A 142,405-nucleotide genomic window follows, 5' to 3' on the forward strand; every position below is an offset into this window, starting at 1 on the left:
TATGTGTGTATGTGTGTACGTGTGTGTGCGTGTGTGTGTGTGTGTGTGGGAAAGGGTTAGCAGGGTAAGACTGTACCTTGCAGCTCACTCATGCACTCTCATCTCCTGGGCAGTCCGCAGGGGAATAGATCATTAGCCCTCCTGTGTGGCTGGTGGCTGTGTGGTTTGGGGGAACAGAGGGAGGGAGGAGACAACCGAGGAGAGAGGAGTGCTTATTAGCTAATCCAGTACAGGGTGGCTCCGTCACCACCACCCCCATCCCCTCCAAGTCCCCCGCCCCCCTCCTCAACAGTAGCACAGAGAGCCAAGAGAAACAGAACATGTTTGCCCAGAGGTGAGGGTGGAGGGGGGGTTGGGGCTGGGGGGGGGGGCATGTTTGCCCAAAGAGGGAGGAGGGGTGTGTATATCCCTCCATATTGCAGGAACCTCTGAGCATTAGTCTAAATGGAGATCTGAAGGGATTAGCTAGCCAAACACCACCACACGCTCCCACTCAGGGAAGGGTTGTCGTGAGGCCGTGTGTGTGCATGTGGCAGCAGTAGCCTGTCCATATGGTCCCAGTGCCTCTTAGGGGCCCACACAGCTACTGGCATCCTTCATCTTTGCATCTAAATACAATGGGTCTACGTTTCACCTGTTAGATGATCTAAAGTCTGTTCGAGTTGTGTGTGTGTGTGTGTGTGTGTGAACATACAATAGCTTACCATGCTTGTTTAAATATCCACAGTGGACAAGGGCTGACAATAAGGGGATGAATGTTAACTTAAACCAAGTGGCCTATTTTTGTGCTTCCATTCGCGTGACCCCATCCCCTCTACCTGCGGTGCTCAGCAGTGTGGGGTCTGTTTCCTCCAGAACACCAGTTAAAGCAAACCACCACCCATCCACAGCACGGCTGCCCCGCAGAGAGACACATTCCCATGAGAATAGGACCCGGCACAGCGGGGTGATGGACCGATGCCATGACAGGCCCATCGGTGGCCATTTCACATGGACGTGAGCTATGAGAGAGAGAGAGACAGAGAGAGAGAGAGAGAGAGAGAGAGAGAGAGAGAGAGAGAGAGAGAGAGAGAGAGAGAGAGAGAGAGAGAGAGAGAGAGAGAGACAGAGAGAGAGAGAGAGAGAGAGAGAGACAGTGAGAGAGACAAAGAGAGACAGAGACAGAGAGAGAGAGAGAGAGAGAGAGAGAGAGAGAGAGAGAGAGAGAGAGAGAGAGAGAGAGAGAGAGAGAGAGACAGTGACAGTGACAGAGAGACAGAGAGTAGTGTCTGTGTTTATGTGCTTGTCTTTCTTTATGTGTGTGTGTGTGTGCGTGCACATGCAGAGAGCAGGGATCCCCTCTACAGAGCCCCTCACCACACGTCATGACACAGCAGGTCACTGTGTTGCTAACGCACATCTCTACTCCCAGTCACACCTCAGTGCTCCCAGTCCTCCCATTCACAGACACAGCACAACCCTGTGCCCCGGCCCTGTCGCTGCTTGGTACCCTGCTGCTGGCTTTAGCACACACTGGAATAACAGTAGAGGTCTCACAATTGCTCTGCGCATAGAGACAGGCAAACAGCACGCCAGGGGCCATTGTAAGGGATACCACTCAGCAAGAGGGGACTTCTAACACTTTCTAACATTGCGAATCACAATGAGGAGGTCGAGCAGCATGCAGATTCATCTCTCTCTCTCTCTCTGACGCTGCATTTTAATGAGGCCCTGTTCAGTGCTTTCTATTTGATTCATAGGACATTTTGGCCGTCCTCAAACAACAATGAGACAATTTGAAATGTAGGTAAGACTGAAAGAGGATTATGAATTAAATATCATAACTAAAAAATCACTATCATCTTAATTGTCGTTTGATCATTGATCCAATGTCGAATAAAAAGAGACATGGTTATATTCATCATGATGAAATTAAACTCCATGTCCTGGAAATTCCTTTAGAAAGGATCTTGGATTCTCATCGTGTCAAATTGTTCCATGTCAGAGACAAACTCTGTCTGTCTTTTACCTGAGGTGTGGTGAGGTGGTCTGGGGATGGGTGGGGGTCTGGAGAGGAGCAGCCCCTTGGGACAGGGTCACAGTGGAACCCCACACCAGCCCCAATGGAGCAGGATAAGACCATCTGCCCTCATGTATCCTGCAAGAACACACACTTACACACACACCATGTACGCACTCTCACACACACGCACACACACACACTACTCGCACACACACACACATCCACACAGTCATCTAGGTTGTCCTGGAGGGGGGATTTGCGATGTTTGATCTGCCATTCATCCAGTCAGCTGCATTCAGCCACTGAGCCACTGTGTCTCCAGGATTACTGCAGCCTCTACTGTCCACTGTCCCAGTGGAAATCACCAGCAGATAACAGCACCAACCTGGCAACCGGCTCCCCACAGTCTGTCCCCAAGCTGTTCCTCCTGTACCCCCCGCACTGCTGTTAGTGTGAGGGTAGAAATGTAACAGAATGTCGGTGAGTGTGTGTTTCTTTAAAACACGGGAGAGGGCGACTTTCTTTTTCGGACATATTTTGTAAGTGTAGATTTTAAGGTGTCAACAGTAAGTGTCAAATCAATACACTATTTCAACAACATGTATTGGGGATAGAATGATTATTAAAACAACATGGTCTGATGAAATGAGCTGTTTTGATTCCAATTTCCCTTCAACTGAATAGCCTCCTGTGAGCCTGTGTTCATGGCTGAGCAGTTGAGGGGAGGCAGTTTGTGAGTGACAGGACCACCGGACCAATCGGACTCTCAGCTCCAGGGTTAGGGTCAGTAGTTGTGGTAGTTGTACCCTGAATACAAGATGTATTAGTTACTCAGTCATGATGATGGTGAATGAGCTCAGTCATCTGTTGGATTAATCTGTTATGGGCTGGTAATGCAGTAATGGGCCAGCCTACCTCCAGGAGTCTCCTAGTGATGATTCTACTTGCTTTTCTCTCTCTCTTTCTCAGTGGTAGAACAGTTGCGCTGTGGAAAGGAAAGACAGATATATGAAAAGACAAAGAAATGGAGGGAAGGTTGTGTTTATGAACCCACTCAACCAAAAGCTAGCGATTAGTCTGCAGTCTGACACACACACACACACACACACTGTACACTGGCCTCTCTTAACAAATCAATGGGAGACAATGGATCAGACCAGCTGGCCCAGAAGAGAGGAGAGATGAGTCACCCTTTTGGCTCCTGAATTCATTTACAACTGGCAATAACTTTCTGATGCATTAATTATGAAACACAATAAAGGTTCATTCAGATTTGATTCAAGGGATACTGTGGTATGATATTCTAAAGCTATCCTCTCTTATTGTACAGTGAGTTATGATTCCGTCTCCAAGGGAATTAACCTGCGGTAACCTGAGCAGTAAAACGTTAATCGCTCTCTGATGGGAAAGATATTATTAATTTCACATTAATAAAGAGCTTAATCTGACAGAGGGCCCTCTGGAGATCCGACAAGGCCTGTTAACTGCCTGGTAGGTTAAGTGTGAAATCAATTGATATAAACAACAAGATTAAAATGTTGCCATGCCAGAGCCTCCAGCCTTTAAATTAGCCAGATCAGAATTAGACGATCAGAAAAGGCACTTGTAAAAAGAACCTTTTTGAACCGCTTACTAATGCTCTCCAAGAGTCCATGTCCTTCTTTCTCCCTTTCTTTCCATCCTCCCATCCTTTTCTCTCATCCAGGGACAAAACAAGGGGAGAGTGCTCCTCTTTCTCCGCGCCTCTATGGAGGCTGTATACGAGGGAGGGGCTGGGATGTTCCAGGGAAGGTTGATTTAGGCCTGCAGTTGTTAAAGATCCCATATTTCTCCCATCTGAGGAGAGAGGGGGCTGTTAAACAGTCGACTGAGGTCTGACCTCTGACCTCTGGCCTGCGGTCCATCCGTTCCAGAGCCTAAGTACCCAGCCAGCATGTGCCACTACCTTCCCTCCTCTCAGAGGGACACAGCTACTCACGAGCCCCAGCCCCCTGGACCGAGCATTGGAAGACCAGGTAGAGATTCATCTCTGACACAGGGTCACGTTGTGAGATCCTGCTCCTAAAATACATGAAGTAACTCGGTCTGCGCTCACATTGTGTGATGCTGTCTCTCTATCTCTCTCTCTTTCTAGAAGGCTTTCAAAAAGACTGTAGTGCTTTGTACCAACACAGTATAATATTGGTTAAATGCTGTTCAATACGAATGATGGTATGAATGGTGTGTTTATCTCCTGTCTGGATGCCCACAGTGTGAGCTATTTATTGAGGGGTTAAAGGTCACATAGCTCAGCACACAAACAGAGACCTTAACTGTGTCATTTGTCAGACCCCACGCTGTCACTACTACTGAGACCAGCAGTCTCTCTGCCCATCTCTCGGCTTCCCCAGCCATAGTCTCTCTCTCACTCTCTCTGCTCTCTTTTCTCTCCTCTCTCTGCCACCTCTCTCTTTTCCTAACGCTACCTCTCCCCCCCTCTCTCCCCCTCTCTCTTCCCAGTGCCTCAGGAGAACACATTTGGGACAGTTGGTGACTGTGAAGGACAATGAGAGGGCAGCAGATGTCATCAGGACAGCCTTTGTCATTGGCTCGGGCCACCCTGGGCCCACCTCATTGCTGCACTCCATTGTCATTCATTTGGTGCTGTGGTTTGTTCATTTACACTGGCAGGAGTGAGTGAGTGAACGTTTGAGAATTGTGTTACATGTAATCCAAATTAATTCTGAACGTTTCTGCACGAATGAGGTATCACAAGGTATAGGCCTTTTGTAGGCATAACATTTAATCGAGGACAACTTAAAAAGTTATGTTATGTAGACACAAGCTATTAGTCATGCTCTGAGTTTTTATTTTTTAATTAGAAAGCATAGGCTTTTATACAAACAAATACACACACATATTGACTACTTTTGCAACAAACGGGAAACGTACAAAATAACATTTATTATAGCGGACACATGGACTAGAGGTAGTATACACATTTTATGTAGGAGTAACGATTACTATGAAATCACACGTTTTCTTATTATAAATTAAAATAATAAAAAAACGAATAGCACGAATGGCATAAATATGGGCCCAAAAGTAGTTAACCGTGCTGATTCTGAAGTGTAATTTCGATAACGGAAACAACGAAGACAGCAAATACGATATCATGAACAACTGTAGCTCTTAGCCACAAACCAATATTGGCAATCAATTGAATTTTCCTTAAATAAATAAACATATTAAACAAAACGAAAGACACAAAAAAACAGCGGTTGTTGTATTAAATAAATGCAATTGTTAGGCTATTGATATCATAAAACGAATTTCTTGTTTGTAAGTTTGCTCATAGCGGCGTTTTCCTCAAAGGAAGTATTTTCAGGGCGTGTTATTTCCAAGGCCGATATTCTGGATTGAGAACAGTCAGTCCGCTGAAGGGAAAGTTTTCACCCTGGAGTCTCTGAGTCCTGCTGGGCTTGCCAACCGAAAACATCCCTGCACCATCGATAGATTCGTTTGTGGATAGAGATGGAGGAGCCGCGGTTTCCAAAAACGGTCTTTCTGTCAGAACGAAAACAAACAAATCAATTAACAGAAAACTCTCAAATACAGGATTTAGGCCACTCTGCAAATAGGCCCTACTCATCGAAGTCTTAACTATTCGTAAAATAGTATACATTTCCAACATAGCAAAGCTACTTGGCGGCTTATTGTTTCATTACATCTATACTCCAAAATATGATCAGGCTTACTTGTATGATTCTTCATGTGGTGCTTGAGTTCTTCTACATCTGGAAAGGTGCTCCCACAAACGTCACATGGAGACGGCTTGTCCTTGGTGTGGGTACGCCTGACGTGGCTGTCGTGCGCGGCGTGCGATGCGAAGGCCTTTCCGCAGTGCTTGCACTTGAAAGGCCGCTCTCCTGAGTGCTGGCGAATATGCGTGCGCAGAATACTGGAAGCTGTGAACGCCTGGCGAGAAGGGGAACAGGATGGAGTGAGTGACAGTGACGACAACAAATAAAATGTTCACTGGTGTATCTTAATACGAACAGGGAGGTGCAATTGATGAGACTATATCCCATGAGTCCAGAGGTAATAACCGGACTTTAAAAAGCGGGATGGCTTCGTCTGGGCGCTCTTCTAAGTCGACCACTTTCAGACGAGTATAGGCCCACCAATGTTCGGTTAATTTTAACACAAATAAAGATTGTAAGTGCCCCGAAGACACAACATTCACTGTCTGTAGTCTGTACTAGCCTATGTTATTCAAGGCCGACTGTCAAGACAGCAAATCCGAAAAGCTACAATTGCAGCCTATTTTACTAAGCCTAGCATTCTCTTCAGAGTTCAGACAAAATAAAGGGGCAAGTCAATCCCTTATTTTGATGGAAAAGCAAGATATTTGTTTAAACAAAACGTGTTTGAGTACATAAAACTAGGAGGATGATATAGAGAGCACAAAACAAGGAAAATGTCTGCCCCTTGGAGGGCCGTAAATTCAAAGAGTAATCTCAGCTAACAAAGAGATGGGTGTACATCTGGCGATAATTAGCATGTAAGTGTCTCAGCGGAGCGTGCCTGCGTCAGGAGACAATAAGGGTCTCATGCCAAAAGCACCATGAAATGACGGAGCTCCTAAATGGCAAGCTCGAACTCCTTTGAGTCAAGGCGGAAACTCCCACCGAGGGCACTGGCACCGGGACGGACGGTTATGCCTACCTTATTACAGTAGACACACTTGTACGGTCGCTCTCCGGAGTGCACGCGCATGTGTTTATTTAGACTGGACGACTGAGAGAAACTCTTTCCGCACACCGAACACTACAACAGTGAGAATATAGAGTATAAATTATTATGATCATTCACAGAGGTTGTCTTCACACACAGTAATAAAAAGCACAAAAATGTTTTTATATTGGCATCGGCACACAAAACAGGAGCTGTTCTTTCAGCACCAACCGTCATTTAAATGTGTGAAAGAAAGAGGCGGAAAGTAAAAATTAAATTAATAGGATTGACCCACCTTGTGTGGCCTGTGTTTCTCGTGAACGTGTAAGATGTGAATGCGTAATCGGTCTCTCTTCTCAAAAGACCTGTTGCAAAGATGACAAGGAAACTTCCGGTCGCCCTGATCCACGCATCGTGTATACTTCAGATGCTTGTCTCTGTAATATTTGTACGCGAAGACTTTCCCACATCGATCACACTTGAAACCTTCTCCAAGATCTGAAATAGGGAGAGCATAGCAGTATACTGAGCCTGCCTATCACAATACAGAAAACTATATTTTTCAATATAATATAACACACTATAAAATAGATTAAAAATCAGAATCAGAAGGGATTTTATTTGCCATGAATGTTTGCACAAACAAGGAATTTACTTTGGCAGGGAGGTGCATACATTAAACATATAGGAATATTGAAACTTAAATATGTGGATTAACTATACAAAAGGAGCAAAGTCTAGCTGATTATACAATCCAATAGGTCTAGGGTACATCAAACTAGACAAATGCTAACCTTCAGCTGGGAGCATCGAGTTGTTCTCCTCAAGCGAGTTCTTCAGGGTGAGGGGGATCCCCAGGAACTGGACATAACAGTCCCCGTACCAGACCAGCAGCTCCTGCCTCGGCTGGACGTCCTTACAGGTCTCATAGAAGATCTGACGCTGGCTCTGGATGGCAATCAGATTCTGTTCTTCTGGGAAACGTGCACACTTCACCAGGGACATCCAGTTCCCAGAGCTGCCCCGGCCGTCCACAAAGTGACTCAAACGGCCATTCTCAAACACCTGAATAATACAATACAGAGGTTGACTTAAAATATGAAATGCTATAAAGCGACACATAACAACTGAGCCAATAGCCCTGAAATTGTAACACATGTGGCCTCATATGTTTACACTACACAATTATGCATGTCATTTCTATTCAACTATTCACCTGTGTAACTTTGGCTTTGTCATATTACCACTATAAACCTCCTTACCACTGTAGAAGTTATAACCTCTAGGCTTAAAGCTATTTTCACACGGTGAAGAGTATAAGTAACTTGCCTCCCACATCAGCGTGTTGTCATCATGTGTTTTGATCTCACTCGTATTGACCAGTTTGCCTTGGAAGGGCCCATAGCGAGTCCCTTTAGGAATGGAGCCTTTGTTTGAGAACACCCCATAATGGGATGCATTTCCACAAGTGGTCTGGAGGATGGTCAACCCTGGAAAGTAAATAAGACTTGTGATTACATTTAGCAGGCTATTTAATAAAAATGTTTATGGTTGCAAAACAGTAGGTCATAGGTCAAGTACATATAGGCTACCTTCAGGAAGTTCCAGCACATCAGTATCCAATGAGAGAAACTGGCTCTCAGAAACTGACAAACAAACAAAAGACAGTTTATTACTATGTTGATGAAATTACAAGAATATTCAAGGAATCATCTGTCACAATAAGTAATTATTATATTAATATATTATATTATTATTATGTTGTATATATATTATTTTATATATTTTTTTATAAATTCTAAACGCGATACGGGCATTTTTTTTTGTCAAAAAGTGGTAGCCTACTTCATTTTGTTATTAATTAATTCAATTTTCTGAAAGGTGAAGTGACATAATCGGGACATTATTTAATTTAATGAACTCACCTGACTTTCCTGGCGGTGTGACACCTGAAATCGCGTGGTGCTCCGGGCTTCTGGAGTAACCATAGAGAACTGTGAATAGATCGTCCTCGCTAAAACAGTAAGTGCGTATTTTCTCCGGTGATAAGTTAATATCCCGAAGGCGGAATAAACTTTCCTTGGGCGGCGTGGCCGAGGGGGCGGAAGACCTCTCACTCGAGGGACTGCTAAAGTCCGATAGTGGCCCGGTAGCATGTTCAGTCGCCACGGAAGCCTGCTCATCGTGCTTGGAGTAAATGGTATGTCCGGGCAGCACCCTGTATGGAATACTGGACACATTGAAGATTTGTTCGTGGAGCACAGTGGCTTGATGTCCACCATGGCCAATGAAAGGAGATGTTCCGCCTGCGAAGTTGAAAGGCATGACCGCTTGGGTGTCTGTGACCAGACGGCCGAGAGACTTCAGCGGATGAAGGAGGTTGTGGGTCCCCGCGAAGAAATCCATGTAATGAGTGCCAGTCATATGGGCATGGTAATAAGCCGTCCCGTGACTAGGGCTAGATTTAAGCGGGCTGGGATGGATACTCTTGTCCTTCACCACTGGAAGACTGGACACGGACACTGACATTGCAGCAGGCACAATTTTGGGTTTGCTCAAATAGTTAATTGGTCTGTGTTTTTGCCTGAAAAAGAAAAAAATAATTAATTGGATCCGCATCCTTTCAACATTTGTTTGTATTTAGCCTATATGTAGACCATGGTTAGGCTACTTAACGAGGACATTTAATGATATTTTAAGAAACATGAACAATTTTGTGACAAACTTTTAATTTAATTTTGAATTAAATAATTTAATTTTGAATGAACTAGACTACACTGGGATATCACACAATACATAACCTATCAAGTATTTTATTTAAAACGAAATAGGACAAAATTCTATTGCAATTTTTCGTGAAAAGTTTGACGTAGCCTATAGGCAACCCATTTAATAAACGAAACTCTGAAACCAAAACATGACTTTCGAAGTCTATATCGAAAAAGCTAACATGCCAAATATAAATTGTGTCAAATTTTTTCACAAATCATTCTTTCACTTGGGGACTTAATAGCTCAGCCCGGTGGTGCATGTTTACATTTACCTAGCCTACATTTGAATAATTTAGCAGGCCCTTTTATCCAAAGCGAAATAGCGTAGTGCACATATTATAAAAAACTGAGTTTTGGGACTTTTTCCAGTTGGCAGAACCCACACCAAGCACATCAATATATCTAAATTGGTGTCCTCAAAAACAGTTTCCCCATGACTACGCAGGTATATCTGGTAGCCAATTCGGAGACAAATCAGGGTCATGACACTCAAATTAAACAACAATGGGTCGGTGGCAGAGGTCAACACCAATGAAGTATGGAAGATCTAGGCAATTTTAAGTAGGCTACAGCCGAGTTGTCAAGTCCCGTGCAAATAAAGCATGTCTTCCAATCTCAATATGATGAAAGATTAAGACTAGAGAAAACGAAACATAATATAGCCTAAGCTAGTATTTACACCATCCTTACCATAAATAAGAAATAGCTTCTTCTTTTTTTACTCACCTTTTCGCGAGTCAACAAGCATATTAAGTCGATGTTGTCACATTCCGGTTTTCTACGACTTCATGAAAAAAACAAACGGTTAGGTAGAAATACGATCGTGAAGGAAGAGCAGTCGCCTGTTTGCGTGTTGGTTGTGTTGTGTTGTTGAAGGCATATTGAATGGCAAACTATGCACTCAAAGTGTGGGGCTGTCTCTTTCCTGTCTGTTCTGCTATTGGTCAGATATCTGCTAACGGTGGCATGCGTTGTAAACCAACTGGGAAATCACCTTTCCAGTGCAATTACAACTTCCCCACTCTCCACAAACACAAATGTAGAATTCCTGACATGGACTACAATAGTCAAACGTGACTCTGTATAGGTTAATAACTTAAGCGAACGTTAATTACACTGTTTTTGCATAAGTATAGCCCAGGCTTTATATGATATAAAAGCAGTAGGTAATTCGTTCGTTTCTAAAATAAGATTTTACCTTTTAGACATACCTTTCAATGTTCTGTGTGGATTCTATAAGAAATGGAACATATAAAAGTGCGATTTTATTCACTTTTACTCACTGCACACACCGACCCAAAACGACTCGCACAAATCAAGGCACTCGAATAAATGTTGCAATAACAGAATTCTTTATTTACAAGGGTATTATTCGACATCAAATTGCAAATAGCATCAGCGAAGCCATATTAGTTGACAACTTGCATAACTGTTTGAACTTCTCTCGGTATATCTAATTTTGCATAAAATACTCACACTAAAGGATTACAAACGTCGATGCGGGGTGAACAGTGTGATTTTCTTGTGAACAACAAGGCTGGAAAAAAATACATTTCGGAACGCGCAACACTGTTGTAAGCTTTCTCCAGAAAGTCCATAGAATATATTACATATTGCTTCAAAATCCCTATGCATCATATTTTCCAAACACGGCTCAAAGAACAATTCTGTGAGAGAAAAGAAATTATACAAACAATACAGAGTTCAATCGATCACAAACAGAAGAAAACTGAGCAGTGAGAGAGTGCTGCATCTAAGTCTCCAGCAAATGAGTTGAGCAATGATGCGCCCATTCAATATTGTACACGATTCACTATACAAATATTATACATACAACTTCAGAATGTACAAGAACGAGAACAGACGATTCTAAGGCAATATGCTAGGTTTGTAGCATTTCAAGGTCCTTGCATTTAGCTCTAAGAAATTGGCAGACAATACAAAAAAGGATATTTCAAATGTCCAAAATCAAAAGTAAAATGGTGTTTTTTGAATTCAAAGCCTGTGTGATACGGTATATCTTGTGGGGCAATTCGTTTGCTCCTAGTCCTGATATAAATGTTACAAAACACATGGCTACTTTATCGTCATTTCAAAATCTTGACAATCTTTGGAAATTTGCAAAGGGGGTTGATAATGATTTAATTTAAACGACTAAAATACGTGTTCATCACAAATGTCAATTTTTAAAATCTTACAGAATTTATCAAAAGGGTGCTAGATAAATTGTAAAACAAAAACATTTGAATCCGTAACTTCAGAAAAAGCCCAATTTGTGCCCAAAGTGAGGACAATCTCTAGAGAAATGAAAGACAATTTCTGTACCCAGCAAACACCACCCGAATCCTGACCAATACACACCAGGAGTCTACAAAGCTAAAATCACTACATAGCTGGTACCGAATTGCCTCTGGGAAGGTTAAACTGGACAAAAACATTGGAACTGATATTGTCAGCCAATACCAGTCAACATAAGATCCGCACACAATTCCAGCAATCAATATACATTCAAATACTAATCCCACCGTTTCATATTGTAAACTCTGTCATCCACACCAATTCACACACACTTCAGAGGTGACATCTTGGTTTTCTTTGAACATGGCTCACTCTAAGTACAGGTCTTCAAACGTGCTAGGTCCTTCCTTCATCATGTGATACCCAAATGATAGGCTGGTAGAATTCAGAAACCCAATTCAAAAGGCATGGGATATTTGGCTTGCTCCGAGAATAGTGCCAAGCTTACACAGCATTATCAAAATCTTTAGGATTAGAGGAAAATGTACTTTTGAGGTCAGACTGTGGCCTTGCCTTTCATCTAACAAAGGAGGTCAAAAAACCTGTTGGGGAAGGAGACTAAGTCGGTGAAAACGTCAGTTAAACATCAGTTAAACATCAGTTAAACTGCCTGAGGTCAAACAATATGGCTACGATTGTGTCAGAGCAGGTCATTCATGACCAGCAGACTTGCTCTCTGACATCTACTATAGAACAGAGGCTGGAGTCAGAGGGCCAGTGAGTACCCAGAGGCAGGTGTTACCCAGCTCCACACCCCCTCCTCTACCACCAAGCCTGACCTGCACATGTCCACAGGCAGCTAGCGCTGAGCCACATACCCCCTGGACTGCATAATCTAAGGTGGAACAAATGGATTTAGACGGCTTTGATACAAACTGCATAAAAAAGTATGTGTTTTAATACTGCGTCCAAACCGCGGAGCAAAAAAGCGTCTCCAGGAAACTGTACAAAAAATTACAAAACAATTTTTTCTTCCAAATGAAACCAAAGAAAGTAAAAAAAACAAAAAAGAAATCATAAAAGAAAAAGAAGATCCTCAAGTAATGGTTATTGCTTGTTTACATCACACCAGACCAGTTTGCACCTAGCAGCTCAGCATCTCACTCCAAACAACATAGAAAGCACACTTCCATTTTTGTAGTTACTGTATGGCTGTGTTGAATTTGTCCCGTCTTTGTTGAGTTCTACACGCTATAGGCAGAGAAGCAAGCGATAATCTGTACACTGTATACACTGCACACCCCCTTTAGAGTCTGACCTCAGTGTCTGATAACCACGCCCCCCCCCCCCACCCACCCCACCCCCCCCACCCCACCAGTACCATACCAGAGTCTGAGATTTCAGAACTACTTCCCCAAAACAAACATTAATACACTGCTTCTGTTCAAGAGGCAGCCAAAGATCGGCCAGGGAGACCGCAAACCCGAAAATAATAGAATAAATAGGAGAGAACTCTTGCTATTATGTACAATCTCTCTGCAATCTTGTTTTCTTAAACCATACGATATTTCAATATCTTTTTTTTCTGAAACTACTGGACCAAAAGAAAACCCAATTTTTACAAGGTAATTTTTGAAGTATTTTCAGAAAGAATATCACCATTTAGGATTAAAAAGTGCCTCTTTCACACTTTAAACCACTTCAGACACGATCTAGCTACTGTGATAAAGAATAATCTACAATAATTAAAAAAATAAAACTTAATTTAATACACTATAAACCTCTTGACTAAATAAGTCTAATCATACAAACCATTTTTTCACTCAAACCATTCTTCTGCAGTGTATTTCATTAAAAGTTGTCAAACCATGAATATCTTCATTCTACTTGTAAAAGAAAAAAAAAGAAAAAATTCAAAGGCGGTAAAAACCAGCAAAAAGGTGAAAACAGCAGAACATTTACAGATCACTCCTCAGAATCCCCCAAAAACTTAGTTTGGAGTCACTTTGCTGCCATTGTGCAACGGAGGGATTTGAAGGGGATCGGGAAGAAGGGGCCAAGAAGAAGAAGGGGGGGGGGGGAGAGAAAAAGAACTGTGTATATATATTTGAGATGAGATTGCAAATGGCCGCAGTCCACTGAGAGGAATACATTCATCTGACCAGGGATCCCCCCCTGCTGCCTGTCCCAGCATGAAGAACCACCCAGGGATGTCTGGAGTAAGTCACACCACGGTGAATGCAGCTGGACAGACAAACAGGCTCACAGGCCTCTACAAGAGCAGGGTTAGGCGTTTTGAGAAGTCCCATGATTCCCCCCCCGCCCCCCCCCCTCCAACCGCCTGTCCTCAGTCCTGGCCCATGCCCTCAGAGGGGCTACGTAGAGGCCAAACCAGGCCAGGCTGGGTGAAGGTGGGCTGGGGGCGCTGGGTCAGGGCAGGCCCAGGCTGGTCCAGAGGCCTGTTGGTTGGCTGGATGTTGGGTAACAACCAACAGACTCTGGCTTGTAGCATTGAAGTGCTGGCTGCATGCTCCACGTGGGTCAACAGTATTTCTGAAATAAACAGAGAGAAATTGATGCAACTGAACACAAAAACATCTTACCTGGCCCGTGACTGTGACACATACCAGGAGTGTTAAAAACTGCTCGACTGATCTCACACATCCATCAGAGCATCTTAACTGAGCACATTATCAAACATTAACTCCGCCGCACACATAATCACCTCTTCTTGCACTAATGGCCAAGGGTTGAATAATTCAAATAATCTAAGTGCCAATAATTTCGATAACATGACAAGAAGGTAAATCAAAGGACAGACATACTAGTACCCCAAAGTTTATAACAAGAGCCCGAAGTGCATACAATTAAACTGCATCACCTTGGTTAAATATTCATTTAGTTTTATTAGGGCTAAAAGCATTAGCAGCAACAGCAGTGGGCCACATTCCACAGTCCACTTGACCAATAAGAGCCCCCCTCTGATGCAATCACATGGACGTTATGTTGCTTACGAGTAATGGAGTACTAATAGTGCATTGAATTTGCTCAAAAACTGTATCGGCCACGTTATGCTAGCTTGGGAGACTGCTGAACAGTGTGTATCTGCATTTCTGAGAGCGTGTGAATGTAAACAAATGTGCATGTGTGTTTATATCTGAGAGAGAGAGACAGAGAGAAGGAGAGAGACAGAGAGAAGGAGAGAGACAGACAGAAGGAGAGAGACAGAGAGAAGGAGAGAGACAGAGAGAAGGAGAGAGACAGAGAGAAGGAGAGAGACAGAGAGAAGGAGAGAGACAGAGAGAAGGAGAGAGACAGATATGGAAAAACACCCTCAAATAAGGGTGTTGTTAGACGTGCTGCTCTCAGAAGCAGCAGCCTGTGTACTGAAGTGATCCGTCAGGCTGTCAGTGGACACGACCAGCTCCATCCACGTCTTGCCTGAAGCCCCATAACTCTGGCTAGCAGAATTACGTAAGCTAATGAGACTAAATTATTCACGAGTTGGGTTCTAGAATGGACTGATGCTCAATAAGTGTACCCAGACACTTAGAGCCTTGCAACATTCGCTACGCAAAATGGTTAAAGTAAAGAAAGTCATTACATGTTGGCCATACATATACCTGTTTATTGCCTAAAATCCTATGGGCTCCATTTAGTTCAACTTCAAAGTGGTTCATGGGGAGATTGGATCCTCTGAGAGAAGGCTGACTTAAAGGCAAACACTGCACTAGGCTGTCTGACAATGGACACTCAACAGTGGAGAATTCCACCCACAGGTAAAAAAAACAACAACAACAACAACAAAAAAACAACAAAACTGGAAAGTTATCCTGCCTCTGAATCAAGCGTTGCAGCTCAGCTGCTGGTCTTGAGACCGATGAAACATAAGCACAGGAATGTTCCAGGCATCCGGAACACAACTGCCGCATCCACTTGATTTAGTCTGCCTGATGTTTTACACTGTGTTTATGGTCATTCAATGTGTTTCTGCGCGAGCGTCGCAGTATGTCCCCTACCTGGTCCTGACCCATGGCTGACATGCTGGGCGAGGGCCCAGGCACCAGGGAGGTGACCCCCATCTGGCCCGCCATCGGACCCATGCTGTTGGCGTTGGTCGCCATGGATACGTTGAGGTTCATGCCGTTGCCGTTGTACATGGCGCCGTTGGGCTGCTGGGCGAACTGGGGCGACGGGGACTGCTGCTGCTGGGCGAACATGCTGCGTAGAACAAGGACAGGCGCGCGGGGGTGGGGTGGGGGGGGGTGCAGTGTGAGGAAACGCTCGACTGGACAACCCTGTTCAAACGATGTGAAAAGGATGTTTTTACATCCACGATGAAGCCTTTCTTTACAACAAAAAACAAAGAGTTGGGCAGGGGAGAGGAGTGCTGAGCCCCCTAATGTGACAGGGCATTCTGTATGGGCGTTGGCTCTGGGTCCTTAGGAGCCCCTTCTCACCTGTTTGCTCCCATGCTGCCCTGCGGCCAGCCGTTCATGTCTGGGGAGGCCTGGAACGAGGCTCCGCCCTGGCCCTGCTGCATCATGGGGGACTGGGCGTGGGCCATGCGCGGGGACAGCAGGGGGCTCTGGGGCGTGGCGGGCCCCCCGAAACCTCCGTCAGGCGGCTGGCTCATACCTGAGAGGGCGGAGGAGAGGGGTCAGGGGTCACACAGTAGCCACTACCTAGTGCTGCTCGATTGATTGCATCACATACTGGGCTGCATAGCAGGTACACTATAAGGCTGCATGTTCCTGGTCTATGATGATGATGATGATGATATTCTAGAACATTCAGACGTCTGGACGACCAACAGGCAGAAGGCAAAGCAAAGCAAAAATGATTGAAAATGTGACTTTTTGTTTGACAGACATCAGATCAGTTTACTGATCCTTTTTGTGAGTTTCCTACAACAGGTAAATATTGACAGTCTCACAAGTAAGACCGTTACAAAGTAGCGAGGGAGAGTTTGACGTCCGTTAGGGTTTTCAGGAGGCGTTCATGCACGTGAGGGTGAGCAACCCAGGTGGGAGGGGGGGAGGAGGGGGGGAGGGGGACAGGGGAAGGGAGAGAGACTGGTCTCTGACAGAATCAAGACACTGAACCAAAACTGGTCATTTTCAGAGCAGGTGTGAGGGACTGACAGACATATTTCAGGGCCCGGTTTGCAGGATATCGGATCATACTGGATTAGCAGATAAACCTGGGATTACACAGCCATCCACCAGACTGAGGGATTATGTCGTGGTTTGAGCTTCATCACCTAACAGGGAGCTGGTGAGAGCTCTGTTCCATTTCCAATCACACTGACCATCAGCGATCTGATCTGGAAGTACCAGCGTGCACTGGTTGATGTGCAAACGGAGCCATGCCGATGCAGCACGCCGTGGAGCTGTGGTCTGCTGCCCTCTAGTGGCAGCTACGCACACGGACGAGTGCCATTTTTGGATTGGTTGTTGTGACTGTACTGGGGGCACGTTTAAGAATCGCAGATGTTCTGTGTTGGCTGCCGATTGGTTCTCCGTTTGGGTCATGATGAGGTGACTGTGAGCGTTTGAGCCCTTGAAGCGTAATGATGCTGTGCGCCTGGCGACATCTGCACGCTCGCGCGCACACGCGCGCACACGCGCACACACACGCACACACACACACACAGAGAAGAGATGCTGAGTGGCGGTGTGCGTGTGTGCGTGTGTGTGTGTCAAATGTGTGTGCATGTGTGTGGGGTGGGTGGCAGTACCTGAGTTGGGGAACTGAAAGGCACTGTGCTGCATTTGGGGGCTGACTACGGCCCCAAACTGGCCGCCCATCATGTTTGTGTTCCCCACCATGCCCTGGCTGGCCAGAGCCATCTGGGAGGAACCATGCAGGGAGGCGTGGAGCTGAGGGTTGGGGGGAAGAGAGGGCAGGCCGGGGGAGATGGGGGAGGAGAAGGGGCTGGTGGGAGGAGGGGGGGACGCCAGGCTTGTACTGGTACCGTAGCTGGCCGGGTAGGGGAACTGCTGGGGGTTGGCCTGGGGGACCCGCGGGGTGCTCATGCTCCCTGGGAGGCCCGAGGCGGCCGTGGCGGCCATGTTGGGAGGCAGGTTGAGGCCCTGGGCGCGCATCACCAGGCTCCTCTGCTGCTGGACCTGCTGCTGCTGCTGCTGCTGCCTCTGCTGGTCCAGCTGCCTCTGCTGGTCCAGCTGCCTCTGCTGGTCCAGCTGCCTCTGCTGGTCCAGCTGCCTCTGCCTCAGGTTGTTACTGAGCAGCTCCCTCTGCCGCTGGGCCAGCATCTGGGCGTTGATGGTTCCCTGGACGGAGGGAGACACACACAGAGAGACAGAGACAGACAGAGACAGAGAGACAGAAAGAGACAGAGAGACAGACAGAGAGAGAGACAGACACGGAGAGACAGAAAGAGACAGAGAGAGAGAGGAAAAGTGAGCAGAAAAGGTGAAAAGGTGAGAAAATCCACTTTGTGTAGCTTCTGTCTGGTGAAGTTGTTCTGCGAGCTGTGTATGTATAGATGTCTGGGAAGCTTTCACTCTGCTGGTTCCAACATACCTGGTTTGGGGCGTTGGATCTAAGAGGTAGGTTCATGTTTGTCATTTGATTCATGATGGGCTGACGGTTCTGGAGAGAATGGGGTTGAATTCATATCAATTATTCCTTTATCCACTTGACACGCCAATAAACCTACCCTTTATTTCCATCCAAGGCTATAAATGATTGTAACCTGAACTGTTTCAGTGACACAGACTCTGTACTATCTCCTGGTCATATCCCTACTTGACCATCCGATAGCAGCTTGAGGCTTTACTCACACGCACACACACACACAAACACAGCAAAATGCCACCCCCAAGGCCAATTACACATCCACCCTGTGTGTGCACAGCGCAACAGCCATCGATTAGCTGTAGACAAGAGTGGTTGCATCAGAGGTGGACAACATGGACAGGATTAAGGGACAGCATGGCTGCCTGCTGAAGTCTCCACACACCTCCCAGCTCTCGTGTCAATAAACCCCTGACTGGCTCACTATAAGGTATTACACTCTAGAGCAGGGGTTTCCAACCCTGGTCCTCGGGCCTCCCTGCCCTGCATGTTTTAGATGTTTCCTTGTTCCAACACACCTGATTCAAATGAATGGGTCGTTAGCAGGTTTCTGCAAAACTAGATAACGACCCATTCATTGGAATCAGGTGTGTTGGAGCAGAGAAACATCTAAAACATGCAGGGCAGGGGGTCCCGAGGACCAGGGTTGGGAACCCCTGCTCTAGAGGACACTGTGCACCATTGTACAGTTTGTCTATGTGGAAGCCTAGTACACCAACAACAACAAAAAAAGGCTCATTAGCAGTTAAAGGCTTACAACTCCACTTTGTCAGAGTACATATGCTGGTTCCATCATCCACTGTTGTTTTTTGGCCCAGCCAGTAGTTTAGTCCTGTGCGTGTACCTGCTGTGCCTGCAGCCTGTGTTGGAGCTGCAGCCGTAGTGTGTTGGGCTGGTTGGGCACCCCTCCGGTGGGCCGCAGGCCCGGCCTGACCTGCATCCTGAGCATGGGGTAGCCGGGCCGCGGGCCCATCTGGCCTGCCAGGGGGTGGAACCCTGGCTCCTGCAGGGCCCCGGGGTAGCCCCGCTGGGCCATGTGAGAGGGCGGGGGGCCGAACTGCTGGCCGTACATGGGGGGCTTTTGGTCCATCAGCATGGAGGGGTCCTGGGGAAAGTGCTCCTGCTCCACAGACTGGCCCTGGGAGAGGGGAGGGGGAGCGCACGCGTGAACACACACACACAACACTCACTTTACACACCTGGCCGTGGAAATAAACCGGGGTAATATGGCACAGCACAACATGTTACAGGGAGGATGGGAATAGGAGAATGGGAGTGAGGGAGGGAGAGAGTGTGCGGGAGAGGGACAGAGAGCGGGAGTACGAGAGAGAGAGAGGGGAACAGGAGGGGGACGTCTCACCTGGCCTACCAGAGCAGGGATTCCCAAGGCTCGGTCGATCTCCTCCAGGCCGTCAAAGTCCTTGAGCACGGTGTAGAGCTGGGACAGCAGGGCCCCCTCGTCCGACGGCCCCCCGTCCCCAGGCCCCTGGCCGGCCCCCGGCCCACACATCACCTCATCCTGGGGGGTCGCGTACACAGACCTGGGGGGGGGAGACACAGAGGACGGGAGAGGAGGGAGGAAGAGGGTTCAACTGGGGAAGGTCGTAGCTATTCTCAGCTATGGTTGCTGTGAGGAAACTATTGAAGTTCACAAACAAAACCAAACAACAACAAAAAAAAAAACAAATAATTCCCACACAGCAAGGAGCAGATATTGATTCTTGATGGAACAGCTGCTTTGATGTGGCTGCGGAAGTGGGCGAGTGAGCATCGACTGTGGTTACCTGTTTTGGTTTCCGAAGGGTGACTGTTCGATGGGCATCATGCTGTCTGGCCAAGGAGCCGTCTGGTTGGGCGGCGCCTGCTGCTGGTTGAACTGGTGGGACAACATCCCCATGTCCATCCCTGACTGGGCAGCTGGAGACAGGTCGACACTGGTCAGACTTTGGTGTTAAGTGTGTCAGCTGTAGTTGCACGTACTCGCCACCAGATGGCAGCTCCTAACAGTTTTGAGGGTTTCTCAACACAGAGAGAGAACCGTTTCTGTGGGTGTTTCAATATTTGTCAGTAAGCCACAGTGGAAAGGTTGAAAGCTGGACTGTGGGTGGGTTAGAAAAAGCTATTACCCCCGGGGAGAGAAAAAAAAAAAAAAGCCTTTATTAAGTGTCTCTACATTCTCACTCGTTCAATCCATCGACTACATCAAAATGAGCTAAGCTTCTAATGCCATGAGCTTGACTTCAGGTGGACTGGAGACTTAAGACAGACTCACTGTTGGCCATCATCTGGGACTGCAGCATCTGCCTGGGTACTGGCTGGCTGTTGGGCCGCATGGGGCCCACGGGGCCAGCGTTGGGGCCCATACGAGCCTGCAGTTGCCCCTGCTGCCCTGGGGCTCCCTGAGGGGGCGCAGAGGCTGAGCCACCCATCGGGGGGCCCTGGGGGCTCCAGCCCTCCTGCAGCTGCATGCCTGGCCTGGGGCCGTTAGGACCCATCACACCTGGAGACAGAGTGAGGGGGGAGATGGAGAGAGAGTGAGGGGGGAGATGGAGAGAGAAAGAGGGGGGAGATGGAGAGAGAGCAAGATGGAGAGAGAGCAAGTGAGCAAACCAGAGGACATTCTCCCACAGCCACCTCTCCAGTAAGAGCAGAGTGGGCATCTCCCACAGCCACCTCTCCAGTAAGAGCAGAGTGGGCATCTCCCACAGCCACCTCTCCAGTAAGAGCAGAGTGGGCAGAAGCTCCGATGGAGGCTGTGCTCAGTCACACTAGCTCGTCACGAACGTCAGCTCTGAATACGACTGGGCTGTTTGGTGCGAGGCCCAGAGATGCTCTTCAGACTCAGCCAGCAACAGGAAGTGACTCACTCTTCCTGTGTGACGCGTCTACTTTGTGATAACCCCAATGAGCAATCATAATGTGTCGACTGTGAGGTTGTGTGTGTGTGTGTGTGTGTGTGTCAGTCTAGCACTGGATGACACAGTCAAAGCCGTGACCCAAAACGTGATGTCAAGTGTGACATCACAGGTCTCTCACCTGCGTTGACCAGGGTGGCCTGGTTGGCCATCATGCCCTGGTTTCCCACCATGCCCTGCTGCTGCTGCTGCATGAGTGTGTAGGGGCTGCTGGTTCTCATGGGGTACTGGCCCGCGGGCTGCTGAGAGGCCATGTTCATGTCCAGGGACACGCTCCTCATCGGAAGCCCCCTGCCCGGCTGGCCCGGTCTCTGACCGCCGAAACCTGGAGACGCAGAGAGAGACAGGACTGAGGGCTGAACGCTAAGGGCTAGGGGCTGAGGGCTAAGGGCTGGGGGATGGGGGCTGAGGGCTATAGGCTGGGGGCTGGAGGCTAAGGGCTGGGGGATAGGGGCTGAGGGCTATAGGCTGGGGGCTGGAGGCTTGGGGCTGGAGGCTAAGGGCTATAGGCTGGGGGCTGGAGGCTAAGGGCTGGGGGCTGGAGGCTAAGGGCTGGAGGCTAAGGGCTGGAGGCTAAGGGCTGGAGGCTAAGGGCTGGGGGCTGGAGGCTAAGGGCTGGAGGCTAAGGGCTGGGGGATGGGGGCTGAGGGCAGCAGAGGAGCAGGGACAGGTATACCGAGGAGGCTGTCATGTTAGCTTGACCTACATACACACCGTCTTCGTGTGCTTAACCCAATGTGAGTATCTATCTGAGCGCGTGTGTATGTGTACTGATGTGCGTGTGTGAGAGAGAGAGACTCACTGCCTGGCCCCATGCCGGGCATGCCTCTCTGCGGCTGTGTTGCCATGGCAGGGCTGCCCTCACTGGCGCTGATCTGCAGGATGTCGTTCATGATGTTCTGCTTGTCCAGGGCACTGGGCAGGGACACTGGCCGCGGCTCACAGAACAGCTGCGGCTGGGCGCTCTGCAGGTCGTTCAGGATGTCGTCCAGCTCTGACGACTGCAGGGGGAGACAGGAAGGAACCAGGACAGGGACAAACGAGATGAAAACACTTGGAAAATTACTGGACTATTTAAGAAAGAAAAAATAATAATGGACTACTTGAGCACCTGCGCACTTAACTGCGCACAACTAAATGACGTCTTGCTACATTGCCAATAGCAAAAATATTTTCCAGTAAACAAACCCATCGAGTCGAAGCGACATGGCCAGGCTTTCATACTGGGGGGTGAACAGCAGACAGCTCTGTTGATAACACACACTCACAACCCCGCTCTGAAATGAACCAGTTTCTCCAAATCTAGGCCACACTTTACATCTGAAAAACACTGTCTATCGCCCGGCTGGGTTTGGACACATACACACACACACGTTTTCCTCCTCTGGGATATGGAAACGAGCACGTTAAAGATGTTTTGATGACAAATACTACATGTGCCTCAGCTCGGACAAGGTAGCGATCGCATCGCATGAGAACAAGTTAGTGTCATCCAACATGGCTACATTCGTGCTTTCTTGTATCGCTGTGCTGGACTTGATTTTGGGGTGAATGACGTGATAGGATGGCCGGGGTCTGGTTAGTGCGAGTGTTTACCCTGACTGTCCAGCATCAACCACATCAGCTGCAAGCGGCAGGCTTTAACCTGTCCTACCCAGACTCATCCTTTAGAAAAGGTCACACAAAAGCGAGACCCTTTTCAAAATTCTACAGACATGCCAAACATTGACTCGAGTTCCTACTGCTCCACGGTGACATAGACCTAAGGGCCTCCAGAGTAAATAAGTTGTACTGTCGCCAAAGGACCACTAGGGCGCAGCAGGCAGGACATCTCTCTCCCGGTGGAGCGCACACGCCGGTAAACAAGCTGAGCTCTCTGACAAGACAGGCGTCTGCGGAGCTGGGCCGGAAGGTTCTATAGAACAGACCACAGCAAGAGGCCTCCGGCTGCTCAAAAACAAGCAGGGAGAGCGGGCTTCTGCAGGACTTGGAGCTTTTTTTAGTCTGGGCCTCAGGAATACACACATGCCATGAAAACACACACACACACACACACTGCATATACAAACACACACACACGTCATGCTGGTGTACAGTGACATGCAATGGAGGCAGCAGACAGGATATGGACAAAGGAGAGGGGACCTAATGAGGCCAGGGATGATGTCATCCTACCGAACACTCCCCTCCTCCTCCCCCCCCCTCCCCTGCTCGCCCGCCCTCCGCTCATCTTCATCCCTGCATCCCTTCTGAACCAGGTCTTTGCATTGCCTCTCCCCCACCCCCCCCTCTCTCTAGCTAGCTCGTAGATAAACACACCATGAAAACAACTCCTAGCGGTGCATCCTAGCGGTGCATGGAAGAACAGGCTGCATCACTGGAGGATTCCTGTTGTGCACGCAACCCCTTGGAGACAGTTGGAGACTCGTCCAGCTAGCGTGGACAAGGCTGGCAGCGGCTCCACACTGCCATCGCAGGAGGGAGGAGAAGCGAGAGGGGAAGCAGGCTCCACACTGCCATCGCAGGAGGGAGGAGAAGCGAGAGGGGAAGCAGGGGAAGCAGGCTTCACCTTCAAGGAGAAGTGACAGCCTGCACACACGCGCATGTGCATCCTGTAGTGTTGTACACGTCATCCACCTCTGTCGTGGAACGGAACATGCTCGAAGCCTGCCTGGGTTCCACGGCCCAGCCAGGAAGCAGGTCCTCTCAGGGGTGGGCGGGTCGAAAGGAGCGCGTACAGGAAGAGGCCTGAAGGAGCCTAATGAAGTCTTCTGTCCCTCGTGAACAGCTGCTTCTGGGTTAGGGTTGACCTGCTCGGGATTCCAGGAGGGGTGAGAATGTGGGGGTAACTTTCCCACCGCCCCCCCCCGCCCCCCCACCCCCCTGTGGAGAGGGGGGACCTCTGTCAGGGTTGGACGGTTGTGGGCCCGGGGAGGGCTGCACGAAGGGGAGCAGAGGAGATATACACTGTGCTGGGTTTGGTACGGTGTTGTTGAACACAGTACACAGCATGCGCGTCAGAAGTGGGCAGACACTCTGATCCTCAGTTTCTTTGCTTTTTCCTCAACCTCGTTTTGACCTCGTTTTTCGAGAACAAAGTAAGACACTCCACAGGCCACTCCTACGGCACCAAGACCTTCAGGACAGATTAACAAGCCTGTTCTCTTGATCCTGCTTACCCCTCCATTCAGCTGGGATTTCTCATTTAGCTCTGCTCCAGTCATCAATAATTCAGCATTAAACTATCAATGGGAGGTGGAGAGACGGAGAGACAGACAGACAGAAGAGAGCAGAGAGAGAGAGAGAGAGTGTTCATACAATACAGTAAGCCTTTGCTCATGGCCAAGCAGCGATTCTCCTACTAAGAGGAGAACCCCGCTCCCTGTCACCCAAGCAGAGCCACTCTAATGAAGTCACGGCTTACTTAATGCCCAACAAATGCCCTTTTTGCACTGACAAAGAAATGTGTATTAGTTTAATGGAGGGTTTTTTGACTGTTAAATGTGCATTAGCTGACGCCACCTCTGTTGAAAGCTATTGAGCTTTAATAATTATCCAGCTGTGAAAACTGGAATTTCCACCATGCTTTATAACACTTGTTCATCCATGGGATACATTTAATAGAGCACTTAGTCTGTTTTTAGTGGCGGATACAAGAAATGACTTTGCGGACTAACTTCCAGTTTCCTCTGGTCTAGGCTAGATAACTAGGCAGGATCCCAGCATTAGGCTCTGAAGAAACCATGTTCCTTTCTCTTCACCCAATCACATGCATGGATGTTCAAATGAACAGCTTACCCATGTGACAAACGCCCTCGCCCTGAATGACCCCTGTTAAGAGTGTCACACATGCACATGCAAACCCGATCCCTCCACTCTGCACGTCCTCACGCGGCACAGACTGAAACCAATCGAAGATGGCCGAGACGACCTCGCTCTGGGTGCGAGGGGTCCCCCCCCCCCCGGCTCCTGGATCCTACCAGGAAGTCAGTCTGTGTCTGATATATGCTCATGCATCGCAACCATCTCCGGTCTGGACTCTACTGCCAGCCCCCTCCATCGTCCCCCCTTCCTGCCTGCTCTCAGCCCCTCCCCCTCTCTCAGCCCCTCCCCCTCTCTCTCCTCCTCTACTCCATTGCCATGGCAGCAGAGGGGGACATGCAGGAACATATGGCTCATCATTTTCACTGCGTGTGGAGGCTGGACTCTACTGGGGAGGACATCTACACCTCTCTAATCTCTATCTCTCTCATCAGCACCTCTCTCTCTCTCTCTCATCAGCATCTCTCTCATCAGCACCTCCCTCTCTCTCTCTCTCTCTCTCTCATCAGCCTCTCTCTCTCTCTCTCTCTCTCTCATCAGCCTCTCTCTCTCTCTCTCTCTCTCTCTCATCAGCCTCTCTCTCTCTCTCTCTCTCATCAGCCTCTCTCTCTCTCTCTCTCTCTCTCTCTCTCATCAGCCTCTCTCTCTCTCTCTCTCTCTCTCTCTCTCTCTCTCTCTCTCTCTCTCTCTCTCTCTCTCTCTCTCTCTCTCTCTCTCTCTCTCTCTCTCTCTCTCTCTCTCTCTCTCTCTCTCTCTCTCTCTCTCTCTCTCTCTCTCTCTCTCTCTCTCTCTCTCTCTCTCTCTCTCTCTCTCTCTCTCTCTCTCTCTCTCTCTCTCTCTCTCTCTCTCTCTCTCTCTCTCTCTCTCTCTCTCTCTCTCTCTCTCTCTCTCTCTCTCTCTCTCACTCTCTCTCACTCTCTCTCACTCTCTCTCACTCTCTCTCACTCTCTCTCACTCTCTCTCACTCTCTCTCACTCTCTCTCACTCTCTCTCACTCTCTCTCTCTGTCTTTCTGCCTCCCTCATGCACCTCTTTCCTACATATGGACCCAGGCAGGCGTGGGTACACAAACACACAGAACACAAACACTGTTCCCCCTCCACTACTTGTAAACACACACATATACACACCTATTTTTGTTTCCCTCCTTCTCGTCCCCTTCACTCACTCACACACACTTTCTCCTTCTTCCATCACCCTCACACACACACTCTCCTCCCTCTGCCTCTCACATGCACTACCAACCCCCATAGTCTGCAGGAGAAAGCAGTGCTGTTTCCAGGGAAATACGCCACAGAGAGGGAGGGGAGGGAGGGAGGGAGGGAGGGAGGGAGGGAGGGAGGGAGGGAGGGAGGGAGGGAGGGAGGGAGGGAGGGAGGGAGGGAGGGAGGGAGGGAGGGAGGGAGGGAGGGAGGGAGGGAGGGAGGGAGGGAGGGAGGGAGGGAGGGAGGGAGGGAGGGAGGGAGGGAGGGAGGGAGGGAGGGAGAAGCACAGTTGTTCCCATTAGAAACAGGACATACATAGGCTTCTCTCCTCACTGCTGTGGTGTGAGGAGGAGGAGGCGAAGGGCAGGCTCCACCTTAGCACCCCCCCCTCTCTGCTACATGGCTACCACAGCTCAGGTTACAGCAGATCCTCTAGCTCGCTTTCTCATCTCCTCTCCTCCTCCCTTCCTCCTCTCCTCCCCCCTCCGTCTCCTCCTCCTCCTCCTCCTCCCCCCTCCTCCTCCTCCTCCTCCTCTCCCTCCCTCCATCACTCTCCCTCCCTCGCTCTGCCTGCACTCTGCCTCCGTCTCTCCATCTATCCCTCGTTCTCCGAGGGAGCCCTAATTTGAGCTGAGTGCCAAACCTGGCAGTGGCGGTCAACACAACCAGGATCAGCTACCCGGAGTGTGCCGCAGGGGCTCCTTCCAAATGTCACAGTAGTTTGAATCTTGCTGATGGTTTCTCAGAGCCTGTGTCTAAGCTGACTAGACCGAGTTACTTAGAAGACCTGAAACGGCATGTGATAGGGGTGTGTGTGTGTGTGTAGAATACTGCCTGGATGTGTGTGTGAGAAGCAAACATCTGCTCGGTAACCCAGATTAGCCCGCTAACCGACCTGTAGAAGTGGACACAGGAGAACAACTGGCCTCGTCAGGGCTAAGCCAATAGGAGAGCAGGCTGCACAGGAGCAAGCACGCGGCCGATCACCATGTATCATTCTAGAATACTCTGAGGATCTAGAACACAAATAACATGAAGGATGACCTCCCTAGAACTGCCAAGTAACAGCCCGACACACCAGACTAGTTCAATACCGAGGACGGCACCAGTGAGGGCACGTTTCCCTTTTGTCTTGATCGCTATCATTCGCGAATTCAACGTAATTCATCAATCCACAATTTATTCGCAACCAAGTTGAAAGGAATCGGACACCCGTGAACATGACTTCCTGCGAGCTACCTCAACCAAGTCACCAGCTGCAGGGCTTCCCGCAGCCCTTTCCAGTTAAGGCGGGCGCCTAAGCAACACACGCCTGCCGCCTTAACTACGTCGTCCAAAATGATTAATACATTCAAAACGTTTTTTAATAGCGATTCCTGCCGTTGTCTTGTTTTCTCCCATCCATTCCAAAACGGCGACCAACGCCAGTCTTGCTTCTACCAAACTACCCCCCCCCCCACACACACACACACACACACACAATTTACCGCGGGGAACCCTGTGCTGGGAGTGTCTAACCTGTCAGACATCATCATCACCATCATCATCACCATCACCATCATCATCATCACCCACCTGCTCCGCCCGGTCATAGCCTGTATCCTGCTTCTCCGTCTTCACCAGGGGGTGTTTGCCCCCCTCCACCTTCACCTCGCCGGGCTCCAACTTGGCACACTTGTCCTTCAGCATGGAGTCGTCCTTATCCAGCAGGTAGCGCAGCAGAGCGTTGTCCTTCTTCTTGGGGCTGAGGGGCTCCTGTTTGGGGGTGAGCTCGGCCGGGGCCCCCGTGGGGCCCGCCTGCTCCGAGCCCAGCTCTTTGCCCGTGGCCTCGGCCGTCAGCCGGGCCAGGTCCACGGGAGAGGTGCTGTTCTGGAGCAGTCTGTGCAGGATCTTGTGTTTCTCCTTCAGGGAGGTGGTGTGGGCCCCGCCGGGCCCCCCTGGGTGGCATCCCGCCAGCCCTGGGGCCCTGGCCCCCGAGGGGTCCTTGCCGTCCCCTGCGCCGGGTGACAGGGGCGACTCCAGGGGCTCCGACTTGGTGGTGAGCAGCTGCAGGAGCTTGGTGTGGCCTTTGCTGTCTTGGAGACGACCGGGCGCGTCCGGGCCCTCGGGGCCACCCTCCCTCTCCTCCTTGGGCTCAGCGAGGGCACCGTCCGTCTGTCTCTGGTCTCCCTGACCCTGGCCTGGCTCTCCGTGAGGGCCAAAAGGCTCCCCTCCGCCCCCCCCTCCTCCCCCCATCTTAGACATCATGTGAGGGTTGACCCCCGCGCCGGTCGTGACCCCGGCGGGTGAGCCCATCTTCCTGTCAGGTGACCCCATGGCGTGGGGGTGGGGATGCCCGTGGCCCACCCCGTGGCACTCGCTTAGGGCCTGCAGAGCCGTCAGGGAGCTGCTGGTGTAGCTGTGGCTGTTGGCGTGGCTGTTAGCCGCGCCGGCGCTACCTCCGGCTCCGCCGCCCGCCCCGCTCCCGCACATCCCCACGGGGGAGGGCGAGTGCAGGCCTCCGGCCACGCGCGGACTCCCCGCGCCCACGGGACTGACGCGGTGCCTCGGGGACAGCATGGAGTTCTGCGGGGCCTGGTGGGGGCCCCCCGCCGGGCTGGGACTGCCCCGCGACGGACTGCTCATCCTCCAGTTGGGGCCCTGTGAGGGCGGCTGCATGCCCCCGTGGTGGCCGTGAGGCTGGGGGCAGCCGTAGCGGTAGCCCTGCATGGGAGGCTCTCTGTGGCCCCCGGGAGGGGAGAAGGGCAGGCTGTTGCTGCTGACTGTGGTGTCCTGGCCTTGGGTGCTGCAGGGCAGGCTGCCTGGGGTCGGGGGAGTCATGGAGGGGGTGGAGGTCATGGGCTTGGGGCCTATCCCTGTGTTCTGGCTCCCAGGGCCCATGTCCTGGCCCACACCACACACAGACTGCTCCCTGGAAAACACACACACACAAGCAATGATTTGGGTGTTTGGAATACTGTAACAGTCACAAGTTAGAGTCTAAAATCGGTATTTGTCTTGGATAACTATGATCGATAGGCAAAGAGATAAGGACTGTCAACAGAAGAGCCCCCACACACACACACACATAACCACAGACACACACACACAACCACAGACACACACACACACACACACAACCACAGACAAGCAAAGCGGTTAACTACCACCCGAGGAAAACATCATAAAAGAGCCTCTCTCTTTCTCTCTCTTTCCTCTGCCATGAAGAAAACATTTTGTCTTCCAGCAGAGATACTTATCTGAACAAAGCTGCACTCAAGGAAGAATATCGTTTTACGATGGTAATAAGTGCTGTAGGGCTTTAAGGCAGGTGAACACATGCTAAAGTTACCACACACACACACACACACACACACACACACACACACACACACACACACACACACACACACACGCAAAGGCACACATACCTCTGTAGAATATGCAGGGACATGTAGTGTTGGGGTTCGTTGGTGGCGGGTGAGCGCACCAGTTTGCTCTTGGTGTGTGCCGACACGATGGTGCCGTCAGACAGGGAGAACCTGTAGATGGGACTGAAGGCCTGGCCGTGTCTCAGCACTGGGGGAGGACACACACACACACACACGCACAGAAAACAAGAGTTATAACATGACTCACACAAACAGTATCCTTCTTCGAAGTCTCTTACAACCAACCTCTTCAACAGCAGTTGACATGTAAACAGGCTGAGGTGCGCGTGAGGCAGTGTGATTGAGGCAGTGTGTCTGAGGCAGTGTGTCTGAAGCAGTGTGTCTGAGGCAGCGCGCGTGAGGCAGCGTGCGTGAGGCAGTGTGCGTGAGGCAGGATGTGTGAGGCAATGCGTGTGAGGCAGCCAGCGTGAGGCAGCGCGCGTGAGGCAGCGCGCGTGAAGCAGTGCGTGTGAGGCAGCGCGCGTGAGGCAGCGCGCATGAGGCAGCGCGCGTGAGGCAGCGCGTGAGGCAGCGCGCGTGAAGCAGTGCGTGAGGCAGTGCGCGTGAAGTAGTGCGTGAGGCAGTGCGTGTGAGGCAGCGCGCGTGAGGCAGTGCGTGTGAGGCAGCGCGTGTGAGGCAGCGCGTGTGAGGCAGCGCGTATGAGGCAGTGCGTGTGAGGAGTGCTAGGGGCCGTCTCACCTTCCTGTTGGTGGCGCTTGGCGAAGGACATCTCCCCGTCGTTCTGCAGGTGGAACCTCTGGATGCAGCGCCTGACCAGGTCCTCCCAGCCCGGCTTCATGGAGGCCCGCAGCTGGCTGGTGTCCAGGGACGTGATCTTCCCTGCTCATACAGCCAGGCACACACACACACACACGAGCTAAGTCAGTCACACAAACTCAGAAGTATTTCTCACGCACCAGGCAACCCACAATCCCCACAGGATGTGAATATCTGAAACAGGACTGCTTAGGAGCGTCGTCACAGGGAGTGTGATGGAAATGATAAATGGGTTCAGCTTTCTGACCAACCTGTCCCTGTTTCTGCCCCCCCCCCCCCCTCTCTCTCACACACACACACACACACACACACACAGGCGTGGCGTGTAGTGCAGAGTAGTACAGTCCTCATTGTCACCGTCAGGCGCTACAAATGGAGTCGCTGATGCGTTTCAAAGGCTTGACGCGCCACACGGCGGCAGTGTGACAGACAGCCACGCTGCCTGACTAAAGACCTGTCACCAGCGCACGCAGCTACCTGGGAGCAAGGACGTGACAACGCCGGGAACACACACCGCAGCTGTGTGTGAGTGTGAGTGTGTGTGTGTGCGTGTGCGCCACACACAGACTGGCAGCAGTACATCAAAAGGTTGCAGGTAGGAGAGATAGCCGTCCTGACAGGTACTTTACCTCCCAGGGCTGGACCCAGAGGTGGGGTGTTCAGTACAGACAGAGAGAGGGGAACCCTTAGGGCCTTTAGCTAGCCTGCAATCAGCGCTAACACTTCGGTTTGTAGCGTGGGTTGATTTATGAGCGCTGCAGTGCTGTACTGTACTGTACTGGACTGGACTGTACTGTACTGGACTGGCTCACCCTGCCCTCTGACATATCCTAAGCCATGAGGATCAATTCCACATCAATAAACGTCCATTTCCAGAGCCAAATTTAGAAAGTAATTTTGAAAAGAAATGTAAAAAAACTAATGTAAGCGCATCTGATATCCTTTAGTTAGCTTAGTTTTTCCCTAATTTTTAGGATGCTGAGTTTCACTCGCTTTGCCCCCAGCACTGGAGTCACATGACACACTGAGGAGAGAAAGCCAGGAACGGCAGCTAGGGGATGTGCTTACTGAGACCATCTCAGCTGTGACTGGCTGACGCCTGCCTGGAGGGAACAGGGCCCTGCGACCGGATGAATGCTGTTCCTGGTCATGCAGCAGGCTCTGTGAATGGTGGGGAGTGCGGGGGTGTGTGCTTGTGAGTGGTTACCTTGCAGGTCCTGGCGGGTGGTGAAGCTCTCGTGCGTGGGCAGCATGGGCCTCTCCTTCATGGGGACTCTGCGAGCCACACAGATCAGACACGACTGGAAGTCTGAGCAGAGGGAGGGGGAGCGGAGGAGGGAGGAGAGAGGGGGAGGGGGAGAGAGGGGGGCGGAGAGAGGGGGGAGGAAATGAAAGGAGAGCAGATGTGAGAGGAAGGGAGGGGTTAAGTGTGATAATGAAGGGGAAGGTGAGTTGGGAAAGCAGGTTGAGAGAGAAAGAGAGAGAGAAATGAAAATGTTATTCCCAGCCAGCGTTATTAATCCAGTTCTTAATGAGGGAAGGGGAGAGCGCTGCTTTGCCAGGCGGAGGAACACACCAGAGCAACAGCAGACGGGGGAACATGATGGAGGGTGACCTTTGAGGTGTGTGTGTGTGTGTCGCGGGAGTCTGGGGTCCCCTGCAGGGCCACCTCACACTCAGGATCCCTCCCCCAGACCCACATTAAAGGGTAACATCCCTCACCCATGACAATGACACACACACAGTCCATGACTGGGGATGACCCCGAAAGTCTAACTTTACCTTGCCAAACTGTGTCACCCAAACCTCAACCAAACGTGCAAAAACCACAACACTGGTACTGCACAGAAACAGACACACACAGACACACACATTCCACTGTATTCCTTGGGTAATAAACAGGCCCTCTTGGGTGGTCCTCCTTCTTCTAGTTCCTCCCTCTCTGGCTGGACACTCCTCTCACATTCCTACTGATGCAACGAGGGATGCTACCATTTCAAACACGCACACACACACTCTGGCTAGGTTCCTAGGGGGCTCCTCTGCCAAGGTTTGGCTGGCAGAACAGCTGCCATTGGTAGGGAGAGAAAGGGGGAGGGAGGGAGAACCATGACCGCAAGGACTGGTGCTTCAGCCAAGCTCCTCTCCTGGAGGAATCCAGGAGCTGAAGCTGTCTTCTGGGGCCCCAGTCTTACCCGCGGCGACCCGGAGGGAGGGAGCTGCTCTAAAACCCGGCTGATCCCGCTGAGCAGGTGGATTCATCATAAGATCCCCCATATTGCTTGCTGCCTATCCTCTGCTTTCAGACGGGTGATCTGTGGAGGGATCTGCCTGCGTTCCAGCACCTAAAGGCAGGCACAGCCACCAGGACAGCAGGCTCTGAGGGAAGCCTGTTGAACTCTGGCTGACACCAGCAACACTGGGGGAGGAAAAACAAGAGTGGGCCTGACTGGGCCGTTTCACGGGGAGGACTACCAGATGTGCGCAGCAACTTTCCCTCCTCTAACGGCGTGGCAGGCGCCCGAGCTGCCCTCCGCAGACGGAGCAGGGGATGCTGGGCCGCTAAGTACCCCCAGAGTGCCACAGGACGCGGAGGAGCAGGATCGGTGTGTGCGTGAAAGCGTTCCCTGAGAGTCAGGAGGATGCCATCGGAGAGGAATGTGCATGAATTATGGATGGACTTTAATGAGAGCTGCCGGGCCAGGGCGGCAACCCTCTCCAACGACCGGAGAGAGAGAGAGACAGAGAGAGAGACGGAGAGAGAGACGGAGAGAGAGACAGAGAGACAGAGAGACGGAGAGAGAGACGGAGAGACAGAGAGAGAGACGGAGAGACAGAGAGAGAGACGGAGAGACAGAGAGAGAGACGGAGAGACAGAGAGAAACAGAAAGAGAGAGAGACAGAGAGAGAGACGGAGAGACAGAGAGAAACAGAAAGAGAGAGAGACAGAAAGAGAGACAGAGAGAGAGACAGAGAGAGACAGAAAGAGAGAGAGAGACAGAGAGAGAGACAGAGAGAGACAGAGAGAGAGTGGGAGACAGAGAGAGAGAAGGAGAGACAGAGAGAGAGACAGAGAGAGAGACGGAGAGACAGAGAGAGACAGAAAGAGAGAGAGACAGAAAGAGAGACAGAGAGAGAGAGAGACAGAGAGAGAGACAGAGAGAGACAGAGAGAGAGTGGGAGACAGAGAGAGAGAAGGAGACAGACAGAGACAGAGAGAGGGAGAGAGAGACAGAGAGAGAGGGAGAGAGAGGGTCTCTACCTTGTACTCTTCACACAACCGAGCAAGTTGTGGTTCCATTTCCTCTCTAAATGCTTTTGTCCTTAACCTGCCTTTGCCAGTACCTTAACCCCTTCCACTCCTTTCTCTATCTCCCCCTCTCCCTTATCCTTCACTCCTCTTTCAACCTCCCTTTCCTTCGATACGCACCTCCATTCCATTCCCTCTGATGAGATAAGCCCCTCCCTCCCCAGGCAGGATCCCTACCTTCCCCCTCCTCCTTGATGGACTTGGGCTGGGACACAGCGAAGCACTGCATGGTCTCGTATTTCTGCTGCTGCGGCTCGTGCTCCTGGGCATCGTCCTGGCTGGCCGTGCTGTGGGGGTTCACCAGCATGCGGCAGTTGAACGTGTGGCTGTTCCTTCTCGGACCGTCGCTGGACCAGGGCACGCCGTTCACTGGGGGGGGGAGGGGGGAAGAGAGGAGAGGGGAGGGGAGTAAATGCAATACCAAAGCAGTGTTTTTTTAGGTCAATATTAGACAAGCTTTTTGAGAGACTTCAGCTCTCTCTCTCTCTCTCTGAGTAAACGGAGGGAGGAGAGAGAGGATGGAGATGAGGAAATGGAGGAGCGGCAAGCAGGGGAACAGAGTGTGTGGGTAAAGAGGGACACGGCAGACGGAGGGAGAGAAAGCGGGAGACAGAAATAGAGCGGAGAGCTGGAGAGAGAGAGAGAGAGAGAGAGAGAGAGAGAGAGAGAGAGAGAGAGAGAGAGAGAGAGAGAGAGAGAGAGAGAGAGAGAGAGAGAGAGAGAGAGAGAGAGGGGGAAAGGGATGGAGATCAGTCATGTTGAACAGTTGGAACCGCGAGCCCTGCACCATCCATCCACAGCCATGCATCACAGCTAGGGATCATATGCATGTCCTCCACTGTGCCCTTGCCAATCTCTCCTCTACCCCGTCACACACACACACACACACATCTCACACATACTCCATTCCTTCTACACACAGTCAACCCCCACCCACCTATATACGCACATTTCGCAACACAAACACACACACACTCCAGTTCCCCTCACACTCCATCTGGTTCATGATCTCATTGGGAGCATTGATAAGTCCTGTATCTGGGACACGGCCCCACTGATCATTTTCAGGGTGCGCTGTGCTCTGTGTGCTGTGAGCCGTGCTCTGTGTGCTCTGTGCTGTTCTCTGTGTGCTGTGCGCTGTGTGCTCTGTGTGCTGTGCTATGTGTGCTGTGCTCTGTGTGCTGTGCTGTGAAAGAGAGAGAAATGGAGAGATGGCAAGTGGAGAAGAGGGAGAGGAAGGGATGGAGGGACGGAGAGATGGCAAGTAGAGAAGAAGGATGGAGGGCAGTGAAGAGGGAGAGAAGCTCCAGAGACAGGCTCCCTGACATAAATTAACACTCCTCATGGGGGGGGGGGGGGGGGGGGGGGGGTGATATGGCAGTATGAGAGATGGAGGAGAAACATAGGTGTTTGATGAGGGGGAGGGGGGGTAGCCAGAGTAATGTACAGTAGAAAAGTGGAATGCACAAAAGAGGGAGGGGAGCGATACAAATGAGTCAGAGAGGAGCGGAGGAACGCCAACAGAGAGCCAAGGAGAGATGGAAACAGTATGAGAGAGTGAAAGAGCTTTAACGACAGAGAGGAGAGAGACAGGAAAGGGGAGCTAATTAGACGGAAAAGGGAAAGGGGGGAGACTGATCATTGGGGAGAGAGCGCGTCAGAGAGGAGCGGAGGTAGAGAGAAGGGGAGGAGGAGGAGGAGAAATGCCAGTCTGTGGAGCGAGCAGTCTGGTCCTGGCACGGCGGCTGTGGAAGGGCGAGACACACAGACGTACAGACCAAGACACAAACACAGGGAGGCATAGAGACTGGGGGGGAGAGGGGGGGGACTGCAGGCTCATTGGACAGACAGGGATGTCACATGACAGACTAAAAGAGACTGGCCAAAGCTTGAGGATAGATAACATGAAGGAGATGGGGAGGGAGGGATGGAGGGAGGAGGAGGATGGCCTGGGAGAGAGAGGGATGGAGGGAGGATGCACTGGGAGAGGGAGGGATGGAAGGAGAAGGAGGGATGGTCGGTGAGAGGGAGGGAGGATGGTCTGGGAGAGGGAGGGATGGAGGGATAGAGGATGGTCTGGGAGAGGGAGGGATGGAGGGATAGAGGATGGTCTGGGAGATGGAGGGATGGAGGGAGGATGGTCTGGGAGAGGGAGGGATGGTGGGAGGATGGTCTGGGAGAGGGAGGGATGGTCTGGGAGAGGGAGGGATGGTCTGGGAGAGGGAGGGATGGTCTGGGAGAGGGAGGGATGGAGGGAGGATGGTCTGGGAGAGGGAGGGATGGTGGGAGGATGGTCTGGGAGAGGGAGGGATGGTCTGGGAGAGGGAGGGATGGTCTGGGAGAGGGAGGGATGGTCTGGGAGAGGGAGGGATGGTCTGGGAGAGGGAGGGATGGAGGGAGGATGGTCTGGGAGAGGGAGGGATGGAGGGAGGATGCACTGGGAGAGGGAGGGATGGAAGGAGAAGGAGGGATGGTCGGTGAGAGGGAGGGAGGATGGTCTGGGAGAGGGAGGGATGGAGGGATAGAGGATGGTCTGGGAGAGGGAGGGATGGAGGGATAGAGGATGGTCTGGGAAAGGGAGGGATGGAGGGAGGATGGTCTGGGAGAGGGAGGGATGGAGGGAGGATGGTCTGGGAGAGGGAGGGATGGTGGGAGGATGGTCTGGGAGAGGGAGGGATGGTCTGGGAGAGGGAGGGATGGAGGGAGGATGGTCTGGGAGAGAGAGGGATGGTGGGAGGGACGGTCTGGGAGAGGGAGGGATGGAGGGAGGATGGTCTGGGAGAGGGAGGGATGGAGGGAGGATGGTCTGGGAGAGGGAGGGATGGTCTGGGAGAGGGAGGGATGGTCTGGGAGAGGGAGGGATGGTCTGGGAGAGGGAGGGATGGTCTGGGAGAGGGAGGGATGGTCTGGGAGAGGGAGGGATGGTCTGGGAGAGGGAGGGATGGTCTGGGAGAGGGAGGGATGGTCTGGGAGAGGGAGGGATGGAGGGAGGATGGTCTGGGAGAGGGAGGGATGGAGAACAGGGGGAGGGGCTGACCCAGGCTCTTGGGTAGCAGGTTCTTGATGAACTCGGCGTGGTCCCCCACGTGCAGCACGCTGTACACGCTGGTGTTCATCAGCTCCTCCTGGTGGTAGCGCAGGTACTGCGTCACGTTCTCCGACACAAACACGATGTTCCCCTCCATGTTCACCACAAACAGGAAGCCATCCAGGGCCTGGGGAGGACGACACACACACACACACACACACAGGTTCATCCTCTGGTTCACATTCGAATGGATCTGCCTGGCATTGGTAACAGTTAACAGAGAAAGAAAAAGAGAGGCAGAGAGGCCGAAAGGGAGAGAGACAGGTGACATTTACATTTAGTCATTTAGCAGACACTCTTATCCAGAGCGACTTACAGTAAGGGACATTCTCCCCGAGACAAGTAGGGTGAAGTGCCTTGCCCAAGGACACAACGTTGATGTGTCACGACCGGGAATCAAACCAACAACCTCCTGATTAATAGCCCGGCTCCCTAACCGCACAGCCATCTGACCCTGTGACAAGCCCTTTTTTCCTCAATGACAATATTCATAACTTTCCGTGAAGGATACCGTGACATAAGTGTCATGTCATTGAAAGAATATTCGAAAACAACCTTTATTTTTATTTTTTAACACAGGCCAATTGATCATATTCAAGGCAACATTAGGAACGGTAAGGAAATACATATTGTTTAAAAGACAAGCCAGGCATGCGGACTGCCTGGCAGTCACAGTGGTCCGCGAGCTAATTGAGTGAGTCTGTGTGACAATGGTGTGAAACTAACGATCAGCCGGCAGTATTTGAACACCCGACGCTGCTTATCCAGAGCTGTAATTACCAGTGAGAGGGGCTTCTGGACAGCCCACACACACTCAGAGAACACTTTCCCCCCAAATTACTTCAGCAAAGAGAAGCCAAGGATTACAGATGAGTTTAAATAGCTGAGAAAAACAACCATTTGCCTTTTGCGAACGATAGGGGCGGGGGGTGGGGGGTGGGGGATTGGGAATTAAGACCTTCTTGGAACAGGTGGGACAAGGCTTTGTGACACATTTGGAAAGTCATTATTTCCACCCTTTGGCGACGAGAGCCATCATTGTCGTTGTGACTGACAGAAAATACCCATCTATCTGGACCTGCAGCTGGTGGTTCTACCCCGACAGAGCAGTGAAGTGGCCCAGCCCTAGGGGCTGCAGCCAGGGGAACATCCCGGGGAGGAGAGGGGAGGCGATGGAGAGACAGGAGGAGGAGCCATAAACAGGCAGGAGGAGCCTGAGGGGCTGGTTGTCATAAGCGGCTGGCTTCATTGATAAAAACACAGCCTCAGGTCAGTCATTACAAGACAAGACGGTGTGTCGATTAGACCATCAAACGCTGGCCCCCTGGGACGAAAGGCCGGGGTCACCACAGCAACGGGGTCACCACAGCAACGGTGATCACTGGTGTCAAGAAGACATGGGGCCTGTGCCAAGCAGCTCTCGAGCGAGAGACAGAGAGACAGACAGAGACATAGAGAGAGACTCTTTCAAGCTAACCCACTCCTATGCCAGATGAATTAATGCTTGTAGCTCAAGCTGAGGCCATGGGCTGTGTCTGGTCACAGGCACACTGGCACCGGCTGAGGGTGATAGTATCTCTCCTCCGAGAAGCACAGCTGTGCTAACTAGTTGGGTTTCGGATGCTAATGCCGTTCCTGCTCCAACTAGGGCTTTCCTGTGTACACGCAGGCCGCGATACACCCACACTCAATGTCTACGAGTACCACTTCGCTTGCGTTTCCAATATCAGACGACTCCAGAAACGAAGCAATAGCAACATATGACTGTTCTTTCGGTGTATTTTGAGAAACCTAGTATGCGAGTAAATGATTAGCATATGCAACCAAATTTCCCGCTGGGCGACTACAAATTATCTTTAATTGGCCAATGGAGAGTACTAGAGCTAGAGGTTTGATAATAAGTAATTAATAATAAGTTTAGCACATATTTCAGTGACGCACCGTCGATTGACTGCGAGTTAACATGATTTGCTGCTGCTCAACAACGTAAACGAAGATTGGCAGTAACGGAAAGTCGCTAGATTTGACGCTCGTTGCTAAAAAAAATTGTCTCGAGGGAAGGTAAAACGCTACACTGCCTGTCAGTTCGTCTCAAAATAAGATCGACTTGATTTTTACGGGACACGTCACGCACAAAGAGATGGATGCAAAAAAACTACAAATTCCAGTCTGAGGAGAAAACGCCTAGCCTAATACTTTTTTTGTTATCAAGACAATTTAAGATTACTGTTCCTTGTTCAGATTATTCTTGCTCTGCTAAATAAGTTGTGAAGTGCCCAAAGAGAATACAATCAGATGTCCGCAGCAGTCTCACATCCTCACACCTTTCAGACATTATCCTTATTTCAACAGAAGGCACAGAGTTTCAGCCGTAGGCCTATGAACCATTGTCAGCAGTAGACAGGTGTCAGCAGTAGAGAGGTGGCTGAAATCAAGTAGCAAGAGAAAGCCATTTGCAAAAAAAAAAAAAAAAAAAGGTTGATTCAATCCATATGCAACATAAAGAATAATTCAGACAGAATGTACTAGCATTGTTCATGCATTTCATGTAAAAAAAAAAAAAAAAAGTCTGGCGAGTAAAATAAAAAATGTACTAGCCAATGGCGACTCAAGCTTCATTGTGTCCGTAGAGGGTTGCTTTTAAGCAGCATCAGATAAGCGTGGCGTTTCTAAGTGGACGCTGCGCCTCACAGGGTCAAACCAACACACCAGTGTGTTTCCACAACAGCCTTCCTGGAGGAGCGAGGGCTGCTGCTGCTGCTGCTGGCACACAGGCCGCACGCGGGCACGCTTCCCTCCGATGGTCACTGTCCGCAGAGCGAGCGGGAATGAGTGGAGGCCCGGGGCCGGGGCTGGGGGGCTGGGGCAGCTGGGGGCTGCAGTTCCACAAGGGTACGAGCCCCAGCTCTGACGCTTGTGGGTTGCTAGCAGCTGGGAAAGCACGCAGGCAACTCAGGTCTATATTTAGCTAAGTCCAGTTACATGTGGATTCAGTGACGCCAGACCTGAAGAGCTAGAAATATTCCATGACGAGACAGATCTTAGCAGTGAACAGAGAGAAGAAGGGAGCGATGGAGGGAGAGGGGATGGATAGAGAGAGAGGGGGGGGGGAGGCTGAATGGACTGATTCATCCGTGGGGCTGTAGCTTGCTTGCCCGTAAGACGTCAGCACTTCATTGGTCTTCTGTGCGACCATTGCACAGGCTGGTGATTTACAACCAGGCTAGGACAGAAACCACCCACCCCCCAGCTGGAACACACACACACATGCACACAGACGCAAACACACACTGCCCCACTTCTGTAGACAACGTGAAATATGGCGCCGGTGAATTTCAAGTTTTGAATATGGAAAATAAGGTGTCTCAAGACAGGAATATTAATTTATAGGACAAACAGCATGATCTTGTTAAGATTCCCTACACCAAAGCTACAATGCATACACATTTAAAACAGCTTAGTTCACCATCACCACCAGCAACACCCACCTCCAACATCATTGGTCCCAGGGCATCTTTGTCAATTACGCTCTGGCCTGTCGACGACACGTCAGCCTTCTGTACCTCCTCCTCATTGGCTGCTGCCGTTTTCTCTGTGGGACAGAAAGCCAATTAGAATCAGGGGGTGGGCAATCCTGATTTATAACTCATCCTGTAGTTATACATCTGTGTGTGTCATCATGGCTTCACTGTCTATAACCTTAATGAAGACTTGTCTCAATAATCTCCATTGCATCACACCATGTCCAACAAACATGCCTTTTCAATAGGAGTCACATTACAACCCAGACCAACAGCCACTATGAGACCACAAAACTATTCCCAAACTGACCTCAAATTGTATATTTTTCCTTTTAAATGGCTCCATATGTTTTAACCAGGTCACTTGTGAAGCAGCCTCTTAACAAGGCCCTCTCCTCACTCATCTCGACAAAGCATTCACGCATGGACCCATTGTCATGTCGCGTAGCCATAGTGCAAACCCAGGCACTTAGCAACCGGCAGGGTGAAAGGTTGCAGAAGTGTGTGTGTGTGTGTGTGTGTGTGTGTGTGCGCACACGCTGCCGCACGCAGCTGCCATGCCGGTCGCAAACATGAGATGGATGGCATTGTCAGCACACACACACACACACACACACAAAAAAGAAGAGTCATTATGGAAAGACGGAGAACATCACAGTAAACAACCGCAGTCTCCCTGTTGTGTGTGTGTGTGTGTGTACACGTGGGGTGGACCAACGCAGACGTTCAAAAGACATTAAGCACTAAGATACATTCCCTCACAAAAAGCAAAACTGGAGCATGAATTCTAAAACGCCCGTTGTTTGGATACACAGTACATCACCGCGTATTTGGTCATGAATGTTTGCTGGCCTACATCCCAAAGACCAGGACCATACACAAGGCCAAAGATGTGCATGGGAGCGCCCTGGAGGCAACATATGGAGCGTCCTGGCCAACCCAGGGTAGTGCACAGACTATGTGCCCTCCTGATGTGAGTGATTGGGTTAATAGTCTTGCGGAGCGCCCTTCTGTTCAGTGCAGATTCTGCCCTACTTCCAGATGAGGAGGAGCAGCGTGAGGGGCCCAGGGAGGAAGAGGAGGGGGGACGTCTTTGAGTGTCGCACCGCGCCGTGGAGACGCGCGGCCATATGGTGGGGAGAGAGTCTCTCGTGTCTGTAAGCATGGCTGAGCGGCCCGCTCCCAAGGAGAAAGTTCTGGGCTCGGAATGCTGCATCATCTGCACAGAGGACACACACACACGTGCACGAGCACACACACACACACGCTTTTCTCGATCAAAAGCCGAGGTGTGTGTTTCCCGTGTGCCACGTGTTTCTCTCCGTCAGCATTAACAGCGTGTGTATCAGCAGGCCCTCAGCAGGCCTCTAGAAAGCTGCGCAGCTGCCTGGAGCACACATCCATCGCTCACTGTCCACATACACGAGGGCTGCACGACTAGGGCCAAAATGATCATCACCATTATTCTGATCATTATTGAGATCACGATTATTTGTTGATTTTTAACTAAAACTAATTTTATTGTCACATAGGCTAATTATAACTGCTTTTACATCCATATTGTGCTCCATTCCTGCTAATGTACAAATATGTGCATCAACATAAAATAGGTCCTCTTATTCACCAATATTCAGTACATCTCTCCTCGCTTCTCAGACAGACTGGGACTGGAAAGGAACTCAGCCTAGACCTGCGTCTTCCCATCGACCAATCAATGACCACTCCGACCAGGCTCAGGGCTTAGGATGGGGCAAATTTGATTGTGCACTGTACCATTACATAATAAGACTTCATAAGGAGAAATCAATTACCCTGAATACACACCCTATTAGGATGAAACAAGCTTGAGCTGTACGTTTGTTAGCTCTGAGAGTTAAGTGTTCCACAAGCCCACCATGATTTCAATTAGAGGAATGTCTGATGACAGAATGGAAGAAAGTCCAGATCTAAATGAAGTGGTGAGCCTGAGGAGGCGTCCCAGTGAGAGGCCGTCATTAGAGCGCGGCCTGTTGTGAGGGAGGGGCTCACATCATTATCCTTGCTTATTAACTTTGTGTGATTGTGAAGGGGCTGAAATGAAATGAGCCATTTAAAGTGAACCGGCACCACCATTTACAATCGCCATGTCGACAGTATTAAAGCGACAATGGTATGTTGTTATCTTGTCAAAGCGAGGGAGGGTGTTACAATGACACCAAGCGCTCTCAATACAGAGATTGGAATCGATAATACGAGCAGGAGAGGGTGTACAACATTAAGATCCTGTAAAAGAACAGGTTTCAATATATAGTATATAATTCATAGAGCTAGAACAGAGCAGATGACAGGCTGGCCTCTTCTTAACAGCACAGGGCGCGCGGCAGCTGTCTTCAAGGGAGACGGGTGTGAAGGTGTTGGTGGCTGGCAGCGCGGGGCTGGGGAGACACGGAGGAGAACAGCAGGCCTCGAGGCCCACTCCTCCTCCTCGCTCCTCCTCCTCGCTCAACTAACAACCACAGTTCCTGACTGCAGAGAGAGGCCGGGGATGTGCATTCAATGTAGCGTGAGAGGGAGGAAGGGAGGGAGGGAGGGAGGGAGGGAGGGAGGGAGGGAGGGAGGGAGGGAGGGAGGGAGGGAGGGATTGACAGACGGCAGCCCGTTTGCTGTGAGTGTTTTTTTTTCATCTTTTCTACCTCTTTTTTTTGCATCACATTGCTCACCATTACATAACCGTGGGGTGGTGACTCACACGCTACCCACAGCGTCGTCAGTCGCTGTGACTCACAGGATACCTAGAGCTGCTGTACTCAGCCAGCTTCCAATCAAGCTCACACACACACCATGCTCTCACACACACACACACACACACACACACACACACACACAACACACACACACACCACGCACACCACGCACACACACATCACGTGCAGACAGCCTCATGGTGCTGGTGTTGATAGGTCGCTATAGGTTCAGTATGAATGGATGCTTGCTATTAACTGGGCAGCCCTGGTTCCTGGAGGACGACAAAGCTACAAGCACCGGCGGGGGGGGGTTAGGACGGGACAGAGACACGAAACAAACGCACAGAGCGCTCTGCCGGCTCCAGGCTGCCTGTACCTTGCTCCTTGATCTGGCGGATCTGCTTCACGGTCTCCTTCAGGATGGCGCACTTGTCGGGCTTGACGTTGAAGTTGTCGATGTCGCTGAAGTTGGCGAAGATCAGCTCGGCCAGCTCCTCGATGTACTTATTCTCGTGCTCGCGGTTTCGCTTCTCGTTGCTCCGCTTGGGGCTGCACAGACACAGAAACACACAACCCCCCCCCCCCCCCCCCCGAGGGCAAGGGTGAGGAGAGACAGCGCGGTGAGACGACGACAGAGGAAGACAGAGAGAAAGCGTCCCAGAAAGCATTCCTGCTTACAGCAGAGCTAAAGACCACAGAGCTAAAGACCACTTCCACAGTCCACACACTGGGCATCGGGCCACAGCTCCCACAGCTGACCCTGACTGGGATCAGAGGGGTCAGGCCGTGTCCAGTACCCTAACGACTAGATTTACGTTGGGCCCGGTCAGCGGGGCTGTGGGACTGCAGGCGTGTGGGGCTGCGGGACTGCAGGCGTGAGGGGCTGCGGGACTGCAGGCGTGAGGGGCTGCGGGACTGCAGGCGTGAGGGGCTGCAGGCGTGAGGGGCTGCAGGCGTGAGGGGCTGCAGGCGTGAGGGGCTGCAGGCGTGAGGGGCTGCAGGTGTGAGGGGCTGTTGGACTGCAGGCATGAGGGGCTGCGGGCGTGAGGGACTGCACGCGTGAGGGGCTGCGGGACTGCAGGCGTGAGGGATGTTGGGCATCTTGTCTACAGATGAATGATGCAGATGAACTCAGGCAGGGGTCAGAGGGTAAGGCAGACGCTGCTGCTGGCTTTAGACTGAACGTAAGTCAACTGTGGGCTGTCTGAATGATATCGTCTGATCAATACTTATGAGCTGGGGTGTGGCCCAGGCCCTTTCAGTCAGGTCTTTTCCAAAAGACGCAGCCACAGAAAAGGACAGCCCGACACAGTGGAACGGTCGAGTTCAGTATAGAGGAGTGGAGCGCAGTACGGTCATGAGAGCGTCGTGTCCGCATGCAGCGGAAATGTGTTTGAACATGAAGCAGGAGCATGTCATGAGTGATGCCGGGGGTGGGGGTGGGGGGGGTCGAGCTCACCTGGGTCCCAGCAGTTCTGAGGAACATTCTTTGCGTTTCCGAGACTCTGCCCTGCCAGGGTCAGAGTGGTTCTCACCAACTCCACTCATCCTCACTGCATATCAGCGACTGTGGAGAGAATACACACATACCCACAGGTTAGAATAAGACACTCACATGAACTCAGATCGCCAACCACATCCAGTCTGTGTTGACACAGAAACACACACACACACACACACACTAAAGATGTGGAGCTGTGCTAGCGGGCTAGGGTTCATCCTGTGTGCTAGTATTCATCATGTGTGCTAGTATTCATCATGTGTGCTAGGGTGCTAGGATTCATCCTTTGCCGGAGAAAACCAGAGCGAAAGTGGAGCGGAGAAACAAATTCAATTATTTCCCTCTGATGGCGCTGCTTTCCCCAGAGAGCCTGAAACGAGAGCACAGCGAGACAGAGCGAGACAGAGCTAGCCAGCCAGCCAGCCCTCAAAACCACTCAACTACACAGCAGCAAGAACACCATATCTTATCAGGGAAAAATCTCATCAACTCATCAGCGGGGAGTGTGACTGCATGTACAGTGTACTGAGGCCGGGTGTAAAACAACCACTGCTTTTAGGTCATACCTTTCAATTAGTGTCCACCTGTATGGAAGAAATCTTGGTTTGAAAGTGCACTAATGGACACCTTAAGGACGTGTTGCACTGTGGCGGACACAGATATGGGCCAGTTTAAGACCCTAAACCTCCCGTCTCAAGAAATAACCCTTCCATCAGTCACTCTGTGTCAAACTGTCCCCTCAGCACCACACAGTAAGTGTCATTTAAGTGCAAATATAATGTGGCACTCCCCAGAGACGTGATGTACTTATCTACATTATCATTTCACGTTGGCATCTCTCCCCCCTCTCTCTCTCTCCCCCGCTATCAGCACTGCCGACCTCAATGGCACTAAATGGGGGAAAAAACATAAATAACTGAAGACTATAATGTCTTCTTAATTAGTGCCACCAAAATGTGATGTTTAATGGACTTGATGTAGTAAGAGGCTGGACATGGGAGGCTTCTTGCCTGGTGGGCGACCTGAGTTTGAGACAGTCTCTCATGGCTTGGCTCCCTCACTCTCTCTCTTCCTCATCTCCTTCTTTTAAAAACACCAGTGGAGTCGAGCCCGAGTCCTTTAGAAAGTGCCATTGACAAAACCAGTGTTTTTTTTTTTTTTTTTTTTTTTGTTTTTTTTTTTACTTTAAGGTTTTTTGGTGTTAGTAATGGGAGAAGAGATGCCATTTCCAAACATCCAAGAAATTTGCTCCTGTACAGAAATTGTCCCAAGAGTCCCACCCAACCAGGTTTACTGGTTGTCTCAGAGCCACCAAACAGGTATGATGACATAGTACAACGAGAGAAGATGGTGTGTGAAACGAGGCAGAGACAGGGAGGCGTGAGAGATGAGAAGGAAAGACACTACTAAAAGATACCGACAGTTTACTGTGGATTCTTGGAAGGGAAACATTTCAAAAGGGAATCCCAAAGTGCGTGAATGTACGAGGAAGATGGAGGGAGCGCAGGAGAGAGAGAGAGAGCCTGTTCTGAACAAACTAAGCCTGCTTGGAGCTCTGCAGTGTGTTGTGTTACACTCTGAGCCACTCCTAACCATGGAAACGGCCACGGCACACCGTGTTCAGAGCGCTCAGCCGTTACGTAAGACAGAGCACAGCACAGACAGAGTACAGCACAGCCCGGCACAGCACAGCAAAGCTGGAGGAAGGTAGCGACAGCCATCTACCTCTACTCTCAATGGAGCTAGCGAGCTTCCCTCCAGCCTCCAGCCCCCAGCCTCCAGCCCCCAGCCTCCAGCCCCCAGCCTCCAGCCCCCAGCCTCCAGCCCCCAGCCCCCAGCCTCCAGCCCCCAGCCCCCAGCCTCCAGCCCCCAGCCTCCAGCCCCCAGCCCCCAGCCTCCAGCCCCCAGCCCCCAGCCAGGCTCCCTGCTGGATTGCGGTGGCCTACTTAAAAGCTAATGGTGAAGGCTGTGCTCAAATGGCTGAAATGAAAGCAGTGGTGAGGCAGGCAGGCAGTGAGGGAGAGAGGAGGAAGAGGGGGTGGGAGAGAGGAGGGAGAGGGGGTGGGAGAGAGGAGGGAGAGAGGAGGGAGAGGGGGTGGGAGAGAGGAGGGAGAGGGGGTGGGGTGGACTGGCTGACTGTGTGAAGGGGAAACACACACAGGAACTGAGGGTGCTGATGGCTGGGCTTGGGCGAGCGAGCACAGACGCCATCACAGGGTCCGGCGCCTCTCTCGCTGTATGCAGCCCGTGGACTCGGAGGGTGAAGGGCGAGGCGGGATAGCGACCAGCCACGTTTCCATCACGTTCTCTGAATGACGGGGGGGTGAACGCCTTTATGGTCTGTCGCTGTGCTGTCTGGCTGAAGCTTTTAAACGGAGGGCAGGTCCGTGTGCCCCAAGTCTTAATGATGCTGCAGGACAACTCCACCAAGATCACAACGCAGCGCTCCTTCGCCCCCATTGGTTGTCTCCAAGTCTTCCCAGAGCAAGTTACCATGGGACTCCGGAATCTGATTGGTTGTGCATTTATCCCCCCTCATTTCACAGTGTAGAAGATGATTGGTTGCTTTGTTCTCCTTGACTTGGCGGCAGTGGCATTAGCATCCATTGAGAGAAAAAGAGAGAGACAGAGGGAAGAGAGAGACAGACAGAGAGAGAGACCGAGAGAGAGAGACACAGAAAGAAAGAGAGAGCGAGAGACAGACAGACTGACCGTGAAGACTAGACACGTCTCAATGACAGTCCCAGAGACAGGCAGGGAAGGGAGACAGGCAGGCAGGAATGTTTAGGACCCCCAGTGTTGCTAGGGAGAGATGGGGGGGTTGCTCTAATGCCCTCAATCCCAGGGTAGCTATAAACAGCTGGGGGGTTACTGTACAGAACATGTCATTGAGTTAATTATCAACAGCAGACAGTAGAGGAGAGCTTCAGCTCTCATGACTGGGCCTCGCACACCAGCCATGGATACCCACATTAGGCTGGACTACATTAGGATGGGCCAGGCTGAGCTAGGCCAGGCTAGGCTGAGCTAGGCCAGGCTAGGCTGAGCTAGGCCAGGCTAGGCTGAGCTAGGCCAGGCTAGGCTGAGCTAGGCCAGGCCAGGCCAGGCCAGGCTGAGCTAGGCCAGGCTGAGCTAGGCCAGGCTGAGCTAGGCCAGGCATTGACCTGAAATAAATCCTGACCACCTACCAGGGACAGCCCTCCAGTAACACAGCTTTAGAGAATGCACCTCCAATATGCCTGGCGGGACCACAGCAGACGACAAACAGTATGTTACCTTGCCACTGGGAAAGAAGAGTCAAGTGAATAGCCTCCACTACTGAGAGTGACCACTTAACCCAGGAGAGGTGGTGGTGGAGCTGCGTAGGCACACTTGATGCTGGATGCCGCTCAACCCTGGACTGGCAAGGAAAGTGTGGGATGTATTTTTCGGAGGATTACTTTAGGGCTCTGACTACGACACAGCGCACGGCACAACACGACGGTACGCAGGTGAGTCTGGAAGGCCAGACTGTCACTATGCCCTACTTTGTGCTACGCTAACGACCGTAGCGCTACACCCACACGCAGCCTACAACCCAGTAGGCTGTGCGAGCAGCCCCTGACTCAGGTCTGACATCGGGACGATAACGCACAAGAGAGGGTGGCTCAATGGATGGATGAGGACTGTGACAGGCCTTTGCGCTTCAGTCTTCGCTCTCGAACGAGAACCAGAAAGATGCTGCAAAACCCTCATTTATTATTCGCTGGCTTCTCCATGATCAAATTCACAGAAAAAAAATGCAAACATCAACTACTTTCACCTTGTCCAGTCTGCTTCTAATTAAGAGCCCAGCTGGAGGGCTTCTGGTTAGAGGCTGATGTTAGCATAATGGAGTTCCTGCAGATAGACCATGAGGGGTATCTGGGTCTCTTACTTTGAGATACAGCCAAGAGTGATATTAGGCCGCAAAGCAACCCATAACATAACATGGCCTGAATCGTAAACATTCTCAGAGGAGAGGAGAGGGGAGAGGACAGAGGAGAGGGGAGGAGGACAGGGGGAGAGGGGAGGAGTCTGTCTCTCCAGACAGTCAGCCCGGCAGGAGACAGAGAGACAAAACACAACCCCATTGGCACAGCGTCCAATGGCGAGACAGACTACCCCTGCCTCCTCAGCCTCTATCCACCCAGGGGAGGGGCGGGGGGAGATGTACGGAAAGGCAACAGTCTACTCTGTAATGCCTGTTCACTCTCTCAGCACTGAGCTTCAGAGAGGTAATAGATCGCCCCTGGAACAGTTAAGGGAAACCCCACTTTTTACCCTTTGACCTGCGGGAGGGTGGTAACGGGTAACAACACTCTGCTGGTTTACTGTTCTGGTTGGCTCTGAACCCAGGGTCAGGCTGGGGTCAAGACCTACAGTACACCCAACCCTCCACTAATAAAATTACACCTGTGCAGTGAGGACCCATTTGACCTAACAGGGTCAGTGTGTGTGTGTGTGTGTGTGTGTGTGTGTGTGTGTGTGTGTGTGTGTGTGTGGAGGCAGGGGCGGGCGGGGGAGAGAAAGAGAGGTGAGCAGGTCAATGGAGCCATAACTTCATTATCCGTGTGATTGATTGGCACATCTAAAACAGGCCGGCCATCACTTAAAGTTCATTAGGTCCCTGGATCAGTGTTCCCTGCTCTTATGAGCCGTCCTGCCTGAGCACTGGGGTGGCAGACGCATTCACACGACAAGAGAAGGGCCATAACATCACTCTGATGGGTTTCAAATACCCGATGTTCAGAACTGAATCACCTCTTGAGGATTGAAACGGAATAAATCTTTTTAATGTTTTAAGTGACCCCTCCCATTTCTCTCTCTCTCTCTTACAGGACAAGAATGAAAAGGGGTGTCGCGTTTCTGACGTCGAGTGTTTTTCTCCAAAACATCCTCTTCTGTGAGCCCTTGAACTGGCTTTACACGTGACCCTTCCAGGAAGGGAGTTGTCAAGAGTAAAAAAAAAAAAAAAATACTGGTTACCTTCTGGGACAGCAAATCAAGTCAAAGGCTTAAGGCCACTCAGAACACAAATATGCCAAGTTTTGTATACAGTTGCCTAATGCAAAACAACCTAGAAACCTCTAGAAATGTTTCCCAACCACAGCACAGCCAACAGCCTTACAAGCAGCCAACTCCTCCTTGTGATTTGGCCACACTGAGTAAAGAAAGATTTTTGGTCAAATAACAGCAGTTTACACTTGTGTTACAACACAAGCGCACGCACAATGCTGCGAGTCCTGCTTGTGTGTGAATCTGGCACTTAACTAGCGTGTTCCCCCCCCCCCCCCCCATCAGTGCTCGTCTATTCATGTGTTTCACTGACCGACTTACAGCTGTGGATGAAGGGTTAAGGTCTATACGCACGCACAAGGGGAAGAAAAAAAAGTTACAGAAATCAATTGACTTTGAGAGCCCTGACTGCTCTTGAGTGAAGCAGTTAAACGGTGTGTGTGTCCATATCTTAGGTGACACAGACAGGACCAGTCTCCAGCCAGCCACAAGCCAATCAGGCTGGCTTGGAATGTGGAGGAGACTGGGAGAAGCAGAGGGAAGACTCCAACCTTGTTCAGAATGTCGGAGGAAAAACACCACACGCACGCACGCACGCACACGCACAAACTTGAAAGGCTATAATGGTTGAGCATATAGTCACTCACATCTAAGCTATGCTTCATATGCTAAAGAAATCCATCTACAGCACGTTGCTTTGGGTATGTAAACTAGTCCAAGCCTGCATAGTTGTACAATCTAGCTGAACGCAGACAGTCTAACAGTATCAGGCACGGTCAGATAGCTCCTAGGTAGAGAGTTTTACATGTTGTGTTTGGAGTCTTGTCCGGAGCGTCGAGCCAGAACACCCATCTGCTTCTGGGGTTGCCCGGGGTTACAAATACTTCTTCACTCCTTTTAATAATAATAATGTATTTGACTACTTTCTGGGAGGTTTTGCACAGGAAACTCAGATGCTGGGGCAGGGGGTGGGGTCTTCAAAAATAAAATCCCTGAACCACCGATTCCAGTCATACTAAGAGATGCTCAACCGAAGCCTTTGCCAGTTTCTGCCAGGTGGGGGGTGGCGGAGGGTGGGGGTGGGGGCAATGTGCCGTCAATGCCCTGTCATCCTGTGGGCTAGCAGGCCTGTCATCCTGTGGGCTAGCAGGCCTGGAGGTGGAAACATACCCGGCACCTCCAGAGACTGAGCCTGCATCGACAGGCATGACTCTGCATTCAACTGCAAGTCACATCAAAAGGAGAGCGCATGAGCGTGGGCCCCGTTTGAAGTCCACCGCTCGCTGTAACAAGAACCTTCTAGAGAGCGATGGGGGGAGGAGGGGGGACAGAACGGACTAATGAAGCGCCTCGTGGCCTGCGCAGAGAGGAAGCTTCCAGAGCACTGTCTGTTGCATCCTCCCTCACTAGTGCGGGGGGGGGGGGGAGGGTTTGGGGGGCGTGGGAGGAGAGCGAGGGGGGGGGGGAGCAAAGGACCACGGCAACCCCGCTCCCCGCTCCTCCTGTTCTCTGTGGGAGCAGCTGAGGAAGGGAGCCAAGACACACAGAGCAGTGTCGGGCCCACGGGGTCACATGGTGTCAAAGACAAACACGCGTCATTAAAAACATTATCGATTTCGACAAGAAGAAGAAGAAGAAGAGGAGGGGAGAGCGTAGTCCTCCCTCCCCTCCCCTCCCTCCCTGGTTACCACAAACCAGATGTGCTGATATTAAGTCTGCGTCTGCAGGGAGGAACAGACAGGGAAAGACGGCAAGAGACAGAGAGAGCTAGGGACAGAGGGACGGAGGGGAGGGAGGGACGGAGGGGAGGGAGGGAGGGACGGAGGGGAGGGAGGGACGGAGGGGACGGAGGGGACGGAGGGAGGGAGGGAGTTTCCCAGAGGAGAGTGTGGACCCTTCATCTGATGTGCAGAGGCCTCCACTCTGACTGACACTTACGGCTCCACTGCAGGGATCAATGAGAGAAAGAGAGAGAAAAGTGGTAGGAGAGGAAGATGCACATGGAGAGAGGAAGCCACTTCACACTATTGACATGCCTCCTGAACCACACACACACACACACACACACACACACACACACACACACACAGTACTCCCTGCTTCCCAAATCCACTCAAGAGCTCTCTACTCCAGAATCACTGTGAGGTAATGGCCGTAAAGTGCCAGATTGCAACCCAGAGCCAGGGCCACATTTACCGAAAGCTGATCACACTCATGAATCTTTAACACCGACAGTCACTTCAGGATGTCACGGCAAGCAGAAGGCAGAGGAGAGGTGGGCAGAGGGCCTGGCTGGATCAACACACACAGACGGAAAGGGGAGGATGAGAAGGGGAGGGGGGGGAGGGGAGCAATAAAGAAGGTGAGCAGAAGTATTTTTTTTTTTTTTACTCATAACTCAAGAACCTCTCCACAACAATACTGCCACCAATCTCCACCACAATCAGATTAGAGGGGAAGGTTAAATATTCGGTGCGTGATCCTAAATTGCTTACTTTGTCTCACTGTCAGGTATCATTGCATGGCTCATCTGCAACTGAAGTGGGAGAGGCCCCACTTGCTACTGTGCAACAGGATAGCAGGGGCTACAGGCATGACACCATACACACACACACAAGACAGACATGTTTTTTAAGCGGTTGAAGACACTTGTGGGAATAGCTGTGCTCTGGGATCGAATCGCAGCAACTTAAATCCTTAAGAACCTTCCGAAATCTTCCAAAGTCCCAGAGGTTGGACAGGGCCCTCCTGGGGAGGAGACTCCCTTCGGCACATTCCAGGAGTGATGGCAGAATCCTGGAGAGCTGTGGGACTTACTCCACACTCTGCCTGACCTCTGGAGGCTGTGGCCTGGCTCCCCCCACTGGAGTCCTCTCCCCCCCCACTGGAGTCCTCTCCCCCCACTGGAGTCCTCTCCCCCCACTGGAGTCCTCTCCTCCCCACTGGAGTCCTCTCCCCCCCCACTGGAGTCCTCTCCCACTGGAGTCCTCTCCCCCCCCACTGGAGTCCTCTCCCCCCACTGGAGTCCTCTCCCCCCCACTGGAGTCCTCTCCCCCCACTGGAGTCCTCTCCCCCCACTGGAGTCCTCTCCCCCCACTGGAGTCCTCTCCCCCCCACTGGAGTCCTCTCCCCCCACTGGAGTCCTCTCCCCCCCACTGGAGTCCTCTCCCCCCACTGGAGTCCTCTCCCCCCACTGGAGTCCTCTCCCCCCCACTGGAGTCCTCTCCCCCCACTGGAGTCCTCTCCCCCCACTGGAGTCCTCTCCCCCCCACTGGAGTCCTCTCCCACTGGAGTCCTCTCCCCCTGGAGTCCTCTCCCCCCACTGGAGTCCTCTCCCACTGGAGTCCTCTCCCCCCACTGGAGTCCTCTCCCCCCACTGGAGTCCTCTCCCCCCACTGGAGTCCTCTCCCACTGGAGTCCTCTCCCCCTGGAGTCCTCTCCCACTGGAGTCCTCTCCCCCTGGAGTCCTCTCCCACTGCGCTCATGAAGAAGCTGGAGGTAGGAGACCCTGGGGGTCCCCCGCAGCAGGTGTCTGGTCAGGCCTACAGTCAGAGCTGTGGCTGCGGGGTGTCTCTGCGTCATTCTGTGGGGTCTATGAGTGATGCTGGGGGTCTGTGAGTGATGCTGGGGGTCTGTGTGTCATTCTGTGGGGTCTATGAGTGATGCTGGGGGTCTGTGCGTCATTCTGTGGGGTCTATGAGTGATGCTGGGGGTCTGTGTGGGATGCTTAGACACACGGCTGCTTGCGCCAGCGGAAACGTGCGCACAAGACACAGCCCCCGGGACACAGCCCCCGGGACACAGCCCCCGGGACACAGCCCCCGGGACACAGCCCCCGGGACACAGCCCCCGGGACACAGCCCCCGGGACACAGCCCCCGGGACACAGTCACCGACAGACAGACTTAGGCACATGGTAACAGCAAACAAACTAGTCATGGTCTTAGGTGTGAGACTGACACCAGCAGTGACATCACCCGACCATGGACAGTCTACTAGGGAGGCTGGCACGAGGGCGGGGGAGGCGACGCCAGCCCCACTGTGCTCTACCCATTCGACTGGGGAGGTTACACAGGGAAGGGTGGGCCAGAGTACTTGGCTGGCCAGGCTTCTTCAGATAGAGGAAGGTGGGGGGTGGACAGGAAGGAGGCTTTGCGTAACAGAGACTGGCTCACCTTGGCTTGGGTCCAGAGAGTCCCTCAGGCCAGCTCTGCAGGAGGGCAGCGTGGGGAACTCTCCCAAGCAGCGCCTGCTCCTCTCTGCTGCGGAGGGGCTGGACACCTTGGCTGCATGGTGGGACGTAGACATGCTAGGGTCCCCCCTCGATGGGTGGTGGCAACACAGGGCCTAGCTCGATGTGTGCCCCCCCCCCCACAATACACACCACACAGACACACTGCAGGCTGAGTGTGTCTGAGATGACTCATGAGATGAAGGCAAAAAATAAATAATGTTGAAAAAAATAAAAATAATAAATTGTTGATTCAAACTTCACCTCTCTGCTGTTCTGGAGAGCGTGTCAGGGAGGAGGCCTAGATGACTTGTAAAAACATTTGCGGTTGGTTATTTGGCTCAGTTGCAAAAAGCTTCCAGTGGCCTCACTGCCGTTCACTACTAAGTGCCCTGCAGAGGAGCCGAGGCTGTGCCTGGGACACGTCTCACTGGCACCTGCCAACAGGGCACCTGCCAACAGGGCACCTGCCAACAGGGCACCTGCCAACAGGGCACCTGCCAACAGGGCACCTGCCAACAGGGCACCTGCCAACAGGGCACCTGCCAACAGGGCACCTGCCAACAGGGCACCTGGAGGAATGTGCTCATGCCATATAGCAGCCTGACGTCTTTGGGAAGAACACCTCAACAACCCGCCCCCCCCCCCCCCCATGACTGAGGGAGTCAGGTGGTTGAGCGGTAAGGGAATCGGGCTAGTAATCAGAAGGTCGCTGGTTCAATTCCCGGCCGTGCCAAATGACGTTGTGTCCTTGGGCAAGGCACTTCACCCTACTTGCCTCTGGAAGAATGTCCCTGTACTTACTGTAAGTCGCTCTGGATAAGAGCGTCTGCTAAATGACTACATGTAAATGTCTCCCCTGGTGTGGGGGACCACCCTCTAATCTGTCAGTTAACTCCCAGGGTGGAATTGAACCACAGACCCAGGGTCAGCCCGGCATCTCTCAGTCCTGACCTCAACCATTCAGGGGGGAAACGACCCGGTGACCTCAGATCTGCCCCGGTCTTGGGGAGCTACCCTTCAACGGGTCCAGTCAAATTGCCAGGAAAGGACGAGGAGAGAGAGAGGGCGAGAGAGAGGACGAGAGACGGCTCCCATGTATGGCCTCTCTCTTTTCAAGCAACTCTTTATCCTTTGGAAGCTGGCAGCCTTGGCGAGGAACGCAGGAGTGTGTTTAACAACACAGAGCGTAATCTCAACAACCACAAGAAGCCATGCCAAATGTGACACTGAGATCACTCACTTCACTTACAAAACCAGCCTCGTAGCAGTTTTCATTGTTCCTCCTCTCTTTTCTGGTGTCAAATGATTTCCTGTCGCTTCCTGTTCACATTGGCATGAGTTGTGGCAGTGACTACTTTAACGGGCTCAATCTGTTCAAATCACAAAAGACCCTCGGTGCCAGTAACATGTGTGTCGTGAGCTACCACAAAATAGCTGTAACACAACCCGGCCACTTCAACACACGCTCACAAAGGTCTTGCGAGTGTAAAGCCTTCTGCCTGAAACAGGATCATTGGTTTAGCTCTCTGTCCAATGAGCTCCCAGTCCTATCATTTGCGAGTCTTTAACTAGAGGTCAGAGTGCTCTGGGTTAAAAGTTCAAATCCCTACTACCAAGCAAACCACACAGCTCTGAATGAAGAGCACTCTATTACTGTTGGTGGGGACTCGTGTAAGCTAGGTGCTTTTTAGTACACGTATATCTAAACACAAATTTAACTTAAACCTAAAGCTGATGACAAACTGAATTCCAAACCACATCAGAATATACCATTTCAACCAGGTTGACAACTTTCACAAAAGTTGAGGTTCCATCATGATGTTAGTCCGGTGCTACCAGGCAATGACAGCTCAAAAGACACACAAGCTGAAAGCACAAAAGTGAAACTTTTCTGTTTTGGAGGAAGTGAAACTACAACATCTGGGCTTGCCACATCATAAGGAACCAGCGTAGCCAACGGCCTCCAGCAGAGTTTGACTCCACACTGCTGTTCAGCCACTGAGTTACCGTACTGATCCGACACTGGAACTGCAGCTGTGAAAATCCAGCAATCAGCATCTCACCACCACGCTCGTACCTGTGGTTAAGGCTGACAAATAGAAAGTTGTTTATGTGATTTTTTGACACGCCAAAATCTAAAAGGGCTGCGCAGCGTTTGTGCATGCGTCACTCTTCAGCATTCCCCACCCACCCCCCTCCCCCCTCCTCCCACACCCCCCCCCCCTTCCACACACACCCCTCCCCCCACACACCTCCCCTCCTCCCCTAGACAGTGACACTATGCATGCCGTCACATTCAGCTGCCACCTGATTGGAGGTGAGCTGGATGGCCCAGAGCCAGAGCATGGAGTGGCTGTAATCCCTTACTTTCCCCTGGAGATTCAGACAGCAGGTGTCCAGCTGGGCTGCTGACGAGCTTCGACACGGAGGCTGGTCTAACGAGCCAGGGAGGCTGATCGCCCTCTCAGGAGGCCGGGGATTAGACGGGACCCGAGGCAGATATTTCACACTGCAGAAATTGACCATTATGGCCAGTTCACAGGGGGTTAAACGCCAATGGAGGCCCCCACAGCAGCCTTTACAATGGTGCACTAATGGCCCCCTCGGATTCAATAAGACGCCTCAGCCACCATGTTTGTCACAGGGACTGCAGTGCCTATACTGCTCCCATTAGGACGAGGCCTGGCTTCCTGTCTCGGATCAATAACCAATACAATCTAGCGATACACACTGGCAGGAAGTCATTGGAAGCTGTTGACACACACACAGACACACGTTTATGTTATACAATCAGAAATTGAATATCTGTATTGTCAATATAGACATAGTGCAGGCTTCTAGCACATCTCTGTTCTTCAGGCCACGGTCTGATGGATTTCTCTGCAGCTAATGAAATTGCCTCATTGTTTTGGCCAATCTCAAGCCAAGCGACTTCACATCTGTTGCTCTAATAGGAACCAAGCCAAGTCCTTATGCTGCGAACACAGAGAGTAAACATGCTTGTGTTAACATTAACAGTTACAATTAGTGTAAGACTACTTATTATAAATAACAACACTGATAAGACGTGTCATAAAAAGGCTAATCACACCTTAACACAGGACTCGTGTGTCTTACTGAAACCAAATCGGCATGACTGAAACTCACTGATGACTGAGCAACTTGTCAATTAGCTAGCGAGCCTAGAGGCCTAGCAGCTACAGGTGTACACCTTTCCGAGAAGTTACACAATCAGTTGTGACCACACCTACATGGCTGTACGAGGTGTACAGTCGGACCGGATTGCGTTGATGAAGATTTAAAATTCCAGTGGGGTCAAAAGGCTGTGATGCAGTCATAACCCCCGCTGCACCCCCCCCCCCCCCCCCCCCCCCGCCCCATCAGAGGGGGTATCAGCTGACAAACAATGTCACTTATCAGTTACAGTCTGGCTATAGGATCGGCCTCTCTCCTCAGCTGTAGAGAACGCAGACATGGATACAGCCCTTCCAAACATGCAGTCGACACACACACATACACACACACACACACACACACACAGAGGTTAACATTAAACTACCTACACAACAACATGTGGCAAAAGTGATGTTTGATAATTCCTGTGTGTTCTACTGAGGGCTGAGCAACAGCCTGAGGCTGTGGATAAGAGGAACAACAGATATAGCCACAGGCTTTTAGACGGGAACGGTTATGTCTTTAAGCGGATTCAAAACACAGGATGGTCCTTACTGGCCACTGTTCAAGGTAAACAATTAGAGCAAACACCGTGGCTACGCATGAAGATGTTTTTAGCAACCATGAACGTTAGTACACATTAAGCAGGTTGGGGGGTAGGAGGTAAAAGGATAGTTGAATGAAAGAAGTGTCCTACTTAGTCATTCTTTTCCTACATTGACTAAAGAACACAAAATCTGACCCAGTTTTCATCCGCCCATTGTTCTTTTCGCCGCCTTTGCTTCGTCTTTGAAAGTTCTGATAACTTGGCTCAGAGTGTGACTGACATACATTGTCTCGTTGATCTCTCTCCACAGTTGGCTAACATGTCATGTTAAACTCCACGCCAGTGATGTGACAGTGGCCCTGAGCGCAGTCAGGTGGAGGGAGTGACATAAGAGGCAAGGAGTGCTCGACTGGTTCCACAGGCTGCGTTCCGCCGCATTAATGGAAGGAGCATTGACACATCGAAAAAACGCAAGCTGTCTGTCTGCATAGTGCCGCACCACTCATTCACTCAGGGCACAACAGTGCAACCATTAAGTTAAAACCTTCATCCTTTCTTGGAAATTGACCTTTGGTGTGGTTTAGAGATCGTCCATTCAATAAAATAGTTGCTCTTTGATTAAGTATGCCAACAGTAGTCCTGAAACAGGATCCAGACCACATGTTGTCATACTGCACAGTGACGTTTATGGGGCTCAAATTCATGGTACAGTTATACACGAACAACAGAGATCATTCAATTGTTTCTCATGTTGCCCTCACCAAATGTAAGGAACGTGAACGATTAAGCCAACCAAAAACTGAATAAATCTATATTTGTACAACTTCAACACCCATAAAATCTATAAGGATTGGGAGAAAGATACATTTAACGTGGAATACGACACCACCGGAAAACTCAGTTTTCGAAATTCCCAGGGAGTTCAAAAGGTTCCAGAAGTACATGGCTTTTCACACGGCGTGGAGCGCTAGTGTAACAACTTGGCCACCGGGCGACATTGTGGCAACCGTGGTGAACTGAACGGACTCGCAAACCTCTGAAAAAAAATGAGCATTACGTGGAAATTGTCCATCTTACAGAAACATTTGTAAACATTTGAAACACGTACAATTGTATCAGCCCTAAGTTTAAATGCCCGCTGAAAGACATTCTGAGTTTAAGGGGTCTGACAAAACATTTCCCCCCTCCCCGAGAACTGGCTAGCTAGCATTGGTAGCTTGTAAAGCTCTACCGACTGAATCCGTGAACTTCATGCACTCAACAACAAAAGTGTAAGAGGTGCATGGAATTCTTTATTTGTGCATTATGTCGTGCAAATGCAGTGCATATGTTGACACCAGCAGTTGCAATAAGTCGCGAGCGTAAATAGGGCACGAGCAGCTGGAAGTGGAACATTGCTGGCTAGCCAGCGTACATACTAGTAATACATTTGTTTAGGATTCCCGGGCTGCCGCGCGGTGTTGTAACTCACTTAGCGATCACGTCGTTTATTTGTTTTGCTTTCCCGGTTTGGTTAATATCCCTTCACATCCACAGTATCATTTATAAAGAGAACATGGTGATGACTCGGACAGACATCTAAATGTTCAATTAATTCATCCTAAATACATTAATTATCGGGATAGATAATGATTGTTCACAATCGTAATCAACATTTTTTACGTGACTAGAACGCAAGTAGGCCTATTGCATTTTCCGGCATGTCAATGTCTCAATTTCTCTTTTTGCACTTCAAGTGCCAGGTGCCAAAAGTGACAGAAGTATCAAAACAAAGTGACGTAGCTACGTCAGGCACGTGGAATTCCATCATAATGCCTTTTAATCCTGATACTGGTTTACGGCTGGACTCAAAGAAAATAGCAACGTAGCAAGCTACTTTTCATAAATGGCAAATATAATTGTTCCTTAGTACTAAACTGATAAATTAGAGCAATAAACTCCGCCCTTAACGATTTGGCCCGGCCACATGCCACGGTTGCATCCCAACTGAAGGAAAACAAACCGACCTACTGATAGCTCGAGCTAGCCAGCTAGGCAAAATGTCTATAGGTTGCCCCAGTATGACAGTCAGCAAGCTTTGCTTAGCAAGCTAGCGCAGCGACAGCATTGCCACACAACTGTGATTGAACGCATGACATTAGGACAAGAATGTAACACCAAACCACTCCGAACCACCCAAACAAGATAAACCCACGTGTGTACTTACGATTTAAAACTTCCTGTGGCGTACGGTCTGTTAAATCCCGTTTAATAAAACCAGCTCTGACCTTCGGATTGGTGAAACTGCATTACTGCTTGCTAACTGTGCCGCCGCCATGTTCCTCCTGCTCCCTGAAAACCCAACACTGACTGGCTGCTTGTTTATCTCGCTCGCAATCCTCCCCCACACATCACAGACACCAGTGAACTCAGTATAGGGTCTCCGGCAGGCTTGCGGCGAGTAGCTAATCTGTCAGATGACATAGCATTTGTTATCAATAGGAAATGTGATTTAGTTGAGTATGATATCAACTTATTAAACATGGCATCCCAATTTACTGCGAAGAGGCGACATAATAATATCTATTCACCAACCACAGGCAACAATAAAGTCTGTTTTCTTACTTTGTTGGCAATATGTGGAGTACGGCTTTATTTCACATGCAAGAAAGCAATTAAACTCAGTGAAATTAGAATAGTCATATTAATAGAAAGAACATTAGGCCTAGCCTAAATTAATCAATTTAAATGTGAATAATCGAAACAAAGCAACACATAACCTACTAATGTTTGCTTACAGCTTAAATTTACCAATCAATAACATCTTATTGTAGTCCATACAGACCATGGAACCAAAATAGCAGGAATAAATCTTCCTCAAAGAAACGTGCACATATCTGCCAAACATCCATCTTCTTTTAGAATGCAACAAATAACAGCATAGAAGACTGGTGTCTCTATCTGTATATGGGCAATGCATGAGCTACACTTGGGCTACAGTAAAAGGAAATGCAGTCCGTCACATTATTTTACATTATTTCTTTCAGATTGTCCTGCAGTGCAACACGATATGCTGAATATCTAAATAGCACAAGTACTATGACACACTGGTCACTACATTCTCACACTTTAACAGCTTCAGGCACTGTGATATTTGTGCCCAATGCTATTGGGATGATTACCTTGCAAACTGTCGTCATCATACAGCAACATTTGACAAATTGTGCCCAAAACAAGTTGGACGAAAGAGACCAATAGGCTACATTAACCAGTGCTGTCATGATACACTGTAGGCTACGGCTACCTACCTTTTTATCGTTGCAACTGCGTGGCCTGTTGGACTTGGCACCTTGATTAGCCATTTTAGAATTTCCTCCAAATGCCAATATTGTGTTTTTCCAAAACAAAATCTGAGTTGTAGTGCCTTCATGCGGTCTGCGATATACTGCAACACTAGTGGAATACTCGAGGCGGAATCTCAACAATCCCGTTTTGTGCTGTTACCATAACCCAAGAATCCCATCCACACCCAGCTAATTTTCTACACAAAATAACAATACAAATACGAACTTTTGTGAAAAGTATTTTAATGGCAAGTGAACATGTTAAAGATCACAAGGTGTGTTCATCCAAAGTCATGCTGAAAGCTCTCATTTGGCACATTCAGTGGAAGGAACGGAATAGGAGTCTTTCATCACACTGTCCGTTGTTTTTACAACAAATTATATTCTTGTGGACAATTTAAAGGAGACAAACAAGCCTGGCCTAAGACATACAGCAACCACTTATCTTGAGAAGATCAAAGACGGGTTACATTTAGCATGACCCCTTCTTAACCAATGGCAATTAGAAATCAACTCTGCAACGTCTACGTTGGTCTTAAAAAAGATCATCAGTGGACATCAGTGTGTTGAACACAGCAGGCAAAAATAAATTCAGCATTGCCAAGGTAGAGAACTGGAATAATTCAGAACTATTCTACCTGTACTTTCCAACCTTGCACTACCCATAATGCAACACAGGGCAATGTTCAGTCCATATCCACATGCTTCCTCTATGATCTCTTAGTGACTGGATTGGTGTGAGTCACTCTGTCCAACTTTAGTTTTCAAGATCAAGGTTTTTTTTATTTCAATGATCTGAAAGGAGAAAGGCATGTATTATCCGCTTTCTGACTGAGCCACAGCGCATTCTAAAGATGACGCTGCACTACCTTTAAATGGATCCATGTCACTGATGTGACCACTATCTTCCATACTTGGCATCTAAATACATTACTAACCAAAGCAATATGATGGAACCACGTAGCATACAGGTGTGTTACTCTTAGCGATCCTCCAGTAAAGAACAGAATGTCCTTCAAGCAACCAGAGTACTCTGTCTCCCATGCGGTCAAAAGCATAAACTAAAAAAACACAGGGCACTGAGTTCTGTGCTAGGAATGCTATAATAAGGATCAGTTTGAAAAGCCCTTTGCAAAGAGAAAAAGATTATCATCAAATTGTTATACAACAATCTGATATATAGTATTCAAGACAATGCATGAAATGTTTTGACTGGGAAAACATTACTCAAACACTAAACGTTATCATTCCTGAAATCTTACATCTGCACACCCTGTACAAAATAATTGGTATCAATAGGCACTTTTAAATATGTTCTTTTGTTTCATTTATATGCATTTGTCTTAATTCCTTTTTTTCCTGGTTATGGCATGGCAGAGTCATGATTTTAAAATCAATAACACTGGAAGTTGGCGTCAAGCATATAAAGCTAAATGCATTTCGACTTTTGTAGTCCTGCTGGGAGTTGCAGTCCTGTGAGAGAATGAAATGCAGACAGTAGACAGAGCTGAAGGGTCAGATGACTTGGATGACCAGGGTGGCAGGGTGGTCTCTGGGAGGGGGGGGGGGGGTGCGGGTGGAGGCATGGGAAGGTATAGCGGTGTGATTATGACAACTTTTCCTTTCGCGCTCTTGGCGAATCCGCTCCGTTTGCGTTGACAGACCCATTCACTCCATTTGCTGCAAATGACAAGAGGAAAAATAATAATTCAGGATAAACGCACTTCTCCTGGGAAAAACGTTTATTTTTTATTTTTTTTATTGTTGCCATTCATGTTTACTTGAATGGTTACTGAATCAAGGTTCGTACCTTTGTCTTTCTTTGACTTGCTCTTAGGGGCGGCAGGTTTCTTCTTCAGTGCCTGTGCCTGGCCATGCTCTCTCCACCGGCGCAGCTGGTAGTTGATGAATTTCCACATCATGAACGCCTGAGTGATGCAGATGGCGGCCAAAACAGTGATCCTGGATGAGGAAGGAGCAAGGTTGGCTAACAGTCTCAGAAAACAAAGTTAATCTAGCAGCGTTGAATAAACCTTTTCCAAATATCATTCGAATTTTCATTCATAAATATTTTCTCTAATCTCAGTTTAATCTATGCCCCCTAAACAACCAGATAGGCATTTCCTGTTTCAAGGAAGTACTATTTGTTGTACAGTGTGGTAATTCTAAAACGTTTACATTTTAGTCATTTAGCAGACACTCTTATCCAGAGCGACTTACAGTAAACACAGGGACATTCCTCCTGAGGCAAGTAGGATGAAGTGCCTTGCCCAAGGACACGTCATTTCGCACGGACGGGAATCGAACCGGCAACCAAGCCCAATTCCATAACCGCTCAGCCATCTGACCCCCTAACAAAACATAACTTGGTGCCCCGCCCCCTTACCGGACAAAAAGCACGTTGAAGTTCCCTGCAGCCAGGTCCAGGCCCTGATGCTCCGCATTGGCAAGGCCAAAGCCCACGGTGAGGACAGACAAGGACAGGGTGAGCAGTCGCCCAAGGACAAACAGGAAGGCCCATATGGTGAACCTAGGACACACACAATAACAGAGACACTTTCAAGACCCAGACAGACTCTACTCTTCACATATTGTACAGCCGCCTGTAGCCAACAGCATTTGTTTCTTATGTTTAGTTACAAGACTACAGTAGTAGACCATATTGGGTTACTTAACAGTGGGATTGTGCAGAGATTCAACCAACCAACCAACCAGCCAGCCAAAAAACGATCTGTATATTTGTACAAAGCTGGAAGGTGGTGTGGCTTCCAATCCAGGAGACAGATTGCCGCTAAAAAGTGTTTTCCTCGTCTCGTTCCTTACTCTCCAGGACAGTGAAATTCAATTTCTGGCATGTTATCCGTGCTCTTGCGAACACATTAGTCAACTTAGGACACATTCCTAATCCACAAGACTCACCCTGTCTGTCTGTTCTCGTTGCTGAAGTAGACCAAGCGGGAGACATGGAAGAGCAGCTCCACAAAGTAGTGCAGCACCAGCAGGATCAGACCCAGTCGGTTGAGACTGAGCAACAGAACACGGCATCCGTTAGCACCCCGAGTTACAGCCCACAGTCTCATTCTGATAGCTTAAAAAAAATGTGGCCTTGGAAATTTCTCTGCTTTTGAAAATGGAACAGTCAAATCTTCCGTTTCACACTTCGAAGGAACGGACAGATTCACATTTTGACGTGGGCTGCTTCTATTGTACCACATCAAGCTGTGGAACGCAAGACTGAGATGTTTGCTGGGGTGAAACTGCTCTTACTTCAGGACGTACGCTCCCACAATATGGACCAGGTAGAGAGAGATGTAGACGAGCTGGCGTGGAATGTCCTCCTGGACAGCAAAGACAGGGAAAGGGGAGGACAAAAGCATGGAGAATGTTAAAGATGGCCTCAGGATTTACTGTACTAATGTCTCCACATTGTTTCCTCGTGTTTAAGCAAATTGTGAGCTAAAAAGGAAACAAGATCATTTCCTGTTTCGTTTTTTTTTTGTTTATCCTCAGAAGTCTGCCTTTCAGTGTTATTGGTACAGTAAGGCCGCTTCCAATAACATGCAGGTGTCTACCTAAACAACAAACATACAACTTTGCACACTCACCTTCTTAGTCTTTTGGAAATACAGTTCAGGGAGAGCGTGAAGCCAATAGCCCAACTGACAAATGAAATAAAACTTCATCTGAAACCTAGAAAATGACAAAAATGATCAAGTAAAGTATATATAGAAATAAAGAGAGTGAACTAAAACGACAGTTGGCCTCCGTTAGGACACACAGCTTGGGAAGGCATGCGCTCATACTCACGGCATTAGGGTGTGAGGGTATCCCTCCCACAGTGTGACAGGATTAGACAGGAAGTTCTCCTGAAAAGGATCAAAGTGTTCAACAGGAAGTCCGGACACAGGAAGAGGCAGGAAGGATCAGTTCATTTGTCCCAGGAGCTGGTATATAGGTCTGCATGTCGGCAATCATGGTTGGAAGTGAAAATCTTTCTTTTAAGTGTTGAAGTGACTCAATAATATAAACAAAACAAATGAGGATCACTGAATACTTATAATCTGTCAGCAAAGTAAGCTTCTCAAGACATGTCTTCTGGTCAGTTTTTTGGAGATGGATTTTTCTCAGCTTCTCTGCATTACTGGATTCTGCAACTGTTTTCTGATTTCAATGTATGACGCATCACTTGAAACCTTACAATATGCACTTTCATAACTTGTAACAATCTGAAAAAGAACCTTGCACTACTTGAGGACCAAAATACCAGCTCCTGTCGCATTTTGAGAGGGGAGGTGAGCAGTGAGGGTGTAAATTCAGACAAAAACAACTTGACGTTTCCAAGCTGGCATTGCAGAGTAGGAGACCTACTGAGAGCAGGATGCTGGTCCCCCAGCCAAAGGAGAACAGGTAGAAGGCACTCAGCTGGCCTGACTCGTTAAACTTGCTGTGCTTCGTCTTCGAGAAATGCATCTTCCTGTTGATCTTCTACATGAACAAACACAGGAAACGAGAGACGTAATCAAACACGCATCAGATCAGTTGGTGTGCACAATAAAGACGACTGACCTGAAAGGCTGGATGTTAAGACATTGAATTCTAAGTGTCTGTGTGTGTGTGTGTGTGTGTGTGTGTGTGTGTGTGTGTGTGTGTGTGTGTGTGTGTGTGTGTGTGTGTGTGCGTGCGTGCGTGCGTGTGTGTACTTACATCCAGCACATACTCCTGGATGATGGCATGCATGATGATGGCAACCAGCATATAGAAGAACACAGTGGCTAGGTCTTTGAGGCCATGGTGAAAGTGATTCACAGCAGTCTCATCAGGACCCTCTAAGGAACAGAGAGGCAAACACAAATTGGGCTACGTTTTGGTGGAACAAGCTGTGTGGGTGGCATTTGGTGGGACTCTCTTATGGAAAAGTTGATAAACTTGACCCTCAAAAACTAAAGGCAGATTTAACCGAGTTAAATAAAGCTAGCCTTTTCAGTCATTTGAGAACACTTGCTATTGTGGTCATTTATCCTATAAAATACCAATGTTAATGAGTAACAGAGCTAGGCAAGAAGCTATCTTTCTCAGATAAGACGATATGCTGTTCAAGCACAATCCACCTTTAGGCAGTCAATCAGCAACTGGCCCGGAAATAGCTACACAAACATACAACTTAGAACTGTTAAAAGCCACGCAACTATGATAGAAGTTGGCATAGAAACTGTTAACCTTGAGATGAGATTGGCTAGACTGGTCTGTATTATACCTTAGCCTCAATTCACCCAGGCCAACCTTGCCACAAGAGAAATGTATAAATCAGGCAGACTAAATATAGTGCTATGGAAAAAGAAAATACGCCTAAAGAGAGGTTTGAGGGAGGCTCCATGAGTTGAGTTCTGGAAGAAAGGCTTCCAAATTTAGGTTTTTGGTATTAGCAAACTGGTTCTTTGCCACACAGTTAAACTTGACCATAGTGGAGAATTATTTCATCCATTAACATGTAAACAAGCTACAGAACTAGAGGCCCTGCACCAGAGTGCCAACTCTACAAACAGAACGTTTAAAGGGCCAGCTCACACCAAAATCAAAACTACACATTTTCCCTGTCACTCGTCTTGTGGTGCTAAAAGCGCCATATTTCATGTAGGAACCATATTATTTCTACTGAACACCAGCCCAAGCCTCTCCACCATAAGGATGCATGCTCCTTCTGTGCGGAGACACGGTTGGTGGGTGTAGTTCAGTAGGAATCAATAAGTTCCTACATGAGCACCGCAAGCCGAGTGCCAACTAGCTTCTTTATATTGGAGAGAAGGCAGACATCTCTACAGCACATAATAATCTACATGGATAAATGTAGCACTACGAGTAAGGTTTTATTTCTATTTGTTGGGTGTTAGGGTTAACTGTCCTTTTAACTGCATCACTAGCTTAACTAGTTAAAGACAATTTACTCACCATTTGCTGAGATAGTGACGTTGTATTGGACAGTTATGAAAAGCACTGCAACCTTCGAAGTCACCTGGACAACAGCACAAGATAATATCGTTAAGGATGGTGGAAACATTGCAGTACACTACATGCATCGTCATAAACATGGGTGTAACATTATTTTGTAATTGACGGGATTTCCTACAAAATGTGGAGCAAAATGAGCAAATTCTAAATGTGAACAAAGTGTGATATTACTAATATTGAGTGAAAAAAACACCATGGTAGAGGGTCTAAACCGACATACCAAGACTCATCTGGTCTGTCCTTCAAAAAGTCGAATCACAACTAAAACTGCATTTCCCATGATGCTTAACTTATTGCACGGCGCTGATTTCCAGCAAGGATGCTTTCCCACCAAACCAAAGTAAAAAATAAAGACGTAAATACAGTGACAAAGGCAATAATGATTTGCAACCACAAACTAAAACATCTGGTTATTGTAAACGTAAATTATTGCTAGGAGGAACGAAATTAGTTGTATCAATGGCAACTTTCGTTTTTCCAAGCATGCGGGTGTCTACGATGACAGCGCTCTGAATCGCTCTGTGATTGCCACGTAACACTTGATCTGCGCATAAAAGTGTCCACGCTTAAGTGTATTGCACAATATCGTACCCACCGCATTTACTACAACCCACAACAATGTAGCAATGTAATTGTTCACTGACAGATTAGTCATGGGTTAAATGCAAAATCGTTTAGCGATTCACATTAACAAGTGGCTTGTCTGGAAGTGATCAGTAGGGAAGGCTATGGGATGGCCAGTTGACCATCTGGCAACAGCGTTACATTTTTTTTTTTCATCGAAAGAGACCACCGTATCCTAATAAAGAAATATGTGTATCCTCTGGTAGCACAACTATATGACCAACACGCATTAAAAACTTTGAAATTGTCAATAGAGGAAGTAGACTTGAGAAGAATTAGATCAGCCATGACCGTTTGAAGAGACGAGTCAGACAGGAGGCGAGTCGGCATCATCTTCACGTCTGGATACAATTAGCCAATATATTTGCCAGACTGGAGAAAGCGGGTTTTGCAACTAGCCTACGATCTCAGTCAACCTGTGGCTAGACTTACCTCAAACATCAGTCCGAGAAGGAAAACCATAGCAACACAAGAAACAATATCTGCATGGTTCTGGATGATAAACTCATGGCTCAGCACCGGCGGGTTCTTATTGGTCTTTTTCCGGATCCCCATCTTGATAGATTACAACTTTACTTGTACTGGTGCAACTAAAATACAACCAGATGTCCACGTATTCGGTATTGTTACAGTTCCGTCAGAGAATACTTTAGGCTCCTTCCTGCGTCTATCAACCACGGGCCAGGGAGGCAGACAGAAATTGAATGGCGTGTCACTCTTCTTCTTGGGGGAGGTTCTAGCCGACGCGCTTCACAGAGAGAACAGTTTTAAGCACAAAACAAAACATTGCCTGTTCGATTTATCGCCACCTTCAGGTCTGGAGTAAGTAGTGTACTTCCTTTACAGGACGCGTTACGTTTGGTTAGGGTCATGGAGATCCTTGGCGGAGAGTTTTTTATGGAATCAAATGAGTGACATGTTTTGAATTTATAACCTTGTAAGATCTGGTTATAAAATCACAACGTCACTTTTAGCTGTCCAAAAAAATACATTTGCATTTTTTTTTAAAGACCACATTTACACAGCCAATGGGTCCTATTGTCTTGCCTTGCAATGCCATTGGATAAATATGGTCTTTCCAAAAAAATAAAGAAATTAGCAATTTAAGAGCTAAAAGTGAAGTAATTTTACAACCAGGGGTCTTACAGGGTTAAAGCCTTTGAATACTTAATATTGGAAACACCACCGAATGTGTTGGTTTTGAATTATCCTCTTAAAAAATTTGAAATTCAGGTTGGTCAAATTCGAACAGTAAAATTCAAATCCCCCCCAAAATAAAATTACCGTTCACTTTTGTAAAAATTGCATTTGACCGTTCGAATTTGAGCAACCTGAGTTCATGAACATTGAATTGTTTTTAGCGTTGATAACAATAATAAATTCATATTTCAATTTTAAAGAGGTGAATTCCAAAACCCCTTCATGATGACATAAGACCTTCCTAAGGTCTTTTTCACTTCTTGACAACTAAAACTTTTTTTTTATCTCTGTTTGTACCGCTTACCTATGAACCGATTCATGTTATTCACGGGATTTGACCTTCTTTGTGACTTGATTTTTATATAAAACAGGGTGTTCTGAAACTTTTGACAGGTAATGTATTGATTAGGATTTCCCTGCCATAAAACCACCTCATACTTTCTGTAAAGCACAACCAAATATCCTACAGTGATGGCCTCAGTCATTGGAACAATTTAAGGACAGAGCTTATGATGTTTTTTGAAGAAGTCACACAGGTCATGCCTGGTCTATGGGCACAACAACCTTATGACTGAAATAATGCCTCAACCACAGTAGAAGGATGTAGCAAACAATGTGACCAAAGGCATGATAAGAAATTCTCACATTTCCAATCCATACCACAACTTCTCCTCTCCAGCACTCATGACATGCTGTGCTTTTTCTACCTTGTGAAAGACAGGCAGAATCTCTCTTGCTTTCTGTCTCTGTCTTTCTATGTCTCTTTCTCTCTCTCTCTTTCAGTTTTTTTTTTGTGTGGTACTCAGTATTGAATAGGCTTCACATTGAAACCACTATGTCATACGGAAATTCCTATACCACACAGTTTGTACGAAAGATCAGCACAGGAAGTAACAATTTCACACACATGACCACTAACACTTCCCACAATCAGTAAACTATAAAGGACCTTGACAAATGTTCGGAATTTGTGTCCTGTACTTCCTGTGTGCGCGAGATCATATCCCAAAAGAGGTGACAATGTGAATGTATAGTATTCGTTTGTTTGTGTTCACAGGAACATTCTACAGATAATTTAATCTGAGTCAACACATATACACCTGTAATCTTTGGAAGTGTTATGTCATACGTTCCAGGTTGTTGGGTGTGTTTTTTGTGGGCTGTGGCTTTGTGACATGGATTAGAAGAAATGAGAAATGAGAGCACAGAGAGAAGAACAGTCCTCGGCCACTCGAACACTCTCCTCTTTCACAGCCGCGTAAGTATCAAGCCTTAAATTCCTGATTCTTTGTACATTTATTTTCTTTTACACAATTCAACAATGCTTTATCTTTTGTCCGGAAAAATTTGAATAAGTTGCGAAACTGTAAAATACAGAAAAATATAGCAGGGTCCTAAAGTCTGAGACCACGGTGAACACTTAATGGAGGAATTTAAGTCTGAGAAAGTTGACAGTTGTTGAAGTTATTGATAACATAGGTTATCAGGTTTTGCACAAACTTATGTCATTGGAGTCCACACTGTCATTGAAGCAAAAGGGGAACATACCAAGAGATATTCAAGAATGTGTATACATTTTGTACAATTTTAACTTTCCCTCAAAATTGTTAAGATGAGGTTTTGTGATAGAGCTGAAAGTATTACACCAAAAAAAGTAATAATAATTGCTAATACAAATACAATAGGATCCTACTTTTATAGATGACGTAAAACATGCATGGGGCTATATTAGCATTTACTTAAAAATAATATTTTTCTGGTCCAACAGATGTATTAAACAGGTAGATATTGAGGGCTAGAAGTGACTGTATTTATGTTCAGGAAAATTGAACAAATGTGTTGTTGCATTAGAAGCTTATGTAACTGTTCAGGGAAGGAGGTTTTTATTGTCCTTGATAGACAGCTGATTGATTATATGTCAGACTGTGTACTGAAGGTATGCTAACCTATCTGTTACAATTCAAGAGTTCATGACAAGCAAAGGGTACAGACATGTATCACTGCTGTAAAACACTGTCACACTGCAGTGTCAATTCTCTCTAATGTCACATTGATGTGAAACAATTCACAGAATCTGCAGTTTCCTAACTGCACTTCACTTCTGTGTTGTGTTTTTACAGGAAATGAACCAGCCTTTGCAAATAACTATTGGATCTGCCTTGACAAAATGGTATTTCCTAGAACAAAGATGTAAATGAGGACTTCAGCTGCTAAAAGAAGCTCAGCCAACGCATACCATCAAAAGCTCATCCCCTCATAGCTGCTGAGATGATCTCTTCAGAGTCTCAATACACCAAACTGCGATGGATATGCACCGTTATTGGACTAGTGCTTTACTTGGTGGATGTTGGGACCGACATTGTATTAGGAATGAGTTATTTTATAGCCAGAGACTTTGTCTGGTCCGGACTCACTCTTCTTTTTATGCTGCTTGGAGCAGTGAGCACACAGATATTCAGCTACGCGTGGTACAGGGACGATATGAGGAACATCCTGATCAACCCTGATGGGAACAGTAGGATATCTGGAATGTCCAAATGTGGACTTACTCTGCTCCACTTATCAGGCATGGGCGTCTTCACCAGGTAAGTACTTTACCTGATATCTTAAAGAACAAGAGTTCCAAAGAAGATAGGTTAATGCACACCCGGATGTTCATTTTAAATGACATTGAAAGCATGCTGGATATGGTGGTAGAATGTATTCTGCATTCCTCAGACAGGATTTACAACAATTTTTACCTTTGAGAATGTAATTATATGGTGTGTGTTGACATAAGAGTTTCTGGTTGACTTAAGAGCTTGCCGATACCTGCCTGCTGTCTCAGTGTGTGTAAGTGTACACAGCATGTACTGTATCATGTCTGTCGGTCTGTCCTTTAGGTATTATCACCTGCTGAAGAAGGGTTACCGTGCTCTTTGGTCGAAACCATATGACAACACTGTGGATGAGAAAGACCTGAGACTACGACTGTTTGGTCTTGCCACCGATCTGAGCATGCTCAAACTGTTTGAGACCTTCTTGGAGAGTGTTCCTCAGTTGCTTCTTCAGCTCTATATCATTCTGGGACACAACTACAGGTCCATCACACAGTGTGAGTGTCTGTGTGTGTGTGTCTGTGTGTTTGCATGTTTTGGTGCATGCATGGAAATCTGTCTGTCTGTCTGTCCATCCGTCCGTTTATCATGTGATAGCTTGGTCCTGACAGACACATCTCCTTCCCCAGATGTGTCCCTGGTGGGCTCGTTTGTCAACATCACCTGGTCCATCGTGGACTACCGGCGCTGTCTCCGCAGATCCCTGACCCACGTCAACGAGATGCCCTCCGGCCTGCCCTTAGCTGTCTATATGCTCTACAAGCTCCTGACCATCACCTCACACATCCTTAGCTACACCCTCCTCCTGGTGCTGAACATCTACAGCACCGTAGCCATGGGCATCATCTGGAGCCTGGGGACAACGTGGGCCTTCTGGCTCCAGACTAACTTCTGTACCTCCAAAGGTATGGAGTATCTCTACAGGGCTATCGTAGGAGTCATCCTCACCTTCACCTTCTTCAACGTCAAAGGCCAGCACACTAGATCTGCCATGGGTGTGTACTATGTGTTTCACGTTCTGGCGAACATGTCCGCCCCGGTGCTGCTGATGCTGCTGCAGCCTGAGGTGAAGGATACAGATTTCTTCTGGCCCGTCACGCTGTTGATCGAGGTGACTACCATTCTGGGGCTGTTGTGTTTGGTGGTCTACTACTCCCTCCTGCACCCCAGAGAGAACCCGCGGCAGTCTGACGAGGTGGATGGGCAATGCATTCAGCTGCGCTCCGTGGAAAGGATGACTCGTTTCTTGCAGCCTTGAGTTTCGTCTCACTGTGCGTCTTCACGTAGTTGAAGGATTAACTGACAGCTTCAGCGGTCTGTCAACTGCTGCTAAACTCTCCAGATGTTCCGTTTGGTGAGCAGGACTTATTGTGAATCCGTTTCTCAATTTCTGTTCCATCACGCCTTCTCAAAGTATTACGTTTCCTCATGTGGATTTAGTTTGGGTTAACCCAACACCCGTTCTAATCAGCTGACCAAGTGACCTTTTAGCTTATTGGTTTTTCTCACGTCTGCATCACGTGACTATTCCCATGACTGTTCTTATGATTATTCTAACGCTCTGCTGGTCAAAGTCCCTGTTTGTTTCGCATCCTACTTTCCCAGGCTGCTACAAGGTTCACTGTCTGCAACACATGCTGTCGCCACCAGGTGGAACTATTGTATTTGAGGATAATTTATTCTGTTCCATCCTTGAAAACTCCCTTTGTAAGTACTAGCAAAGACTAATTATTAATAGTAATAAATACAATTATATATTTTAGTATTTGCATTCATTTATTTTCCTTATTGCTTCATTATTAAATGTTTTTGTACTCATGTCCTCTGTACTGTATCTACCAGGGGCAAATCTAGGTTCCTACTTTTGGGGGGGCTAAGCCCCTAGATAAAACCTATTCTTTTTCTTGTAACCCAGCAAAACTAGGGGGGTTTGGGGGCATGTTCCCCCAGAAGATATTTTTGATAATATCCTTTAAAATAGTGTCCTCTTGTGGGATTTAGGAAGAGAAATTAATACATTTAGATTTAAAATATGAAGAATTTTTTTTTTTAATTAAAATAATTGGGGGGGGGGGGGGGTAATGAAACTTACGGGGGGGCTCCAAAATAGGGGTAGATACGCCCATGTTATCTACAGTACCTGTTGTGTGGTCACATCATGTGTCTATGGAGATTTAATGTGAGCCACTGCCCGCTAAAAAATGAGCAATAATGGGTCGATGAAGGCAAGGGAGGAGAGGGGCTTGGTAAATACATAAATACCCTCTAATACTAGACTACACTATTTCTAACAACTAAGTACTACAATTATTTAATGTAATATAACAATTACTTCATGTCATATCTGAAAAATAAGTAAATCAAGTTTACTATTTACTATCTAGTGTCACAATACTTTTACGACAGGAGATGATATCTTCACCCTGCGAACCTCAACCTTCATCACGAAAATGAAAAACATGAGTCATTTGAAAGCTAATCAGAAAAAACAAACCTGCCCTAGTTTTGTTTTGACTACCATCAGACAAATATTGGGTGAGCCAAGTAAGACAGCTGAACCCGGTTTTTCCTGCTCAGTCTCGAGCTGCGAAGGCTGAAGTTTGGGCGAGGGTTGGGGCTGAGGCTGAGGCTGAGGCTTGAGAGGCTGAGGCTTGAGAGGCTGAGGCCGGAGCTGAGGTAGAAGAGGCTGAGAGTGTGCTGCTTGGCTCCAGAGTGAGCTCACCTGCGAGGAATGCTGACAAACACCAGGGTCTTTAAACAGAAGTTGACTTTCTCAAATTAGCATAGGCTTTTTTTTTGCCAAATGTGTTTATTTAAAATGTGAGCTTTTTGTTTCATCAAACAGCTGTCCTCTGTCAAAGTCACTGTAAAATGACACGTTTAAATGACGAAAGGTGCTGGAGAAAAGATGAACTCCTGCCAGGTAGCTATGAGACACACACTAGCTCCAGAGTAGACCCCTAAAAACCTCCAACAGACGACAGGTCTAAACTTCCTTCCTCCCCTCACTTCATGAAAATCTTCCACTTGCTTTCAGGTTAATAATAGGTAAAGCCGCAAGTTGTGTAAATCCAGGCCAAACATGGCAAGATATCGACTTGGACCGGAGCAGGGCCGTAACAGCTCCCCACCTGCGAGGAGTATCCTGTCTGTAGCTCTTCATTAGGGAGAGAAAATAAAATACTACTTCCCTCCATATGATGGATGCTCCCCTTTCAGCATGTACTGTGTGTTTCCGTGATATCAGGAGGCTAATGCGTTATAAAACTGCCAGGAGAACTTTTATTGGGAGGAGAAAATGCGTGTGTCCGGGACAGGGGCTCCCTGCACTTTCTCAAGTCCATTTCTGTGATGGTCTTGAAATGCGCCAAGCAACGCTCCCGATAAGGCCAGCACCAGTCGTCACAACCCATCCACAGGGAAGTGTTGAGTAAAGCATAGCCTCACTTGCTCCCTCGGAAAACAAGCAGGGAACTCTGGTGTCGACAGCAACTCAGTCATTTCCACTCCTCGCTGTGAGAGCTAAATATCCCGTAATCTCTGACTGAGATCTTACTCTCTGGTGTACTTCTAGAACTGCTGGACGGAGTGAAAATCTTAGATTTTTTTGGGGGGGGGGGAAATCTCTGATGATTCACCACGACAGGTTGACAGGAATGCCAAATGGTTTTATTTCTGCGCCATGTGGCTTCATTGAGCTCGGGAACCTGAAGAGTTACAGCTTTGATCTCAGTCAGACAAGTTCTTTATCTTCTTCTCAAACTATGGACTGATGTGATAAGCAATCTCTTTCTACTCTACAGGGGACTTGTTCTAAGGTTGTTGAAAATCAACAACAGTTCCTGGCAGGTTAAGATTGATGGCCTGACAACATCTTCCACAAATAATGATCCACTCATAAGCAACTCCCCTTCACTGTCTTTAATTGATTAGCTGGACCGTGATTGGCATCCAGGGTTTAACTGAACTCTCCTTAACAACCACCAGTCCCTGGCTGCTTCCTAACCACCTCTCTCTCATTGCTTTTCACCAAATCTTATCTCTTTGTTTTCCATCACCATTTCCTGTAAAATCCGGTCAAGAGCAGGGCATTCCTGGCACACGGCATACCCACAATTTGTACAGACACAATAAACCCGGCGAGGCGGGCTGTTCCTAATTAGAGTTTCAAAGTCCATATAAACCATGATTAATGAAGCCCTGAGATGCAGTATGTCTTTAATTATTTTGACTTGACTGCAGGAGCGCGGGCCTCGGATGCATTAGCGGCATGGGCGATCTGAACACGTCCGCCGGGCTAGGTTCTGACGTGGGGGCTTTGCCTCACTTCTAGAGAATTCCGCAGATTTGGAGGATGTGTGTGTGTGTGTGTGTGTGGGAGTTGAGGAAAGGGGTGGGCGTGGGGGGAGTTGGCACACTCCCTGGTCCAATGGCACCAAAGTTTCTCTAATCACAGCACACACGCCAACAAATTAATTTGGGCAGTGACAGATTGGAGAGCGAACAGAGGCTAATTCGATACAGTTGGTTTGTGTGTGTGATCAAAGAGTGTCACTACATTACCCAAGAAGGTTTTGTAAATAAAGTACTCATGCAATGACGAAGGAATAGTATTGCTTGCCTTTTTCTTTACATAATGGCATTACATAGGTCTTGCTACAGTAATTGGTCCCACAGCACAAGAATAGTAATGCTTTTTGCTGTATGGGACTGCTCGCACCTAGATATGTTCAAAAGAAATATAAAGATGGACATGACCAGACCCTGACAATTGTGTACCTGGCACTGTCATAAGGGTGGTCCCACCTACAATTCTCCATGTAGGGCATGTCACTAAGCCCCACTAATGTGGAGGTAGGCCAGATAGTGGACTCTCCATCACATTAATTGTCCTGTTGGAGGTTTATTAAGGTGCTCACACACACACACACACACACACACATAAACACACAATATTTTGTAATTCAGAGGACATGGGATAAGAGAACTGTAATCACTGTAGTGCTGGTGGAGATAGATTATGATCTCATCCAGGAGTTTCAGCGTGGTTAGACCCACATTGGCCTATATCCCAGACCAGCACCTCACCATTCATTTACCAAATTGATTCAGAAACTACAAGTACAGAGCCAAGTACATGTCTAACAAATACTAAACAGATATCTTTTTTATGACCAAGCTTTATTATTACAAACTAATTACCAATGCCCAATTTTCAGCTTGATAAAGTGTATTCAAGCAATTCATTAATGATTCCACGACTTAATATGCAGACCGGATGCCAACCCAAACTCACAATGTGTTATTTCAGGTTGATTTGAATAACAGGTCTTAAACAAAGTAATTGAGTGATTGTGACCTTGTGCATAGAAACAGCAGGACTCGACCGCTGGGGTTTTCTAAGACTATCCCTAATTTTTGTAGCCAAAGGGGATGCAATCACTCCAAGACTGTCCACTGAGGCCCTGGAGCCTTGTGTTATTTCACAGTGGCTTCTGACAGTACGGATGTAGAACTTGGAACCCCAGTGGAATTTGACTTCAAAGCTCAGAGAACGGTAAGCCAAATAAAGAACACAGGCCACTCTGCATCCAGTCTAAATTCTCCAGGACACAAGGAAGAGAACAGTTCCGGGAGAGGAGAAGCTCATTTGTATAATCCTAATTTGGGCCAGGTGGTTTTGTGTTTCACAGTCATGGTCAATCAGAGAGGCCTCGCCGGGCCGACCCTGCATGGTCTCATCCCTTCCTGGACCTGTCTCACCCACAACTGTCTCACTGTCCCATTCTCTCACAGATAGAAAACAGAAGCCATGTTTGTGTTGGGCATGCTCCCATTGCACGCAGAATGATGGATTGTGGACTGGTTCTGTTTATTTATGCTGGGTCAGGCTGAGGGATATATGCAGAGGGGTTTCATGCATACCCATGTATAGTCCATACAATCAGCCGGAAAATAAAATTGCATATTATGAATGAGCAATGGGCTGACAACATACACATTCACGAAGTCCTGGGCTGATTCATAAACTTGCTTGCACACACACACACACACACACACACACACACACACACACACACACACACACACACACACCAGAAAGGGGAAGCCTGTCTTGATTAACTTGATGAGGGAAGCCAAACGTGTTGTTCCTTTTACGTCATAGTTTATTCCCAGAATAGCCAACCTATGGAAGCCATCCATCCAAGTGTGTCTGTCATTTTAAATGTACACCACATCATCACTTCAAGGGGCAACAACCTGGAACTGTCATGGGATGAACATCATAGCATGCACATTTCTATTGGCCCGTGATGTTTCTCTACAGAAAAACAGGAAGAGCAAAATATATTCCTACATGATAACACAGAGCAACTGCATAATACAGACATAGAGTGGAGCTGAATGAACTTGACAGAGGTTAGAATGATTGGTTAGGAAGCAGCTCACGACCATACGATCCCAGTGAGACGAACCACAGTCTGTGGAGATGGTTGATGGAGATGAAAGAGAGGAATCATAAACTGAAAGCATGAATACACACAGAGAGGGAAACGACCCATCTGTAAGTGTTTTCTGTGGGGTGATGCTTTTTTCATTTCACATAACTCTATTCTCCAGGCAACACTTAGACTGCTATAGCCTAGTGGCCTTGACATAGTTCTTCATTGCCGATATCAGTAGGCCTACAAATATTGGATAAAGAAGAAAATGCCACGCATGATTATAACAAAGGGTTGGGCCTTTGATGTGGAAATTTGTTATAAGTTAAGCCAGTGCTAATGTGATTATGGACATTGATCCATTAAATCTACTGTAAAAATGCAGCCTGCACTAGTTTTGAACTTGATACTGGGCCGAAATGTGAGAGGCACTGTGAAACATTAAAGCCTCTTTGATGTCATATTTAACCCATCTGCAGTGGACGGGGGGAAATGTCCATAAAACTCGTTTTGGGCACTGGCGAGAGGAGCAAGCGTGTGAGAAATGGGATGTGTGATTTTCTTTCTCGTCTCGCACAGCGCCGCCACAGTGGGCAGGGAAAGGGGCGACTGCCACCACGGCTTCCCCCGAAGGAGGAGTCTTTTACAGGTGTCATAAAACAGAAGTTTTGGTCCCCTGCCGTGGACAGGCCCAGGAACCAGGAGAGGCCTGCCTCGAGAACCAGGAGAGGCCTGCCTCGAGAACCAGGAGAGGCCTGCCTCGAGAACCAGGAGAGGCCTGCCTCGAAAACCAGGAGAGGCCTGCCTCGGGAACCAGGAGAGGCCTGCCTCGGGAACCAGGAGAGGCCTGCCTCGGGAACCAGGAGAGGCCTGCCTCGGGAACCAGGAGAGGCCTGCCTCAGGAACTAGGAGAGGCCTGCCTCAGGAACTAGGAGAGGCCTGCCTCAGGAACCAGAAGAGGCCTGCCTCGAGAACCAGAGAGGCCTGCCTCGAGAACCAAGCTTCTGAGGCTTCTTACCTTTCAGGTAAATACGGGTCAGCTTCTTCTTTTGGATTTTAGGATGAGTATCCTTGCCTATTCATATTTACCTACAGCTTGTTTGCATGGCTGTAATAAATTACAGTACAAGGAAAGATGTGAGGAAAGATTTTATTGACTAAATTGTTCCTTTAATTTAGTTTCTCAAAGGCTACAGTTGTATTGGGTTTTTATCTTGGCTGTCATAGGCAGCTAATTGTGCAGGTCAGCTAACAGTTTTCTTTTGGAGGGAAAAACTCCAGACTGACTTATGGTCCCTGTCTAGGGGGTAGCCTGCTGCGTTCCTGTGGGACACGGTCTGAAGCTGTCAGTACAGGGCTTCTCAGGGATGCCTGCAGGGGCTTTCCCTCCATAATGCAACAAAGATGCGGTGACTGAGTAATCTCCTTAAACAGGCTCCCGGCTAAAACCCAGGGTTCAAGGAGAGGCCTGGGAATTAATGCCTCTGTCATGCTCAATAGGGGACAAACACAGACCTGCCCCGTACTAAACTTTGATAAAATAAGGAGATGATATCGTCGGCTTGGACGAACCGAAACCGAGTGGCCCCTCGTTAGCATGCAGAGTGTGGCGGGCAGTAGGAGTAATAACAGTAATATTAGGAAGTGTTTTCTCTGTCACACAGGCCAATCTGGGTTTGAGCTGCAAAGTCCTCTCAGCCAAGTCAAATAACAGTCAGGAGGAAGATGGTCAGAGGACCACAATTAGACTGATTTCGCTCATACACTGCAGATGCCAGGAGAGGACTGGGGTTGTAATTTGGGCCGAACATGTTTGAGAGTTTTGAAAGGTCTGGAAAGTCATAGAGGAGAGCAGTTTAAGGCAAATTTAACCAGGCATGCTGGAATTTTGAGTGAAGGGCTATAATCTGCATGATGTGTCTGTGTGTGTGTCTACGTGTGTGTCTATGTGTGTGTCTATGAGTGTGTGCGTGTGTGTGTGAATGTGTGTTTGTGTGGAGGGGGAAGTGTTATAAAGAACTGGATAAATTCCAAGGGAGTGGGTGTAAGCCTCAATACCTTGACACAAACTCAGATTTGTCCCTTTATACGTATACAGACACATACAGTAACACACACACTGACACGACACTAGACACTGAGAGTTGTGTTGTTCAAAGGGCACAAGAGAGATGGGGGGGGGGGGGGGGGGGTGGGACTCCAACAAGCTCTCTCGAGGGCCCCAATATTAACAAATGACCCCCCGATACAAGCTGTAGCTGTGACTTACGATTATTATTTATCATTTGTGAACCCTCATGGAAATCCAGGTATGGTTAATCCTACCCTGGGGTCCTCCCCGAGCCCAGGTCTGCACCACACGAGGCCCAGTGAGGGCCCTGAGTTCAGGCAGGCGTAACTGAAAGCCCCCCCACCACCACCACCACCACCCCCACCCCACTCTCCTCTCTGCTGCTGGCTCATTACTGCTGCTCCCCCTACACCTGTATAGCGGGCAGCGTCCCTCAGGGCTGCTGGGTTATTTATGTGGCTTACGGGATCCTGCGCTGGTTTGGCCCGCAGGGTGAGGTGGGGTCGTGGCAGGAAAGGACATATGCTGGGGCTAAGGGACAGTTCCCAGGGTTACGCGGAGCAGCAAGCTCAGAGGCTCTATGAATGGGCCCCTAGCTTCATTAAGGAGTGAAACTGTATCTGTGTTGAGGTGAAAGCCTTCGCTATCTTTGACTGAGTAGATGGTGCACTGAGCTGTTGCGTCCTTCTGAACAAGTACGCTACCGATCAAATACCGTGCCAATAGCATTTTCAAAATGTAAAAATATAGTGTAGTTGTAATTGTGGCCGTGCTTTGCGATGTGTTCTATCAAACGCAGAACGCATATCAAACACACAAATTAAAACTCCAATAGATGCTTTTACATGATCTACCTTCTACCACATTCTAAAGACCGATTCTCTTTGCGTCCAGCAGATGGCATTGTATCCGCATGCAAGTTGGACCCCAGTGTCGGACAATGAGGCAGAAACGTGTATCTGTATTCAGTGGCCGGAGCAGTCGCAGGGCCAAGACCACAGGACAGGGACACTTGATACCGGCTCATTACCGTCATCGCCACTCTCTGCTAATCAGACTACCGACCAAGGCTCCATTTGGTGAGCTCCACAGTTAGCCAACTCCTTTTTGCTAAATTAGGCGTAGGCTATTTTCTTTTGTGGAAATAGATAAGAAGGATTCAGAAGGTCTTTCTTGTCTTTTAAGAATGACAGTATTACAATTTATTATTATTCTTAGGCTGAAAATATGGGAGAAAACGGCCAATTTAATTAGTAATTGTTATTATTCGAAACACTTTAATAGGTTGTGTTACCCTTATTGATCAAACCGCAAGTTCTTCAAAAAACACATTAAATCATTAATACTAAGTGAAAAAAAACGATTAAACTTTTTAAAAATATCAAACAAATCTTACATTATTAGCATGAATCAGAATATTCGATTATGTTTTTCATGGGGTCGGCTACTATTTAACGCTTATTTTACACGAATTGACATTTCAATGTAGGCCTAACCGTTTTGATCTCGCTCTCAAAAGGCTAATTAAGCCATTTATTGTTGTTTGTTGATTAGTGTTTGAAGTGACAATGTTTTATTGCATTTCTGTAGAATATTCTCCTACGGACAATTCTCCTACAAACAATACAATTGAGTTGTTATAAATGTAGGCTACAAGGGGTATTTATGATGTTGATTATTTATTTTTTTAAATGATCTTAATATGCCTATTATTTATTTGATTACATTTGCAAATTATTGGCGTATCAAATATATTAGTTTTGTCCAAATGGCTCGTTTAAGTACAATTCAAATGGTTGCATTTTAAAGGCTTTAAAACAGTCCGGCAATTACGTTTTTTTTCATACGCGTTTCTGGTTGTGATAGCATGGCGTTTAGAAATGCTGATATTTTTCTGTTTGTGGTCAATGAGCCGAGTTTGAACACTGGTCTGTATGTTACTGTTACACACATGCGGTAATCAATAATCTCGGCGGTTTAGGATGAACGAAGCACATCACATGTCGGCAGATTCCACGAGAGTGGCAGTGGGTGAGGGCCAACCTTGACAGTAAAATGAATATTTTGTTTCAAGAGGCCTGATTGAAAGAAGTTCAAGTTTCCAAACCAAGTTTACTGTAGCCAGACACACAATGAAATAACCAACAACAACCAAAGATAACTGAACCTTACAAAACCCCTCTACATACTATAAATGTATCAAAGTAAAGGCTGTTTTACCAAAAGTAATTTTCATGGGATGAATAAATCGTTTAATTATTAAATGTTTTCAGACATGAGGAAAACTTGACATGCATTATTTACAGCTTACAGCTGCATGTTGGTCTACTATACTTTTGGTATATGCTATATGCTATTGAACATAATATATAATATTATATAGATCATCCTTAGTTAGTATCCACTAAGACAAAACTCACCCCCATTTTTTTTTTTACAAAATAGCTGACATTTAGGAGAGCCTACTTAACATAGTCAAGATGTATCTAAACTGACATATAACTCAGTACCCTTATTCTATGGATGAATCCTAGAGCGTTCCACTGTCACTCAACCGGAGGAAGATATCCCTCCGCACCTCATCCTAACACTCAGCCAGGAAGAGACGGCCTAGTGCTCCTATTTAATGATTTCCACGGGAGAGACCAGGCATGACAGACGCCAAAGACCTCATCAACCTCTGCCCGTCACCCCCCTTTCCCAAACTCATCAAATATCTACAGAAATGGGACGCTATACCAGGTCCAGTGCTAACCTGTGTTTGCATAAGCTTCATTTTCACAACTGGAAAGTGATAGCCCAGACAGGATGGATGAGTATCAGATACAAGCAGGTAACTGGCAGCTATTAAAGCCCCAAGGCTTCATCCACAGTCCCTCTCAAACTCTCACAGCTCAGCTCAGCACAGCACTCTCAGTCCCACTAAAGACGGAGAGAAATGTTTAAAAAAGACCGTAAGGGAGAGCGAGACACACACACAACATATTGAAACAGGCACCAGCCTGCCACAGAGTCTCAAGACAGACACAATGTATCAAAGTAATAAAGGTAGTGTATCTATCATATCTATCATGCAACATTGGCCATCTCCCATGAAACAGAACTTTGCAAAGCAAAGCAACGACAGACAGACAAACAGGCAGGCTGGCTGGCAAGCTGGCAGGCAGGTTGACAGGCAGGCAGATAGACAGGCAGGTAGACAGGTTGACAGGTAGGCAGGCAGGCAGACAGGCTGACAGGTAGGATGGCAGATAGGCAGATAGGCAGCCAGGCAGGCACGCAGCCAGGCAGGCAGCCAGGCAGCCAGGCAGGCAGGCAGGCAGGCAGGCAGGCAGGCAGGCAGGCAGGCAGGCAGGCAGGCAGGCAGGCAGGCAGGCAGGCAGGCAGGCAGGCAGAAGAGGTGAGTTGATTCCCAATGGCTTGCCTCTGTCCCCTGCTCTCCAGGTAGTGTGGGAAGGAGCACCCCCCCCCCCCGGTCCCTTTTAAAAGGCTGTGAGCGACCCCATGATGACATATGACCCCTTGAATGGCCCTCCTTAGCCGCATCTGTCATTTCCCTCAATCCTGCTCTCATTTTCATCACGGGTAAGCTTGAAATTACAGGAAGGGCCCATGGTAGTCTCCTCCATCCTCTAGACCAGCAGAGTCACTCATGTAAACTCTAAGATTTATTTTTGATGGAAAACAGGTATACTTAGTATGTTATTGTAAGGCACATAGCCAGACATACTTTACAAAACCACACTACCTCAACAGTTTCATACATTTCACTCAGAAATATATTTGTATGGTCTTTTTGTGTCACCTGAATATATATACAGTTTGAATTACTTTTCAGAATTCCTAACAATTTACAAATACATAAATAACTGATAATTTACAGACAAAACGAAATTTCCAAAAAAGATTCAAAGGAACCACCTTTTAACCAACAATACATTACAAAATATAATATATAAAAATGTACAAATCTTTAAAACTAAACAGAAAAACCTTGAACTTGAGAATATACCTTTTCCACTCTCCTGCAGCCACTCTGTAATGGCCTAATTACCCTTAAAAGCTTCTCCATTGGCATCTATGTAATGAGTCCCCAGTAGACTACAGGTTGACTTAAGAGGGCCTGGAGTTCCCAACATCCTCTCCCAGCATCACCAGCCCCGCCCAGCCTCCCCCAGCCTCCCCCAGTCCCCCAACCTCCCCCAGCCTCCCCCAGCCAGTCACTCTTGGGCTCCTGTAACCCCTTTCAGACTTAAGGGCCTACAGCAGACCCACCTCACTCTTCATCTGGGCAGGGCCGAGTCAGAGCAGGCAGCCAGAGCAGACGGAAGCCATTGAGGTGGAAAATACAGGAGAGGTCCTGACAAGATAAAGATATCAGGAGCAGACAAGGGCAAAGGAACATATTGATGGAGAGGGCCTCTCTCAGGGCAGAGTGATACCAGATACCTGCTATTTAAAACAGTGGTTTCGCTTGCTCATGGATTTGTCCATGCTGTTGCAGTGCCATATCCGAACTGGGAGGGCCAGTAAACTCTCTCTCTCTCTCTCTCTCTCTCTCTCTCTCTCTCTCTCTCTCTCTCTCTCTCTCTCTCTCTCTCTCTCTCTCTCTCTCTCTCTCTCTCCTCTCTCTCTCCTCTCTCCCTCTCTCCTCTCTCTCTCTCTCTCTCTCTCTCTCTCTCTCTCTCTCTCTCTCTCTCTCTCTCTCTCTCTCTCTCTCTCTCCCTCTCTCTCTCTCTCTCTCTCTCTCTCTCTCTCTCTCTCTCTCTCTCTCTCTCTCTCTCTCTCTCTCTCTCTCTCTCTCTCTCTCTCTCTCTCTCTCTCTCTCTCTCTCTCTCTCTCTCTCTCTCTCTCTCTCTCTCTCTCTCTCTCTCTCTCTGAATAAAAATGTTTGTCTGTGTCTTTCACACACACAGTCTCTATTCCTTGTTATCGCCATATCTCTCTCACACTTCCATGCTCTCATTTATTTTACACCATTTCAGTCAGAGAAACATGGTCACCCCTATAACTTTGAATTCCACCGAGTTAAGATTCTGTCTTTTAGCCCTAATAAAACTGGAATATCTGTTATTGAGTTCCGAACTGGATCACATTTAACAGATACCGTTGTCTCCTCCTCGTATATGCCAGTTATCACAGCTCACAGTCCTATAGGCGTTGAGGGGAAGGGGCCTCTGTTAAGTCTTTGGAACAGAGCCAGCAGCCCTCTGTGGATCGGGGTCTAAGATCCCTTCACTCATTGGTCACCCTTTGCAGAGAGCTGGGTGACAGTGAGGCCTAGGCACAGCTGAAGGAGCCTGACAGTATGGAGCTGACCATATGGGGCAGGGTCGGCTGTCTACTGAGTGAGCAGTGTCTCACAATAAGGGTAAGAATATACATGGTGGTATTTTAGTTTTCGCAGGATTGTAAAGTGTCTTTTTCTGTGAATGCATGCAGTATGTTCCAGTACACGCACACACACACACACAGAAACACAAACACACTTACTGTATGTGCACAAAAACACACACACACACACATACACACATTACAGCATCTCACCTAGCTCATAGTAGCCCTCCTGCCATGCTTCCCTCCTCCCCCATTGTCCCCCTCATCCTTCTACAGTACACTCCCCTTTCATCCTCCTCCTCCTCTTCCCCAGCGACCTGCCCCTCCCATGTCCCAAACCCCATTATAGCCCTCCTCAGTCCCTTTTCCAAGTCTTACCCCCGCCCTGTCACATACCCCTGCTCCTGCCTTGTCACCCCCCCTAGCTCTGATGGATGGCCAGGGTCAGTGGTTCAGCTGTGGAGTTCAAGCCTGCAGGGCTCTGTGGAGCCCCCCCCCCCTTCCTCTCCTCCCCCTTCCTCCCCCCTCAGGCCTCCCCCTTCCCAGATCAAAACAACGACAGAAACCCAAAGCGCAGTGCTCAGCTGAGAAAACTCATAACTCTTCCCTCAGCGCCCACCTTCCCAACGCTCGCCGTTAACACTTTCATTCCTCACTGGACCCTCAAATAGCCCCGGCTTACAGGGGCCACATAAATCACAGTAGGGGTCAAGCAGAGCAGAGAGTCAGACCTCTCGTCCTATTGGACAGACAGAGCCAGGTCACTCTCTGTCACTGTACGTTGACTAATCTCTTTATAATGACGCCTGTTGGCTGTGTGTGTGTGTGTGCGTGTGTGTGTGTTCTCAATGAGTTGGCTGTAATTAGCTCTGGGGTTTAGGCCCAGTTCTAGTTCTATTCTGTCAATAGAATCATTTCCTTGTTTTACACACTGCGTTGTTGGCGGAGGACCACTCAAGGCCCCTCAGCTCTGTGTGTTCTCCTGTCTACAGTGTTTGAACCCTGGGTTTGTAAGTGCTGATCACCCCTGTGTCCTAACTGCTCCGTGGCTGTGTGTCTGCAGGTTCTCACCCTGCCAGACCTCAATCCATACTGACACACGCTCTGCTCCTATGCTAATCACAACGTTTAGGAACACGAGCAGGCGGGAGGCTGGGACATGACCGGACGGTGCCTGGGCTACAGGGAGGGTCGACAGTTTCCAGTAGTTTTGAAACACACCAATTATCAGCATTAGCCTGGTCATCTGACCCACCCGTGAGAGTAAGCGGAAATGGCAGCAATCAGGCCCGATTTCCCTCAAACCGCCAGGACAGGCCGGCCACGCATCCCAGAGATGCAGCCCCTTGGCTGGGGAGGGAGAGCTCGACCAAACCCCCCCCCCAACCCCGCTCTGACAGATGGGAGTGGAGCAGGGCAGGTCTGGGGCTGACAGCAATGTTGCCAAAATTGCGCTCGGATCGACTAACAATTAAGATATCAAAAGAGATCACGGCAGCTCACTGACAGCTGCTTCAATTGTTTGCACCTGCTCCCATGGTGTTCTGCACATGTCTGGCATGGATTAGGCCGGCTCGTGCTGGCCACATTTCACCTTTCCACAAGTGATTTACTCCAGAATCATCCTCCTCGCTGGCTACCTCGCTCGAGTTGTGCCTGTGATAGCTGCTCCGTGATTGGTGGGGAGAGTCAGGAAGAGGAAGTCGGTGACAGCTGATGGCATCATTATCACGATGACTCTTCTCTCCTTACTGTTCTGCTGTTTTCTCCTTGGTTCAATCTCTCTGGAATGGTTTCTGGAACGCAGTCAAAGTTACATGTGCCAGTGAGATACAGTTTGTTGTCTGATCATAATTCATAAGTTCATATTCAGCGTGTACGTATTTTGTATATTCAATAATTAAATCGACAAAAATGTAGTTTCTGATCTTAACTTAGGTTTGCTTACCCTGATGTTGACGCCTTGAAATAATCTAACAACAGTCAATGCAAGTTAAAATCTCACACCGAAAACAGAACATGTACTTGTGCTGCACCCTTGCTTAGTGCACTAAGCTAATGTCCGAGAGATGAGGTGCCTTGAGGAATCCCATGGGTGTTTTTGTACTGTGCATGATTGGGTTTTCAGCACACTTGCAGCAGATCTTGATAAGCCAGTGAAAGCTGAACTCTCTGACTGAACTGGGCTGATAAAGGGAGTCTTTGTGCAGGGTACTGCCGGTACCCAATCCCCCTGGAGGCTGTCTGGATCCTGGGTGGATGAAGAAGAAACAAAATAGACTCTAATAGACCAATCCAAGTCCAGCACAACAAAACTGTTATTCTCTCTCTCTCTCCCTTCCTCTTCCTCTCTCTCTTTCACTCTCCTCTCTCTCTCTCTCTCTCTCTCTCTCTTCTCAAAGACAGTATCTAATGCTTACACAGTGTGGCCTGAATGTAGTGCCAGTTCAGGTGTTATGAGCAGGTATTGAGAAAGAGAGAGAAATAGAGAGAGAGAAAGAGAGAAATTGAGAGGAGGGTGACAGGAGCAATGAGTTGTGGAATACTTTATCATGTTCATTCTATACATTAATTGCTAGTTAAATCTGATGGACAGATGTCCATACCTTACGCCATACCTTAAGGAGATTATAATGTTTACGTCTAGACTTGATACCAGATGGGGTACTTCAACTTGATAGTCTGTCTGTTCTTGGGTTTCCTGAAAGTGTGTCATAAGTGTGCTCGTGAAAACAACAGATGTGTGTGTGTGTGCATCTATGTGTGTGTGTGTGTATCCGTGTGTGTGTGCGTGCATGCATGTCTAGTGCAGATGTATGTGTGGACAGGTGGCGAGCATCCTTGGCATTTGTTTTCAAGCATCTGTGTGTGGAGGGATCCAGCTGGACAGAAAGAGAGAAGGGGCACCTGGGACACGGATGCAGTGAACACACACTCACTTACACACTTACAAGCACCCAAACACAGCAGCAAACCAGATGCTTCTACATGTGTGTGTCTATGTCTGTGTCTGTGTTTGTGTTTATCATTTACAGAAAGTCTGAGAACTGTGGTCGGTGGAGATCAGAGAAAAGAGAGAGCAAAGTGAAGAGAAGAAGAGAAGACAAGGCGCCAAGATGCTGGTTAAGAGATGACGCGTCTCTTGGTGTCCCCTAACTCGCTCCCGTCCCTTCAACGCATCCATTCGTTTTCATCCAGCTATCTCTCTGTCTTCTTTAACCTCCATTAAAACTCCCCTCCCCTCAAAACGGCACACAATAACGCCAGTATGCTCCCTTCTCTGTGCCGCCATTGTCTGGGGTTAGGGCTTGGTTGGCCTACCCTTTCCGACCCAAATGGAAGGCTTCCTGTGTGTACCTGTGGACAAGCAATTATCAAGGTATGTCCCAAAAATGCTCAGGGACAGGAAGGAAGGATGTGGAGGTGGCTCTGGCTCTGGATGGTCTGGCAGGGGGAGACAGGTCAGTCCTGCCCAGTGCCAAGGCCTCTGGAGCGGACCCAGAGTCCCCCTGGACCCCCCTGGATCATATTCCAGCCTGGTCCATTGTGGCGGGTCCTGCTGTGTAACCCTAGCAGGGGCATTGACACTGTGCAGGTTTGTCCCCTGTGGTCAAGATTACCACAACACTGTGTAAACACTACTCGTAATCTGGGGAAGTATTATGTTAGCATATTTGTGATTGTTGCCCTCAGAGATATTTGGTATTTCACTCAGCCTCCAAGTTTCCGCAGCAAGAGATAGAATAAACTGTATAAATTATAGCATGAGAGAATACGTTATTGGCATTATTCTGTGTTGAGCTTTCTTACGTCATTTTGACTGATGATTCGGATGAACCCAACAGCATTTCAGTTAGAAGAGCTTTGAACACTGTTTCATAGATGAGGTAAAGCCTGATGAATTGGAAAGGATGCATGATTGAGTGAGCCCCTGTCTGGCACCTCATTCACCCTCTATAGTTTCAGCCTGAGAAATCCTCTCTGGGCCTCTAAGTAACTTTAATCTCCTAACAGGTTGGGCTTGGGTGATTTGGTCATTTCTTTGGCCCTCTTTCCATTGTAGTCCATGTCATCCGCGGGCAGACACTGTTTAGATATTAATGCCTCCATGATGAGATGACCTCCTCACAAGGCTGGCCTTCTTGGATAATTCATCAAGCAGTGAATGACATGTGACGGGCTTCAGGGCTGAGGCTGGCTGGCTGGACGTTCCATCATAGCCTGCTGGTACACGCCAAGCCAGATAGACCAACTCATCATCAGGGTGCCTTTTTACATGAGGAGAAGCCAGTTAGCTTTGCAGGATTTCGGATATACTGGAAATGCAGCTAAACTGTATATCATTAAGGAACACAAGATGTTAAATATGTAGGAAAACCAGATCAACAATCTAATGATAAGAGGCCACAGATGTACAGGCCTAACAGTGGGAGGTTAATGGAACGTGAGGGGAAGGAAGGGGATAAATAAAACATTATAAGGTAATAATTTTAGCGGTGGAAAACAAACAAGTTTGAAAACTCGTGAACCGATTCCATAGCAACCTTGCTCCGGCGGCAACCAAACCACTGGCCAAATGAGGAAAGCTCGAAGAATTCTTCTCTGACATGGTTGTGTTTATAGGAGAACTGCTCTAGCATGTTAAGGGAGACGCATAGGAGTACTTTTCCCTTGAATAAAGTAATTAAAGATCCCCTTCCTACTCTCTCTCTCTCTCTCTCTCTCTCTCTCTCTCTCTCTCTCTCTCTCTCTCTCTCTCTCTCTCTCTCTCTCTCTCTCTCTCTCTCTCTCTCTCTCTCTCTCTCTCTCTCTCTCTCTCTCTCTCTCTCTCTCTCTCTCTCTCTCTCTCTCTCTCTCTATCTCTCTCTCTCTCTATCTCTCTCTCTCCTTCTCTCTGTCTAACTCACTCTCTCTGTACCTCCTCGCTAAAGCGTCCAGCTCATCCACTTGTCGATCATCGTCGCAACTTGACATCGTGACCCGAACATTTAATTTATTGATCTTCATTTTATTCGGATGTAAGGACCCTTTTGCTCCTTTAAATTAATCCAGGTTAATTTGGCTAGGCCCCTATCCCACCCAGCATGAATGGAGCCTCTGTCGGGACAGCCCAGGTCTGGCCACCCACTTTTATGGGAATCTGCAGTGAATTAGAAAATCTGTCAATGCGAGAGGAGCTGTGAGGCGCGGATATGCCGTGTCACTCCACCTGTAAGAGAACTGCTCTTTGTCCATTATCTCCCAGGCTTACCTGAGGAGGGTTAACCTTGGGGTCAATCACATCTCCCTGTCGCTTCATGAGTGGCTGGGCAAGTCCTGGGCTCTGACAGAGGGTCTGAGGGGATCCATTGTTAGCAGAGAGGCTGCACACCAAGGCCTCTCTCCCACAGACCCATTACCTCTGGGAAACAGATCTGCGACGGTGCAGCCAGCGAGGTCAGACTCATAAAGACGCAATTACTTTAGCAGTAGCTATCTGAAAATGTATTTGGTGTATTCGTCGTGATCAAAAAGTTATCGTTGACAGGAACTGTATTTTTTCTAGAAAGGTCAAATCTATGTTGGGTTCTTAATGATTGTTATTGGAAGTCTAAACAACGGACTTATGTTATACATCCATTGAAAGCTCAAGAGTATTTATTTTGGGCGACCCCTGTGTGTGTCATCCGTGGAGCTTACCATCTCCCTGGAGTGCCCAGGGACGGCAAACATTTGGTTGGGCTTTTGTCTCCCAATAGGTCCCTCTTTTCAGGGCATTAGCATTCTTCCCTACCATGCTACATATTGTTAAGCATGTTTTTTATTCAAATGTAAGCAACTCCGATAGGCTTGTCATTTGCCTGTGCATACAGTATCTCTTGCTCTTCCCATAATCAAACATGTAGTATAAATTTTAACACATTTATTTGGAAAAATTGGGAAATCTTGTCAACATAGTAAGGTTATAACAGATACACAGAAACACTGTTCTTCCTATCTTTTACTGTTAATTAAATACATTAGCCTATTGCCAGGAGTGTCTTTGAGATGAGTAAAATACATTGTAGAAAGTTGTTTTGTATTTGTTTTTCATAAAAGATGTGAATCAGTTGACTACACACTGTAAAAATGTGCTTTACACCATCATTTTAAGAGGCACATTTGAGACAATTTACACCAGCATAATTTGAATGATTTCATTTTGGCCCTTGAGGAGAAAATAACCAAATACAGACACCCGGACACAAGTGATTCAAGGGTTTCTGTTTAACAACACTCCCCTGTTTAGTCTCAGAGATTTGAATATATTTTACCTGCATGTAAAACAACTGATGTGGGAAATAAACATAGAGAGAGAAGCAGGCTGTTAGGCAGGTGCTGTGTATTTGCCCAGCCTACACAGGTAAATCTCACAATGCTCACAAAGATGCCCTGTTTGTCTTTTTGCCTCGTTGTATTGTTCCTTTCCTAGGTTTCACGATTTGTTCAATATTAGTTTATTTTCCTGTTTTGTGTCTCCAATATCTTTTGTACTCTAAATTATGTCAGGATGAAGTGGATGAGGAAGGAGGGATTTGGCTAATTTGACTGGATGTTTTCTAGTCAGTCAAGCATTTGTCTACAAAGCCTGTAACAAACCGAGGAAGACAGCTTTACGCTACGCAATGTGACTGTAAATTAAACAAGACTGGGCTGATTACGGAGTCCCTATGTGTGCGCTATCCAAAATGGATGATTCATTTCTGCAAACAAAGCATAGACAAATGTCTTTTATTGTGGCGCTCAGGGGATGTCATTTTCCCACGTTAAACACAACCATGCGTGCTGCACTGGACCAGGCCACGCTAATCATGCATTGATCTCTTTTATGGTGAAGCCCTTCCTCTGCCTCGCTCCTTTTCTTGGAAAATGATGTTGTCACCGCATTCACTAACCGCCCCGAGGGGGTGGTTGGGAGGCCCGGGAACATGTCGGGCCAAGCAGATCACCTGTTCCTCCAACCAAAATAGGACACAACTTGAGATTCAATTTTAGCAGCGTCGGAGAGAGCGAGCTAGCGAGGGAGAAGCAAGCAGTGGCGACAGGGCTGTGAGGACTTTGGTTGAGTGACGATCGCAAGCCTACAGTCACAATCAGGACTCCCCTGTGGCCCAGATTCACTGTACCTGCCCCCCCCCCCCCTGGGCCCTTGCCATGGACACTAATTATAGGTTAGGACATTTGCATTCAGTTTCTATTCAGGCCTTATCAGTAGTATGTTGGGGAGCAGAGGTGATTTATTTGTGAGATAAGGGTTAGTTGCAGAGATTTTCAGGCAATGTAATTTCTGGGTCTTAAAAAAAGAAAGAAATGCATTATATACCTACTTGAGGCCATCCAAGAAGTGTTTTTTATTTATTTTTTATGTTTATCTAAATAATAATACAATTATTGCAGAATTGTGGACAGGCCATGTATTGTTTTTCTTCTTTTTTCTTTGCAATTTATTTTATGACTGAAGAATATAAAAAAGACATTTTGACCAAATAATATGGATATAAAATATTCAAAACTGAATGGAAGACAAATCTGATCATTGGTTCTTCTTGAGGGAACAGGCATTCAGTCATACTTGAATCTCTTCTGCATTCAACTTATGACTCACCTCTGCACCTTATTAAAACACAATAAACCCAACACAAATATTTGTTTTTGTTGGGTGGAAGTGTAGAGCTTTGAAATCTAAACCAGCCGACTTGACTTGAGTCTGGCGCTGTGAAATCTAAAGTGACAAAGCATTCTCCGTTCTCCTTCTCAGTCCCTTGCCCAAACTTCAGAACCTGCTGAACACCACAGATGTTTCATTTTTTCACCATATGGAAAATATATACAAACCTCTTTTCTTCTGTTGTGTATTTAATACATTGTGAAGGTTTGCAGTGATTTGGCCTTCTAATTAGACTGTTTCCATTAAGGAATATTACCCCTAAAAAGATCCATTACTCCAAACCCAGATCCTTCATCTCATTGATACTCGACCACCGTGCAGTCCTGTGGATGTGTGCCGCCCGCAGCCCAGAACGCCGTGCTCTCTCGTCCGAGAGGGAATGAGAGAGAACGGGAGCGAACGAGAGCGAACAACAACAACAACTATATATATTTAACCATAATCCGTCCTTTCCGTTCAGATCAATCGGCCCCTCAATTTCCCACACCATTAATCAGACCAGAAACCGTTCCACTGGACACCTCTGCTCTGAGACTTTACAGATACAGAATGGCTTATGTTTCTTTAACACACTATTTTGGCATTGTGTATGAGCGACTACGGCCTCATGGGAGGTTGCCAGTCCGCTCTTTCGGTGTGAGGCACACAGGAGAAGGTGGTGCTGTTCCCACAGGGGCACACATGCACCCACATGGACAAGCGGCCATCGTCCAGCTGTCACATCCATACTTCTATTTGTGGAACAATCAGCCTTGCAAGACGGCCCGCACATCCATCACAAGCTGAAAGAGGGCAACATTCACCACATGTACAATAACAGGGTCGGCCTTATATAAGAAACGCATTGTCCGCTAAAGCTCTGCGTCGAAGCTCCGAGTGTCTGTACCCCTGTGTGGATCGCAGCAGCATTGACAGAGCCTCATGGCTCGCAGCAGTATTAGACACCGATACGGCTGTGCAGTCCCTTAAATGGGTGCCACTGACACTAAAGTGTCCACCTGACTTTGTTCCCTAGCGTGCCTCCACCCCTCCACCACCAACCCCCAGGGTGGTTCCCAAGCCCTGGCTTCTCTCACCCCTCCCTCTGCATTGAGAGGGAGAACAATGTGGCCCCATGCCCTCCAGACTACTTTTACACCTCTGAGCTTTGTTTTGTCCCTCCCTTTCTCCCTCCTTCCCTCCCTCCCTCCCTCTCTACAAAAATATTTAGGGATACTTTGGAATAAGTGCGAGTGAATTTGGCCCAGGGGCCTGTTCCATAATAACAAAAGATGGAACGCCTTATTGTTGCTGTGTGCCATTTTGATGGTGAACGCTGTGCATTGCGTGACAACCTCCTGACAACAACCTTTCAGATTTCATGTTGAGGGACGTATTGCCTGATAATTATGAACAGACTCTGATCCACCATACTGGTTGTATTACAGAGTATTGCAATTGTAATCCGAATTACATGAGAACCATAACGATTCATGGAAAACTACCATCATTATTATTATCCTCCTTTTGTAGATGTTTGGTTTGGATAACGAAGAGTGCCTGTCTCCAAGATAAAGTTTTACTTTAATTTGTACTAGAATGAGTTCAATGAAGGAGTGCTGGCTGTAGTGGTTAGGGTGCAACCTCGATGTTTCTTTCTCACAAGATATGAGATGAAATCCTTACAGCGCTGCACTTCTCACAAGGCTTGATCTCACACTGTGGAACTTTATAAATAAAGACTCTCCAGATGATACAGCCCCTTCACTGAATAAACCCAATGTGCTGTGTCCCCCCGCAGGTTACATACCGTACCTGTCAGTGTTAAAGTGCTCCTCTCCCCAGTATTTTCCTGTCACTGAAGCGAGACGGTGGATCTGTTTCCTCCTGGTTATTAAGTGGCTCCTATCCTTCCCCTGGTCTTAACCGTGATGACAATGCTTTCCCAATCCCCAACCATTTAGATTCCTGTAAACAGACCACCGCTTTCATGTAAGCACAAACTACACAGTGAATACCCTCTAATAGCGCATATCACTTGCTGTTAAAAAAAGAGTAACAACAGGGGGGGTCCGATTATCCCTGAGACTCTAACAGACCAAATAAATAGTACCATGTGAGTGATTTGGCCCAGATGGGTGTGTGTGTCCTGAGGAGTTAGAGGAGTCCAGAAAGCACCAGGGTTGAGGGGAGATGTCAGGGTACCTGCCCTGCCCCAGGATCCCCCTCATTATGGGCTCAGTGGCCCAAATGGGCTTTTACAGTCTTGCTCAGGGGTGCTGTATGAGGCAGGCAGGCAGGCAGGCAGGGAGGGTGGGTGGTGTGGAGGGCTGGTGGTGTGGGGGGCTGGTGGTGTGGGGGGTTGGTGGTGTGGAGGGCTGGTGGTGTGGGGGGCTGGTGGTGTGGGGGGCTGGTGGTGTGGAGGGCTGGTGGTGTGGGGGGCTGGTGGTGTGGGGGACGGGCGGGCAGATGGGCGGATGGGCTGGTAGGCAGCCCAGAGATCCTCAGGCTGGTTAGACCTAGTTAGAAGGAAAGTGGGGAGAGGAACACAGAGATAAGTAAAGAGATGTAGAAAGGCAAAGAGGAGAGCAGTGAGCCAAAGAAAGGAAGAGTTGAAGAGAGGGAGAGGAGAGAGAGGGAGAGAAGAGAGAGGAGAGAGAGGGAGAGGAGAGAAGGGGAGAAGAGGGAGAAGAGAGAGAGGGAGACGAGAGAGAAGGAGAGGAGAGAGAGGGAGAAGAGAGAGAGGAGAGAGAGGGAGAGGAGAGAGAGGGAGAAGAGAGAGAAGGAGAGGTCACTCTGTCTAACCGAGGGCCTTTTGGATGGAGATGAAGTGACATGCACTTTCTACATGCACAAATCACAAGCATGAGTTATTATTCAGTCCTGGATTTAAAGGAACGGGACAATGAGATACAAACATGCTGACTGAATCTCCCTGGATACATCACCGTTTGGAGCCATGTATGGTCCTCCCTGCCAACCTCATTTGGGTTTGTGTAAATAAGCAATGTCTACCACCGGGACAGGCTTGGCAAAACCCACATGGAAATGGTGCACATTCTGTCAACAGAAACAATGAGAGGCTCCACTAAATGTTTATGTTAGCTACAATGACAATGCATTTCAACGTTCTCCAAGTAAATGCTTCGACGTTCCGAGGGGAAGGCATTAGTCAAGAATCGAGCTTCAACATCAAAACTCAAGTATTCAAATCTTGATGTTATGATCAGCTTCCATGAGCACCTTGAGAACTGCTGCTCTCCTCTTTCTTTCCTCACAACACAGTCCTCCCCCCCCCTCTCCCTCTTCTCTCGCTCTCCCCTTCCTCTCTCCCCCCTTTCTCATCAGAGCACAGTTGTCTCTCCCCCTCCCCCTCCCCCTCCCCCTCCCCCTCCCCCCCCCTCCCCCTCCCTCCCCCTCCCCCCCTCCCCCCCTCCCCCTCTCTCCCTCTCTCTCTCTCTCTCTCTCTCTCTCTCTCTCTCTCTCTCTCTCTCTCTCTCTCTCTCTCTCTCTCTCTCTCTCTCTCTCTCTCTCTCTCTCCTCTCTCTCTCTAGAGCCCTGTGCTCTCTCTGGCCTGACGATGTAACCCCACTCCTCCTGACAGGCACTCTCATCACTCAGGGAACAATGGCGGGTGGGGAATGAAATCAGGAGTACCACTGCAGCTCCAGGGCTAGATGTGTGTGTGTGTTTGTGAGAGAAGGAAAGATACGTGTGCGTGTGTATGTGTGTGTGTGTCCTGTATACCTAGAAGTGTACATAAGTGAGTGTATTTCATGTCCCTCGGTTTGGTGTTTCTTGCGATGCCATTACTAGGCCAACCCGTCCTCATGTTTGGTCCTAACCTTCTGTCAAACAAGAGTGCTGAGTGTAACAAAGTTACCTCACACATAAGCCCTGTCTGGCCTGGGTGCCTTTTCATTGGCCAGTGTGTCTTAAGGCAGGGCCATCATTGGCCAGTGTGTCTTAAAGCAGGGCCATCATTGGCCAGTGTGTCTTAAAGCAGGGCCATCATTGGCCAGTGTGTCTTAAGGCAGGGTCATCATTGGCCAGTGTGTCTTAAAGCAGGGCCATTATTGGCCAGTGTGCCTTAAGGCAGGGCCACATGGAGCTGGTTCCAGTGCTGCTGACCCAGAGCTGACTGGTCACTCCCATTTGTGAGAGATGGAGCCTGTCTTTTATCAGTCCCCATTAGAGGGGACAGGGGCCCTGTGTGTGTATGTGTACGTGTGCACATGCATGTGTGCGAGTGTGTGTCTGTGTAAATGTGAGTGAGTGTGTGTGTGTGTGTGGTTTGAGCTACTACATTAATCTCCATGAGTGAGCACTAGCAGGTGTGAACCTCCGTCGCTCCTAATCGGCATGGCAACAGAGACGCAGCACCTGGATATGAAGCCTCTGTCATGGCTGTGCCCCCCCCAGCCAATCACATTTGTGCGTGAGTGTGTGTTTGTGTGTGCGCGTTAGTGTAGAAGGGGACATTGCCCCGGGTGTACGTGAAGCCAGGATACTGCCTGAAGTTATCTGTGTATTCCTACGTCATGACTGAATGTGTGAATTTCAGTGCACATCTGTGTTTGAATCTGTGTTAAGGTGTTAAATACATAACATTGCCATACATTTTAAAGAAAAATAAATACAAATGTAAAACGTCGACATCAATGTGTTCACCATGTGATTTAGAAAGATCTATTCTGATGAGTCCGAGATTTTATAAACCAAGGAAGGCAGAAAAAGCATAAGAAAAGGTAACTGACTGTAATAGCTGAATCATTTTCTTCAATGGCACCAACTATTTATCCCTCAATGGCTCTTAAGTGCAAGATGAGACTATCTTTTGGGATCAACTTCAGAATGTCTGCCTCGTAGTGTAATCATTTCAGCCGAGGTCAAGTACTTATGGTTTTTGGTAGAGCGCTCTTAATGCACCCCTAAGTCCTCTGGCTCTTTAGCTACATTTGTCTGGCAGACAGAAGTAAGCGATGGCTTGAGGAGGAAATGCTGGAGGAAGGCTCAAGGCAATATGCTGCTGCTCTCCCAGAAATCCACTGTGTTCAGGCCTCAGCATGGACGCCACACGCCATGATCACAAGAGGTCACTGCCAGCCCAACCCCAGAGCCCCACACTGGCCCCTGACCCAGCCTCGGATTTCTCACTTCTTGTCCCAGCCCCAGCCCCAGCCTCCAGCCCCTGGCCTTCAACCTCATTATTCTGAGTTCAAATGTCAGGTCAGCCCCTCTCAGTCTTACCCTCGCTTCCCCCCTGACTCCGCCCCCCTTCCCCCCCATCTCAGAACGCTTTGCATTTGTTCTGTTTTGTTAAAGATTACAAGAAAGTGAGGGACAGAAAGAGAGAAAAGGAGAGAGGGGGAGGAGATGAGAGAAAATGTGGAGATCATTCGAAAATCGGCAAATGAGGAAAGAATGAGTGAAAAAGTGAAAGAAAGAATGGGAAAGAGAGTGAGAGTGAAAGAGCGAGAGTGAAACAGAGAGAGTGAAAGAGAGAGAGTGAAAGAGAGAGTGGGCTGGCAGTGTAGCGGCACAGCAGACGTGTTGTTTACTCTGGGCAGTGGGTGCAGCTTTACTAAAACCCTGCTACCTAATGGTCAGTGGCAGTTCCCTGAGTCTCTGCCTCCAGGGCCCTCCACTGGCTGGCCCAGCTGTCATCTTCCTAATCATTTCTTTATTTTGCAGGAAGAGCGCGTCGCCAGGGGAAACGCGCCACTTCCGGCGCTGGAGAAACCCGAGGCGGGGCCAGGCAGACACGGAGACGGACGTGTCTGCGGTCCCATCGCTAGGGACCCGCACGCTCTTTCATCCTGCTGGTGTTTCTTTGCTTTCTTTCTCTCTCTATCCACACAGTCATCAGTATCGGCCTCTCTCCCAAGGCCCCGCATCATCCTCCAGGGGGCAGCTTCATGGTGAACTTGAAACAGTATTCTCACTGCCAAATGTGCTTATTTGTTATTTTATTTTCCTACTGCACACAACCCTGTTTGGGACATTCTCTGAGTGAAGGAGAGAACAGTATTAGTGTTGTGATCATCGACTGAATTTTGGAATTATTTGAGCAGCAGCAATCCCAATAAAACTACTGTATGGATTCTTAATCACTGATCTAAGCAATTAACATTTTTGACATTTTATCCAGGTCCTGTCATGTAATTACATGTACATTATATATTTTTTATGTAAATCAGCAATAATATGCAATAAATGCCACTACTTTGGGTACAGCAGGCGTGGCTATGGGGCGGGGGGGGGGGGGGGGGGGCTTTGAAGAGAAGGAAAACAGCCAACGTCTGAACCCACCCCTCCTCCTTACACCCCCCCCCCCTCCCCCCTCAAACGTCCGCCTTGCTCAGCGTAATCAACCCCAGCCTCCCAATCATGAAACCCAAGTTGAGCGCGACTTACAGGACGCTGCCTGTGTCTCTGTCCGGGCTTCGCTGATTGTTCCAGAAACAACAGATGGAAATTGTGAGCGTAAACATGTAAATACTGCAGGAGCCGTGCTGGAGAGGGCCAGGAGCAGAGGTCTTGTCGGCAGCTGGCTTGTGCAGCTGAGACGCTACGAGCCCAAAGTGTGGAAGTATCAGAAACGATAGTTTGTGTCACTATGTGATAGCTGTCAGAAAAGACCCACAAATATATATGTGCACACACACACACTTGCACAAATAAACCCAAATATACTCACACCAACACAGACACACACAAAAACAACAAATAAAAACATAGCATTGCTGCTTGGACCAGTCCAATTTTGGCAAAGATTTCCGTTATTATAATTATCCAAATCCAAAACATTTTCGTAGCAAATAAAAACATTGTTTCACATTTTAATCAATTATCCATGATTCCCGGCTGTTCTGTCCATGGCCAGAGAGACGGTAAAAGCGGAGCAACGTGTCTCTATGTCATTTGATACATTTTAACATGGATGACGAGCTCCCCAACGTCCAAGTGAACAGCACCAACTGATGTTATGCTGTTGAAAACGTAAACATTTTCTGACAATGATTGGTATCCAAACCACCGCTACCTGTCTCAGGCTGAGTAGTGTCTACTAACCTGATGAGCTATTCCATGTGTGTGTGGGTGCGGGTGTGTGTGTGTGTGTGTGTGTGTGTGTGTGATGAAGTTGAAACAGTTGAAACAGAGGTCTGTTGACTGCTCTGAAACTAGCTCTGGTTAAAGTCAGCGGGAACACTCTGCTTTGGTCTGACAGTGTCATCATACAATCTAAACTCGTTGATTTGATTTCTGCCAAAGGACACATTAAAGCACCCTAACAATCATGAAGAAAAAGACTCCTAAGGCAGAAGTATGCGGAACTGAAATAGCGTCCTTCAGAACCCAACACTGGCCCACATATTTCCAGCTAATTACACACGGTACATACATAGCTTCACGAATATGAATGAGTTTGAACTCATTACACTGACATTTATTTTCTGTGTTCAAAACAGTGCCCAAAACGCCAGTGTTTTATGCCAAATTCCCCCTGGTGTTGCTCTGGTCTGCTTTGTTAATATGAAGGTTGAATCCTGGCCTTAGCTGCACCATTAAAACCTTGTGATTGACAGCTGGGTCCTGACTGTTGACTCTGCTGGGGGCTCAACACCATGGGGAGTCTGCCATTGATATCCGTTGTGTAATTTTCTATTGGCAGGTGGGTGATAGCTCTGATTAAATCTGGGCCTTAGCCCCTGCCATCAGCATTATTGTGTCGGGATTCCCAGAGTCCCTGCTCTAGGTATCCTCTGTCACATTCTGTCATGCCAGCTTTGGGCCTTGCCAGCTGGCCATGTGGCGCAGCATAACGCAGACTTAGCCCCTGGAGGCCCTACTTTATCTCTCCCCATCTCTCTCTCTCTCTCTCTCTCTCTTTCGCCTGTCCCCCAATTCTGAACCTCACATCCTCATCCACCAACACAACCTTGTTTGTTGTTGCGTTTGAGTTCATCTTTTGTGGTCGTGTCCATCATAACCTGCGGAGCTGCAGGGTGAAGCAGCTTGGGGGCCAGAGGGACGGCTGGAGGGCCAGGGAGGGTTTGGAGGGGGGGTCATGCCAGGTTTACGGTGTAATGCATGTGGGTGAGTCATGCTGGTGTAAGTGATTACTGCTAAATGTTTGGGACATGCAGGCTTGCTGGGCAAGGCCAGGGGAACTATGCAGCACAAGCTAGGGACGGCTCGTGAAGGCTAGCTGGGGAATGCTAGTGACAGCTAAATAAGGACGGCTAATGTAAGCTAGCTTGGAAAGGCTAGCCAAAGTTGCCAGGGGAAGGTATGGCCTGCCCTGGGATATAACTATTTGGATAAGTTTGAACTTGTGAAATACTCAATGTGTGAATACATTTACTTATCAAGCTTATTGACCTTTTTGCAGTCTTCTTGTATGTATCTTTATTTCAAGACACACTTTGACAGGTAAATTCAATAAATTCAGCCTTTCTTTATTCTAATGTGAGAAAGACAGATATTGGTCATGCAGATATTGGGCAGCTGAAACCCTATATTTAAAAGCCTTTGATAAATCTGACATCATCTTTCTGACACGTCCGACACATACATCACATCATCACCAGCAGGACCCCCTGTGTGGCACTGTGCATGCTGTGAATGTGTCAATATTATAAAACTGGATGGCGTCGGTGTCATGTGATCTGGTGTCATGTGATCGGCAGTGTTGGAGTGTCAAGCTGTGACCCGCTGGTCACACAGGGACTGGACCCTAGCACCCGCCAGCTATTTATGGTCATTGTTTCAACAAGGTTAGGGTTGGGATTTGAGTTGGGTTTCTTTGAAACTGGGTTTGGGCAGCCTTTGCTCATTGTAAGTGTGCTAATGCCTGGGTAATGTAGTGAACCATTTAACGAAGCAAATTCATTTAATGTGCTGTAAACAAGAGGCTGTGTGTAAGTATTTAGACAAGACTGTGTGTGTACATAGGAGTCAAAGTTTGGGGTTCAGAGTTTGAAAGTAGGACTAAGCCCTGCCCGCTTGCCTGCCTGCAGTGAACACAGCAACCATTTACGAAGGCTTTGAAAAATGTGTTATGAAAATGATCATTATTACCACTACTGTTTTTACACCATCCACAGCAGCACAGAGTGGGCCATTGATTTAGCCATCTCTCATTATTTACCTACAGTATCTGTATCTGTTTGCCTTGGGGGTGGAGGAGTCCTGAGGGGGATTAAAACCATATATTTGATGACCTCATCCAGCACATTCACTTGTCGCCCACAATCAGGAGTTTTTAAATCAACTTCTAGAGAGAAGTATGTGTGGTTACTCTTTTTAAGTGGATGTAAATAATATATTTGGTCACGTCTTTGAGAGAGGGAGAGAACCTTTGGGAGAGAACAAGGTGCCAGGGGAGCTGTCACTGGGCCGGCCAGAAGGGGTGGTTGGCCTGTCAAGCTCGCAGGAGCCGTGTTGGCACCAGGCGCTAGCCACGTAAGGTCAGATGGTCACGTGTCACATCGCCCTTCTCAGGGCCCCCGTCATACCAATGTGGTGACGCACAGTTCGACAGAGATCCCCTGTCCAATCACACAGTCACCCAAACGTGTCAACAATCCCATTTTTGATTTATTCTACTCATGAAAGAGCCCCGGGTTCAATCCCCATTCCATGTGTCACACAGATACCCCCCTCCCTCCCTCCCCCCACCCACACACACACACACGCGCGCACACACACACACACACACACACACACACACACACACACACACACACTAGTGTGTCCCAGAGGCTCTAAACCACATTAAAGGTGAGCTCTGTTATTCTCCCTTTAGCACTGCTAGACTCATCAGTTATCCTGTATCATCTCCCGACGTCTCATACCTTCCCCTCCTGTTTGTTTGAAGAAAGAGCCCGCTCCCGCTCCACGAGTCCTGGGAGGGTGTGACGGACAGTAAACGCAGAAAGTACATCGTTCATGTCTAAATAAATCTGACAAAGAAATGCTTTATATACTGTCACCTCAAGGTAGTTCTGAAAACCACGGAGAAGCAAACGCCTGTAACATTTAATCCAATTGGCTTCCTTACTCCGAAACCATCTTAGCAGATGGAGGCTGTAATACGAATGTTATTCACCCACTCGCTATTGCTGTGTCTGGTCTAACCCCACCTTCTGTTATTCTTTATGGCTTCCAGAGGCACTAAAGAGGAGAGAAGCTATTTTCTTTTCATTACTTCTCTCTCTTTGGGGAGCCGGAGTCTTGGACCAGCTCTTCCCTTAACTCCAGAAATTCTTTTCAATTAAGGGCCTATCCTAGCAGATGGTAGAGACATTAGAAAAGTGTGTGTGTGTGTGACTGTGAGTGTGTTGCCCCTGCAACCCAACAGACAGCCAGCCAGCTCATTTACCAGACTGTAAATCTTTACACACCTCATGCCCCTGTGTGCAGCCCTGCAGCTACCCACAACACACACCAGCCACGGTGAGGTGTCTCACACAGTATGGTGCCCTAGTCACAGTCTCTCAGTCTCTCTCTCAGTCTCTCTCTCAGTCTCTCTCTCTGTCTCTCTCTCTCTCTGTGTCTCTCTCTCTCTCTCTGTGTCTCTCTCTCTCTCTCTGTGTCTCTCTCTCTCTCTCTCTCTGTCTCTCTGTCTCTCTGTCTCTCTGTCTCTCTGTCTCTCTGTCTCTCTGTCTCTCTGTCTCTCTCTCTCTCTCTCTCTCTCTCTCTCTCTCTCTCTCTCTCTCTCTCTCTCTCTCTCTCTCTCTCTCTCTCTCTCTCTCTCTCTCTCTCTCTCTCTCTCTCTCTCTCTCTCTCTCTCTCTCTCTCTCTCTCTCTCTCTCTCTCTCTCTCTCTCTCTCTCTCTCTCTCTCTCTCTCTCTCTCTCTCTCTCTCTCTCTCTCTCTCTCTACCATGGGGGCGGCGATCAATTAAAAGGATGAGGTCTAAAAAAAGGTCCATTTGTAAAATGGATGTCCTCTCAGAGGCTGGGCAGCCGAGAGCAGTGGAAGCGTGAATAATTTATCCCGAAACTCTATCACAGCGTTTGTATCAGTTTCCATCATAAAGCTAGTCTGGGGAGGGGAAGGGGGGAACAAGTGGAGGAGAGGAGAGGAGGAGAGAGAAAAGGAGAAGAGGGGAGAGGATGGGATGGGAGAGGAGAGGAGAGGAAAGAATAGGAGGGGAGGAGAGGATGGGAGATGATGGGAGAGGAGAGGATAGGATGGGAGAGGATAGGATGGGAGAGGAGAGGATAGGATGGGAGAGGAGAGGAGAGGAGAGGAGAGGAGAGGAGAGGAGAGGATGGGAGAGGAGAGGATAGGATGGGAGAGGAGAGGATGGGAGAGGAGAGGATAGGATGGGAGAGGAGAGGAGGATGGGAGAGGATGGGAGAGGAGAGGATAGGATAGGATGGGAGAGGAGAGGATGGGAGAGGAGAGGATAGGATGGGAGAGGAGAGGATAGGATGGGAGAGGAGAGGAGGATGGGAGAGTATGGGAGAGGAGAGGAGGGGAGGGGAAAGAAAAGGAGGGGAGGAGAGGATGGGAGATGATGGGAGAGGAGAGGAGAGGAAAGGATGGGAGAGGAGAGGAGATCAGTGTGTGTGAAAGGCTCAGCAGGGAGGGTACTATGGAAGACTCTCCTGGGCAGGGGTGGCAGAAGCATGTCATCATAAATCCTCTTACTGTCTGTCGGCTCCATAGGGCGCTACTGCTGAACCAAGTGTCTCATCTTTATAGAATAACAACCAAAAGAATAGTTTTGCAAGGTTCAGTAAGCTTAGCGGTTAGATGTTGGAGTTTAAGTACTCACGGTTGGCTGCAGTCACATGCCCCGTCCCCTACCCCAACGCTTAGATTCCTGTGAGAAAGTAGCTAGTTTTCTGCACATTTGCTATATTTCTTAATGTTTAAACATGCAGGCTATTATGTCTGGACCCCGGATCACCTTTGAACTTCTACAATATTCGCAAACTGTCTTAGGAGGGAAGACAGGGAAGAACTTTCAGAGCTGGGGGGTAGATTGTCTCTCGCTCTTGTTCGCTCTTTGTGTGTATGTTTTCAGAGACATGATGAAAAGATCAGTTTGCATTTGAGAGTGAATCAGCTCTGAAGCAATGTCTGATTCTATAACACATATTCCAGACACTGATTGCTTATCAAAGGAAATGATAAATTATGTACGACTTCTCATTCGTTTTTTCTCTGTTACTTTAGCTAGTTTGAAACATGAGAGGATGATGAGAAACAGAGATGCTCATCGCCTCAGAGAATAGCGAGTTGGGAAAAGCACAGGAACGTAAATGAAACCAAGGAATTGGCGTTTGGAAAACAAACAAACACAAAAACACCACACCCTCTCTTAGTCTACCTGTCAAATGGAGGACAAAAGGAGAAAGAAAGCAAAATACAGATTTACAGAGCCTGAAGTGAAAGAGTGATCCATTGTGAGCAGAAGAAAGGAAAGATGCAGTGGTATTCAGTTACAGGTAGCTGTGCACCTGATTTAATGGGGATGTGTGTGAATGCCTGGTGTTATGTATAATACTGTCTCCAGTGTTTTCGGTGAAAGTAGTCTCTTGTGTACTGAAATATATTTTCACGATTGACTTTATGGCTGAGATTAAAAAAAAAAAAAAATTGTAGCTGTGTTGCTGGGACTCGCAAGTTCTGAGCAAATCGTTTTTTGGCAAAACCACTCACTCCTAAACTGCTTCTTTTTGACTGAAGATCCAACATTTCCATTCAGAAGGTGTGTTTCACCTTCCCAGCGTATTTTCAGGGCCCATTCCGTCTGACCTCACCTCAGCAGTGTGCTGAAATGGTAATCACAGCTCATAACTCCCCGCGTTCCCGGTGAGGAACGAGGCGGCTGGGGACCTATCTGCTCCCGCCGGCTCTCCGCTCACCGGCCCGTCTGAACACAGAGCCAAACCCCCCCCCAGCCGCCTCAGCGGAAGCTGCCATTTTCTACGAGAGTGAGTGAGTGGACGTCTTGTCTCGGTTGGAGAATGCAGCTTGTTAGACTCTTTCCGCAGCAGTTCTGTGGCCAACTGGAACTCTGGGAGACTGGAGGAAATCCAACAGGGGTAAAACTGAGACTGAGACAAAACAAGTTCTCCTAATGAGTGGGTAGAGGTCAATCCTACCCTGCCCAACCTTCTACACAGTACCCTTTAGACGACCGCTCATTTGGTCTCCATATGCAACTGGTGTTATCTTTTAAAAATATTTTTTTATATTATCTTGTACTTACTTTGTAAATTGTATGTCCTACCCTGGGAGTCAGATGGCTGAGCGGTGAGGGAGTCGAGCTAGTAATCAGAAGGTTGCTGGATCGATTCCCCGCCGTGCCAAATGACGGTGTGTCCTTGGGCAATGCACTTCACCCTACTTGCCTCGGGGGGAATGTCCCTGTACTTACTGTAAGTCGCTCTGGATAAGAGCGTCTGCTAAATGACTAAATGTAAATGTATGTATACTTCTGTTCACTTTGTTGCTGCAATTCGTGAATTTCCCCCTTGTGGGACGAATAAAGGTATATCTTATCTTAAAGCTATTTTTTTTTTCAACATAACTGTTGTTGTTTGTGATGGATGACCAACATTCCGAATACAGCTGCTACCATTTTGTTATCAATCTCCAACGGCTAGCCTGATTACTTTTCCACAAGATCCGGTTCAAAGTTTCTTCAGGTGAAACTGAACAGAAGAACAGCATTTTCCGCTCTCAGAAAGGGTCCGTGGGCGTCGTGTCATTTTACTCAGCATCCATAAATAGCCACCATGGAGCATGTTCCCCATGGAGGTTGACTGGTATCAGGTTAGCAGAACACAGAAGGTGCTAACCTGCTACTGGCAAAGTCCACACTAAACAATACTCGGTACAGAGAAACACAGAAATCGGATCACTGCTTTGTGAAAAGTGAACTAATGTTACATTCACTTCACAACACTAGAAAGTAAACAACAATAGAAACAAACGCCTGTTGTTGTTGTTGAGTGTTGGTCATGTTAACAGACTTACATTTCAGATAATTGAGACAGTAGGCCTATTATGACATCACAATGTCTTCTGAGGTGTTTCCCCCGCAGAATATAAGATCCTGAAATCTTTGGTGAACAAACGTAATAAAATGTGAGTTATCGACTTTAGTCGATATACATAACTCACACAGTGCTTGTCTGGGTCCATTCTGAGGAGATCCACATCATGTCACTGAGTCTTTGGAGCTGTCTTATGCACACCAGAAAATGTCTGATCTCTTAAACGTTTTCACATTGCCTCTCCATTTCTCATCATTCTTGGAAAGTTTCCAGTTAAGATCTGAACATGGAGTCTAGCGTGTCTAACTCCGAACGCCATGGCACAACACGCTGGACAGATTCATTTGAATTCTCTGATGTGGTTTCAACCCCAGTTTTTCAGTCAAAAAAGTCCTGAATGTGGACACCCACCCCCCTCCCCTCCCCTTCCCCGGAAATATGTATAATGACAATAAAGTGGAACAGAGTTCAATGTTAACTTGTTGAAGCCACTAGCTTATGGTATTCATACAGTCTGTGTAAAAGGACTTCAGCCTGTAACATATAAACAGATCCAATCACTGCCGCATCATTTGTCACAAAGCGATTTTTCATTTTTCACAAAAAGGATTACTTGAAAACACACAGCAATTTACCAACTAACATAAAGTAGACCATCACGTTGGATGACACATTGTGTCTCTGCCCTGAGATATCAGGAACCTGTGCACACCTGATAATATCCCCTGGCATCAAACATGAAGTCTGAAAAGTCACTAACAAGTCTGTTTCCTTCCCAAACGCTCACTTCCACCCCATAAAAGGCTGTGAGCTGTGCCAGCCACATAAAAAAGAGGCGATAACTAATATAGTCTTGGCTACCTCGGCATGGCCCGCAGTCACAAGCCCATTGTTGCTGTGCTTTTTTTGAAGCCTGGGAAAAATATCAAAGTGTTACAGGGCTGACAGGGCTTTGAACACTTAGTTGTTGGCTCTCTGACAACAGAACCCGAGACAACAGGAGAAAGTGAGAGCGGGGTAAGGGGGATAGAGAGAGAGGGAGAGCGGGGTAGGGAGAGAGAGGGAGATGGAGAATGGGGTAGGGAGGGAGAGGGAGATGGAGAGCGGGGTAGGGAGAGAGAGAGAGAGAGGGAGAGCGGGGTAGGGAGAGAGAGGGAGATGGAGAGCGGGGTAGGGAGAGAGAGAGAGAGAGGGAGAGCGGGGTAGGGAGAGAGAGGGAGATGGAGAGCGGGGTAGGGAGAGAGGGATAGCGGGGTAGGGAGAGAGGGATAGCGGGGTAGGGAGAAAGAGGTACAGTGGGGTAGGGAGAGAGAGAAGGAAAGAGGGGGAAAGGGGGGCGTCTTTGTTTTTCTTTCTCTGGCTTTCTGAACGTCATGCCGCCTCCAAACTTTGCTCTAGTTGTGGCCCTGGGTATCAGACAGGAGGAGAGAGGGGAGTAGAGTGAGAGTGAGGGTGTAGGGGTCGGGGGGGAGGGGGGTGGTGGTTGTGGTGGGGGGGAGGGCGGGCGGGCGGGGACAGGGTTATAGGGAGAGAGACGTGGACCTAAAGGCCCCCAGGTCTTGCTGTTCTGAAACATGACAGCTTGACAAGTGAGCTTCCATTTGGAGCATCGCAGGAAGGCGCGGGCCGCTCACAAGTCCTGGCACATGGGAACAGTGTGGGGAGGGCTGCCAGAGAGATGGACAGATAGACACAATCACACACACACACACACGTCCATTTCTCTACCAGACACACATAGACAGACACACAGGAATTTCTGAGAAATTGAAAAAGCGAGCACACCAGGTTAGAAAGGTCTGCATGTGGAGCACAATGGAAGAGCCAGAGCCAAGCCAATGCCAAAAACTTCCAATCATCTCATTTCCACAAGGAATGAGCCTGTCAAACTGGTATCCTCCATCTGACAGAGAGAGAGAGAGAGAGAGAGAGAGAGAGAGAGAGAGAGAGAGAGAGAGAGAGAGAGAGAGAGACAGAGAGAGAGAGAGAGAGAGAGAGAGAGAGAGAGAGAGAGAGAGACAGAGAGAGAGAGAGAGACAGAGAGAGAGACAGAGAGAGAGAGAGAGGGAGAGATAAAGAGAAAGAGAAAGAGAGAGGGATGTCTGGCCTATAGCTGGAGTCTACTCTGCTCCCCTAGCTCCCAGCCAACACAGGAAATGAAGAAATTGGATCACATCAAAATATGCAAGCCCTATCATACCCCAGCACACCTTTTCAAAGCCCTGAGACAAGCCAACATGGGAGTTAGCACATCAACCTTTCTCCACATCTGACAGTGTCTGGGACTCAGGAAGGATGATGTTTTATAAAGATGGGTAAAAGGTGAATCTATGACAAAAGCACATCAGACCAAATAGTTCAGCAAGGACAAGTTGTTTTATTTATGTATAAAATGCTTTTAATTCTTGAGAAGTTATAGAGACAGAGACATGTATTTGATTGGCATGTCAGAATATCGGTTCTCTGAAGAGAGATTACTTTGTTTACATTTACGTGTAGTCATTCAGCAGACGCTCTTATCCAGAGCAACTTACAGTAAGTACAGGGACATTCAGGGAGGCAAGTAGGGTGAAGTGCCTTGCCTAAGGACAAAATGTAATTCGGCTCGGCCGGGAATTGATCTGGCAACCTTCAGATTACTAGCCCGATTCCTTCACCGTTCAGCCACCTGACTCCTTACTTTATTCAGTAAATTGATGTCCAAAAAGCTCTACATGTGGGTATAGTAAGGCGTTTTGTCTATAGTGGGAGGGGATTGTTCATGTTGAATAAAAATCTTTGAGCAAGAGAAGAGAGGAAGAGTGAGATTGAGAGGGAGAGAGAGAGAGGAAGAGAGAGAGAGGGAGAGAGAGAGAGAGAGAGAGAGAGAGAGAGAGGGAGAGGGGGGAGAGGGAGAGGGAAAAAGAGAGAAAGAGAGAGAGGGAGAGACAGAGAGAGAGAGAGAGAGAGAGAGAGAGGGGGGGAGGGGGGGGAGATGGAAGAAGACTAAAGATCTTTCAGATGAAGAGAAGAGGCAGAGAGGGAGAGTCACGAGAGGAAGAATGAGCATTAGAGAGAAAGATGAAGAGAGAGAGTCGTGAGAGGAAGCTAGCATGCAGTGGTGAAGAGCAGGTGGGGCTGACTCCCTCCTATTGGTCAGTGATCGCTCTTGGCACAGCTCCACCTTCCCTGCGGCTAGCAAAACATTATCTGTAGCTCTGTAAATTCCCCTCCATTTGAAATGTTTCAGCTGAAGAACTGCTGGGTGCCGTGACAGCAGCCCTGCAGTTTGTACACGGCCCAGTTTAAAACATGTCTTCATAAATCTGAAGCCGGTTTATACGTCTGGGTGCATTGTATGGTGTAAAAGAGGGGAAAATCATCTGTGGCCCACTGTAAACACGATGCTTTGGATGAAGCATGTGGTAATGATGTTATTGTAATTGGGGCAAAACTGCTTCTCTACTCAAGAACAAACACACTGCTTGATCTAAACATTGGCACACACACAGACACACACACACCCTCTTCATTATGTATTAACACACAAGAAAAACAAACAAGAAGAACAAGTCAAAGGCTTTTGCTGGTGTGGGCCTACACTTAGTTTTTACTTGCTCATCAACATGCATTGCTTTTTTGAGGAAATCATTAAGACACAATTGTTTGTTTCTGTTACAACACAGACTTTTGTATCAGCCCTCTTAGACCGTTTCTCTCTTTGGAGAGACATGGAGGCCCATAAAGGAGAGAGAGAGAGAGAGAGAGAGAGAGAGAGAGAGAGAGAGAGAGAGAGAGATGGAGAGAGAGAGAGAGAGAGAGAGAGAGAGAGAGAGAGAGAGAGAGAGAGAGAGAGAGAGAGAGAGAGAGAGAGAGAGAGAGAGAGAGAGAGAGAGAGAGAGATGGAGAAGAAAGAGAGAGATGGAGAAAAAGAGAGAGATGGAGGGAGAGGGAGAAGGAGAGGATGGGGTGATGTAATTTGCTCTTAGCGTCAGTGAGGAGCAGCCTGGTGATTTAGCAGAAGAGCAGGGAAGACATGACAGAGACTAATTGCTTTCATTAATCACGTTTGTGAGCCCATTCAGAGGTAAACTAATTGAAATCCTCTTACCTGTCAGAGGGCCAACCATTGTGCACAGGCAGGAGTCATGGAAGGAGGAGGGCAAGGGATAGGTGGGGGGAGCTGGGAGAGGGAACAGGCAGGAAATGAAGCTTTAACTACAAATAAACCATGTCTTTGTCTAGACAAATCTCTTTTCAAGCCGTAATGCTCTCTGAAATGTGTTAATGTCATGTAAAGTCTTTCAGGGGCTGGAGACCCAGGGAGGGAGAAGCCAAGCGCAAATGTGGCCCGGGAAGAAAGGCTCTTTTCCGGCATAAAATACCAAATCAAATTACCCCCCCCCCTCCCCCCCCACACACACATAAGCCCAGCTGCCAGTGGCGTCGGAGAGAGTGGCTTTAGGCCTAATACCTCTGTGTGACAGCCAGGGACCATTACTGGGCTGGGGCTAGGAGCTGGGGCTAGGGGCTGGGTCTGGGGCTAGGGTCTGGGTCTGGGTCTGGGGGCTAGGACTAGGGGCTAGGGGCTGGGGCTAGGAGCTGGGGCTAGGGGCTGGGGCTGGGGCTAGGGGCTGGGACTAGGGGCTAGGGGCTGGGGGCTGAGGCTAGGGGCTGGGTCTGGGGCTAGGAGCTGGGGGCTAGGTGCTAAGGGCTGGGGGCTGCGAGCTAGGGGCTGGGGGCTAGGGGTGTGTGGGGGGGTAGGACCCAAACGCAGGTGAGGTAGCCAGTCATCCTAACAAAAAAAAAGGTTCATTCTTTGAAACGGGGAAAACAGACAAGGAACTCACGGTAACAAGGGTAAGGACAAGACAAAGACTGGACACAGAACAGGAACCTAAATACGCAGAACCAAACAAGACACAGGTGGACACTATGAGACTAACGAGAACTGAAACCACTGAACGAGACCCAGGTGAAGACAATGACAGACACAGGGAAACACTAGGGCAGGGCAAAACCCAAAACAGGGGGGCACAGCTGTGGCCGTGACATGGGGGCTGGGGCTGGGGCTGGGACTGGGGCTAGGGCTATGGATGGGGCTAAGGGCTGGGGGCTGGGGGCTGGAGGCTGGGGCGGGAACATATGGGAATGAGAGATGAGGCTAGGGGAGACAGGGTGAGTGGAGGCAAGGGTGATATAGAATCTTTGTCATTGCTGCCGACAGAACATTCTTTTCCATTGACCTCTTTCACTTTTCTGTCATTCGTCACACAGCCTTTAATGTCTGAGTCACAACTTAGTCATCCTGGTGAGAGGGCCTCTTAATAGTAGGTACGAGACCAGGGAGGAGGATCAGCACTCAACACTAATCTACCTGTGAAGGTAGGAGCACTAGGACCCCCCCCGCCGCCCCCACGGATGGGAGGAGGGAGAGCTGGTTTGAAAGGAGTGGACATCAATTTTCTCTTTGGCCTCAGCCATACAGAACACACACCCTCACATGCAAACCAATAGGCCTATGCTGGTATTTATTCAGGACTCGCAGGAGGGACAAATCCAGAAGTGATTGCCGTGTGAAAAGCCCTCCTCCTGCCTCCAGAGTGCATCTCCAGTTACCAGGTCACACACAATTAGAGAGAGAGAGAGAGAGAGAGAGAGAGAGAGAGAGAGAGAGAGAGAGAGAGAGAGAGAGAGAGAGAGGAGCGGACAGCCCACTGTTGTCATGGCACTGAGGCACAGCTCTCCAGGAGGACCTACACACACACGTGCACGCAGACAAACACACATCAGCATGCATGTGCACAGACGGTATTCCCGTGAGCCGTGCCCACCTGGACTCTGTGTTGACAGGTAAGTAACATGTACTTTGAACTCGCAAATACAAATGTCATGGCACCAAGGCATCTCTCTCTAGACAGACAAATGCACACGTGCACGCACACACACACACACTGTCACATACACATAGAATCACACACACACACACACGCCCCACAGTCCCAGAATCCTGTCAACCAGCACCTTGAGCTTCCTCTGCCCCGTCACACGAACAATGCCGCAGGGTTCCAGGGCAGACATCTTGGTGGAGGTGAAAATGTAATTCAAGGTTTAGGAATGAATGTATTTGCCAGAAAAACCTGATCTGAGGCTGTAGCTGTGTGTTCTGTGCTTCCTGTGCATGCTTCTTCAGCTGCCTGCAGGGACACAGCCCATCCTGATCTTATCTCTCCTGAAGTTCTCTTCAATTACACACCCAGTTTTTTAATTAATTTTTTATTTAGCACACCAGGGAGACAGGTCCACGATCACAATGAGGCTTTCAAGATCCGTCTGTGTCAACAGAGTGCCAGATAAGCGCTCTCCTCCGTCCTGACGAACAAACACCCTTTGAATCCGCCCCCCTCTTAGGCTGATGATGCCTCTGCCATCCGCGTTGGATGTAAAGGTCGAGACGGCTTATCACAGAATGAGGTCCTGACCTGCCGGAGACTTCCAGGAAGCTTGTCGACCGGTTCAGATGTATCTGGGACTCGGTTGTGTTTGTGGAAAATGAGAGGTGTCCGTAAAGGGGAAAGTTCTGATGATGAAAAACAGGTGCTGATTTAATGCTGGTTTAATGATATGATATGTACTATCTGAATACATCTTTTTCTACTCTTGTATTGCAGGGGGGACAAATCAAACTGCGCTTGTTCAAAGTTTATTATAGAAATGACACAATGAATTCCACATGAACCACAGGACAGATTATGTCATGACATAAGCACACACTGTACACACAGTCATAATACACCTGGTTGGTTTTGTCAGAAGTAATATTACTTTAGTACACGCCATCCTGATGTGAATTGGCAGTGGCTGTGTAAATCATGAACTAACTGAATCAATTAACATAGTGAACCTTGTCAATGCTTCAACTCTCCAGCACTCTCGGTCAATCATGGAGAAGCATCATGAATTATGGATCAGGGTTGGAAACAGTTCTCCCTGTTCAGCCCAGAGCAGCAGCTCACTGGATGGTCATGCAGCACAAAGCCTATCAGCTCAATGGATGGTCATGCAGCACAAAGCCTAGCAGCTCTGAGACGGCCCCAGGACTTCCTTTTTACTGAATGATGGATTATAGAACAACATAATCCACATTTTAAACTTGCTTTGATATTCTGAGAACGAGTGTGAGGGATCGTAGCCTTAACTTTATCATATAAAATGTCCGGAAATGTGATTGGTGTGTGTATAAGTGTATGTATGTAATTGTCGGTGAGTGTGCATTCATATTTAATGTACTCCATGTTTCTTTTTGAAGAGGGAGAGGCACAGGTGTGACCGAGTGGTTAGAGGAACAGCGGGGAGAGTGGGAGGGAGGGGGAGGAGAGCCGGGAGGAGCTCAGGGGAAGGGAGAGAGCAGAGGAGAGGAGGTGGGGGGTGGGTACAGGGTGGGGTGGGGTGGTTGCAGGGGCGGAGGACGAGGGGAAAAGCCTTGGTTTCCTGTTCCCCAAATTCCCAGCTCCTGTCTGCTGGAGCAGGTACACAAAGCCTCCCTTTTAAGGGTTGGGAGAGGGGCGGCAGGATGAAACACAGCCACTGATGGTTAACAGATCTGTCCCCCTGGACCCCCCCTCTCCCCAGCCCCCTTTCCCCCCCACAACCCCTCACCGGACCCACTGCCACCCCCCCCCCCCACACACACACACACACACACACACGAACACACACGCACAGCTCCCTCACTGCCAGCCAGCCCCACGTTTGTTTACACCCTTCCCCAGTCTTTTTCAGAGTTTTCAGGCTGCGTTCCATGCAGGACTTGGCTGCACTCCATGCTGCTGATTGCCATATTCCCAGACCAGAAATGTCACTTACCACTTTGCTTTCCTTCATCCGCCCTGTTCAAGCCCTCTGTGTTCCCCCAGGGGAGTGGAGTCACCCAGGACAGGGCACGTCCCCTCCTGCCCCCCCCTGCCCCCCTCCTGCCCCCCTCCTGCCCCCATCCTGCCCCCCTCCTGCCCCCCTCCCGCCCCCCTCCTGCCCACACAGAGCACCAGCAGACAAGCCAGATGAGCCAACTGGAACGAGACATTAACATTCCTCACCGGGCAAAGATCTGCTCCAGTTTGGAGAGACACCAAGACAGACTGGGAAAGAATGATAGAGAGAGCTAGAGACAAAGAGAGAGAGAGAGAGAGAGAGAGAGAGAGAGAGAGAGAGAGAGAGAGAGAGAGAGAGAGAGAGAGAGAGAGAGATTGACTCGCAGACAGGCAGACAGACAGGCAGGCAGGCAGGCAGGCAGGCAGGCAGGCAGGCAGGCAGGCAGGCAGGCAGGCAGGCAGGCAGGCAGGCAGGCAGGCAGGCAGGCAGGCAGACATCAAGCCCCTGTATGAAGGACTGACAGACTAGAGCCTGGGTGCAACACGGCAGACTGAGCGTGTGCAGGACATGCAGGCAGTCAGGGGAAGAGTTCTCCCACCTCCCCCAGTCTCTTCCTGGTGGGATGGGATCCTGCTGTGTCTGATGCTGCCCACGCGTCGCACTAAAGCTTTCCTCATCATCCTGGGCCACATTCATCTTCATACCAGTGAGGTTTTTCAAGGCAGTACACAGTCTGTGTATGGCTGAGAAAAAGATCAAGCGAAAAAGTGGAAATAAAAAGTTCTAGCTGTGCTGAAAAGGGGCACACGGCCCACCAAAGACACAGAGAGCTCTATTCTGACAGTTCAGCACACAGAAAAATGAAAGGGGAAGGGGAAAAAAGGGAAAATTCAGCCATGACTTATCGAGCGAAAACAAGCCAAGGCGGGACGCAGGGCTGTTTTATTAACCGGACGACATCAAGTTTATTAAACTGGCTGAGAGGCTCCTTTGGCGGCCAGCAGAGAGGGAGAGGGTGAGCGAGAGAGAGAGAAAAAGAGACACAGAGAGAGAGAGAAAGAGACAGAGAGAGAGAGAGAGAGAGAGAGAGAGAGAGAGAGAGAGAGAGGGAGAGGGAGCGGGAGAGAGAGGGTCGGTCTGGGTCCGAGGCCTTACAGGGGAGAGACGTTCCAATTAACACCAGTAAGGGAGGTCTGAGGAAAGCTCAGATACACACGCCCCCCCACACACACTGCTTACACATGGATGTTCACAGACATACACACACAAACACACACATACACGTGAATGCGCATACACTGAGACATAAACATGTGAACACACACACTCACCAGACAGGGAGGTCTAACCTGCCTGAGGCAGCCAAGTGAGGCCCTCTGGGACCCAAGAGCTCATAGCTCTGAGCTGACAGTCACACTCACACACACACACACACAGAAATTCCCCACGCACACACACAAACACACAGCAGCCAAACGAGGTCTCAGCCTGCCATATAAATCTCTGCCACTCACCCTCAGATGGAGTGGTGCGGTGGGCCCAGTAAATATGGCTGGCTGTGCAGTTTGACCACAGATGCAGGTGGGGAGAGTTGGAGGGGCGGAGGGATGGCTTGTTGGTGGAGTCCAGGGTTTGAGGTATTGGAGAGGGTGGAGGGGCGAAGAGTCGGGAGGTTGGAGGGTGGAGGGGTGGAGGAGCTTGTGAAGTACCTTAGAGGGCTGGATTGGTGGATTGGTGTGGAAAGGACAGCGCTGTTGGCCCTGGCAACAGCTGTGTGACTCATTGCACTGAGGTTGGGCTGGTGCTGATGTCTTGAGTTGTCTGAGTCTACAGTACTGTGTTTATAGAGTGTTAGCTCGAAAGGGTATTTACTCGAGTCGGTCTCCGCTCCGTGTGTTTTGCGATGAACTGAAATACCAGTCGAACAAAAGGAAACCCATGGAAGATGTTCATAAAGTGTCCCGTAGTGAGAGAAGCAGTGTGGGTCCTCGCACACAGACATGTCTACCCTCAGAATGTGTGTGTGTAAGAGAGAGAGAGCCGTGTTAACACCCTTGACCTCAGCATGTCAGAGCCCAGTCCACAGCTCCATTCACAAAGACACAAGGGACGGCCACCCCTCTCACTCCTTTTTAGACCAATCACGCACTGGCATACAGCACCTGATGAAGTACCAGGCCCAGGTTGCTCGGGAATGTCTATGTGGACACGCATACTTATGGACCCCTCTACCCCCGCCCCCGGTGCCCCCCATGCCCCCTGCCCCACCGCCTCCCCCAACAATAATGCGGGCTGCGGTCCTCGCCGTCCAACTTCCTGATTGCCAGCTGTCCCCGTCTCCCTCCGCCGGTGGAATGCCAGTAACACCGACAAATAAACAAACTGTAAACAAAGGGCCTGGTTTAGCACCGCAGACCGCCAAAGACGTGCCAGCATGACAACACGTCTCCTGATTTCTCCGTCTCTCTCTCTCTCTCTCTCTCTCTCTCTCTCTCTCTCTCTCTCTCTCTCTCTCTCTCTCTCTCTCTCTCTCTCTCTCTCTCTTCCTCTATCTCTCTCTCTCTCTCTCTCTCTCTCTCTCTCTCTCTCTCTCTCTCTCTCTCTCTCTCTCTCCTCTCTCTCTCTCTCTCTCTCTCTCTCTCTCTCTCTCTCTCTCTCTCTCTCTCTCTCTCTCTCTCTCTCTCTCTCTCTCTCTCTCCCTCCCTCTCCAACCACGCGTGAAGCATGAAGAGCCGAGCCATGTCGAGACACAAAGCCCAGTCTGACCAAAAACATTTCTGAGCAGCGTTCACTGCCAACCCCGTGTGTTTCACCTCTCCTCTCCACAGCCTCACGTCCTCAGCAAACCTATCTGCTTCTCTGCACTGTCGTTGTGTTGCGGCACTTCCTCTGTCCACCCTGCTCAGTCCATGGTTGGAGGCCATTTTACCAGTCTCTCCATATCCTCCGTCTGCCATAGTTTTTATTCTCTTCCCTCCTTCTCTCTTTCTAATCACCTCTCTCTCGCCCGCTCTTTCTCTCTTTCTCTCGCTCTCTCTCTCTCTCTGTGGACATCTGCAGGCTACAGAGATGAATTCCCCGAGCTTGAGACACATTAGCTACCGCATCCAGAGGAGAACACAGGCCTATTAATAGGCCCGCTGGTCGTAAAGGACCTCTGGCAGATCAGGTTGTTTTGGGGGGGTTTGATACGTATGTAACACAATATTAGTTCAATTGTAATGCACCATCAGGGGCCCTACATGTAAATCTGCATGAAATCACTGTCTGGGCTGGATCGTAAATCAGACACGGTGTTGTTTATTATTGCACTACAGTTTTATGGGGGGTGGGTGCTTTGCCGGGATGTCCCGGCAGGAACGGTCGACTGAGGGGAGGCTCGGAGACTTGATGGTCCCCAGGAGTTCTAGGGCAGGGGCACGGGAGGGGGGGAGAGGGGGGAGGGGGGGGGGGGGCAGAGGAGATCAGACAAGAGCCGAATGACACCGTAACTGTAAAGCCCTGATTAAAAGACAGGAACAGTTAAATCTTTAGAAGCACAAACATGTGAGTGACTTATTTGCTTATAATCTGGGCTATGCAGTATGTTTTGGTTCTGTTGTGTTCGTCCTTGACTATGGAAAAGACTAAGTCCACAGAACAGTCCAGCAATGCCAGGGGCTCTGGAATCTAAACCGCGCAGCGTGGATGAAAACCGGTGCCTATTTTAGTTTGCTTCCTCTGAGCAACACAGATATAGAATGACACGGCCTGAGCTATGAAACTCACAAAACTCTCTCTTTCTCAAACTGACAAATACGTCTGGTCTGGTCTGCTCTGGTCTAGACCTGCAGTCGTTTGCACTCAGTCCCCCGCCTGGGCAGAGGGAAAGATTATCAAAGAGAACAAAACCTATTCTGTGCTGTGAGGGGCTGTTCAGCCCCTGGAGAGCCAGCCAGTCAGCCAACGCTTCAGACGGCCAGTTCTTTAGTCTTTCAGCTGTTCGGAAGTGGGGAGAAGCGCATTAGAAGGTCATTGTGTTGTTACATTCCATGAGTAGTGGCCCAATCTCCCTGTCCTGCCCTGTTCTGAAAGCTCTGGCTGGACGTGAGCGGGCCTCTCCCCTGCCCATCACTCTGACATCTCACAACCTAAACAATTAGGATATTAAAGAGAACCGTGCACCTCTGAATCAAATTCCTTGCATGCTTAATTTTCCACTGCGGTTCTGAACTGGTTCGTTTCGTCCTCGTCCAGGCTAGTGTTAGAGGGTGGACTTTCTTAGCTTTGACCACCTCATAAAATCAGCTTCATATATATTTTTCATGTGTTATTTAAACTAGACAGGGTAAATCCGATGTGTTATTGTAAATGCTAGGCCACATAGTCAAAAATCTGAAAGAGGAGTCTCAACTTTTTTTTTTTACTCGAATTGTAAGATACTAACACATAATACATCATATTATTTTTCAAAGACACTATATGAAAAAGCACACATAAGTGTCTCTCAACGGAAGTGATGAACTGTCTATTGGACATTTGGTTAAGTGTTACAGTCCATACAATTGCTACTCCATAATATAGTTGATAATCCAGTAATGTCATTACAAATTAGAATAAAGATTTTGTCATTCAAATGTTACGTACATTTGTCTGCTCAGCAACATTTGTAAAGTAAAACGTGATGCAGAAAGACTGATCTGGAATACCTGTGTGATTGCAGCAATGCCCATTATCGTTATATAACGTCAATATTTAATAGCAGGTCGGCCACTGAGCCACGCCTGTATGACATGAGATTGTGTGAAGCCAGTGACGTTGTTTGGGGTCTAGACCTGGGTCAGATCTGGTTTCTCTCTGCTTCCTGGTTGGGATGAGTGACTGGGACTGGTAACTCTTCTGACACTTGGCTCTCTAACTAGGCGGGCACAAAACGGAATGTGTGGGTTTGTATTTTACATGATGCTATATATCAAAATAGAACAAGTTCTTGATACCTAAATTTAGGGCTTTTCCAGTTAAATAAATATTTGACTTGATAATGGATTCAAACAGTTGTGAAATTACATTTGAACTGCATAAACGTTCAAATAACAAGCATTAACACATTCAAGAAATGACTAGATTATGGTCATTTCTAAATTCAGTTGTACTAGATTATAAACACTATACATTTATATAGTTACATTATACACTATAGATTTCTTTAGTATGTTCCCTAAAAATAAAATGTGTTTTTGCATCAGCATACTGTTACGTGCACCTCTTGTTACTAGCAGAGGTATGAACCTTTCACAATTTTTTTTTCACAAATTATGATTTGTGAACTACTTTCTCAAATCATAATTTTGTTACAAGCTTTTACCGACGGTATTGCACAGAAAAGTACCAAGTGAAACAGGTCACAAATTATTTTTTATTAATTTAAACACAATCAAATAATAATGTCAAAAAACATCTGTACACATCTTTTTGCAGACACAACAAACTTTGCGTTTCACAATGCGGCCCGCTTGGTGTAAAGTATTTCCAGTTTGCATTTATGATTGCAACATAATAAAAAAAGCGTGCTGTGTGAATCTATAAAACATTTCCTTGTCTATCTACCTATACGGTTACCTTGATCCTAGCAGCAATATGGAGATCCCCAGAGTAGAGAGAAAGAGGAGGGGGGGGGGCTGAGTCGGGGGAAATCAAAAACCTAGTGAGAAACTCTGCCCGGGGAAGGAGAGAGGGGTCACCACGGTTACGTACAGAGCAACAGTGACCGTGTGCAGAGGATGAGGAATTAGAAACAGATCCTGCTTAAGAAATTCACAGTCTATAGCATATAGTACTGTCCTGTTCTTAAACCCCTTTCTTCAGGGGCCTGTTAGTGGCTTTTCTCTCAATCTTCAAAAGCTTCATATGGTTTCCCAATCCACAGTTCCACAACCCTATCAAAACAGGTGTCGTGAATTTCAACTACTGCCGTTCAAAGTGAGACACAGAAGAACAACATTTGTTGTCAAAATAAAAACACTACTTTATACAAAATGACGCTTGCTGTACAAGAGATTTTTTTTATAGCGCTTGTATAAAAGATAATAAAACCTATTAAGCTTTTTCCTGAAAGATGACCTCCTAAATTTATTGAAATTGTCAAAATGGCTCTGATTAGGCAAGAACAATGAGAGGGAAAGTTTTAATAATTATCGCTCAGTTCAATGCCAGGTTAGAAACCCTTATCCAAGTTATATGGTATTGTGGCTGAATATGCTGGCTTCCAAATACATAGGGTTTGGGCTGCCAGCCGAAATGCCTTAGGGGCACAAGATTGAGCGACTTCTCTGAATAAGTAAAAAGGAAAAGCGAAACATCATCCCCTATCAAATATGTATCTAAAAAAGTGGTGATTCAGAGGAGAGCTATTGTCTTAAGATACGTGAGATGTCAGAACGTCTCTCTTTTCTGGGAGTAAAGAGTGGGACACTAACGGGGAAAACACAGCTGAACAAAATGAAATGAACATTGACACTTGACATCCATGCTTTTGGTCTTAACATAACGAGTTATCACAAAATCCCTTTATCTACATATTTGTTTAATGAACAAAACCTTAAACACATCAACACTTTCGGGCATCGCACAAGCTAATGTGCTACATGATGCTTGTTTTTTTTGTTTTTTTACTTCAATGAAAAAGCATTGCCATCTTTCAAGAGCATGTACCTAAATGAATATAGGAAGGAATAGTCCAGTGATTACAAATTTACACACAAAAAGATTTCCTCTGTACACGATTGCCTCAGCATAGTAAATAAAGTTTCTTAAATTTTCTTAAATTATTAGAAAACCCATGTTTTGATTCTTCCATAAGAGCCTTCCTCGTCCTCTTGGTGTGGTGGAAATCAAAGTACTTTGTCAGGTGAGCAAAGGCACAAGTCTTTCCTGGAGGTACCTTCCTGGGGACAGACAGAGCCACTCACAAAGTCTCCATTCATAAATAAAAAGCACAGGCGGCCAAGCCAGGAGGGAGCAGAGGAGGACGGCCATGCACTGTAGAGGTGGGACTGAGAGAGAGAGAGAGAGAGAGAGAGAGAGAGAGAGAGAGAGAGAGAGAGAGAGAGAGAGAGAGAGAGAGAGAGAGAGAGAGAGAGAGACAGAGACAGAGACAGAGAGAGGAGAGAGACAGAGAGAGAGACAGAGAGAGACAGACACAGAGAGAGAGAGCGAGAGAGAGGAGAGAGACAGAGAGAGAGACAGAGAGAGACAGAGAGAGACAGAGAGAGAGAGAGAGACAGAGAGGAGAGAGAGAGACAGAGAGAGAGACACAGAGACAGAGAGAGACACAGAGACAGACAGACACAGAGAGAGAGAGATGGGGATGATAGCAGTCCTCTTCTGTGGTTTTGCTGAGCCTTGGGCGTCAGTAGCTCTGCTCTCCTCACAGGTGTGAACCCTTGCAGAGTCCCGGCACATACAGGGCCGTAAAACACTTTGACGGCTTTAGAAAGCAGCCAATTCACAGTAACCAGGGCTAGCAGCTGCAGCGCCATAAATTCACTCTCCTCCGCTTCCCTCCGAAAAAAGGTTTAGGGTTAAGACGAATTGTGGCCGTATGTCAACACATTGACCGTGTCACTCAGTTTCTCTCTTTTTTCTTCTCTTCTCTTGTTCTTCTTTTCTTCCTGTCTGGTGGAGAGCAGACGCCAGGCGACACAGGGGGGCCTTCTCTGGGCTGCGGGGGCTGCGGTGGGCGTGGGACAGGGGTCTAGGGTTCCAAGGGCCAGAGGTGAAAGGTCGCAAAGTGAGTGGAAGCTGGAGCTGGGCAGAGGCGGAGGTGCAGCGCTACAAGTACTCCAGGTCCAGAGCGTGGTGGAGGGCCATGAGGTCAGAGTGGCTGGAGATCCTCCAGAAGGGCATGTTGTGCTGGGGGGCGAGAGGAACCGAGTTAGCTCATATCCAAACAGCTCCTCAGTAGTCAGACACCTCGTTTTTAAAGGCTCGCTTACACACACACACATATATTCAAACACACACACTCTGTCTCTCTCTCTCTTTCACTATCCATTCCATATAAAAAAAACCACTTGAATATTTGATTCCTTCTGCACAAGACTCAGTTTTAAAACAACCTTCCACAGTTAAAGACCCAACATGAAATAATCTTTGTATTTCAAGCTCTTTCTCCCCTTAAAAAAACCCACTCCTGTCAATCAGCCAGCCCTGACACCTCTCCCCTCTCTCCCGTGTGTGCTCAGCTTCCTGTCACATGGTACACGGCGAGTCCTCTTCAACCCTGACCCACACCGCTCTTTCACACAGGTCCACTCTCCTCCCAGCTACACTGTGAAGGTCCAGGTTAGCTTCGGCTAGCTGGATGGCTGAATGGCACTCAGTGTCCTTTTAGCGATAAAAGGTTCGGATGCTAAAGCTGCCATGAAGGCCTGTCTACTGCGGACAGGCCTCTAAATGAGCTGTGGTTCCCAGGGAGAGGAGGAGAGCGAAACCTGAGTCGGGGCGAGAATGAAAGGAGCTTGTCAGGTAGAGTCCTCGGCCCCCGAGCCTTGAGTGGGTGGAGACCATTACCTTCCCCCCTTATCAAACGGACAGCCTCCCCCAGCCATATGTTCCGCCTAGGAGAGCCGGCATTGACCCTTAAAAAGCTCTTTGCTTTTTGTTTTGTAAATTGTCTTCGCTTTTAAGTTTAAAAGCTAGAGATGTTATCTACCCCCTCCTCTCTCTCTCTCTCTCTCTCTCTTTCTCTCTTTCTTTCTCCTTGGCAATGAGAATAACTTGAGGCAGAATTGTTTTTGGTGCTCTGGGTGTTTTAAGAAGGGGGGTAGTGTGTGTGTGAGAGAGAGAGCGAGAGAGAGAGAGAGAGAGACACTACTGGTCTATGAGTGTGTGTTCTTGCAGAGCAGTTCTACTCTGTCACGACTGATCTGCAGCTCTTGACTGGTGAACCTGTCATGTTATTTCACCTTCCCTCTGATGTTGATGTAGAAACCTTTTACCGTGCAGCTTGTCACGCCTCTAGAACTACTCAGACGGGGGAAAAGCTTCATCCTCTCGTCACTGTCACACTCCCGCTACTCAGAACGGGTATACTTATCACTGTCATCCCTCGTTTTTTTTTACAGTCATCCCTTCAAGCACGACCCCAATCTATGCCTTGTCTTTCATGATGTCAATCTTGTTTCCATGAGTAGTGGCCCAATCTCCCTGTCCTGCCCTGTTCTGAGAGCTCTGGCTGGACGTGAGCTAAGTTTACTCAGCCAAATCATTATCTCTTTTTCTTTCATCCTGCCACCCCCCCCCCCCCCCCTCTCTCTTAAATGCATCCCCTCCATCGCCTCCCTACTTCCACTCCTTGTTTACTGAGAAACAGGTGAAATGAGAGCTGGAAGCTTTTTGGAGGGGAACTCCTTGTGCTCACCTTGACAGTGTGGTTGACCCTACCTGTCAGTGAAATATGCCCCAGCCCTCCTGATTAATCAGCTAATGAATATTTTGGTGTGTGTGGTTCACGGAGAGCATTGGGTTTACATCTAAACTTGGCAGAAAAGCTGAATACACAATTCTTGGCAAGAGCCAACATGAAACATAAATCTACTGACGAGAAAGAGAGAGACAGAGAGACAGAGACAGAGAGAGAGACAGACAGAGAGAGAGACAGATCTCTGACACTGAGGCACCTGAGATTCAGTCTTGCTCTGGATAATTTTTGGGTTCTCCCTCTAACAAGCTTGTCATTGCTGTAAATATCCTGATTTCATCAACAAAGATTTAAGCCTCTCGAATACACGCTCTATTTATGTAGCCCCTTGAAAGGGCCTGTCTAACATTACACATACAGCATTCACACTGCCCAGGGTCATGGGCAGGAATATATAATTATGCCCCCCCCCCCCTTCTCTCTCTGCTGGGTGAACTTGAGATGACGGGTGGAAAGGCCTGATTATGTTCTCTCTCTCTCTCTCTCTCTCTCTCTCTCTCTCTCTCTCTCTCTCTCAGTCTCTCTCTCTCTGTCTCTCTCTCTCTCTCTCTCTCTCTCTGTCTCTCTCTCTGTCTCTCTCTCTCTCTGTCTCTCTCTCTCTCTCTCTGTCTCTCTCTGTGTCTCTCTCTGTCTCTCTCTCTCTCTCTGTCTCTCTCTGTCTCTCTCTCTGTGTCTCTCTCTCCATGTTTTGTGTCCTCAAGGACTTCTCACGGCACTCTGCCCTCGCAGCGAGTCTCTACAAACGGAGCATCAGAAGGAGTTTGTCCTCTCAGTGGTGGAGGTGATGAGAGGGGCCGGGCTGATCACAGGGTTCAGGGTGATCAGAAAGGTCAGGGCACACAGTACTGTCCTCTTACCTTTTTTGAGCCTTGCTCCTCTTCCACTCCATCTCCCACGACAACGTAAACAACTTTCCTCCCGAACCTCTGGATTACTCTCTCAAAACAGCTCTCCTTTCCTGTGAAGTAGAGAAGGGGGGCAGGGGAGGGGGGGGGGGTAGAGGTGGGTTAACATGAGTAACCACAGGGGAGCAAACGTCCACAGAGGGACATGGGGAGACCTTTAAAAACACCAGGCGTAATACCAAACATAACAGAGTGTAAACAGCGCGGCCAGGGCCAAGGGATGTGATCGAGATCAGCCCCCAGATAGCGAGACAATCTGAAAAGCATTAAGTGTGTCGTTCTCCTCCCTGAACCTGGGACAAATGGACTTTAACAAGCTGAATCCCCTTCACATGCTCCGGGCCTGAGCAGAGGAACCGGGAGGCTTAGCGCTCCCAGTACCTCTAATACACTCTCTTGACGATCTGCTGGAAAATGGCGCAGGAGTGAAGCTGGATGTTTATTTTGCATTTTAAACAGTAAAGGAGGGGTGGGGGCCATGGGCAGGGGGGCTGGGGGCAGTGTCTGTGGAATGACATAAATGTGCAGAAGTGGTTTCATATGCAAGGCCTGGGAAGGACAGGGGTGGAGGAGAGAGAGGCTGGTAGAGGAGATGAGAAGAGAGAGAGACAGGAGGAGAGGGAGACGAGGGTCTTGGCCCAGGCTCAGGCTCAGCTCCAGAAAAATAGGCCCTGGCTGATTAGGCCTCTTCCCTCAGTGAGAAACATGAAACATCAACTCTCTCGTGTGTCTGTCTGCCCCCAGCCCCCCCCCCCCTCCACACACACACACACACACACACACACAAACAGCCCAGACGCATAGCATCTAGATCATACTGTTAACACATATCATCTTCATTAGACTCATGAGACCAAAAGCCCTCCCACCCAGACACCCAGACAGACACATATTGCTCATAACCCTGCAGCCACAGCACTAACCCCCGGGGGGAAACACTCAGGCACAAACAAACAGCTCAGTGTTATAGGAGGTGCTTTGTTTACCTATTTTCGTTGCGCTATAAATATTCTCAATAGGAAAGACGATTCCTAGGCCGTACAGCAGGACCTTAGCCAGGGCAGGTATGAGCTGTGTGGTGGTCACCAGGATATTCACACAGTTTGACCTGCGGGGGGGAGAGGGATGACATCATTCTAAATGACTCCGGGGGAGGACAAGACAAACACCGAGAGCACAAATGAGAGGCACGGCCGTTTGTCCACAGGACAAGCGGCAGGCTGTCGAGGTGTGAGAGATGGTGTTTTAACTATATTCATCGAGCTTTTCCCTCACGCTATATCAAGGGACAGTGCATGCACACCAAGACAAATACTGAGCTTAGCTTTTTTCTCTTAGGCTGGGGAGTATAAAGTTGACTTATTTACACCACATGCTAGTTTATATATGTGCGGTATGGGACCTGGGACAATTTTCCTCAGTGGTGCCTTACCTTGAGTGGATTAATGTTAGTGCTTTCAGTGCCAGTGTTAACCAGGAGTCCGTCAATGCTTCAATTTCTGCTCGCAATTGCAACCAGGCTTCCCTTTTGGCTGGGCCCAGCAGCCCTGAAATGCAGGCAAACATTGTTTGGGTTGGACCAAATCTCCAAATACCTTCAAAATTTAAGAATTTACCCAGACCAAGTGGCGGGGCATGTGTGTTTTTCAAACACACACACACTCACGCATGCACACGTGCACATTGAAGGCATACACATGCCCCAAAACTCAACTGACACACAAAGGCACACACATAAACACACAATCAGACTGTCTGAGTGTTTTTCTCCTCTCAGCAGTGCTGAGCTAGGTCAGTGTATTGGGGATTACCTCCAACGTTATTTTTGTAGGTGGTGTAGATTTCTTTTACTCGTCGGTAGCGGAAGGCCAGTTTTCTCATCCAGTCCACGCCCCCCCTCACGCCCGTGGCCAGGCAGAGGTTGGCACTGGTTGCTGCCGCGTGGAAGCCATCCGAGCCAAAGTTATACGTACTGGGCATTGAGACAATAACGAGAAAACAAAGAGATGGAGAGAGAAAGAGAAGGATCAGGGAGAGGGAGAGAAAAGAAAGAGGGCACAGGCCTGTTAGCTTTGTGATTCTACTGTATAGTACATTCCAGAGAGAGTAGTGTTCCAGTACTCCAGAGTATTCCAGAGTGTTGAGGAGATGGAAACTGTAGCTACCTGAGATCCTGGCCATTGTCATCAGAGGACACATCATCAATATGGACCTGGTCACATTCCTAGAAACAAACAGAAGAATCCTTTCAAGTTAATGTGGACCCAATGAGATATATTTCACAACCGATACAAACATAGGAAGGATAGCTATTTATTTTATGTTAAGATCATCTCATTAAAAAACAAAAAAAATTTAGTTTAATTTTGTGAGGAATTTGTTTTGGCAATCTCATTTGTTCTCTATCTCTCTCTCTCTCTCTCTCTCTCTCTTCTCTCTCTCTCTCTCTCTCTCTCTCTCTCTCTCTCTCTCTCTCTCTCTCTCTCTCTCTCTCTCTCTCTCTCTCTCTCTCTCTCTCTCTCTCTCAGCCCTCCACCCGTTTCCTCCCCCAGCCCCCACCTGCTTGGTCTAACAAAAACAAACGTCCTGATCGCGGGCGCTGGACCCTGTGGGCCAGCCTCTGCCACTAGGGGGGTCTCAAGATGAGCACATCCTCAGACACAACCAATTAAGCCCAATCCAGCAGCACACAGTCATCGGGTGGGCATCTGAATGGGTGGCTTATGAGGGAAAGACCTTCTGAAAGCAATAAGACCAGCTGTATGGACAAAGAGATAGCCATGGTGTTTTTGAAGAGGGAGGGTGTAAGTGTGATGTTTTGTAGGAGGGTGTGGGCTATGTACATGTGTGTGTGTGTGTGTGTGTGTGTGTGCAACCCTTTTCTCTTTTGGGTCCCTGGCTCGTCTTGGAGAGGCTGAGGGATTCTGCAGCTCTCGGCTGATTCGACCGGTACACGGTAACACAATCCAGACTTTCTGGTAAATGTAACCTACTAGAAAAATTGAACCTGATGCTAACCGCCAATGAAATTATGACCTCTGATTGCTGCTGCGCCACACACCAACACAGCCCCAGGGCTAGGCAGGCAGCACAGGAGAAAGCAGACTGAAAATCTGTTATTAGTTTTCCATTTATAGGAGTGCCTCCCCCCTCCTTCTCCTCCCCTCTCCTCTCTCTCTCCCTCTGTCCCTGCCCCCCTCCCTCCCCCTCCCTCCCTCTCTCTCTCTCTCTCTCTCTCTCTCTCTCTCTTCTCCTCGCCCTTCCTCTCCCTCTCTCTCTCTTCTCCTCCTCCTTAGTGAGTACTAAATGTGAGGGAGTCTTGCTCCAGGATTCATATCAACACATTTCACAAGAGCCAAGGCACTGAGGGGCTGGCACACAAACTGCTGGCTGCTGCCCTGCTAATGCCCGGAGTGTCCCGGCTGCTGCCCTGCTAAGGCCTGGAGTGACTGCGAAAATGTGAAAGTGGGTGGAAAATAGCAATACATACATCACAGTGTGACGGAGAACTTGGAGGCCGCTCCAAGACAGTTTTAAAAGCAACTTGAAGAGTTATAATGATTATCAGCAGCATTTTATCCCTGGTCACTTTTAAGCTTTTAATCCACAAGGAATAACAAAGGTATGATTCTGTACCTGAAATCACTTAGGAGGATTTATCCATATGGGCGTAAATTCAATTTTGTTGCATAACTGGTGAAAAGGTTAACTCCACACCTATTTGAAATTGTATTAAACAATTTCTCCTGGAAGTTGAAACTTGAGGGAGAACATACCTCTGGTTTATAGAATGAAAAACCCTTTCCCGCTTTTTTAAGCTTTTTAATTAAGTTCCATCCGGCTGTTAAGACACCCAAACACAGAAAGGACTTCCTTGTTTTAAGTCAATCTGAACAGGGCCAAATGCTGACGTTATTGCATTCCTGTCTAATGCTGGAGCAGGGTAAGGGTAAGGGCTTTTGACCGTAAACCTTTTTTATTTTACTGGTTCCCCTCTGAACAAATTTTTCATCTCCCTGGATTTGTGGGGAAAGGGAGGGGAGAGAGACGTGAGGAGAAACTCAAACCAGCTGTTCTTTAACAGAATTAAAATCTTGACCCCCGACCCCTGCTCTAATGCAGCCATTCTCTCGCCAAGTCTCTCCCAGCAAGCCCTAAGATCCAAAGAGGAAAAGACTTTGACCCTGTGACCCCCTTCCTTACTGAGGCTCCAGCGCCCCGATAAAGGGGTGAAGGGGTTGAGGAGGGAGCAGGGAGAGGGGGAGGATGGAAGAGCAGGAGAGTAACCTCACATGGAGAAAACTCTCGGGCGCGTTTTGAGTTCTAGAAGATAAACTGACAGTTGTAGACATGGTGTGGGGCCTTCTAGAAACCTCTGCGTAATCATTTTGTAGACGATCACCAGGACAGAATGTTACCGACTCGACAGCATATACTGTACGTTCTCTGTGCGCTCTCAAAACCTGTCAAAAAAATAAGAAAAACGTGAACATCAAACACCTTGACTCAATCGAAACTACAATGACAAAGGTGAGGGGCTTATTTAATTCCTTCTGATGCGTGGAGGCGTGTCCGTTTGTTTGGGACAACAGAAAAGGATCCCGGAGTTTACCGCCTCACAGCAACCACCATTCAGCGCTCCCTTTCTGCTGTAAATCAGCGGAATGCCTCCATTATCTAGCAATTACCTCACGATGAAGCAGAGCCAATCAGTCGACTGAAAAAGCCCCTGGCACTTCTTTGAGTGAGTTATAGGTCTATTCAGCCCTCTCATTTAGCCCATCACAGTCTAATTGTATGCTGTCTCTCCACACCTTGTTGTGCACCAATGGTGCTTCGTGTTTGTTCAGCCATTGTGATGTCTGTTTCTTTCATGCTTTGACAGCTAGCATGGATCAACACGGATATCAGAGAACAATATGCTTCAGGTGGCTAATTAGCCAGGTATGTGTTGGCTGTTGGGTGCCAGGGCTGACACCCAAACATAACTCAAACAAGGACGTGGCGTGAATGTATGTTTGTTAATGAGGACTAATGCGTTTTATGACTGAGAGGAGAGACTACGGGTGATGAAGGCATGTGTCATGGTTATTGAATTAAACACTGAGGGGGATTTAGGATTAAATCATGGTTCTGCTAGGTTTCAGAAGTCCAGAACATGAACAAACACCTGCGGGTGTCTGTGCAACGCAGGAGAAGCCCCAGCTGCTGTTTTTGGTCTTTGTGTGTGTGTGTGTGTTCCTGAGTATGTGTGTGTGCGTATGAGAGTGCATGTGTCTTTCCAGACGTCTTTCTTCTCTCTGCCTGCTGGAAACTGCACCATGTTTACGTAGCCTTTTCATTTGCTGGTTATTACGACACACAATTAACAGTTGTGTTGTGGGGCGTGGGACCCCCAGGATGAGGGGGGGGGGGGTGCACAGGCCCCCCCCTCTCCCCACCATTACTGCTTCCAGCTGGGGCTGACATAAACCCCTGCTCCCGCTCTACCTGGAAGCTCTGGAGCTTTCACAGGGGAGGTGGCTGTGGGTAATGTCTTACAGTAACTCTCACACACTCATTAGCAGGCACATCTTAAGGACTCGTAAACACCACAGAGACTAACAACCAGGGATGGGGCAGGGTTAGGGCGCAGGGTACAGTGGCCGTCCTGGGAGGGGGGGAGCGGGGCTGTGGCAGGGAGAACAGCTGGACAGGCGGGAGAGATGGATAGTAACTGAAGTGCCTGTTTTCACCAACAGAAACTTAATAGGACAGACCAGACACAGCGTATTGTTGATATTAACTTAATCTGTCACATAGTTCATGTTCAAAAAAGTGGAATGGTATTGTACCATGAAGTACAAACCAATGGCATTCAACTGAAACATGGTGGCATTTTGTCTTTTATAAACATGTTGTGTAAGCTAATGAGGCCCTCTGAGAGTTCTTTAGCAACTCAGACAGCTCAGTGCCAGTGGAATGTCAATTTATACATTTGGAGCAGTCTGCTACTTTCCAACCAATTATGTTCCAGCAATCCTGTTCCAGCCAATCACCTTTCGACGTGGTGCGCCTTCCTATCTGGCTTATTTTGTGAAACCACCATCAATCAAACTGGAGCTGGAGAAAAGTGCAGAAGTTCAGACCAAAATCGGACACGCCGTTTCTCATATTTGAATTCATTAAATAAATCATTTAATAACATGACCTATTGCAGCTTTAAATGCCCGTGTTCTCCCGATCCTCACAAGAACCTACAATCACCGCTAACCCAAACCAGATGTCCCTACTGTACAAGAGAAGACCAGCCACTAGGATCCATACATAATTACGCCTTACGCAAACACTTTGTCTGTTTAATTCATCACCCTCCCCCCCCCCCTGCTGTTCATTAAACTGTCTGATTCTCCTTTGTCCTTCAGCCTACAAGAAGTTAGTGGAAAGGGAAAAAAAAGCTCCAACGAAAGAGAAGAGACCGCAGTGTGAAATCGGGAGAGGAAGGCATAGAGTAGGATGACTTAACTAGATTATGAACACCTTTCAAATCACCCAGGCTCTATCTCTCTATCATTCTGCCTTTCCATCCTCCTCCCCTGCCTCCCTCCTCTGTGCCCCCCCCCTTCCTCCCTTCACAGGCCTGCTGAAACCTATTCATTTGAGAGGAAGCTATCAGAGCCCTCTTTGTTCCCCTGGCATCTGTCATTAAGCAATCAGCAGTGACGGCCTGGCTCTTCCTGTAGGCTGGCGAGAGAGTGAGAGAGACAGAGAGAGAAATAGAGAGACAGAGCGAGAGACAAATAGAGAGAGAGAGAGAGAAATAGAGAGACAGAGAGAGAGAGAGAGAGAGAGAGAAATAGAGAGACAGAGAGAGAGAGAGAGAGAGAGAGAGAGAGAGAGAGAGAGAGAGAGAGAGAGAGAGAGAGAGAGAGAGAGAGAGAGAGAGAGAGAAAGAGAGCATCAACATTTGAATGAGAGCTTCACTATGGCAAAATCTCATGCCTCCATTCTTTCTCTGACCACATCCTTGTTGCTCTTTTTATTTGATTCTAACATCTTCCCTGCCTTTACGCATAATCTTGACATTTTCCTCCAAATCAATCTTCATAGAGGACATTACACTCTGTCTCTATATCTCTCTATATCCTCCCTCTCTCTCTCCTTCCCTCAATCAGTCTCCCCTCTTTCTCTTCCTCGCTCAGAGCTGAGTCTATCTGCCTCTCCAGGTGAGTTGTCGGGGGAAACAAAACCACAGTGAGGGCGATAACAGCCGTCGTCAGAGCATTCCTTGTGGCCCTACAAGCTAATTCCATGTGAAAAAGGCCCATCCGCGGTTCGCAGGTTCTCAAAGCTGGCACTTCACTGTCAGACTCTGTCATCCCCCCTATCTGGGAGAGGAAGGGGGGGGGGGGGGGTACAGTCTGTGACCCCAGCAACTCCCCAATCCGTTCCCACCACAGGTACCCTGTGCTGGGGGGAGGGGGGGGGGGGGGTGAGGAGAGGAGGCGGGGGTTTCACCTGGGGGTCAGTCACAGGATGTGGGGAACAAAGAAGGGTTCTTCGAACCCACTTCGTTCCAATCCACAATCTGTGCTTGAACAGTCACGGAATTCAAACAGCCCGAACAAACAAAGCACAGGCACATATCCAAATGCTGGCTTTACACTCATTCACACGAGAGAGAAAAGGAAGAATGAGCTAGAGAGACAAGCTACGGTGAGGGTGAGAACCTTTCTTACCAACTCAAAGACACACATTTCAAAAAAGGTGCCTGAGAGAATACATAGACGACTGCTGATTATAGGGGAGGTTTTCGAACCACAATGCCGAAGTAAATATGAAAGGTTCTCAAAGTGTTATTTAACCATACTGTAATTATGTTGATGGACTTTCTCAAAAAGAAAAAGACCTGGCTGCCTATCCGTCTATGTTTCTGTCTTCAGTCAAACCTATAGAAGTAGACACAAACAGACTGCTGAATATCTTTGCATTATCTGTTTATAGAACCAAAGGTAAAACGTCATTACAAAGCCCGCTTGAACTTTCTTTTTTCCGCTCCCACTAAATCATCCATACAGGCAGGTGCGCTATGTCACTCTCAACCACTGGACCCAGAATGTATTCTTACATACCATCATTTGTTATCAGACGGTTAGTAATGTCACATTTTCCACATCCCCCTCAACCCCTATTTGTGGGTCGAACACTGAGGGTTGGAGGGAGGCAGGATAGGGGAGCTCGTTGAGAGAAGATAGACAGGCCAGCATTGAAACCTCCACTTTCTCTCTTTAGTTTTTCCAAAACACATCAGCAGTACCGTGAGGGGACGGGCCGACCACAAGGACGTGCCTGGAGGAACGCCTGCATCTCCTGTCACAACCAGAGGAAACAAGTCTGGTAAAAAAAATCTAGCCTGAAAAAAATGAAAAAAAGACGTCTCTCAACAGTTTGCTTCAGCTTAAAAGCAACTAAAGAGACGAGAGAAAACAGAATGAGAAGCAAGAGAAACGTTCTCGTTATCTGGACGTATTTCGGCAACGGAATCAAAACAACATCAGCTCCGCGTGATACGGAGAGAGAGGGAGGCAGGCTCCGAGTCTGTTCACAACAGCACGGGATATAAAAACCTCACAAAATGGCTCCAGAGCGCAGCTTGGGGAGTGCTTCCAGAGGCTAGGTGAAGCTAACAGTGCGTTTCATAGCATCTCTCATTAACAGCCTGCCTCTGGCTGAGAGTGACAGAGGAGGGCTCAACTCTGAGACGGAGGTCTGGGAGCTATAAAAGGCAGCATGCAGGCAGTGTCACAGGGTTGCTCCACAGGTATGTGTGTGTGTGTGTGTGTGTGTGTAAGCATGTGTGTGTGTGTCGTTCTGTGTGTGTGTGGGCAGAGTTTGTGTAGGCGTGTGTGTACTCTGTGTGTGTTGCACAGCGTGGAGGTATCGCTGGGCTAATTTAAAACGTTCCCACTTCTGGAGGCCTCTCTCTCCCTCTCTCTCCCTCTCTCTCCCTCTGTCTCCCTGCCTCTCTCTCCCTCTCTCTCCCTCTGTCTCCCTGCCCCTCTCTCTCCCTGCCCCTCTCTCCCTCCCTCTCCCTCCAGCCCTCAGAGTGGTTTGCCCCCATGCCCTTTATCCTCCAGACAGGGAGTGTTGTTTTCTCACCCAGGGAAGGGGGAGACGGCAGCCCTCGCACCCTGCTGAGAGGGGAGCACAGGGGGCTAGGCCGGGCCGACAGAGGGCCCCTGGTTCCCACATCCTGCTAGGCGTTAGCGTGGGGGCCCTGGAGCTGGTCCTACTGTAAACCCAGTCCCCGGGTCACAGCGGAGCTGTCACTCTCCGCGCGGCACGCAGTCTCCCAGGGTTTCCTTATCGCCATCTCCACAGACCGTTCATTAGCTCTGGGTGTCAACGTTACCACACTGGAGCAAACGCACAAATGATGGATGAAAACAGGGATTTGCTTTGGTTGGCCGTTTCAAAAGGACCGTTTAAAAAAAAAATATATATATATATATATACATTTGTATTTTTACTGTAACAGGATAAACTGCAACTAAGGTCTTCACCACTAAATGACCTGCCGTTATTCTTTATTTACCTCACTCAAATATTCATAAATAATATTAATTTATAAAGGATCTCATCTGGATTATTGATTTTGTATTATGTTGTGAGGTGAATTCGGTAGAGGTAGTAGGCTCTAATGTCTTCCCTACTGTGCATATCTTTCTTGACTTAAAATAACTGTTGGAATATATCTTTTTCTGACAGGCAAAAGAGCATGGAATGAATACACTACCAATCAATATCAGATCAGGTTGCTTTCAATCGCTTTAGTAATACATCCTGTTCATGGCACAGCATTTTAAATCATGGAAACAGTCTGTACGTCTCTGATCTAGTTTAATTAAAGAGAATGGGGAATGTATTGTTTAGTGATCAATAGATAGGTTTCCTCTTCCTGTCATGCATGGAGGAGATAAGAGAGAGTAGGTCTCTTGGTGAGGCTCAGCATGTCTTCAGCATTGAGAGAACGAAGAAGAGAGAGAAAGACAGAGATAGAGAGAAAGAGGGAGAGAGAGAGGGAAGAGATAGAGAGAGGGAGAGAGAGGTAAGAGAGAGAGACAGAGAGAGAGAGAGAGAGAGCGGGGGATGTTAAACTGATCCCTGTTGACCCCTTCGGCATGCCCTCTTTCTTTTTATGACTTTCCTCTGAATCGTCACTCACCAGCTCTATCAACACGGACCAACATCCATTCACACACAAACACACACACATACTCTCTCACACACACACACACACACACGTACACACATAGGGCAGACCATCACATACGACTGCAACATTTTGAGACTTCAGCAACAGCCCCGGATTGTGTGAAATGTTTGGTAGTCTTGAATTGAATGATAGAAATCCCAACCTTAGAGGAGCACATGTCAAGGACAGAGTGCACAGCCAAGTTGTAGAGAGGAACACACTGTATTTAATGCACTCTACATTTCTACACGGACTTATTTGATGGCGCACACACACACACACCCACACCCACACCCACACACACCATAAGGCCACTAACTCTGCACCTGTGTTTCTGCACAGCCTCTGGGGGTCTCCCTTTATGGCTTTGACTAAATTAGATGGACCATATGCATTTCTGCACATGCTTAAATACATAACTGCTGCTGGACTGGTATTTATAGTTTGGACTCTATTTAGCTCTATTTTAAATGGAGGACTGTAAATCAGCAGAGAGGAAACACAACTAGTCAGGCTTGACTGAGAACTCCCAGGTCGCTCTCGCAGAGCTCCTATCCCATAATAACATCCTAGCAGAGACGAGGAGGCAAGCTGGACGAGGGGGGGTGGGGGGGGGGTGGACCTGCAAGACCATGCCATTGGCCCTCATTGAGAAGGAGATTTAGCAAACTGCGATTTTCGCTCCTGCAATTTTTTTGGAGGGGGTTAAGCTCTCCCTCATTGGAAAGTGTAAAAATCCCTTTTTGCTAGCGGCCACAGATTGCTGTTTTAGTCTGGATGCTATTCTAGTTTTAAATGGAAAAACTTATGGGCTTTCGAGTGTCAAAACTAAATGTAATAATTCCGTTGCTGAGATAGAGCAGAAGAAAAATACGCATTGCACGTTTGAATAATTTTATATGCAGCCTGAACTGCCAATTCATCTGTGAGCAGTTTCATCACACATGAAAAGAAATCAAAACACAGGACAGATGTTGAGCAAAACCACATTTAAGCTTTGTCACAAACTGCCATTTTTCAAATGATTGGGGTACATCTATTAAATAAAGTGCAGTGTGCTGGACTCCACACAGGAGAGAGCATAAGGAAATATTTAACCCGTCAATTGCAGCCAATTAACTTTGATCACGATGACTGCGCTCGGAATCTCTCAGTCACTCGTCTGTCTAGGGGAGTGCTAACATTTTCTCTCCCTCTTTCTCTCTCCCCCCTCTCTCTCTCTCTCTCTCTCTCTTCTCTCTCTCTCTCTCTCTCTCTCTCTCTCTCTCTCTCTCTCTCTCTCTCTCTCTCTCACTCTTTGTCTCTCTGTCTTCTTCTGTCCCCCCTCCCCCCATCCCTGGTCATCCTGAGCAGCAGAACATGGTGGTGAGTAATGAGAGTTGGCAGCCTCGCCACAGCTCTCTTCACACATAAGTATCAAACAAAACATTTCCTCTCCTGCGAGGTCAGACTGAGGCAGGACACTGAGGAAAAGCATTGGGCCAGGGGTGTCATATTCACAGGAGGAGAGAGAGAGAGAGAGAGAGAGAGAGAGAGAGAGAGAGAGAGAGAGGGAGGGAGGGAGGGAGGGAGGGAGGGAGGGAGGGAGGGAGGGAGGGAGGGAGGGAGGGAGGGAGGGAGGGAGGGAGGGAGGGAGGGAGGGAGGGAGGGAGGGAGGGAGGGAGGGAGGGAGGGCAAGAAAAAGAGAGGTAGAAGGAGATAGAGAAGCTGTGGGAGATGACCTTTCGCTTGTTTAAAAATCAGGCTGGATATGAATAGCTAAGTGTGTAGGTTCTGTAGGTATCTGTGTGTACATGTGTACGTGTGTGCAGATGTGTGTGTGTGTGTGTGTTAGGCAGGTCCATCAGGCTCCTATCCCCCACTGGGCTATAGTCCACCTCTCTCCCACATGGAACAGAAACTCAGACACCAAAGAGCCCCCCACACCTCCCCCCACCCCCACCCACACACCCGACACACACACACACAAACACACCACACACACTCCCCCCATCTTCATGCCCCAGGGGCAGATTTGAAACTAAACGTCCATGGGGAGGGGGTTGAGCTGAGAGGTGGGTAGAAGGGAGAGGAGGAGGGGGAGGAGGGGGAGGGCAGTGGCAATTTCATGCCGTGACGGAGGGGTCTGTGGCGTTGGTGGACAGCGACACCAAGCACACAGCATGACACGCAGACAGACAGAGCGGGGCGCAGAAACACTAGAGCTTGACAAATTGCAGCAGTGGCTGATGGGAGATGGGGGGGGGGGGGCAGGGCCCGGCGACCCGACGGCAGAGACTGACAGCGCATGTCAAATTCATGGGGTCCCTTGGGCTCCGAGGTAATGCCTCTCGACTATGGGACTGGTAACTGAGAAATAAGCTCCCCCGCTATGAAATGGTTGTTGATGCTTGAGCTAAAACTTTAATGGACTGCTCTCGCTAGTAATGTAATGTAGACACTCCTGTTGTGACTTATCTAACTTCTTGGGCCGGCTCTTAAATATTCTGGCAAAGAAAAACACACTGCTAAAGTCATCACTGTGAGTGAAGGAGGAGAGAGGGGAGGAGGGGAGAGGGTAGGAGGGGGAGGAGGAGAGAGGGGAGGAAGAGAGAGGGGAGGAGGGGGAGGAGGAGAGAGGGGAGGAGGAGAGAGGGTAGGAGGGGGAGGAGGAGAGAGGGTAGGAAGAGAGAGGGGAGGAGGGGGAGGAGGAGAGAGGGGAGGAGGAGAGAGGGTAGGAGGGGGAGGAGGAGAGAGGGGAGGAGGAGAGAGGGTAGGAGGGGGAGGAGGAGAGAGGGGAGGAAGAGAGAGGGTAGGAGGGGGAGGAGGAGAGAGGGGAGGAGGAGAGAGGGGAGGAGGGGGAGGAGGAGAGAGGGGAGGAAGAGAGAGGGGAGGAGGGGGAGGAGGAGAGAGGGGAGGAAGAGAGAGGGTAGGAGGGGGAGGAGGAGAGAGGGGAAGAAGAGAGAGGGGAGGAGGGGGAGGAGGAGAGAGGGGAGGAGGAGAGAGGGGAGGAGAGAGGGGAGGAGGGGGAGGATGGTGTTTTTTGGACTGGAAAGACATGGAGAGTGTCCGCACTATAGGTTACTGGTAGTGTGTGGGGGTGGATTCGAGGTTTGTGAAGTGCGTAACATGGAAACACTACTTTACCTCCAAGTCGTTGAAGAATAAGTGTGTGTCAGCCAGGTTGAAGATCATCTCCTCCATCCTCAGCCCCAGTGACACTGACGTGGGAGGATCCTGAAAACACAGACAACACGGGTTACACAACAGCAAGACACACAGAGAACAACAGCTAAATAAAAGGAACAATCCGGACTATCCACAGATAGTCCACACTAGCCCCCCTCTCCCAGAGACGCCCTGGTGAGGACTGTTAGTGGGATGGTACATGGCTTGTCATTTGTACATCAGTCAGTTAACAATGCTTTTACACTTAAGGAATGCTCTTAAATACCGCAGTACACAGCCCCCCCGTAAAAGAGGACATTAGCGAGACTTGAAAGAAAGTTTCAGCTTTTGTTTACAAGCCCCAGAAAGAGACCAGAATAGCCATCAGAGATGCCAAAGTTTAATGAATGCAGTAAAAGTTTGACTGGTCTTAGAAGGGGGTGGTGGATTAAGAAGAGTTGGGGGTCACAGTCCAATCGTAAATACTCCATTCTCCGCATATTTGTGTTGAGGCATCATCCATCCACATACAAGGTGATGGGGTGAGGAAGAGCAACAACCTCCCTGACAATACTGAAGGTTTTTCCTGAAGCTTAAACTGATAATAATAATGATAAAAAAAACACCATTTAGTTTCATCCATGTCTCTTCGCTTCACTGAATATTGCTGATCTCCACATTTAAAGACATTTGCAATTTTTCTTTAAGTTGCGTTCTTTTGTCTGTCCGTAATGCGATAGCGTCCGTAACGCTGATACTGCGTGGGCTGTCTGTGTGTAAGATGATACAGGGAGAAGAGTTAACTGAACGCTAAATTGTTAATGAACCTGTGACGGGCACATCCCTGTCCAGACAGACAGTGAGCAGGGCACATCCCTGTCCAGACAGACAGTGAGCGGGCACATCCCTGTCCAGACAGACAGTGAGCGGGCACATCCCTGTCCAGACAGACAGTGAGCAGGGCACATCCCTGTCCAGACAGACAGTGAGCAGGGCACATCCCTGTCCAGACAGACAGTGAGCGGGCACATCCCTGTCCAGACAGACAGTGTACATCCCTGGATGCATCAACAAGAAGTCCATCTATTCCTGTCTCACACAGACCGCTCTGCAACTTGGGAATCTGATGCAACCATCATATCTGAACACAGGGCACCCTTGACAGTATATTTGAAAGGGCGGCTTCTTTTACATTTATTTTTGTTATTTCCTACAGTGCGACTAAGGACACACGATAAGTCCCTTATTATTCCTAAGCTTGGTTAAAACAAGGAAACGTGAAACTTTAATAAATGTATTTATTATAACCCTGTGCTTTTTTATTTGGAATTTGAAATTAATAAAGTCTTCTTATCTAATCTTTTAATCATCGTATTGTTTAGACAGGGAGTAAGGGAGAGTGGACTGTGGGAGAGTGTGTGTGTGAGAGTGTGTGTGTGAGAGTGTGTGTGGGAGAGTGTGTGTGTGAGAGTGTGTGTGTGAGAGTGTGTGTGTGAGAGTGTGTGTGTGGGAGTGTGTGTGTGTGAGCCTGGGCAGGAGTGTGTGTGCATATGGATGCGAATGTTTGTGTTCTGTATGTGTGGGCGCATATTCATCTATGAATGTGTGTGCGTGCATATGTAGGCCCGTGTGTGTGTGCAAGCGCGTGCACGTGTGTGTGTGTGTGTGTGTGTGTGCGTGGAGGGGAGTTAATGCTTCATCAAGCAGGACTGGGGGCCAGAGAGGGGATTACAAACGTAAACCAGCTGGAGACACACCTGAGCTATCTACTGATTACCTGTCACACTCCACAATGCCGTGTTTTCACTAAAATGACAGAAGACAAACCACACAAGTAGAACTCAATCTCCACTCACAGAGATAACCCCCACCCCCCCAACTCCACCCCCCAGTTTGAATCAATCTTTCAGTCAGAATTCATCAGAAATAATTAGCCGCCCACCACGGCAATAGACCTCTGGCATAGTTCAAGTGATTTAGCGAACGGGGAGAGATTTGGTGGGAAAGGGCAGTGTGAGCACAGTGCTATCCTCTGGAGCTGGGAGATCCTTCCCAGAGCTGCCCAATTACATCCACACAATCAGTCAGAGAGGGAGTTAAGAATACAAGCGGGCCAGAAGGGCAAAGGGCTGCTGCTGTCACCGCAGCACCTGTCTCTGAGTGTCAGTGCCATCCACAGGGGCGCCAAGTCCCCCGTCACCCCCGCACCCCTCGCCCCCGCACCCCTCCCCAGCCCTCTAAAGCTTTAGTCCGTCAGCCCAATAGCAGCACAGCTGGCCTCTGCCATCAGCTTTATGGGGGAGGGCTGCCTTGATGCCAATTAGGAGAACTGATAAGTACAGCAGCGCAACTGTGTGTGTGTGTGTTTGTATGCATGTGTGTGTATGCAAAGTGTGTGTGTGTGTGTGTGTGTCTGCATGCTATTCACAGAGAAACAGCGCTCCACAGCTAAGAGGGGAAACATTTTGTGTTTTGTAACTTGTGTGTTTCTGCTGATATGAGGGGGACTTGTGGGGCAGGGAGGGCTTCCCCACCTCGTTCACTGAGACACTCTTAGTTTACAGATGGGTGCTTGTGATAGTCTCTGGAGTGAAGGGGAAGGGGGGTGTCTGTGGTCGAGGGGTGTGATCACTGCTCCCTTTCAGTGAGATTGGATGATGACGATAATAATAACAACTTGGAATAGTTGTGTCAGCAGGTTTGAGTTTGTGAGACAGAGAGAGCGGTTGAGAAAGGGGAGGGGGGAGGGGGGGGTGGAGACAGAGAGAGGGAAACAGACCGGGAGCTCTGTAGCTGGGGATAGAGAAACACTAAGAAATACAAAGGGACTGATAGAAGGAGTGAGTGGAAACGAGAGCAAAAACATGCTAGTTGTCACGTCCCATATGAGACTAAGAGTGGGTCCTTATGGAATCAACAGTGTTTCCTGTTTCAGAGGGGCACGCCGGAGACACGGTGTGTGTGTGTGTGTGTGTGTGTGGTATGTGTGTGTACGGTATGTGTGTGTGCAGTGAGTCTGAAGAGGCCCTCGTCTTGGAACTGCAGCTTTCTAAGCCGCTCTCTTTACCCAGCATGCACGGCTGAGGATAAAGTAAATAAACAGTGGAGGGTCGCGGGGCAGCACTCTTTCACCCCAAAAACAAAACAGTGCCCCCATCAAACACCCCCTCACACCAGAACAAAGGCACGGAGCAGGGGCTGCAGATGCTAAGCTCTCTGACATACGAGAACCAATATGTCATTTTCTACATCAAAAAGAGGAAAGTCCCTTGGTCGAAAACAACTAAGAGGATAGGAATTTCTGCTCTTAGACAAAATAAAGTCAAGACCACTCGTTTCTGAGAAATGTGAAATACAGACCATGCAATAATTCTGTCTCATAATGTTTGCGAAATTATCATCAGAAAATTCTTATACATTGGGAAATGACTTAATGCAAGTATTGCAAGTTATATAAAACCTTATGACATCACAGCGGCCATGAGAATGGGATATTGCCATTTTTCCCAAAATTGTTTGTTTGGAGAGTTTAAATTTAGATAGGCTGATTTATATGAAACAACAAACACAGTGACCTAGAAAAGTTATCTTTTCTTCAAATTTGCCTCCAGTACAGTATCATGCTATCTGGCATACATTCTCAACAACTTTTTCAATAAAGTTGAGTTTTGCTCATAAATAAGAACAAACCATTGTTGACGATAATTTAACACGCTATCCTGCTAAATCCTAATCAAGATCAGAGTTAGGATAAAGTCCTCCCGCCAGTTTCAGTTAATTACGTTTAGTGGTCGCAACCTTGCCCCGTTCTCGGGGGGAAATGGAAGCCTGAATGCGCCGGATTGAGAAGCACTTCATTAAACTAACAATGTGGCATTTCTGAAGGAGAAAAGAACACTTAAGATGTGTCAATAGACATCCAGAGTGC

General features: G+C 48.3%; 5 protein-coding genes across 13 annotated transcripts in view; 1 reads left to right on the top strand and 4 right to left on the bottom strand.

Annotated features, from left to right (window-relative positions):
- Positions 1-4,872: 4,872 nt before the first annotated feature.
- Positions 4,873-9,325, bottom strand: prdm14 (PR domain containing 14). The gene is made up of 8 exons (XM_084703345.1): positions 8,644-9,325; positions 8,311-8,364; positions 8,048-8,208; positions 7,513-7,783; positions 7,014-7,216; positions 6,710-6,811; positions 5,740-5,959; positions 4,873-5,548 (listed from the first exon to the last, which is right to left on the bottom strand). Exons 1-8 carry the CDS (start codon positions 9,245-9,247, stop codon positions 5,376-5,378), a joined length of 1,788 nt encoding a protein of 595 aa, XP_084559471.1. The 5' UTR covers positions 9,248-9,325; the 3' UTR covers positions 4,873-5,375.
- A 4,731-nt stretch (positions 9,326-14,056) lies between these two features.
- ncoa2 (nuclear receptor coactivator 2) lies at positions 14,057-59,948 on the bottom strand. Of its 3 annotated transcripts, none has more exons than XM_084702987.1 (21): positions 59,797-59,948; positions 44,558-44,665; positions 43,475-43,647; positions 40,343-40,446; positions 36,804-36,981; positions 33,944-34,135; positions 31,664-31,765; positions 30,379-30,519; positions 29,680-29,827; positions 27,845-29,180; positions 22,045-22,243; positions 21,364-21,567; positions 20,600-20,827; positions 20,112-20,244; positions 19,697-19,868; positions 19,172-19,465; positions 18,274-18,342; positions 17,468-18,020; positions 16,188-16,365; positions 15,747-15,948; positions 14,057-14,280 (listed from the first exon to the last, which is right to left on the bottom strand). In XM_084702987.1, the coding sequence occupies exons 2-21, from the start codon at positions 44,644-44,646 to the stop codon at positions 14,269-14,271; spliced, it is 4,707 nt and encodes a 1,568-aa protein (XP_084559113.1). In that variant the 5' UTR covers positions 44,647-44,665; positions 59,797-59,948; the 3' UTR covers positions 14,057-14,268. The 3 variants fall into 3 exon arrangements, with proteins under 3 accessions (XP_084559113.1, XP_084559114.1, XP_084559112.1); XM_084702988.1 differs by having other exon boundaries at positions 17,705-18,020; positions 19,688-19,868; XM_084702986.1 differs by having other exon boundaries at positions 19,688-19,868.
- Positions 59,949-61,139: 1,191 nt separating this feature from the next.
- tram1 (translocation associated membrane protein 1) lies at positions 61,140-68,312 on the bottom strand. The gene is made up of 11 exons (XM_084703617.1): positions 67,976-68,312; positions 66,860-66,923; positions 65,618-65,739; positions 65,282-65,398; positions 64,721-64,779; positions 64,519-64,603; positions 64,181-64,251; positions 63,833-63,937; positions 63,300-63,443; positions 62,724-62,875; positions 61,140-62,593 (listed from the first exon to the last, which is right to left on the bottom strand). Exons 1-11 carry the CDS (start codon positions 68,096-68,098, stop codon positions 62,520-62,522), a joined length of 1,116 nt encoding a protein of 371 aa, XP_084559743.1. The 5' UTR covers positions 68,099-68,312; the 3' UTR covers positions 61,140-62,519.
- Positions 68,313-69,885: 1,573 nt separating this feature from the next.
- xkr9 (XK, Kell blood group complex subunit-related family, member 9) lies at positions 69,886-73,059 on the top strand. The gene is made up of 4 exons (XM_084703383.1): positions 69,886-70,001; positions 70,864-71,328; positions 71,626-71,837; positions 71,970-73,059. The coding sequence occupies exons 2-4, from the start codon at positions 71,012-71,014 to the stop codon at positions 72,596-72,598; spliced, it is 1,158 nt and encodes a 385-aa protein (XP_084559509.1). The 5' UTR covers positions 69,886-70,001; positions 70,864-71,011; the 3' UTR covers positions 72,599-73,059.
- Positions 73,060-120,112: 47,053 nt separating this feature from the next.
- The window catches only part of eya1 (EYA transcriptional coactivator and phosphatase 1), a 59,310-nt gene continuing 37,017 nt past the window's right edge, over positions 120,113-142,405 (bottom strand). For all 7 annotated transcript variants that reach the window (XM_084702716.1, XM_084702715.1, XM_084702718.1 and 4 more), the window contains 7 exons: positions 138,457-138,546; positions 127,262-127,320; positions 126,908-127,068; positions 126,529-126,643; positions 126,083-126,204; positions 125,049-125,149; positions 120,113-122,621 (listed from right to left, as the gene is read on the bottom strand). In XM_084702716.1, the coding sequence (XP_084558842.1) occupies positions 122,541-122,621; positions 125,049-125,149; positions 126,083-126,204; positions 126,529-126,643; positions 126,908-127,068; positions 127,262-127,320; positions 138,457-138,546 (729 nt within the window). In that variant the 3' untranslated portion in view covers positions 120,113-122,540. The remainder of the gene's footprint in view (positions 122,622-125,048; positions 125,150-126,082; positions 126,205-126,528; positions 126,644-126,907; positions 127,069-127,261; positions 127,321-138,456; positions 138,547-142,405) is intronic.

The sequence above is a fragment of the Hypomesus nipponensis genome, chromosome 8 (genome assembly GCF_054491055.1).
Source record: "Hypomesus nipponensis isolate SF chromosome 8, ASM5449105v1, whole genome shotgun sequence".
Lineage (NCBI taxonomy): Eukaryota > Metazoa > Chordata > Actinopteri > Osmeriformes > Osmeridae > Hypomesus > Hypomesus nipponensis.

What these genes read in the sequence shown, in the direction of transcription:
- prdm14 (XM_084703345.1), bottom strand. Translation starts at nt 9,247, where the DNA reads ATGTCAGTGTCCGTGTCCAGTCTTCCAGTGGTGAAGGACAAGAGTATC. An exon ending in CACACCGCCAGGAAAGTCAG is followed by an intron (nt 8,365 to 8,643) that starts GTGAGTTCATTA and finishes TTTGTTTGTCAG; the next exon opens with TTTCTGAGAGCCAGTTTCTC. An exon ending in AGTGTGTCTACTGTAATAAG is followed by an intron (nt 5,960 to 6,709) that starts GTAGGCATAACC and finishes CCTTCTCGCCAG; the next exon opens with GCGTTCACAGCTTCCAGTAT.
- ncoa2 (XM_084702986.1), bottom strand. Translation starts at nt 44,646, where the DNA reads ATGAGTGGAGTTGGTGAGAACCACTCTGACCCTGGCAGGGCAGAGTCT. An exon ending in CCGCCAGATCAAGGAGCAAG is followed by an intron (nt 40,447 to 43,474) that starts GTACAGGCAGCC and finishes TCTGTCCCACAG; the next exon opens with AGAAAACGGCAGCAGCCAAT. An exon ending in CTTTCAGTTCCCCAACTCAG is followed by an intron (nt 16,366 to 17,467) that starts GTACTGCCACCC and finishes CCGCCCTCTCAG; the next exon opens with GTATGAGCCAGCCGCCTGAC.
- tram1 (XM_084703617.1), bottom strand. Translation starts at nt 68,098, where the DNA reads ATGGGGATCCGGAAAAAGACCAATAAGAACCCGCCGGTGCTGAGCCAT. An exon ending in TTCTCGGACTGATGTTTGAG is followed by an intron (nt 66,924 to 67,975) that starts GTAAGTCTAGCC and finishes GCTGTTGTCCAG; the next exon opens with GTGACTTCGAAGGTTGCAGT. An exon ending in TACCCTCACACCCTAATGCC is followed by an intron (nt 64,604 to 64,720) that starts GTGAGTATGAGC and finishes GTCATTTTCTAG; the next exon opens with GTTTCAGATGAAGTTTTATT.
- xkr9 (XM_084703383.1), top strand. Translation starts at nt 71,012, where the DNA reads ATGATCTCTTCAGAGTCTCAATACACCAAACTGCGATGGATATGCACC. An exon ending in GGCATGGGCGTCTTCACCAG is followed by an intron (nt 71,329 to 71,625) that starts GTAAGTACTTTA and finishes TCTGTCCTTTAG; the next exon opens with GTATTATCACCTGCTGAAGA. An exon ending in CTACAGGTCCATCACACAGT is followed by an intron (nt 71,838 to 71,969) that starts GTGAGTGTCTGT and finishes CTCCTTCCCCAG; the next exon opens with ATGTGTCCCTGGTGGGCTCG.